The 143,561-nt window shown below is 48.4% G+C and overlaps 2 protein-coding genes across 2 annotated transcripts; both read left to right on the top strand.

Moving 5' to 3' along the window:
• Positions 1-28,244: 28,244 nt before the first annotated feature.
• ZBTB21 (zinc finger and BTB domain containing 21) lies at positions 28,245-44,609 on the top strand. The gene is made up of 2 exons (XM_068985343.1): positions 28,245-28,325; positions 41,454-44,609. Exon 2 carries the CDS (start codon positions 41,466-41,468, stop codon positions 44,607-44,609), a length of 3,144 nt encoding a protein of 1,047 aa, XP_068841444.1. The 5' UTR covers positions 28,245-28,325; positions 41,454-41,465.
• Positions 44,610-79,584: 34,975 nt separating this feature from the next.
• Positions 79,585-139,953, top strand: C2CD2 (C2 calcium dependent domain containing 2). The gene is made up of 14 exons (XM_068979773.1): positions 79,585-79,857; positions 92,504-92,602; positions 105,631-105,750; positions 108,852-108,956; positions 110,571-110,693; positions 113,500-113,620; positions 115,826-115,934; positions 119,427-119,491; positions 122,071-122,195; positions 123,948-124,122; positions 125,289-125,402; positions 128,116-128,243; positions 130,197-130,515; positions 139,177-139,953. Exons 1-14 carry the CDS (start codon positions 79,585-79,587, stop codon positions 139,395-139,397), a joined length of 2,097 nt encoding a protein of 698 aa, XP_068835874.1. The 3' UTR covers positions 139,398-139,953.
• The last annotated feature ends 3,608 nt before the right edge of the window (positions 139,954-143,561 follow it).

The following is a 143,561-nucleotide window of genomic DNA, read 5'->3' as shown; positions in this document are numbered from 1 at the left end:
ACTTTGGCCACCTAACGGGAAGAGCCAACTCATTAGAAAAGACCCTGATACTGGGATAGATTGAAGGCAAGAGGAGAAGGGGATGACAGAGGATGAGTGGTTGGATGGCATCACCAACTCAATGGACATGAGTTTGAGAAAGCTCCAGGAGATGGTGAAGGACAGGGAAGCTTTCCATGCCGCAGTCCATGGGGTCTCAAAGAATCAGACACGACTCAGCGACTGAAAAACACCAACAGCAAAATGAAGAGGGCATGAGTAACATACTTGCCCGATCACTTTCCGTAGGCGGGACTGAAGACAGGAGTGTCTGCTGATGACGCAGAGTTACAGCTGCACATCCGTCCTGCACAGATATCGCGTCCAAGATCTGAGAAACCCACGTGTCATCATCTTCAGTGATGAGCCTTCCTTATTGTCATTCTTGCATTGTTCATTTCCACTGGGAGGCTTACAAAAACTTAACTCATTTTTAAAAATAAAGCTGAATTTAAAATCTGATTAGTCATAGTGTTACATGTCAGCTTGGCTTAGGCTGTGGTATCCAGATTTTAGTCAAATATGATTTTGGATGTTTATTTGAAGGTATTTTTTACATGAGATTAACTTTTAATCAGTAGACTTTGTAAAGCAAATTGCTATCTGTACTGGGGGATGGGGGGTCTCATCTATTCAGCTTCCCAGGTGGTACTAGTGGTAAAGATCCCACCTGCCAATGCAGGAGACACAGGAGACGTGGGTTTGATCCCTGGGCTGGGAAGATCCCCTGGAGAAGGGCATGGCAACCCACACCAGTATTCTTGCCTGAAAAATCCCTTGGACAGAGGAGCCTCATGGGTTACAGTCCATGGAGTCGCAAAGAACTGGACAAGGCTGAGCGACTGAGCACACACACACAGCACACTCATCCAATCAGTGGAGGACAAAGAGAAAGGAACGCCCTCCCCCAAGGAAGAGGGAATTCTGCCAAGAGAGACTTTGGGCTCAAAATGCAACTCTTCTGAGCCACCAGTCGGTCAGCCCACCCTGAAAATTTTGGATTGGCCAGTCCCCTTAAATGTGTAAGATAACTCCTTAAATATTTATTTCTCTTCATCTAGACATAGATACACACACACACACACAAACCCTGTTACCCTGTTTGTTATCTGTTATGTTTCTCTGGAGAACCCAAATACACTGTATGTATTATTTTTCCTGTAAAATGGCACTCATTTGAGATTTTAAGTGGCCGACACCGCATTATTCATATGACATTGGCTTTTTTCTTTTTTCAGAATATTGAATATAGTTCCCCATGCTATACCGTAGGTCCTTATTTTCTATTTTATATCTAGAAGTTTGTATTTGCTAATTCCAGACTCCTAATTTATCCCTCTTTCCACCCTTCCCCTTGAAAACCTTAAGTTTGTTATCTATGTCTGTGAGTCTGTTTCTGTTTCCTAAGTTCTTTCGTATCATATTTTAGATTCTGTAAGTGATTTCTTTCTCCTTCTTACGGCACTTGGTATGCTAATCTCTAGGTCCAGCCTCATTGCTGCAAATGGCATTGTCTCATTCCTTTTCTTGCCGAGTAGTACTCCCCTGCACATATGCACCATCTCTCCTTTATCCGTTCGTCTGTCGATGACATGTAGGTTGTCTCCACGCCTTGGCCGTTGTGAATAGTGATGCTGTGAACCTAGGGGAGCGTGGATTTTTGTGGACTAGAGTTTCGTCTGGATATATGCCCAGGAGTGGGATTGCTGGATCATATGGCAACTCTATTTTTAGCTTTTTAAGAAACTGCCATACTGTTCTCCATAGTGGCTACACCAACTTACATTCTTACCAATAGAAGGGCCCCTTTTCTACACACTCTCTCCAGCATTTACTGTTGTAGACTTTTTAAATGATGGCCATTCTGGCTGTATGAGGTGATACCTCACTGTAGTTTTGATTTGCATTTTTCTAACAATTAATGATGTCTGGCACTTTTTCATGTGCCTAGTCACCATCTGTGTGTCTTCTTTGGAGAAACGCCCACTCTTTTATTGAGCCATTTGCTTTTAGTATTGAGTTGTATGTGCTATTTGTATATTTTAGAGATTAAGCCCTTGTCAGTTGCATTGTTTTTTCTCCCACTCTGTAGGTTGTCTTTTTGTTTTATTCATGGTCCCCTTCACCGTGCAAAAGTTTGTTCTTCACAGAGATTTTGAATTCCATCGATGCCTGGGTCACCATGCACATGTGTAGCTTGTGAAATCACAGTGGTGAGTAAAGTAGCTGTCCCATCCACCCGCAGCAGAGATCCTCAGGAATGAGGGTTCCACCAGATCCAGCTGCAAGCAAGACACAAACAGAAGCTTGTGTGTCTCCCACCTGCGTATGGGGAGAAGGGCATGGGAAATCAGCTTGATTCGGAACAGAAAACGAAACTCTCAAAAATTGGAAAAAGATGCTCAGGACAAGTTCAAGCCAGAAAAAGCTGGACCAGAGCTAGAGGACCAAGGCCTCATATTCCATTGTATCTTCCATGGATGCTAGAATGCAAAGGATGCGACATTCGCTGAATGAACAAAGGAACGAGTGAATCCCACAGTCAAAAGCTAGGAAGTTTCTGGGTGTGTGTGTGAGATAGCTGCTCAGTCGTGTCTGACTCTGCAGCCCCATGGACTGTAGCTGGCCAGGCTCTTCTGTTCATGGAATTCTCCGGGCAAGAAGATGGCACATGCAGATAGGTCAATTTCTGATCCTCTGGAGAAGGAAATGGCAACCACACTCCAGTATCCTTGCTTGGAGAATCCCATGGACAGAGGAGCCTGATGGGCTACAGTCCAAGGAGCCACAAAGAGTCAGACGCAACTGAGTGTCTGAGCCAACTCTTCATGAAACCTCACACAGTAGCGATCTACACTCAGCACCTGTTTCAACACACGTTCCACTGCCTGTCCAATGCTCACGCGTAAAATACACTTAAAAAAAAAATCTATTAAGTGCCTGAAGTGAAAATACCTCCCCACAATTTTTAGAAGTTTTCACAAGAAGCAGTGCTGTGGGGCAAATCGTGTCCTCCACGAGACACACTGAAGTCCTGACCACAACACCGACAACTGTGGCCGCCGTGGGAAACTGGCTCTTCGTAGATGTCATCAGGTTAACATGAGGTCACTGAGGAGCTGGTCTCTGATCTGACCACTGGGGTCACGAGGAAAGAGAGATGGAGACACCGAGGACACACAGGGAAGGTGGAGGGTGGAGTGATGTGTCTGTAAACTGAGGAAAGCCAGGCTCCCATGGAAGCTAGAAAAGGTCAGGGAGGACCTTCTAGCTCCCCTAGACGCCTTAGTGACACCACGGCCCTGCTGACTCCTTGATCCTGGACTTTTGGCCCCCAGAACTCTGAGAGCATAAAGCTCTGTTGTTTAAGCTGCCTGGTCTGTGGTGCATAGAATTAGCCCCCATACAATGGCACAGAACAAGTGTGTGTCCTGAGAGCCCATGCCAGCGCTGAAGTGAACGGGAAACTTAGATTCTGAAACGTGGAACTAGCACTCTAAGGGGCTTACATCATGCTGGGCACCTGTCCACTGTCTAACACTGGAGACTCACTAACTCAGCCCTTCCACAACTCAGGGGGAGACCAAGGCACAGAGAGGTTAAGTAACTCATTCAAGGTCACACAGCTCAACCCTGGCAAGGTGGGGTTGTGACTCAGGTTGGACTCACAGCCTCCTCCTTCAACACTAAGTGGATCAGCCTGTGTTCTTGTTGGGGCTGCCATAACAAAGGATCGCAACTTGGTGGCTTAAAACAATAAGAATATATTTTCTCTCAGTTCAAGTGCCAGAAGTGCAAGATTCAGGTGTGGTCAAGACTGCGCTTTCTCCGAAGACTCCAGGGAGGAGCCCCTCTGTGCCACTCCCAGCTTCTGGGAGCCACCAGCAGTCCTTGGCTTTCCCAGGCTTTCCTTGGCTTTCCCAGGCTTGTGGCCACCTCACTCGACTCTCCGCCTGCGTCTTTACATGGCCTGCTCCAGGTGTATCTGTGTGTCTCCAAGACACGGCTCTCTCCTCCTAAAGACATGGGTCTCTGATCTAGGGCCCTCCTCACTCCATGATGACCTCATCTCAACCAGATTACATCTGCGAAGACTCCATTTCCGAATAAGGTCACCTTCACAAGTTTGGGGCTTAGGAAGCGGACATACTTGGGGAAACATTTCCACCCACCATGTGCTAAGACCTGCCCCGGGGAATGCGGGGTCCTCAGGCATGGCAGCGAGGAGGAGGCAGAAAACAGGGCAGTGTCCCAGGGCTACCCCAGGGCTGAGCCTTGCACTCAGGGGGATGGAAAAAACCACCTGAATGCACACGCTGTGGGAAAACAGAGATCTGGGCACCCACGGGCCTCAGGAGGCAGGATACTTGCCTCTACTGCCCTGGACAGGGCTCTTCCATGCCTTCCACCAGGCCTCTGGATCAGGCCAACCCTTCTTTTCCACTCTGCCTCCTGCTCCATCCCGCCTTCCAGAGGCTCTGCCTCTCCCATCTTCAGCCCTCACCCCCTCCCCAGGCTCCTACTCCATCCCATCCCTGCTCTCCCCCTCTCAGCCACCTTGTACCTGGGACCAGACACCCCTTCTAAATCTCTGACCATGTGACCTAGTCCCACCTGGCCCCGCCCACCACCACCAGAGCTTATGGCCATCTCCCAAGTTCCATCCATGGCCCCCCAAGCCCATCCAAGCGTGTCCTCCCCACTCCCAGCCCCATGTTCCTTCCCACCCTCATCTCTGAATCCTCCTCCTTCATCTTCTTCCCCCATCTGGTCTCTAAGATCATGGAGCTCCTCCATGTGTCAGACACAACACTAAAGCCCAGGACTGTATGCAGGAAGAAAAGGTGCAGGGAGAGGTGAGACGACACCTGTGATTGCATCCAACTGACAAGCAGTGTACCTGGAATGCACCTGAATCCCAATGGGACAGCAAGGAATAACTACTTAGCTCTGTGCGGAGGTCAAGGAGGGCTCCCCAGAGGAGGCGACACCAGGTTGAGTCTGGGAGGATGAGGAGGAGCTGGCTAAGAATTAGGTGTGAGAGGGACGTTCCCGAGAGGATGAGGGTGGAGAGAGAAGCTGTGTGAGCTACCTGAATTGAAGTCACGTCTGCATGCATCTGTGCTCAGTAGCTATGTTACTTCCGACTCTTCTGTGACTCCATGGACAGTAGCCCTTCAGGCTCCTCCGTCCATGGGATTGCCCAGGCAAGAATACTGGAGTGGGTTGCCATTTCCTTCTCCAAGGGATCTTCCTGAACCAGAGATCAAACTCGTGTCTCCTGCATTGGCAGGCAGATTCTTTACCACTGAGCCACCTGGGAAGCCCTCAGTTCAGTTCAGTCGCTCAGTCGTGTCTGACTCTTTGTGACGCCATGAATTGCAGCACACCAGGCCTCCCTGTCCATCACCATCTCCTGGAGTTCACTCAAACTCAGGTCCATCGAGTTGGTGATGCCATCCAGCCATCTCATCCTCTGTCGTCCCCTTCTCCTCCTGCCCCCAATCCCTCCCAGCATTAAAGTCTTTTCCAATGAGTCAACTCTTCGCATGAGGTGGCCAAAGTATTGGAGTTTCAGCTTTAGCATCATTCCTTCCAAAGAAATCCCAGGGCTGATCTCCCTCAGAATGGACTGGTTGGATCTTCTTGCAGTCCAAGGGACTCGCAAGAGTCTTCTCCAACACCACAGTTCAAAAGCATCAGTTCTTCTGCGCTCAGCCTTCTTCACAGTTCAACTCTCACATCCATACACAACTACTGAAAAAACCATAGCCTTGACTAGATGGACCTTAGTTGGCAAAGTAATGTCTCTGCTTTTGAATATGCTGTCTAGGTTGGTCATAACTTTTCTTCCAAGGAGTAAGCGTCTTTTAATTTCATGGCTGCAGTCACCATCTGCAGTGATTTTGGAGCCCAAAAAAGCCCTAGCTGGTGGCAATTCAGCATGCCTGCGGGCTTCAGAGAGCCAGAGAAGTGGGCGTGAGCTACATCAGCTCAGCCTCACATGCCTCCCTAAGGTCTAGAGATAATAGAACTTCCCTAACCGCTACTGCTGAAATTCTACCCGCTCCCGCTTTCGGTTGTATTTGTCCATAGGCTTCTTGTTCCTCATTCTCTCTTCCCGGATAGTGTGGGCCTGCTCTGTTGGAATGAGCCTCCAAAATCCGTTTGGGGTTCAAAGCCAAGTAGCATGGAGGCCTGAGGCCCACTGTGGCAGTCCCACGCGGTGCTGGGCATGTGTCAAGGCGTGGGACCCAGCTTGGGGGCAGGGAAGGTCGGTCACAGGGACCCACGATGGAAACAATACTCTGCCCTTCCCCAGCCCAGACAGACCTGGTAGTGCCAGCTTTCCTCTGACTTCCTGCAGAACGACTGCACTTGGTTGTTATAATCTGCCCTACCAAAGATGCTGGGGTGGAGCCTTCACTCCGCTCTGTCCCTGGTCTGGCGCCATGCCCCCCAGTGGTGGAAGACCCTGGAGGACTTCTCCACCCCTGGAAGAGTCAGTTCCCAACCCCAGGGTTGCAAAATCTGACTCCTGCCTCCTTATCCCCAAGGCCTCAAGTCCCATCTACCTGATTGCCAGCCTGTTCTGTTTCACCCCTTTTGCAGGCTTTGGCTTGGTTCTCTGGTCCTCTGATTGTGTGCGTGTGTGTCCCCAGTCATGTCCGACTCTGTGCAACCCCACAGACTGTAGCCCGCCAGGCTCCTCTGTCCATGGGATTCTCCAGGCGAGGATACTGGAGTGAGTAGCCATTCCCTTCTCCAGAGGAATCCTCCCAACTCAGGGATCAAACTCACATCTCCTGTGTCTCCTGCATTGGCAGGTGGATTCTTTACCACTGTGCCACCCGAAAGCCCAAAATTTAACAGCCATTTTTAAACAGCTCCATATAATTGGCATGCTCTAAGGAGAAGGCAATGGCACCCCACTCCAGTACTCTTATCTGGAAAATACCATGGATGGAGGAGCCTGGTGGGCTGCAGTCCATGGGGTCGCTTGGAGTCGGACACGACTGAGCCACTTCACTTTCACTTTTCACTTTCATGCATTGGAAAAGGAAATGGCAACCCACTCCAGTGTTCTTGCCTGGAGGATCCCAGGGACGGGGGAGCCTGGTGGGCTGCCGTCTATGGGGTAGCACAGAGTCGGACATGACTGAAGCAACTTAGCAGCAGTAGCAGTAGCAGAAGGACCTAACATATCAAGTTCAGAAGGGAGCCTCATGAACGGGGCTGCATCGGGAGTAGGGAGATTCTAGGGTCACAATTAGGGTCTCTACCTGTTCTTCCCTATTTCCCTGTTCCCTGTGTGTGCTCAGTCATGTCTGACTCTTTTGCGACCATACGGACTGTAGCCTTCCAGGCTCCTCTGTCCATGGGATTCTCCAGGCAAGAATACTGGAGTGGGTTGCCATTTCATCCTCCAGGGGATCTTCCCCACCCAGGGACTGAACCTGCATCTCCTGTATCTCCCTGCACTGGCAGGCGAATTCTTTATCACTGAGTGACCCAGGAAGCCTCCAAATAAATCCTTACTCAAACCCAAGGCCTTCCCAGTCCTAGCTACACCCACTGACGCTGTCAGGGCATGACCCGGAACCTCAGTATACTCAGGACTTCACACGGTCACCCTCCGATTTCAGAAGTCACATTTCCCGTGAGTGGCCTTCAAAGTGCATCTTCTGGATTTCCACGGGCTCTGGGAAGCTGCCCACCCAGACCATAGCAGGGATGTATCTACAGAACAGGTTCAAACAGCACCATTAACAGCTGACTAACCACTGTTCAGTTCAGTTCAGTTCAGTCGCTCAGTCCTGTCCAACTCTTTGCAACCCCATGAATTGCAGCACGCCAGGCCTCCCTGTCCATCACCAACTCCCGGAGTTCACTCAAACTCATGTTCACTGAGTCAGTGATGCCATCCAACCATCTCATCCTCTGTTGTCCCCTTCTCCTCCTGCCTTCAAACTTTCCCAGTATCAGGGTCTTTTCCAATGAGTCAGGTATTTGCCTCAGGAGGCCAAAGTACTGGAGTTTCAACTTTAACATCAGTCCTTCCAATAAACACCCAGGACTGATCTCCTTTAGGATGGATGGATTGGATCTCCTTGCAGTCCAAGGGACTCTTAAGAATCTTCTCCAACACCACAGTTCAAAAGCATCAATTCTTCAGTGCTCAGCTTTCTTTATAGTCCAAATTTCACATCCACGCATGACTACTGGAAAAACCATAGCCTTGACTAGACGGAGCTTAGTTGGCAAAGTAATGTCTCTGCTTTTGAATATGTTATCTAGGTTGGTCATAACTTTCCTTCTAAGGAGTAAGAGACTTTTAATTTCATGGCTGCAATCAACATCTGCAGTGATTTTGGAGCCCAGAAAAATAAAGTCTGACACTGTTTCCACTGTTTCCCCATCTATTTCCCATGAAGTGATGGGACCAGATGCCATGATCTTCGTTTTCTGAATGTTGAGCTTTAAGCCAACTTTTTCACTCTCCTCTTTCACTTGCATCAAGAGGCTTTTTAGTTCCTCTTCGCATTCTGCCATAAGGGTGGTGTCATCTGCATATCTGAGGTTATTGATATTTCTCCCGACAATCTTGATTCCAGCTTGTGCTTCTTCCAGCCCAGCATTTCTCATGATGTACTCTGCATATAACTTAAATAAGCAGGGTGACAATATACAGCCTTGACGTACTCCTTTTCCTATTTGGAACCAGTCTGTTGTTCCATGTCCAGTTCTAACTGTTGCTTCTGGACCTGCATACAGATTTCTCAAGAGGCAGGTATGGTGGTCTGGTATTCCCATCTCTTTCAGAATTCTCCACAGCTTATTGTGATCCACACAGTGAAAAGCTTTGGCATAGTCAATAAAGCAGATATAGATGTTTTTCTGGAACTCTCTTGCTTTTTCGATGATCCAGCAATTTGATCTCTGGTTCCTCTGCCTTTTCTAAAACCAGCTAGAACATCTGGAAGTTCACAGTTCAATTATTGCTTAAGCCTGGCTTGGAGAATTTTGAGCATTACTCAAATGAGCCTTAGAAAGCATCACTACGAACAAAGCTAGTGGAGGTGATGGAATTCCAATTCAAATCCTAAAAGGTGAGGCTGTGAAAGTGCTGCACTCAATACGCCAGCAAATTTGGAAAACTCAACAGTGGCCACAGGACTGGAAAAGGTCAGTTTTCATTCCAATCCCAAACAAAGTCAATGCCAAAGAATGCTCAAACTACCGCACAATTGCACTCATCTCACACGCTAGTAAAGTAATGCTTAAAATTCTCCAAGCCAGGCTTAAGCAATAATTGAACTGTGAACTTCCAGATGTTCTAGCTGGTTTTAGAAAAGGCAGAGGAACCAGAGCTCAAATTGCCAACATCTGCTGGATCATCGAAAAAGCAAGAGAGTTCCAGAAAAACATCTATTTCTGCCTTATTGACTATGCCAAAGCCTTTGACTCTGTGGATCACAAGAAACTGTGGAAAATTCTTCAAGAGATGGGAATACCAGACCACCTGACCTGCCTCTTGAGAAATCTGTATGCAGGTCCAGAAGCAACAGTTAGAACTGGACATGGAACAACAGACTGGTTCCAAATAGGAAAAGGAGTACGTCAAGGCTGTATATTGTCACCCTGCTTATTTAAGTTATATGCAGAGTACATCATGAGAAATGCTGGGCTGGAAGAAGCACAAGCTGGAATCAAGATTGTGGGCAGAAACATCAATAACCTCAGATAAGAAGTTGACACCACCCTTATGGCAGAAAGTGAAGAGGAACTAAAAAGCCTCTTGATGCAAGTGAAAGAGGAGAGTGAAAAAGTTGGCTTAAAGCTTAACATTCAGAAAACGAAGATCATGGCATCTGGTTCCATCACTTCATGGGAAATAGATGGGGAAACAGTGGAAACAGTGTCAGACTTTATTATTTTGGGCTTCAAAATCACTGTGGATGGTGATTGCAGCCACGAAATTAAAAGACGCTTACTCCTTAGAAGGAAAGTTATGACCAACCTAGATAACATAGTCAAAAGCAGAGACATTACATTGCCAACAAAGGTCTGTCTAGTCAAGGCTATGGTTTTTCCAGTGGTCATGTATGGATGTGAGAGTTGGACTGTGAAGAAAACTGAGCGCCAAAGAACTGATGCTTTTGAACTGTGGTGTTGGAGAAGACTCTTGAGAGTCCCTTGAACTCCAAGGAGATCCAACCCGTCCATCCTAAAGGAGATCAGTCCTGAATGTTCATTGGCAGGACTGATGCTAAAGTACAAACTCCAGTACTTTGGCCACCTCATGTGAAGAGTTGACTCATTGGAAAAGACCCTGATGCTGGGAGGGATTGGGGGCAGGAGGAGAAGGGGACGACAGAGGATGAGATGGCTGGATGGCATCACTGACTCGATGGACATGAGTTTGGGTAAACTCCAGGAGATGGTGATGGACAGGGAGGCCTGGTGTTCTGCGATTCTGGGGTCACAAAGAGTCAGACACGATTGAGTGACTGAACTGAGCTGAACTTACTAGCTGTGTGAGATGAGTGCAATTGTGCAGTAGTTTGAGCATTCTTTGGCATTACCTTTCTTTGGGATTGGAATGAAAACTGACCTTTTCCAGTCCTGTGGCTACTGCTGAGTTTTCCAAATTTTTTGGCATATTGAGTACAGTACTTTCACAGCATCATCTTTTAGGATTTGAAATAGCTCAGTTGGAATTGCATCACCTCCACTAGCTTTGTTCATAGTGATGCTTCCCACTTGACTTCACATTCCAGGATGTCCGGCTCTAGGTCAGTGATCACACCATTGTGATTATCTGGGTCATGAAGATCTTTTTTGTACAGTTCTTCTTGTATTCTTGTCACCTCTTCTTAATATCTTCTGCTTCTGTTAGGTCCATACCATTTCTGTCCTTTATTGTGCCCATCCTTGCATGAAATGTTCCGTTGGTATCTCTAATTTTCTTGAATAGATCTCTGGCCTTTCCCATTCTATTGTTTTCCTCTATTTCTTTGCACTGGTCACTGAGGAAGGCTTTCTTATTTCTTCTTGCTATTCTTTGGAACTCTGCATTTAAATGGGTTTCTCTTTCCTGTTCTCCTTTTCTCCTTATTAGCATATGTGTAATGCAGTTGAAGTCTTTCCCATCCAAGATAAAAGCTACTTATTTTGATGAACTCTGGCATGTTTGGCAGTGTTAATTAATTAATCTGGAATTGATTAATGCAACCGCCTGCAAAGATTCAACAGGCAGGGACAGTAGGCTGGGGCAGTGTGTCCAGAGTTGACTGCATGCACAAGGGCATGAGAAGGAAAGTGAGAGGGGAAGCAGCAGTCATGGGCTAGGCCCTGGGGTACATCTCCCTCCCTCTTCAACTGGCAAACCCTTGGAGTCATAGCACCCTAGAATCTCCCTCCTGGTTGTTTGCATCAGTGTCGACGACTGCTGTCTTGTTTCAGGCCCTTTCCATTCCTCGTCGTAAACATTGCAGTTGACTCATCACTACCAGGCTCTTTGCTCTCCTCCAGTCCTCTACAGAACACCAAGGCTCACAAGTTGGATGTGTCTCTCCTGACAGGAAAACCTCACCGTGTCCTGATCACCCAAGGGAAGACCAGGCCTGGTCACGTGCTCACAGATCCTCCACCCGTCCAGGCTCAGCCCTCATCCTCATGGGTGCCAGATGGGCCCACACTTGTCCAATGTGCACTCCATGAGGGCGGGAGATTTGCTTTGCCTATTGATCCATCCTAAAGGCTGGAACCGGAGAAGGCACTGGCAACCCACTCCAGTACTCTTGCCTGGAAAATCCCATGGACAGAGGAGCCTGGTAGGTTGCAGTCCATGGGGTCACGAAGAGTCGGACATGACTGAGCAACTTCACTTTCAGTTTTCACTTTCATGCACTGGAGAAGGAAATGGCAACCCACTCCAGTGTTCTAGCCTGGAGAATTCCCGGGACAGTGGAGCCTGGTGGGCTGCCGTCTAGGGGGTCGCACAGAGTCGGACACAACTGAAGCAACCTAGCAGCAGCAGCAGCAAGGGCTGGAACAGTGCTCAGCATGTAGTAGTGGCAGAAGAATGAATGAATTAAGACAAGTGACCACTTGGTTTGGGCACAGGGAGGCTATCAGTGACCTTGGCAAGGGGTGGAGACTCAGAAAGACTGGAGTGAAGTAAGGAGAACCCGAGGGGCATGTGAACAGAAATAGGGACACAGACACTTTACACACTGATTTTATGTTGATGACTTCCTGTGCGCCACTGACTAGTTGAGCTCCTTCGGGGCAGGGTCTGAGCCTTGCACATCTCTGCACCCCACCAGCAGCGAAAGCACACTTCCTCACTGGCACTTGCTCAGTAAGTACTCATCAAACACCTTCCTAAAGCTGTAGATAACAAACATCACTTTTTCTCACAACTCACCAGCCATAACTGCTCATTGGTCCTCTCCAATAGCAGAGGGCAGGACATGTAATTACTGTGAGCACCCTAGGTTGAAGGGGAAGGACACTCAGAGAAAAGCGTTCTAGAGCCCGTGCTCTGCAACAAAAGAAGCCAGTGCAATGAGAAGCCAGCTCGCCAAAACCAGAGAAAGTCCACACACAGCAGTGGAGAGCCAGAGCAGCCAAAGAAATAAACTTTAATAAAAAATAAAAGAAAAAAAAGGGAGGAAGGAAGGGACAGGGCATCTATTTTAGGAGGAGTAATTTTACAGGTATCAAGGAACCAGACAGTGCACCAAATCAACTGGGTCACACATTGGGGTGCTCGCTAATTGGAGAAAGGCCTTCCCAGGTGGCGCCAGTGGTAAAGAACACACTTGCCAATGCAGGAGACATAAGAGACACATGTTCGAGCCCTGGGTCCAGAAGATCCCCTGGAGGAGAAAATGGCAACCCACTCCAGTATTCTTGCCTGGAAAATCCCACACACAGAGGAGCCTGATGGGCTACAGTCCATGTGATCACAAAAGGAGCACGCACGCGCTAATGGAGAAAGCAGATTAAATCATCTGGCCACGTTTTTATGAGAGTGCTTCATAAGAAAACTACAACTTTTATAATGTTTTATTGAGTCTAGGTCTATAGTTGCTACTTTAATATTAATTGGGGGGAACTATTAAAGGTGTTTAAATGTGTCAAATGGATGGCATAAGACATGCCCAATAGCAAAAGGAATCTTGGAAATGATTAAGTACAGTAAGTAGTTTTAAAATCGAAATTCAATGCATGTTCATATTCCTTGTTTCAATAGAGTGACTCACGTTCTGGACAAGGGTCAACAAGGCTGACTCTTACTAGAAGAAAAGGGATGAAGCTCTAGAGTCTCCAAGATTTTTTTAAAGGGACAAAAAGAGACAACAAAAAATAGTGACATCTCTGATCTTTTACAAGTGGCTTCAAGATCAAATCAATTTAGTCGGCAGTTTTATTTTATTTTATTTTAATTTTCTGGCTGCAGTGAATGGCATTCATGATCCTAGTTTCCTGATCAAGGATCGAACCTATACTCCCTGCAACGGAAGTGTGATTCTTAACCACTGACTGCCAGGGAAGTGCCTAGTCAGCATTTTCAGCCCTCGGTTTACTATGTACTTGGAAACACATGAAGCTTGAGCTCCAAATGGGACAAAAGTGCTCATTCATGGGCGTGTCCAGGTGAGAGACACCACCATCCCACCTGTGGATACCCATAATGCACTGCTGACTGGAAACTGCCACCTGACCAATGCCTTTCAGTGAGTTCTTTTCCCCTCTACAATTTTCTGTCTTGGTCTAAAAGTCCAGAAGGACCATCAGCTCTCGTGTCTGCCCTGGCCCCATCTTCCTTTACCAAAGACATCAGCTTTTAAAAGGATTGCATTGGTGTTGTTCAGTCGCTCAGTCCTGTCCTACTCTGTGACCTCATGGACTGCAGCACACCAGGCTTCCCTGTCCTTCACTATCTCCCGGAGTTTGCCCAAACTCATGTTCATTGAGTCGGTGATGCCATTCAACCATTTCATCCTCTGCCACCCTCTTCTCCCCCCATCTTCGATCTTTCCCAGCATCAGGGTCTTCTCTAATGAATCGACTCTTAGCATGAGGTGGCCAAAGGATTGTAGCTTCAGCTTCAGCATCAGTCCTTCCAATGAATACTCAGGGTTGATTTCCTTTAAGATCGATTGGTTTTGAAGAGCCTAAGCTATTCCATCTTGTAAAAGAACTCCATTTTGTAAAGGTTCCGGGCAAACAGACTTAGACTTTGGATATTGCCTAAACTTGCTCCACTGTGCACGAGCCAATCAGCCCTTAGGTTAAACCTCCTGACTTTAAGTTCAAGACTTTGTGATTAATGATTTACCTTTGTGATTTACCTTGGAAGTAATGAGTTACATTTGTGATTTACCTTGGAAGTAATGATTTACCGTGGAAATGGGAACCAATCAGAACCCAATACCTAGCCCTTCCACAGAAGGTGACCAATTTAGACATCTTCCAACCCGGAAACTCCTGTTTTTCGAATTTTTCACACAAGAATATCCTGTATAAGCAATGTAACCCAGAGTTCGGGGCTCCTCTCCTTAGCCACTGTGTTGGTAACGGTGGGAGCCCCAGCTCGAGCTTGGTAATAAAAACTCTCTTGCTTTTGCATCGGATATCGGCTCCCTGGTGGTCATTGGGAGATTTCGCGACTTGGACATAACAGTTTGATCTCCTTGCTATCCAAGGGACTCTCAAGAGTCTCCTCCAGGACCACAGTTCGAAAGCATCAATTCTTTGGTGCTCAGCCTTTTTTGTGGTCCAACTCTCACATCCGTACATGACTGCTGGAAAAACCACAGAGTTTTGACTATATGGACCTTTGTCGGCAGAGTGATGCCTCTGCCTTTTAATATGATGTCTAGGTTTGTTAGAGCTTTTCTTCCAAGGAGCAAGTGCCTTTTAATTTCATGGGCTATATTGCCCCCATCTTTCATGAGAGCAGCTTATAGAATGGCACACATGGCACACATATAGATGATAAATCTCATCTAAATCCATGCTTATTACATAGTTCATAATCAATACTGAGAACTACAACTGCTATTACACACACACACACACACACACACACACACACACAGGAGTCCTCTCCCAATCTTGCTGAAGACAAAAGGGCTGCTAGGAACAGCTGTTGAGGTGTTGATGTGATCTGGTTCCTCGGGAGCAACTTCGGCTGAACTGGGGGACCTTGAGGTGTCTGTGTCTTTAAGGACCAGGGTGGTGAGAAGAGGGGGCAGGAAATCAGGTCCTGCCTAGAAGGGGAAGAGCACAGAGGACTGATGCTTCTGCTGGGGGAGGTTCTTCAGTTTGGTCCCCAACCTCTTCTTACCATGATGTGTAAAGACCGGCCTTCTCAGCAGTAAGAATGTAGTGGAACTGACACTCAGCCTAAGAGAGAGAGAGAGCTGGGGCCCACCCAGTTCTGAGGCTCACTGAGCATTTGACATGACTTACACTGTGCAGGTAATTGTTCTAATGAATTCACACAGAAGCTAACATTTCACTTCTCTTTCCCTTCCTTTTTTTCTATATCATCATATGCTTTTCAAAGACCTTTCCCTACCTCTAATATGCAAACAACAACACTAGCCTCATGTGTAGTAGGTTTAATAGTAGCCTCAAGATGTGTGTGTGTGTACACATGTGTGTGTACACAGTGTGTACACTTGGTGATGTCCAACTATTTTGCGACCCTATAGACTATAGCCCACCAGGCTCCTCTGTCCATGGAATTTTCCAGGCAAGAATGTTGAAGTGTGTTGCTATTTCCTACTCCAAGAGATCTTCCTGATCCAGGGATCAAACCTGCATCTCTTGCATCTCCTACATTGGCAGGTGGACTCTTGACCACTGTCAGTTCAGTTCAGTCACTCAGTCCTGTCTGACTCTTTTCGACACCATGGACTGCAGCACTCCAGGCCTCCCTGTCCATCACAACTCCTGGAGTTTACTCAAACTCATGTCCATTGAGTCGCTGATGCCATCCAACCATCTCATCTTCTATCGTCCCCTTCTCCTGCCCTCAATCTTGTCCAGCATCAGGGTCTTTTCCATAGAGTCAGCTCTTTGCATCAGGTGGCCAAAGTATTGGAGTTTCAGCTTCAACATCAGTCCTTCCAATGAACATTCAGGACTGATCTCTTTTAGAATGGACTGGTTGGATCTCCTTGCAGTCCAAGAGACTTCTCCGACCACAGTTCAAAAGCATCAATTCTTCAGCTCTCAGCTTTCTTTATATTCCAACTCTCACAACCATACATGACTACTGGAAAAACCAAAGCCTTGATTAGACAGATCTTTGTTGGCAAAGTAATGTCTCTGCTTTTTAACATGCTGTCTAGGTTGGTCATAACTTTTGTTCCAAGGAGTAAGCTTTTTATTTCATGGCTGCAATCACGCTCTACAATGATTTTGGAGTCCCCAATCTGAATGCAGAGTTCCAAAGAATAGCAAGAAGAGATAAGAAAGCCTTCTTCAGCGATCAATGTAAAGAAATAGAGGAAAAGAACAGAATGGGAAAGACTAGAGATCTCTTCAAGAAAATTAGATACCAAGGGAACATTTCATGCAAAGATGGGCTCGATAACGGACAGAAATGGTATGAACCTAACAGAAGCAGAAGATATTAAGAAGCGGTGGCAAGAATACACGGAAGAACTGTACAAAAAAGATCTTCATGACCCAGATAATCAGGATGATGTGACCACTAATCTAGAGCCAGACATCCTGGAATGTGAAGTCAAGTGGGCCTTAGAAAGCATCACTACGAACAAAGCTATTAGAGGTGATGGAATTCCAGTTGAGCTGTTTCAAATCCTGAAAGATGATGCTGTGAAAGTGCTGCACTCAATATGCCAGCAAATTTGGAAAACTCAGCAGTAGCCACAGCACTGGGAAAGGTCAGTTTTCATTCCAATTCCAAAGAAAGGCAATGCCAAAGAATGCTCAAACTACCGCACAATTGCAGTCATCTCACATGCTACTAAAGTAATGCTCAAAATTCTCCAAGCCAGGCTTCAGTAATACGTGAACCATGAACTTCCTGATGTTCAAGCTGGTTTTAGAAAAGGCAGAGGAACCAGAGATCAAATTGCCAACATCTGCTGGATCATCGAAAAAGCAAGAGAGTTCCAGAAAAACATCTATTTCTGCTTTATTGACTATGCCAAAGCTTTTCACTGTGTGGATCACAATAAGCTGTGGAAAATTCTGAAAGAGATGAGAATACCAGACCACCATACCTGCCTCTTGAGAAATCTGCATGCAGGACCAGAAACAACAGTTGGAACTGGACATGGAACAACAGACTGGTTCCAAATAGGAAAAGGAGTACGTCAAGGCTGTATATTGTCACCCTGCTTATTTAATTTATATGCATAGTACATCATGAGAAACTTTGGACTGGAAGAAACACAAGCTGGAATCAAGATTGTCGGGAGAAATATCAATAACCTCAGATATGCAGATGATACCACCCTTATGGCAGAAAGTGAAGAGGAACTAAAAAGCCTCTTGATGAAAGTGAAAGAGGAGAGTGAAAAAGTTGTCTTAAAGCTCAACATTCAGAAAACGAAGATCATGGCATCTGGTCCCATCACTTCATGGGAAATAGATGGGGAAACAGTGGAAACAGTGTCAGACTTTATTTTTCTGGGCTCCAAAATCACTGCAGATGGTGATTGCAGCCATGAAATTAAAAGTCTCTTACTCCTTGGAAGAAAAGTTATGACCAAAACCAGAGACATTACTTTGCCAACTAAGGTCCATCTAGTCAAGGCTATGGTTTTTCCTGTGGTCATGTATGGATGTGAGAGTTGGACTGTGAAGAAGGCTGAGCACTGAAGAATTGATGCTTTTGAACTGCGGTGTCAGAGAAGACTCTTGAGAGTCCCTTAGACTGCAAGGAGATCCAACCAGTCCATTCTGAAGGAGATCAACCCTGGGATTTCTTTGGAAGGAATGATGCTAAAGCTGAAGCTCCAGTACTTTGGCCACCTCATGCGAAGAGTTGACTCATTGGAAATGACTCTGATGCTGGGAGGGATTGGGGACAGGAGGAGAAGGGGACGACTGAGGATGAGATGGCTGGATGGCATCACGGACTTGTTGGATGTGAGTCTGAGTGAACTCCGGGAGATGGTGATGGACAGGGAGGCCTGGCGTGCTGCGATTCATGGGGTGGCAAAGAGTCAGACACGACTGAGCGACTAAACTGAACTGAACTGAAAAATAAAGTCTGACACTGTTTCCACTGTTTCTCCATCTATTTGCCATGAAGTGATGGGACCAGATGCCATGATCTTCGTTTTCTGAATGTTGAGCATCAAGCCAACTTTTTCACTCTCCTCTTTCACTTTCATCAAGAGGCTCTTTTGTTCCTCTTCACTTTCTGCCATAGGGGTGGTATCATCTGCATACCTGAGGTTATTGATATTTCTCCTGGCAATTTTGATTCCAGCTTGTGCTTCATCCAGCCCAGTGTTTCTCATAATGTAGTATGCATATAAATTAAATAAGCAGGGTGACAATATACAGCCTTGACGTACTCCTTTTCCTATTTGGAACCAGTCTGTTGTTCCATGTCCAGTTCCAACTGTTGTTTCTGGTCCTGCATACAGATTTCTCAAGAGGCAGGTCTGGTGTTCCCATCTCTTCCAGAATTCTCCACAGTTTATTGTGATCCACACAGTCAAAAGCTTTGGCATAGTCAATAAAGCAGAAATAGGTGTTTTTCTGGAACTCTCTTGCTTTTTCCATGATCCAGTGGATGTTGGCAATTTAATATCTGGTTCCTCTGCCTTTTCTAAAACCAGCTTGAACGTCTGGAATTTCACAGTTCACGTATTGTTGAAGCCTGGCTTGGAGAATTTTGAGCATTACTTTACTAGCATGTGAGATGACTGCAATTGTGCAGTAGTTGGAGCATTCTTTGGCATTGCTTTTCTTTGGGATTGGAATGAAAACTGACATTTTCCAGTGCTGTGGCCACTGCTGAGTTTTCCAAATTTGCTGGCATATTGAGTGCAGCACTTTCACAGCATCATCTTTCAGGATTTGAAATAGCTCAACTGGAATTCCATCACCTCCACTAGCTTTGTTCATAGTGATGCTTCTTAAAGCCCACTTGACTTCACATTCCAGGATGTCTGACTCTAGGTCAGTGATCACACCATGGTGATTATCTGGGTCATGAACATCTTTTTTGTACAGTTCTTCTGTGTATTTTTGCCACCTCTTTTTAATATCTTCTGCTTCTGTTAGGTCCATCCCTTTTCTGTCCATTATCGAGCCCATCTTTGCATGAAATGTTCCCTTGGTATCTCTAATTTTCTTGAAGAGATCTCTAGTCTTTCCCATTCTATTGTTTTCCTCTATTTCTTTGCACTGATCACCGAGGGAGGCTTTCTTATCTCTCCATGCTATTCTTTGGAACTCTGCATTCAGATGCTTATATCTTTCCTTTTCTCCTTGGCTTCTTGCCTCTCTTCTTTTCACAGCTATTTGTAAGGCCTCCCCCAGACAGCCATTTTGCTTTTTTGCATTTCTTTTTCTTGGGGATGATCTTGTTTTCTGTCTCCTGTACAGTGTTACCAATCTCCATTCATAGTTCATGAGGCACTCTATCAGATCTAGTCCCTTTAATCTATTTCTCACTTCCACTGTATAATCATAAGGGATTTGATTTAGGTCATACCTGAATGGTCTAGTGGTTTTCCCTACTTTCTTCAATTTAAGTCTGAATTTAGCAATAAGGAGTTCATGATCTGAGCCACAGTCAGCTCCAGGTCTTGTTTTTGTTGACTGTATAGAGCTTCTCCATCTTTGCAAAGAATATAATCAATTTGATCTCAGTTTTGACCATCTGGTGATGTCCTTGTGTAGAGTCTTCTTTTGTGTTGTTGGACGAGGGTGTTTGCTATGACCAGTGCATTCTCTTGGCAGAACTCTATTAGCCTTTGCCCTGATTCATTCTGTACTCCAAGGCCAAATTTGCCTGTTACTCCAGGTGTTTCTTGACTTCTTACTTTTGCATTCCAGTCCCCTTTAATGAAAAGGACATCTTCTTTGGGTTGTAATTCTAGAAGGTCTTGTAGGTCTTCAGCATTACTGGTTTGGGCATAGACTTGGATTACCATGATATTGAATGGTTTGCCTTGGAAATGAACAGAGATCATTCTGTCATTTCTGAGACTGCATCCAAGTACTGCATTTCAGACTCTTTTGTTGGTTATGATGACTACTCCATTTCTCCTAAGGAATTCTTGCCCACAGTAGTAGATATAATGGTCATCTGAGTTAAATTCACCCATTTTAGTCCATTTTAGTTCACTGATTCCTAAACTGTCAACATTCACTCTTGCCATCTTCTGTTTGATCACTTCCAATATGCCTTGATTCATGGACCTAGCATTCCAGGTTCCTATGCAATATTGCTCTTTACAGCATCAGACCTTGCTTCCATCACCAGTCATATTCATAACTGGGTGTTGTTTTTGCTCTGGCTCCATCTCTTCATTCTTTCTGGTTTATTTCTCACTGATCTCCAGTAGCATATTGGGCACCTAGCTGGGGGTTCATCCTTCAGTGTCCTATCTTTTTGCCTTTTCATACTGTTCATGGGGTTCTCAAGGCAGGAATACTGAAGTGGTTTGCCATTCCCTTCCCCAGTGGACCACATTTTTTCAGAACTCTCCACCATGACCCACCGGTCTTGGGTGGCCCTACATAGCATGGCTCATAGTTTCATTGAGTTAGACAAGGCTGTGGTCCATGTGATTAGATTGGTTAGTTTTCTGTGAGTGTGGTTTTCACTCTGCCTGCCCTCTGATGGAGAAGGATAAGAGGCTTATGAAAGCTTCCTGATGGGATAGACTGACTAGGGGGGAAACTGGGTCTTGTTCTGATGGGCGGGGCCATGATCAGTAAATCTTTAATCCAATTTTCTGTTGATGGGTGGAGCTGTGTTCCCTCCCTGCTATTTGCTGCTAAGTCACTTCAGTCAGTGTCTGACTCTGTGCAACCCCATAGACGGCAGCCCACCAGGCTCCCCCGTCCCTGGGATTCTCCAGGCAAGAACACTGGAGTGGGTTGCCATTTCCTTCTCTAATCCATGAAAGTGAAAAGTGAAAGTGAAGTCGCTCAGTTATGTCCAACCCTCAGTGACCCCATGGACTGCAGCCTTCCAGGCTCCTCCGTTCATGGGATTTTCCAGGCAAGAGTACTGGAGTGGGGTGCCATTGCCTTCTGGGGTCAAACTATGGTGGAGTAATGAAGCAGTGGTAGGCACTGGAGTGGCTGTGAGGAGAAGCCCCAGCAAAACGGTAGGAGGGGCGAATTGACGTTTAGAATCAAACCCTGTTCCTGCCAGAGACACTCAGAGGGCTCAAACAAACCTTGTGGGCACCAGGACCTAGGGACCCCACTGAGACTGAGACAGAACTGTGTTTGAGCATCATCTCCTGTGGAGGTACAGGTTGGCAGTGGTCTGCCACAGGGACAGGGGCTCTGGGTATGGCATAAGTCCTCTTGGAGGAGGTCGCCATTAACCCCACTATAGAGCTACCAGAATTTACATAGGACTGAGAAATAGACTCTTAGAGAGCACAACAGAACCGTGTGCACCAGGACCCGGGAGAAAGAACAGCGACCCCACAGGAGACTTGCCTGTGGGTGTCCGGGAGTCTCCAGTGAAGGCATGGGTCAGTGGTGGCCTGCTGCAGGGTTGGGGGCATGGACTGTAGCAGTACATGCCTGGGATCTTTCGAGGGAGGTCACCATTATCTTCATTACCTCCACCATAGTTTTTGACCACTGCGCCACCTGGGAAATCCAATATCCGGTCCTAAATATTTATTCCACTGATATGAGGTCCCTAGAACAGTCAAGTTCATACAGTCAGAAAGTACATTGCACTAATAGATGCCAGGGGCCAGGGCTGGTTGTGGGGAAAGGGGGAAGGAGGCGGGTAGGGAGGGGGGGATGGGAGTTAGTGTTTAATGGGGACAGAGTGCAGTTTATGAAGGTGAAAAATTTGGGAGATGAATGATGGTGGGAGCTGCACAACAGTATCAGTGTACTGAGTGCTACTGAACTCTACAGTTATATGTGGTTAAAATAGTATGCTTTATATTATGTGACTTTTACCACAATAAAAAAAAAGTTTAAAAAATGATATCAGATCCTAATCTCTGGAACCTATGATGTGGCTGTATATGGAAAAGAGGTCTTTCGCATATATGATGTGATTAAGTTCAAGGTCTTGAGATGGAGAGACTGTTGCTATTGTTCAGTTGCTCAGTCATGTCTGACTCTTTGCAACCCCATTGACTGCACATGCCAGGCTTCCCTGTCCTCCACCATCTCGCAGAGCTTGCTCAAATTCATGTCCATTGAGTCCGTGATGCCATCTAACCGTCTCGTCCTCTGTCATCCCCTTCTCCTCCTGCTGAGATGATCATCCTCAATTACTCAGGTGATGTCTAAATGCCATCCCGAGGGTCCTGATAAGAGAGGCCAAAAGCCAAGGAATGCCAGCAGACAGCAGCTCATAGGCACCCCAGCATCCTCCCCACATCCTCGATGGGGAGAATGATCCTGCCAGCACCCTCATTTCAGCCCAGTGACACTCATTTCAGATTTCTGACCTCTGGAACCGTGAAAGAATACATCTCTGTTGTTTTAAGTCACTCAGACTGTGGTAATTTGTTTTTAAAAAAAAAAAAAAGCCACAGAAAATAAAACCACCACCCTCCACCCTAACGTTAGTGTTTAAAGGGACAACCCCTCAACCTACGGGTTGGGAAAATTTGCACGTTTAGATGCAAGTTCAAAATGAAATGGAAAATCACAGCGGGTTAAACCTTCCCACTTCCAGGACTTTCCTGGTGGTCCAGTGGTTAAGAGCTCATCTGCCAACGCAGCGGACGTGGGTTAACCCCTGGCCCAGGAAGATCCCGCGTGCCTCAGAGCAACTAAGCCCTTGCACCGAAACTGTTGAGTCCTCGCACCCTAGAGCTTGTGCTCCACAACAAAGGAAGCCACCCGAACGAGAAGCCCAAGCACCTGCTCACCTCAACTAGAGAAAGCCTGTGTGCAGCAACAAAGACCCAGCACAAAATAAATAAATAAAAACTAAAAAAAAAAAAACAACTTCCCATTTCAAAGTATGGAGAGGCTTATATTTTTAAACCTCAATTAATGAAAGAGGTGTTTAGTACAAGAAATGCAAACAAGTCAACTTATAAAATTACTGACTCAGACTCGGACATCACAGTGACAGTTTCTGAGGGAAAACTGGTCATCAAAGGCAGATGGCCCAGGATGCCAGCCACAGGCCGGTAGCTGGGGGCACACAGGTTAATGGGCGCAGTGTCTGCACCAAGAGCCCACAGGCTAGTGGAGTGGCTGGCCCATGAGCAGCCAGCAACGGATGGACAGGTGCCCCAGCAGAGCAAGTGCAGCACAGCAACAGGAGGCCTGAAGTGATGACTGGAGGAGAAACGGGGTCTGCCAACAGACTGAAAAAGAAAAGGGGATCTGGGAGGTGTCTGTCCCAGCTGCACATGCTGGAGGCTGCGTGCAGTAGGGACACCTCCACTCTACTTTGCAGGCCTTGTCAGCACTGAGGGTGCAGACATCAGATCTGCACTCATATTGGACTGAAAACGAACTGGACTGGGAAAGGACGGTGCAAACCCAGAGCAGGAACTTGGTTGAGTGGCTACAATGACTGGCCGGAGGCCCTGGAGGCAGGGAGCAACAGCAGGAGGGCAGCTGAGGACAGATCGGGTGTTCAGAGGTAGGCTGATAGGCCTGGGTGATGGCTGAATGCAGACACTGAGACAGGAGAGTAAAATTACCATCAGGTTTCTGGCCAGGATTACAGGGCAGCCCCACTGGGTAGGACAGGGTTAGGGGTGGAGCAACAGGTTTAAGGGAAGAGAGAAAGCACCTAGAAGCTAAACTATGAGCCGGCTGAGCGCAGAGCTGTAGGTTATCTGAATGGTGATAGCTAACAAGAAGTTGGCCAGATAAATGATGTTAACTGTGTCTAAATATTGATGCTTTTGAATTGTGTCCAAATAATTAATGCTTTTGAACTGTGGTGTTGGAGAATGAAATGGTTGGATGGCATCACCAACTCAATGGACATGAGTTTGAGCAAACTACGGGAGTTGGTGATGGATAGGAAAGCCTGGAGTGCTGCAGTCCATGTGGTCGCAAAGAGTCAGACACGACTGAGTGATTGAACTGAACTGAACTGTCTAAATAAATATATAATTATATGGAGCTAGAAATCCCACTGGGAGGCATCTGTGTATGGATAACATGCAATAAAAAGATGTTAGGGACTTTCCTGGTGGCCCAGTGCCTAAGACTGTGCTCCCAATGCAGCGGGGCTCGGTTCAATCCCAGGTCAGGGCACTAGATCTCACATGCTACAATTAAGAGTTCGAGTGCCACAGGTAAAGATTCTACATGCTGCAACTACGACCTGGTAGTTGCTGTTGTTCAGTTGATCCATTATGTCCAATTCTTCGTGACCCCATGGACTGCAGCACACCAGGCTTCCCTGTCCTTCACTATCTCCCAGAGTTTGCTCAGACTTATGTCCATTGAGTTGGTAAGGCTATCTAACCATCTCATCCTCTGCCACCCTTCTCCTTTTGCCTTCAGTCTTTCTCAGCATTATGGTCTCTTCCAATAATTCAGCTCTTCCCATCAGGTGGCCAAAGGGTGCAGCATCAGCACCCTGCTGGGCACTAGGCAGGCAGAGGGGGGACAGGAAGCCTACTTCGGGGGAGAGGTTACTGGCAGGCAAATCCAACAGCATGTGCCTGAGTGCAGAACAAGCTTCTCTAGCAACCATGGGAGCACGAGGCAAGAGCACCAAACCCAGAATGAGGCTGAGTGATGACAGGGGAGGAAGGGGGAATGTGAACCAGGAAGATAAAATTACCAAGGGGAGACTGAATGTGCACAGGGCTGGGGGAGGAACTTCTCAGGGAAAGAAACACACACACATAAGGACACTCAGAGGCAAGAGACAGAGCGTGACTTGTTCAGAGAAAGTGTGCGTCCATGTGGGTGCCAGGGACATGGGATTAATTAGAAGTGGGCTGTCACTAGGCTGGTCAGCCACACTATGAAATTTGAAAGTTATCCTTAAAGCAGTGGACAGCCATCAGTAACTTGAGCAAGGGGGCGGTGTGATACTTCTGGCTTTTAAAAAAGATCATGTGGACTGCAGAATGACTATGGGTTGAAAGAATACCTCTTGGCAGCTGGGGGACAGTTAGAAAGTTCCTGGACTGGCCGTGGTTACATTATCAGAGTAACAGTCAGGAGGTGGTTGGCGTGGACTTGGTGATGGGCCGAACACTGGCAATGAGGGAGAGCCTCTGGCTCAACCAGCTGGGCTCACGTCCCAGGGATGGACAGGACTGCATGGGGTGAATGGAACAAGAGGGCCAAGGTCAGAACATCAGGAGACCCAAAGTGTGAGCAGGGTCTGGGCAGAGGAGCTGACAGGGAAGGCCGAGGGCCAGAGGTCAGATTAACGGGTAGGAAATTCAGGGGGAGGAGGCACCACTGAAACAAGTAGGCAGAAAGTCCAGAGCAGGGGATTCCCTGGTCCTCCAGTAGTTAGGATGTCGCACTTCCACTGCTGAGGGGCCAGGTTCAATCCTTGGTTGGGGAGCTAAGATCCTGCAAGTCGTGTGGCACGGCCCAAAAAAGAAAAAGAAAATCCAGGGGAACAAGGAGGCATCGCCAAAACAAGTAGGTTTCAAGATGAAATTGGTAGAGCCACAAACCAACAGGGCCAGCTGAAGAGACTGAAAGATTCTGCTGGATTTAGCAGTCAGTGCCCCCGTTTTTATTGGGGTCTGTCTGAAAGTCACTCAGTTGTGTACGACTCTTCGCAACCCCATGGACTGCAGCCTGCCAGGCTCCTCTGTTCATGGAATTCTTCAGGCCAGAATGCTGGAGTGGGTTGCCATTTCCTCCTCCAGGAGATCTTTCCAACCCAGGGAGGGAACCCAGGTCTCCTGCATTGCAGGCAGATTCTTTATTGTCTGAGCCATCAGAGAAGCCCGATTTTTATTGGTCATTGTTATTTTCATTTATTGATGTTGTATTTTTGGCTGAGGTGGGTCTTTGTCCCTTTGCTGGGGCCTTCTCTAGCGGCAGCAAGTGGGGGGTACTCTTCATTGTGGTGCACACACTTCTCACTGCGATGGCATCTCTTGTAGCAGAGCACAAGCTTTAGGCACAGTGTTCCGTAGCTGCAGCACGCAGGCTCAGGAGTTGTGGTGCACTGGCTTAACTGCTCAGGGGCATGTGCAATCTTCCAGGACCAGGGATCAAACCCAGGTCCCCTGCACTGGCAGGCAGATTCTCACCCACAGCACCAGTCCTATCACTCAGACCCCTTTCCTTGAAATGTTCTTAAACAGGAGACACCAACATGGCTCCTGCTGAAGCAACTAGAAGGGATGCAGGCAGAGAACTGCTTCTGGCATCTGGTGTCGTACACTAAAAACCAGACAACTGAGCTTCTAGCTCTAGCTACACATGATGGTATAGGTTTTCTTACCTGTAAAGCACGCTCACCCAGCCTAACCACACAGAACCGTAAAACTCAAGGCCCTTTGAAAGACTTACAATCACTGTTCTTTTACGTTCAAAGCCATTTTTTGCTCAACCATGATTCAGCTCAAAATACAAAAAAAACTTTTATAAAGTTTTTAAATAGTTGCAGCAAAGACTTTGAGGTGCAAGATTCTTCCTTTGAGACTGAGTCTTCTTAAAACGAGAGGAATGAAAACAATTCACAATAGAGCTGTTCATGTGGGACACGTTTTTCATTTTAGCCAACCTAAGGCAAGATTATTTCTTACACATATTCTTCAAACATTTCATAAATTATTTTATCTTAGGTCATGTGCATAAATTCAACTTTAAAAAACATTTTATCTGAAAAATAAGACTTTTGAAAAGTGTTAAACAACATGGGTTTAAAATCCAGAAATTAAGACATCAGTCCTAAAAATTATCGCTTTAAAAGGCAGTCTCCTGAACTCCCTGAGGGTCCAGAGGTTAGGACTCTGACTTTCCACCACAGGGGGAATAGACTGGACCCCTGGTAGGGGAACTAAAATCCGGCATGTCCTACTCAAACAAAACGCAGTCTCCTCACCCTTCCAATCTGATCTGTTCTGGCTTTGGGGAACACATCTAGATGTATGTTTATCTTGCCCAACAGAACCTTTCTTTAGTGTTTACAGTTTGGCATTTCTGTCACACTAATTTTCCGGTTCTGAGTGAGCGAAGTGAGTTTTCTAATTGACGAGCAAGAGAGGGGGAAAAAAGTTAGCTGCCCAGTGATCTTTGAATCAATGACTATAAAAGTGAAGGCGTTTGGGAACGCGCAGCTGACAAGCGGATGCCGCGGGAGGCTGAAACACAGAGCAGCCACCCCCACCTGTTCAAGTGGAAGGAACCTGGGGGCCGGTCCACCTCAAGTCAGCCCTGAGTGGTACCCAAGACCGGACCGCCCAGGTCGGTTCTTCTCGGCAGGTCGCAGCCCGCGTGCCTCCACGGGCATCTGTGCCACCGGAGGCACCTGGACCTGGAGGTACCTGGACCTGGAGGTACCTGGGGTACCGCGCCGCCGCCGTCGGAGAAGCATCCTTCGAGGGGGCGAGCGGAGGCGCGGGCGCACCGCGCCGGGCCCGGGGCACCAGCCGGCAAGCCCACCGACGCGTGACCCCGCGGCGCCAAGCCCACAGGGGCTGCCTCTTGTGCGCCCTCGCGATGCGCGCCCCTCTAGCCTTCGCTGCCGCCTCCCCTCAGGGCCGCCCGTGGGGCACGCGCACCCCGCCTAGGGCCGGGAGAGGACGCGGGCGCGGGCGGCGCGGGCGGCGCGGGAGGAGGAAGAACCTCGAGCGGAAGGCGCGCGCGGGACGACGCGGCAGCGGCAGCAGCGGTGGCGGTGACCCGGCTGCCGTCAGGCCCGCCCTCGCCCAGCCCCCGGCGCTGCGCACCTCCCTCGCCCCACCCCACCGCGGCCCGGTGGCCAATCATAGCGCCGCGCACGTGACGAGCGCTGCCTGCGATGACCTCATCCCTGGTGTGGGATGACGTCAAATTCAAGATGGATGGAATCACAGCGGCAGCGGCGGCTGCGGCGCGCGCGAGCCGAGTGTGAGCGGAAAGGGGCCTGACGTCTGCCTCGGGGCTGAAAACCGGTGAGTAACTGTCACGCCCCTCGCCCCAGGGGAACTGCGGGGCCCGTGGGAGGCCATAGCCTCCCCGCAAAACGCGGCCTTTCCTGACGTAACTCTGAGGTGATCTCTCTCCTCCTTTTTCTCTCCGCCGGCGGGTTGCGGGTTCTGAGCGCTTCTGCGCGTGCGCCGGGCCCGGCTCTCACCGAGCATGCCCCAGGCTCCCACGTAGCCGATTGTGCCTTCACACTGCGCATGCTCTTTGCCCGCACTTGGCCTCGCCCTCGCCACTGCGCACGCTCCATCCCTCACTGGGCTTCCCCCGCCGGGCCGGGCTCCCCTCCGTCGGGCGGTTGGGGTACCTTCCGGCCGAGGGCGCGTGCTCCATGCCGGGCAGGCGTGGAAGCCGGCCTGTGTTCGCCAGGGTGCGCGAGCGTACGCGGAAGCTGGGATGCGGGAGAACCCGCACCTGCCGCGGCCCGCACCCCCGCCCCACCACCCCCTCGAGCCCCGCCTGGCGGCCAGCGGCATATTCAACCATTGACCCAAGTAGACTGCTCTCCCCGCCGCTTCCCCCGACCGACCCCTCCGGGAGGACCTGGTTCCCCGACTTTCCACCGCTGGTCGCGAGCGTCCCTGCTGGAATGTGGATCCCCCCCGCCCCCAATTGAGAAAACTCTGGTCCGCAACCTGCGGGGTTGGGGTGGGGAAGGGGGAGTTGAGTCCCGACTGTCGCGCTGGAGACCCCGCCCCAGAGACCTCCTCTGCCGGAGTCCCCGACATATTTTCTCTCATCGCCCAGACCCCTCACTTGCAGCAAGTTCACTGACCCACTACAGAAGAGCATTCCCTTGACCGCAGGAACGCTCCGCGGTCCTGGCCCTTCACCCCGGTTGGTGCGCACTCAGTCCGCAGCAGTTTTGCTGCTGGAAGAAGCCCCTCGAGCAGCACGTTAGCGGGCGGGGTGATTTTAGAGACAGGTTCCCCGGCGGGATGGCCTGGCAGTGGGAGGTGGGGGAAGCGTTAACCAGACGCTGCATGGTCTAGCAGCCTAGGGGTCTTGGTGCCGAAGGTCAGGAGCGGCTCACGACTAGCATCTGAGGGCACCAGCATGTTCAGCAGAACCCATGAGTGTTCATAACGCTGACCCTGAGTCATCCAGACGGAGCCTGCGTTGTGTACTGGTTCCTTGTTTGGAAGAAAGTGGGTTAATCCATTTTAGATTTCTCCTTGACGGTTATTTTCGAGACCTTTTACCCTCCGATGCTTGGAGTTAAATCCTTCATCTACTTTAATGAGTAATAGCCATTACATTGATAATCACTAAATAAAAGTAGAAATTTGGGGCCCTGGTTTACTTAAAAATAACTTGAGGTTTCATTCATTCTTCCTGTTAACACTATCCGGCGTTTAATGTGCTTCATTCTGTGGAAATAGAAGTTGGAAAAGCTATGACCCCCACCTTAGAGGAACTTAAGCTAGTTTACGGCAGGGCATACTAGGTGTTTAACAGAAGAGGGGCCAAGTTATTGAGAGAGTGTCTGGGTTAGCAGGAGATGACTGAGGGACCATTTCAGTTGGCCCCAATGTCAGTGGGGTTGAGGAGAGCAGACTCTAGAGCTGTTTATGAGCAGGGCTTGACAGGCTGGGTCACTGGCCTGTCAGAAAGGAAAGAGAAGAGGTTTCTAGTTTGAGAGACTTGCTGGTTGGCAGCATACCAAACTTAATGGAATATGTGAAGACCAGCAGATGTGGAGGTCAGAGTCAGGGTACTGGACAAGGGGCATATCCTGTAATGGAAGAGTCCTGAGAAGTCTAAGCAGGAGTACAGAGTTGGGAGTCATTGGCCAGTGGGATTTAAGGCCACAACCACTCATACCAAAAGCAAAGATAGCTGCCACCTGCAACTCTCCCAGCCCAGCCCAGATCTCGAGCCTTCCTGATGGTTTGGCCCTTTGTCCAGGAGGCACCTGATGGACCTGCATGAAGCATTAGGAATACACAGCTAAAAACAAGTGTTCTTCCTTTCATGGACTCTCATGAGAGGGTTAGGGTTAGATGTGGAGGCAGGTAACTTAAAATAGCTATGTTACTGAAGAAATGAGGTGCTGTGGTGGCTTAGGTGGCTGAGCTCCTCCTGGCCAGGAGCCGTCTGTGGAGCTTTGCAGAGGCAATGACATTTGGGTCTGTAGAAGTTCTACCAGTGAAGGAAAGGTAAGAAAGACGGTGGGTAGGGTAAATGCTCATCTGCATGCTGTCCAGGAGGGGTGGGGAGGTGAACTGTGATCAGAATATGAAGACTCTGGTGTGCCAGTCTGGAGAGTTTGGTTGGGTTTTATCTAGGGAGCAATAGGAAAATCGATACAGTATTCTAAAGGGCACTGATGGGACTAGCTCTGCTTTAGGAAAACAAATAAAAGGCACAGTTTCCACTCCTGCATCTAATTGGAGTGTCAGAGTCCAGAAAAATCAACAAATATTTATTGCTGTGTAAGATATCGTGTTGGGCATTGTGAAGAGTGTCAAAAGACATTAAATAGAGTCTTAGCCCTTAAATAGCTTCCAGTTCTGCTGGGGAACAGACAGCTAACAGTACGCGGCACTGAAGAAACACTGTGGGATAATAGTGGAGTTGAAAGGTGTTTGCTCAATGCAGACAGCAGTGGTCCAGGAAGGTGTGTAATAGAGTAGTGATCTAGGGTGGCCATAACAGAGCACCACAGATCAGGGGCCTTGAACCCCATTCTGGAGCCATTCAAGACGAAGGCTTTGGCAGGGTCGATTTCTCCTGAGGCCTCTCTGCTCAGCTTGTGGATGGTCGTCTTCTCTGTATTTACAAAGTCTCTGTGTCTGTGTCCTTATCCCCACCTCTTACAGAAACACCACCCCATTTGGGGGGACCTTAGGGCCCACCCTTAAGGATTTGTTGTAACTTCTGATCTCTTAAGGGACCCTGTCCCCATATCCACTTACATTCTGAGGTGCTGGGGTTAGACCTTGTGGGACAGTCCAGCCCGTGACTGAAGGCTTAATGGAAGAAATGGGCCTTGAGCTGAGCTTGGAAGAGTGAGTGAGCTTCAGCTGAGCAGTGTCAGGGGAGGGGTCAGAGGAGGGCTGGGACACTGTAAATTGGATAATAGAAGAGGTGAGACCTGCAGGTCATGTCTTAGAGACAAAGTATCTGAAGCAGGAAGTTATCACAAGGCAATAACTAAAGCAAAGAGAATTTTAAAAGTAGTTTGAAACCAGATTGATAGAATCCTGAAGTCCATGTTTTTAAAATTTTGCGTTTTAACCTATGGAGAGCCATTGTTTTCATCGTTTTACTTTTTACCGAGGTCTTAGGGGTCAGGTAAACCACAACATCAAGGCATTTACCGACCATCTTCTGCGAACCCTGGTTACTCCCCCAAGTCCTAGCACCCTGTTTATTTCCTTGTAGCTCTTAACAAAGTCAGAGTTACCTTGTTTCCTTGTTCACTGTCTGATTTACCCCACAAGAAAATGGGGGCCTTATCTGTCTTATGCACCTCTGTATTCCTAATGTCTAATTACGCCTTGCACATAATAGGAGCTGAGTAAATAAGCTGAATTAATGATAGTAATACTTAATGTGCACATCCAGAGAATGATCAGAGCTGTGTTTTAAGAAGCCAGTCTGGCAGCAGTATTAATAAAAGGTGGATTTGGAGAGCATGATGGGAAGAACCTAATACCACTTGAAAATATGTTAGGGTCCTTTTGTAGCAAGAGCAGAAACTGACAGACCAGCTTAAATAGAAAAAGAAATTGACTTTAAAAGTGGAGGGTTGCTCTTGATAGTGAAGGAAAAAACGAAGAATGGGGCCAGGAAGGATGAAACCAGGGTAACTGCAGGAGTCTGGATCGTGGGCGCCGCAGGCTGCATTTTCAGGCTGTGACTGAGATGCACCGGCTCCACTCAGTTCTGCCTTTGTTCTGAGCCCACTTTCCAAAAGAGAGTTTCCTACCAGGCTTAGCCAGCCCTGAGCAAGGCCTGACAGACCACTCAGGACGGCGTGCTCCAGTGCAAGGAGGACTGGCTGCCCAGCGGCCAGCACCAAGCAGGAGGCTGCTTTAGTCGCCAAGGTGCCTCCTCCTGGTCGTGGCCAAGCGCACACCTTTAGACCAGATCAGACCCTCTCTAGGGGGACTGAGCATGTGGGAAATGGGACCCAAGGCAGTGACATCATTGCTCTCCAAGGGTCAGATCAGCCAGGCCCGCTTTGAAATCCGAGGAGCTGTCAATGGTGTCTGGATGTCTGCGTTATCTCCAAGTGAGCCATGATTAGACCTCACCTCAGAGCCACTTCCTGTCACCATCTCACAGTGAAATCAAGGAGAGTCAAGGCTGAACCCAGAGGTAAGGCTGTGGGGTGAACAGTGTGTGTGTTTATATTCCAGAGTCAAATGTAGGTGCTTTGTTTTTCTGTTTGCTTTGTAGGACTATATAAGCAATCTCCAACATCCCGAAGCATCGTGTGCCGGAGTTCAGTTTCACAGTAATGTTTTGGATGTAAAGAGATATTTCCCTACAGAACTGGTAGCAAGGGTTTTATGGGCTAGTCTAGGAGTAAATTTGATTTGCAGTGTACCTTTAGCTCTGATGCCAGTCTGGTGTTAGTCTCCAGAACTCGGAAGCTGGTTGGTGTAAGGTTATGTGGCCCCTCCTCATCTCCCGGCCCTTATCTACTCCTAGTTTCCTTTTATCTGAGTGTTAGCTCTGCTTTGCTTTCTTTTGTTTATAGCCCCAGAATGTTCTATAGTCCAAAAGTGCCTACCCTTCCTCCATCTCCTTAAAAATCTTAGCTTCCTGCAGTTGGTATAAAGAGGGAATTATTTGCATTGAATCAACTTATATTAAGATATGGATTCTCTGTCTTAGCACACGGTCCCTGAGGACTTTGAGGTGATGGTATGAAGTAGTTTTCTGGAATCCAGTTGTGAAGGGCATTGAAGCTTTTCTAGGGAATTGGAACTTCAGCCCAGGGGCTTCTGGGGTTTTGAAGCCCTGGCACTTGTTAGATGCATGTTTCTGGAAAATGTCTACAATACAGTGAAGAGTGGAGTCTGTGGTAACATAACCATCCAGTGAGCACGGAGTCCCCATCTTTACTCACATCCCCAGCATTCACTCATGGACCCTCCCACCCCTGGGCCAAGTCGACTGCTTGCTGAAATCATTCTTCTCATAGCACTTTTTGTATCCTTATGTGTCTTTCCTACTGTGGAAACTTTCAGGAAAGGAAGAGAAGGATGAAGTCAAGTGCCAGCTTGCAAACAGGAAACACTGTATGCACCGGAAACTCGCAGACATACTGCGTTTGTTGACCTTCATAAGGATCCCATAGGGTGGGCAGCTGCTAGTCTCATTGAACAAGTTAAGGAAACTTGTACTCAGGTCAAGTGATCTTTACAAGGTTAGATACCTAATAGGTGGCAAAGCCAGGATTTGAGACAAGTAGATGACTTTGAAAGTCTTTCCCATGGAGCTGTAGTGACTGCCATGGAGTGTTAACTGTAAAGATTCCCTCATTTTGAAATACCAGGAAACAACATGAAATAGAAACAATTCAGGCAGAGTTTGGTAAGATTTCTGTTCAAGGATCCAAGTGGTAAGCAAGCCAGCCCTGCGTTAGAATCTGGTTTTCCTGGGGGATTTCCCCCCAGCTTTTTCCATAGGGGAGGGACCTTTTCTTCCCTGTTTCACCCACTTTTCTTGTAACAGTGCCAAGGTTTCCACCGTGACTGCAGCAGTGGCTGGCGCTCCTGCACTGGGGACTCCAGAGATGAGCAGTGGAGGGAGGGGCTGAGTTACAGCGCATGTCTACATCAGAGTCATCAGACCCAGGATGCCCTGTGTGTCCACAGTTAAAACATACTGAGAGATTAGGGCTTGATAAGTCAGCAGAGTTACGAAGGAGGAAGTACCTCTGGCACCAAAACTAGCCTTATCTGAGGCCAAAGAGCTGAAAAGGCAGGTGGTTTTGAGAGTTCAGCCTGCATATCCACCAGCCACCAAGGGTGTGATTGTCACCCTCATCTTGATTATCTCATGACACTCAGTGGTCATGATCCCTGTTGTTGCCTGCATTCTTAGTGTAGCATTTTATATTTTTAATAAAATTCTAGGCTCAATGAGTATACCTACCATGCCATGAAAGCACTATTCCACAATGATCACTGTTTGCCTCTAGACCAGGAAGGGGCTCCATTGTTAAGCTTTGGTGATTGAATGGAAAGGTGACAGCAAGGGCTTCTGCAAGACGGTGAGGAGTCTGTGCTGCTGTGCCTGCGTGCCCCTCTCACCCCAGCACCCAGAACCCTTGGTCTGTTGCCTGAAGAGGATGGGAGGGGTCACTGTCCTCCAGTGACCCTGGAGGGGCCTTATTGATGCGCCCAGGGCCTCATGCCTCCACCCGCTCCGCAGCCTCATCACCTGCACTCCCCTACATGTGTCTTTTGCTCCCCCAGGCACTTGGTCTTGTCTCTGTATATTGGACACACTGCTCCTGTCCTTGATATGTCCTCCACCCATTCTTCCTGCCTCCTACGTTTTCTGACGTCAGCTTCTCCAGGAAACTTCTACTGTGGAATGCCCCCCCGACCTTCCTCTCACCTGGACCCAGTGCCTCACCTCTGCTCCCATGTGTACCTCTGCACCCTGCTGCCTGCGCTTACACACTGGAGTGTGTGAGGGATCGACTTGTCCTGTTCCCACGCAAGGCTGAGAGGCAGGCAGGACTATGCTTGCCAGACTGACAGCCTCCCCGTCTGGCCAGTTCTAGCACACACTAGACAGGCACCCAGCCATGAGGAGCGTGCAGCGTGATGACTAAGTGCAGGCTCTGGGGCCAGGCTCCCAGCCCACTGTCAGCTGAGTGGGTGACCTTCGGCACACTGCCCCCGACTCTTGGTGTCTGGGTTCCCTGCTTGGTGAGACAGGGATGATGGCAGTGCCTATTTCAGATGTTTATGTGAGAACTAAGAGAGGGAACTAGAGGTAGGGTGGTATGTGGGTGGAGATCTTGCATGGCCTCTGGAGCCAGGTCATCTGGTGAGAGTTCTGCTCTGCTCCTCACTGTCTGTGCAGACTGGAGCAAGATACCTAACCTCATGTGTCTTGGTTTTCTCAGCTGTAAAATGGTGATCAAATAGTACAACCTCCTCAGGTTGGTGTAAATAATAAGTTTAATAATGTAAACACAAAAGATGTTCACAGTAGTATGTTTCAGTTCAGTTCAGTCGCTCAGTCGTGTCTGACTCTTTGCGACCACATGAATCGCAGCACGCCAGGCCTCCCTGTCCATCACCAACTCCCAGAGTTCACTCAGACTCACATCCATCGAGTCAGTGATGCCATCCAGCCATCTCATCCTCTCTTGTCCCCTTCTCCTCCTGCCCCCAATCCCTCCCAGCATCAGAGTCTCTTCCAATGAGTCAACTCTTCGCATGAGGTGGCCAAAGTACTGAAGTTTCAGCTTCAGCATCATTCCTTCCAAAGAAATCCCAGGGCTGATCTTCAGAATGGACTGGTTGGATCTCCTTGCAGTCCAAGGGACTCTCAAGAGTCTTCTCCAACACCACAGTTCAAAAGCATCAATTCTTCGGCGCTCAGCCTCACATCCATACATGACTACTGGAAAAACCATAGCCTTGACTAGACGGACCTTTGTTGGCAAAGTAATGTCTCTGCTTTTCAATATGCTGTCTAGGTTGGCCGTAACTTTTCTTCCAAGGAGTAAGCGTCTTTTAATGTCATGGCTGCAGTCACCATCTGCAGTGATACTTTTCCCTAATTCCTTATTTCATCCAAGGAGTATAGAAGCCTGTGGTTTAGGGATTAGAAGCAGTTACTTAGAACAGAAATACAGGTCATGATAATTGGAAAGGAGAAAAAGAAGGAAACTTTTCTGAACAATTAAAAGTGAGAAAATGTAGGAGTAGGGAGCAGATGGTGTGTGGGTCAGCACTGCTTCCGTCCAGGGACGCAGAACATCTCACTTGGTTTCATCTTCACATAGTCCCTTGATTTCTTCATTTGGGTTCCCCCAGAAGCAGACCCTGAGACATGGATTCAGATGTAGGTGTTTATCTGGGAAGCGATCCCGGAAAGCACAGGAAAGGTTGTAGGGAAAGTGGAGCAGGAAAGGGTGTCCCCAAAGGGTCCATTAAACGACCAGGTTCCTGTGCATGTTTAGAATATCTAAATGAATTCCAAAAAAAATTCTGCACCCATTTTTCGGTCAAACTTTCTCTCAGGTAAGGACATCCTTCCAGTTCTGGCAGAAACCTTGGAGACATCTTTACCTCCTCCCCTTCCCATCCTCTGCAGTCAGTCCTGCAGAAATTTTAATGGTTATCTTTACATCCACTCCTGCCACCCCAGTCCAGGCACCATCCGGTCTGGCATGTGTCCCTGCAGTGGACTCTCAGCTGGCTTCCCAGCTTGCAGCCTCTCCTGTGCTCCATTCTTTGCAGCATAACCAGTGGAATCTTTTTGAAACAAAATTCAGGTGGTTGTCATTCCTCTGCTCAGAATCTTCCAGCAGCTGCCCTAGTAAAGAGTGCAGTCCTCCCAGTGGTCCAGCCAGCCCTGCACGATGCCTCCCCGTACTCCTTCAGCATCCTCGTCCACAGCTCCCTCAGCTCTGCCGCAGCCCGACTGTCACCTTGTCTTCCCTCTGACTGTGTGCTCGGCCCTTGCTGATCTCATGGCCCACCTATGTGTCTTCCAGGCCTCCTCAATGCTGTTTTGTTGAGGGAGTGAATAAGTGGATGATATGTGAAGTTCCTGGTGCCATCTGTAGTGTGTTATAAGTGCTGAATAAATGGTAGCAATTATGGTTTTCTCCTTTAATTCTCACAGTAACATTATTAATACTATCGTTGTTTTAGGTGGGAAAACTGAGGCTCAGAGAGCTCTAGAGCATTAGCCTAGAGCTGTGCTGTGCTTAGTTGCTCAGTCATGACCAACTCTTTGCAACCCCATGGACTGTAGCCCACCAGGCTCTGCTGTCCCTGGGGATTCTCCAGGCAGGAACACTGGAGTAAGTTGCCATGCCCTCCTCTAGGGGATCTAGAGCACTGACATTTAAACTGTATTAACTCTGAGCCACAGGAAGGAATGTATTGTACAGTAAGTCCTCCATATTGATGGGGTTCACATCCATGGACTCAATCAACTGCAGATGGAAAATATTCAAAAAGAAAAATATCCAGGTAGTTCCAAAGTGCAAAACTTGTGTTTGCTGCTCACTAGCAACTATCTAAGTATCATTTACATCATGTTACGTATCACTGATGTAAGTATCTAGGGATGATTTAAAGTGTTATGTGCTTAGGTTATATGCAAATACTGCACCATTTTATAGGAACTTGAGCGCCTGTGGATTTTGGTGTCCATAGGGCCTGGAACCAGTCCTCTGTGGATACTGAGGGACGACTGCATCAATTTTAAATTGGTTTTAAGCAACCCTTTTGGAAAGTACTTTTCCAGACTTTTGATTTTGCATCTCCTGAGCCTCTCGGTCCCTGGGGCAACATCTGAACTAGCTGTCTCAAAAATTATTTGCACTAAAAATAGTGCTCAGAATGCAGCTGAGTTATGAGTGTGGCATTTATAAGCTTATTTTTTTTTCTCTGCTGACCTCTGTAAATGATGGTGGGTTTCTTTGCAGATAATTAGATGTGTGAGTACAGTGTAGTAGGATTAAGGAAGAAATTTAAATGGCTATCAGAAAAAAAGAAGGGAAAGTGTCTCTCTTGGGTGCTCACCATCAAGATGAAACGATGCCAGGCAAGACTGAACGGCAGCTCAGCACAGGTTGACCGAGGGAGTTATCTGTGTACAAGCTACAGGCTCCGAGCTTCGTCCCTGGAAGCAGAGCCTTGCCTCTGACAGTCAAGTTAAGTCAGCACCATAGCAGGGAGGGAGACCTGGGGCCGCCAGACACTGGTCACTCCAGGTGGCAGCCTCTGTGGCTTCTGCCGAAAACCACAGAGCCTGTCAATTTGGTCACTTAGTTGTGTCCGACTCTTTGGGACCCCCATGCACAACAGCACACCAGGCTTCCATGTCCATCACCAACTCCGGGATCTTGCTCAAACTCATGTCCATCAACTCAGTGATGCCATCCAACAGTCTCATCCTCTGTCGTCCCCTCCTCCTGCCTTCAATCTTTCCCAGCATCAGGGTCTTTTCCAATGAGTCAGTTCTTCACATCAGGTGGTCAGAGTATTGGAGCTTCAGCTTCAGTATCAGTCCTTCCAGTGAATATTCAGGACTGATTTCCTTTAGGTTTGACTGGTTTGGTTTCCTTGCAGTCCAAGGGACTCTTAAGAGTCTTCTCCAACACCACAGTTCAAAAGCATCAGTTCTGCGGCCCTCAGCTTTCTTTATATTTCAACTCTCACAACCATACATGACTACTGGAAAAACCATAGCTTTGACTAGATGAACCTTTGTGGGCAAAGTAATGTCTCTGTTTTTTAATACATTGTCTAGGTTTGTCATAGCTTTTCTTCCAAGGAGCAAGTGTCTTTTAATTTCATGGCTGCAGTTACCACCTGCAGTGATTTTGGAGCCCAAGAAAATAAAGTTTGTCACTGTTTCCATTGTTTCCCCATCTGTTTGCCATGAAGTGATGGGACCAGATGTTATGATCTTAGTTTTTTGAATGTTGAGCTTTAAACCAACTTTGTCACTCTCCTCTTTTGCTTTCATCAGGAGGCTCTTTGGTTCTTCTTTGCTTTCTGCCATAAGGGTGGTGTCATCTGCATATCTGCTGCTGCTGCTGCTAAGTCACTTCAGTCGTGTCCGACTCTGTGCAACCCCATAGATGGCAGCCCATCAGGCTCCGCTGTCCCTGGGATTCTCCAGGCAAGAACACTGGAGTGGGTGGGTTATGGATATTTCTGCCCGCAATCTTAATTCCAGCTTGTGCTTCATCCAGCCTAGCATTTCTCATGATGTACTATGCATATAAGTTAAATAAGCAGGGTGACAATATACAGCCTTGATGCACTCCTTTTCCTATTGGGAACCAGTCTGTTGTTCCATGTCCAGTTCTAACTGTTGCTTCTGGACCTGCATACAGATTTCTCAAAGGCAGGTATGGTGGTCTGGTATTCCCATCTCTTTCAGAATTTTCCACAGTTTGTTGTGATCCTCACAGTCAAAGGCTTTGGTGTAGTCAATAAAGCAGAAGTAGATTTTTTTTTGGAACTCCCTTGCTTTTTCAATGATCCAATGGATGTTGGCTATTTGATCTCTGGTTCCTCTGCCTTTTCTAAATCCAGCTTGAACATCTGGAAGTCCTCTGTTCACGTACTGTTGAAGCCTGGCTTGGAGAATTTTGAGCATTACTTTGCTAGCCGTGTGAGATGAGTGCAATTATGTGGTAGTTTGAGCATTCTTTGGCATTGCCTTTCTTTGGGATTGGAATAAAAACTAATTTTTTCCAGTCCTGTAGCCACGGCTGAGTTTTCCAAATTTACTGGCATATTGAGTGCAGCACTTTAACAGCATTATCTTTCAGATCTGAAATAGCTCAACTGGAATTCCATCACCTCCACTAGCTTTGTTCATAATGATTCTTCCTAAGGCCCACTTGACTTTGCATTCCAGGATGTCTGGCTCTAGGTGAGTGATCACACCATCGTAGTTATCTGGGTCATGAAGATCTTTTTTATGTAGTTCTTCTGTGTATTTTTGCCATCTCTTCTTAATATCTTCACCTTCTGTTAGGTCCCCACCATTTCTGTTCTTTATTGAGCCCGTCTTTGCATGAAATGTTCCCTTGGTGTCTCTAGAGGGATACCAAGAGGCTGTTGACCAACTGTTGACCAGAGGCTGGGTGGCCAGCAAAAGCTGACCCTTTGAGGCTGGAGGAGAACCTGCCGGTGTGCTGGGTGCCATGTCTGCGTATCGATAGTTTGCCCTCTAGAGAATGGTAAGACTCTCTGAACAATCTTAGTTACTCTGAATCCATTTTATATTAAAAATACATGTCTTAAGTATTTTAAAGAAGAGATGGCATTGTAAAACCAGCCCAAAGAGATGAGATGTTATAGCAGCAGCTGCCTGAGAGAAAGATTTGGAGAGTCAAGCATCGTCTCTGTGTGAAATGGCTTCATCTTCATCAGGAGTTAATCTAGACGCTTTTATTCTGAATTAAATGTCTAGTAACCCTGCAATTTGTGAAAATTAATGGTACGTTTGCAGGTTGAGGTACAGGCTCATCTAATTTTCTGAGCAGCCCTAAAGGAGGGCACGGCTGTTACCGTCCCATGTGAGGGACCTGATGATTCCAGAGACTAGTTGACCACGAGGGCAGAGCCAGCACCCAGCCACTAGGCCTTGAGATCTCACCTACAGGCTTGAAGAGTCTTGGTGAAATCTCAAGTCAGACCCCTTAGGTTTAGAATCAGTATAATTCAGTTTAGTTCCAGGCTAAAGTTTCCACTGTGTTATTGTTGAAAGTGTAATTTGGTAAGAATTAGTATTCGGATTAAATGGTGTTCAGCATAAGAAACTAAAGAAACTTTTCTGTATAATATTTCTAACTTTTTAAAAACACTTTGATGCAGTAGTAATTAGTTAAATGATTTCTGTCTTTCTAAATTCTTATCTGTTTTTTGCAATCTCTATAGCCTATTGTTAATTCACATTGTGTTTATTCATCTCGAGTAATAAAACTGTTTCCTTCAAGAATTGTGGACTTTATAGGGTTTGGTACTACATACTTACTCTCTGATCTAATAAGGAATAGAATTAAGCATCAAATGCATAAGGGCCCTAAATAATAAACCTTGTTTTCAAGTATTGCTTCTCTACATACCTGCCAAGTTCTAGGTGCCTTTTCGATGGTATGAAATGGGTTGTTACAGAGACTTAGTTCCTCAAGTTTGTCAGTTTTAATGATCGGTGACCTATTTAAGCTGTGATACTTGTTTCTTTGTATTTTCTGTGTTATTTAAATAAGATTGTTCATCCAGAAAGTTTTTGTCAGACCACAGTCTGCTAAATATTGACACCGGTGAGAAGACAGCTGCTGTTCCCTGCCCTTGAGGAGCCCTCCCCTGGGGGAGCGTCGCCCGGCCTTGTTCACAGTGACTTTATCTGTCTTTCAGATAAGGCCGAGCATGGAGGGGCTGCTGCACTACATCAACCCAGCACACGCCATCTCTCTCCTCAGCGCCCTCAATGAGGAGCGGCTCAAGGGGCAGCTGTGTGACGCACTCCTGATCGTCGGTGACCAGAAGTTCCGAGCTCATAAGAACGTCCTGGCTGCCAGCAGTGAGTACTTCCAGAGCTTGTTCACCAACAAGGAGAACGAGGCACAGACTGTATTCCAGCTGGACTTCTGTGAGCCAGATGCTTTCGACAATGTGCTCAACTACATCTATTCTTCGTCTCTGTTCGTGGAGAAGAGCAGCCTGGCTGCCGTGCAGGAGCTGGGCTACAGCCTGGGCATCTCCTTCCTGACCAACATTGCCTCCAAGACACCCCAGGCCCCCTTTCCCACGTGTCCCAACAGAAAGAAGACTATCACTGAGGACGAGGAGAACAGTTCTCAAAAGAGAAGTGTCATCGTTTGTCAGAGCAGAAACGAAGCCCCTGGGAAAGCCGGGAGTCAGAACACCTCTGAGCTGAGCCACCCTCCCCGGCCCTCCCCCAGCATCGCGGTCAAGGCAAACGCCAGTAAGCCCCCCGGCCCCAAACCCACGGAGCCCCCGCACCACGTGGCGCCAGCTGAAAAAAGCTGGCCGAAAGATGGCCCCGCGGTTCTGGCGAGGCCGCCCGAGCTCGCCGGGCCTTCGGAGGAGCCAAGCCGGAGCGGCCTGGCCAAGCGGGCCGCGGCAGCGCCTTCGAAGCCCCCGCTGGACCGGGCGGCTGTGGACGAAAGGCCAGGCGCCAGCGCCCTGCTCCCCAAAGGTGTGGCCGTGGAGCTGGCGCTGCGGAGCCCGCGGCCGCCCGTCCTGTCCCTGCGGGGCTCGCCCGAGACGCCCTTCCTGCTGAAGGAGGCGGGCCAGGGCAGTGGGCCGGGTGAGGACCGGAACCTGCTGTATTACTCTAGGCTAGGGCTGGTCATCCCAGCCGGGGCACCGGCGCCGGGGGCCCAGGGTGTGGACCGCAGCGGCCCGCTTGTCAAGAGCCTCCTGCGCCGGTCGCTGTCCATGGACAGCCAAGTCCCCGTGTACACGCCCACCGCTGAGCTGCAGCCTACCCCAGGTGCGGGCTCGGGCGATGTGGCGGGCAGCGTGCTCTGCGCCTTCTCTTCTCAGAGGCCGCCCTCCAAGGACGGGGGCGAAACGGCGGCCCCCGATGCCCGGGCCCCTGCCCCTCAGCCTCACCGCCTCAGGTCCTTCAGCGCCTCTCAGCCGGCTGAGCGGCCGGGGGCGCCCCCGGGGCCGGAGGTGCGGGTCAAGGCCGAGCCGCGCAGCCCCCCAGAGCCATGCGACATCATTCGCGTCACTGTGGGGGATGCCGCGGCCGCCACGAGAGACCTGGCCCTACAGACAGAAGATGACCGGAAAGACCCCAGCAGACTCCCGGCTAAGAGGCGGTTCCAGACCGACAGGAGGCTGCCGGCCAAGCAGCCCAAAGCTGAGAGCCCAGGCTCCCCGGGTTCGGGAGACCCCCGCGAGGAGGGCTTGAGCCCATCTGCCCTCCAGGCCGACTTCCCAGGCTCTGACTTGAACAAAGACGAATTCGGTGAGTTGGAGGGCACGAGACCAAACAAAAAGTTTAAATGCAAACATTGCCTTAAAATCTTTAGATCCACGGCGGGCCTGCACCGGCACGTGAACATGTACCACAACCCCGAGAAGCCGTACGCCTGTGACATCTGCCACAAGCGCTTTCACACCAACTTCAAAGTGTGGACGCACTGCCAGACGCAGCACGGTGTGGTGAAAAATCCGGCTCCGGCCGCCAGCTCCCACGCTGTTCTGGACGAGAAGTTCCAGAGGAAGCTCATTGATATTGTGCGAGAGCGGGAGATCAAGAAGGCGCTGATCCTGAAGCTGCGGCGCGGCCGGCCGGGCTTCCAGGGCCCTGGCGGCTCCCCAGCGCAGGTCCTCAAGCGGGGCCTGCGCTCCCGGGCCAAGGGCGCATATGTGTGCACGGCCTGCGGGAAGGCCTACCGCTTCCTCTCCCAGCTCAAGCAGCATGTGAAGATGCACCCGGGGGAGAAGGCCCTTGGGGCTGCCAGGGCCACACGGGCCAGGGAGCGCGTGGCCCCCGGGGGCGCAGCGGGCGGCCCGGAGCTCTATCTGTGCCGCCTCTGTAACGCCAAGCTCTCTTCTCTCCTAGAGCAAGGCAACCACGAGCGCCTGTGCCGCACTGCTACCGTGTGCCCCTACTGCAGCCTCAGGTTCTTCTCGCCCGAGCTCAAGCGCGAGCACGAGGGCAAGTGCGAGTTCCGCAAGCTCACGTGCCTGGAGTGCATGCGCACCTTCAAGTCGGCCTTCAGCATCTGGCGGCACCAGGTGGAAGTGCACAATCAGAACAGCATGGCCCCGGCCGCCGGCACCTCCCCACCCCGGCCTGACCTCAACGGCGAGGCCACCGGCCCTGCCCGGCCCCCTGTCCTGCCCGAGCCTGGGCGAGCCGACCCTGCGGCCACTGCCGCCAAAGATGACCCCTCGGGGGGCAGCCGCGGCCCTGAGCCTGTGAACTTTGACTCCGAAGATTCCACCTGCCTCCCCGAGGACCTCAGCCTCTCCAAGCCGCTGAAGATCCAGGTCAAAGAGGAGCCGCCGGAGGAGGCCGAGGAGGAGGCGCCCGAGGCCGGCGCGGCCCCCAAGGACCTGTGGCCCTGCGAGAAGTGCGGCAAGACCTTCCCGGCACCAAAGCAGCTGGAGCGGCACCAGGAGCTGCTGTGCTCCGTGAAGCCCTTCATCTGCCACGTCTGCAACAAGGCTTTCCGCACCAACTTCCGGCTCTGGAGCCACTTCCAGTCCCACATGGCCCAGGCCTCTGAGGACCCTGCGCACCGGGAACCCGAGGCTGGCCCGGGCCCCGCCGGCTCCCCGTCGCCGCCCCCGCTGCCCCCACCGCTGCCCAAGATCCAGCCCCTGGAGCCCGACAGCCCCACAGGCCTGCCCGAAACCCCCACTCCCACCGCCGACAAGCTGTTCGCGCCCCGAGAGTCAGACACGCTGTTCTACCACGCGCCCCCCCTCTCCGCCATCACTTTTAAAAGACAGTTCATGTGTAAGCTCTGCCACAGAACATTCAAGACGGCCTTCAGCCTCTGGAGCCACGAGCAGACGCACAACTGAAACACTTCTCAGCCCTGGAGACAAGCGCTGGTCTCCAGACTTCAGCCCGAATCGTGAACTGTGTCATAAGAAACAACTTATTTTTTAAAAAAGAATAATAAAGGTTGCAAATTATGCTTGAATATAAGTTTGAGGTAAACTGATATTAATGAGAAATGTCCTTACTCAACCTAGGAAAACTCCCCAAAGCCTGTGCTTCTGGACCTTACAGTAATGCCTTTATTACTGTGGAAGTTCGTTCTTGGTTGTTTGCATGGTTCCTCATCCCATGGTATCAGTATAATCTACTTGAGGTGGTTTGGTTTTTTCTTACTGATTTTCAGTTATTGAAACACTATGAAAGTATTTCTTCTTTAGATTCTATGAAGAAACCTAAGTTTGTACATCTTAGCCACGTTCTCAAGTCCAAACATATCAGAACAAAGTGGAGTAGTTTGCAGTATTAAGATCCTAGAGTACTTCAGCAATAAAATTAAAAAAAGATAAACCTCAACTTTTAATAAGATATCCTGACACTTGATAAAAAATAAATATTTGGTATTTTGTGGTTATTTAGAACCTTTTTTGTATGAAAAGCGTGAGAAATTTAAATCAGCAATAGTAATACTTAGGTTTATATAAAATAACAAAAAACTTGCTCTTGGGTCATTTCATATAATTAGTGATGGAAGACTCAGGAAAGGAAAGCATGGAGATTTCTGGAAGCCCTCCACCTTTGCTTCTAAAGCTTTGGTGGTGGTGGGCGTGGTGGTCAGAGCACCCACCAGGGCCCTGAATTCAGACCAGCATTGAGGGGCTGTGCAGGTTTGCTTCCCCTGGTTTGTGCCATCACAGATTGAAACTGCGTATATTGGGGCCAGAAAACAGCATACGACACAAATTTTGAATTTAATGTTAGTATAACAGGTAAGGTCAGGACATGTACTTACACAGCACCCCCCAGAGTGAGTGCAGCTGCTCTAAATCCCGAATTACTGTTCACTTTCAGAGACTTGAAGCAGAGGGAGGAGCCACACCGCAGTCTCCACACCCTTTTCAAGAACAACCTGTACAGTCATCAGTTTTCCTGCCTCTTTGTGTTGTGATTTCTGTTAAGATTTTTTGGAGTTTACAGTGGTAAAATGTCCATAGTGAAACCATCCTTCTTTAAGGCACTGCTGAATATTTCATAAATACGTATGAAAGTACTCTCAAGGGTCCACAATTAGTTATTACTTATTTTGCTACTTATTTTGGCCCATAGCACTTGGGCTTTTTTTGTTTTCCTATTTTGTGTAAGTTGTAATTTAAAGCCTTTGAGTTGGTATAGTCCAGAATTCGTTGGGATGTTTAAAAAGGAAAAGAATTTAATTTCATTGGCAGGGGTGGGGAAGTGAGATACATAAAAGTAGGAATATTGTCAAACCCCCTAAATTCTTTCAAAGTAATGATGGACCTTGATGGTAAAGCCTCCAAGTTTATTAATTTTTTTGCAAGCTCTTCTTTCAGATAAGAAAATCAACTACTGTGACTGAGAAATACTCTACCAAGTACTTAAACTGGTCCTCTGGCAGAAGTCTATTCATAGTCTCATAACCGCATTCCATACCAATAGTAGGAAAGAGATCCTTACTTTTTTATTGAAACACAAGCATTTTTATAAAGTTCTAATTGACTTTGTACATTGTAGAAACTACATGTGAAATTTTGCCTTTTATTCTTTCATTTGGAAATTATCAAAAGTCCCCTTCCTATTTTGGTTCTTAAATTTGATGGAGAAAATAAAATTAAGTTGCCATTACTGATTATTGCCATCTTTAGATTTCCTTGAACAAACCTATGCGTTTTAAAGACAAAGCAAGAGCATGTGGTTTTCTGTGAAACATTAGGATAGATATATTGTTCGTTGAATTCATTCCCTGCATAATGTGGTATTTCTTACTCTGAACACCCTGGTAGCTATCACTTCAAAAGAAGACAGTTCCGTTCAGAGTAATGCTTACTTATGGCTGCTGGAGGCTGGGTGGATAATTCCCTGATACATGGGATCTTGACATTGTAAACTCAGTATCCCAGGACTTGAACCTTTATGCTACATTTTTGAAGATTTTTTAATAACATTAATTAGTAAAAAAAAATATTTTTGATCTAAATATAGGCTCTGCATATCTGTTAGATTTTAAAAATTGCCAGTGTTTTGTCTTGTCCACATTTTTGTCTAGGCAAGGAACATAAGTTTTCAAATAAAATTTTGAACCAAAAACATTTATAATGCAGTTCTGGTTTTTCTATTACTTTTTATACTGTACCTTAAAAGCATTAGGCTTGGAAGAGTTTATTTTGGTGGTCAAAAAAATAGGCTTCCTCTCATTTGACTATTTTAAATGTTAAGATGTAAAATAATGAAAGACAGATAAATTGCTTTATGCAGTAAAATGTTTTTTTAAGAATGTTTAACTCAGCCAGTGGGCAAATACTTGGTATAAGACAAATTGGTCTTTTCATACTGAAATGCGTTAGCTAGGAAAGATATTCTTGAAAATCTTTTTTTTTTTTCTGATTGTAATTCATTTTGGGAAGTGTAGAAAGCTCCTTACTCCTTTGTATGTATTCAGGATGCCTGCCTTTTTATGCAATTGTGGAAAGAATGTCAGATGTTTTAATATATTCTTTGTTAATCTGAAAACTTGTTATCTGATCATTTTCTTCATTTGGGGGGTGGGAGGAACACCACAAAAAGGGCATTTTTATCAAAATAAGTAATGGAGGTAACAAATCTTGTACATTTTTTATAGTAAAAATATTTAAAGAGTAAGAGACTATTCACTTTTAGAACTGGTTATGGTTAATATGCGTTTATAACTTTGTCAAAATATACAACCAACAGTTTGACAGTGATGTTGTCTGCATCTGTAGTGAGATGGATGTGGTTCCTGGTTTTCTGTTTGGGAACAGATCATCCCAGCCTTCCCTTAAAAAATATAACCCCAGCACTTAATCCGTGATCATCTGGTCCACACACAGCACCCATGGGTGCTAAGAGTAGTAACTGAGACCGGAATAAAATGTGCCCTTCGGTGGAGAAAAGAGGTGTGTTCAAGCCAACTCTGTGGTCGGATGAGGGAGTGACAGGAATGGACTGGTCCAAGTCGGCCTTTGTTCCCTCAAACTGTGTGTGTGTGTGTCTGTGTCTGTGTGTGTGTCTGTGTGTGTGTGTGTATCTGTGTGTGTGTGTGTGTCTGTGTGTGTGTGTACAACCATAATCTGGAACTTCAGAAAGTAAAATTATTTTCATTTCTTACTGCAAAAATAATTACATGTCATTTGTAACAGGTTTCTTTATAAATTGCACTAATTAATATTGGAATGTTACAAGTCAGTTTATCAATTTCTGAAGTCTCTTTGATGTTTTTTGCAATAATTGTGAAAAGCATTATTGATTTCAATAATGCTAGCACATATTCTTTAATAAGTTCTTTAACACTGGCTTTTTTTTAAGTTTTACACATAGTTTTTTCTCTTGTGGCTTTAGCACTTTAAGGAGTTTGGCGTTTGCATAGTTTTTGGTGTGCTTCCCGGGTATGCGCCAGGGCGTCACGTTGCCACGTGACTGGAGAAAACTCATGGTCTGTCTTTAGATTCTAGAGGAGAAAAAATGAGTCAATGTCAGGTTTTTAAAAAATTCCATTTAGAGGCAGTCATTTGGGAACCAAAGTATTTTACTATATATCTTTAAAAGCATTGAATTCAGTGCTCTTTAGTCATTTATTCGTGCTGTCCAGATTTTCCACAAAGTTGTACTTGGTTAATTTGCAAAAGTGATAATTTCTTCTTGACATTAATCCTAGACTGTTTCAAAATTTTCATTGAATAAATGCTTATTGCTAAAAGAACAACAAATGTGGTTTTATAACTGTGTATTTTGTTTCATATGCCTCAGCAGAGAAATCATTGTTCAATTTTATTTAGGAATAAGCTTTTTTGGACTGAAAATTCATAGTAAAATAGGATTCTACCTAATGTTAAGCCATCGCTTCTTTGTATCCAGTTGTCTGTTTACTTTGCTTAAATCTCAACTAAGATTGAGTGGAGTCAATAAATTTGTACTGTATTTTGTTTTGAGTTGTGGTCTCATTGGTATGTTTTGGACTTGAAGGATACAGTAGTTTATGGAAGCTGAGATAAAGCCCTTCCTTCTGCTTGGGGAGTGTGAGTAGGCACCCACGTAAGAGCTGTGAGAGAGATTTCATCTCCCCACTGCTCCAGGTGGCTCGTAAAGCTTAAGTTATTCGGGCACCACAGATGCATAATAAAACCCCATAAGCGGAAGTCTTTGCCTGTCCACCTTTTTCTTTACGGTCCAGATGGGTAGTTTTTAATGTGATTGTGGGGATAAATGCATTAAAAAGGACGTGTTTAGCACCCTAGTTTTGTTTCACGTTTTAAGGGATTCCACATAGCGTCCTTTGTCATTCTAATCAGGCTCTTCCAGAACATCCAAGGTGTGCTCACTCTAAAATGTTAGCTTAAGTGAAGAACTGGGATGATCAAGGCTAGTTCCCCTCACCTGGGCTTGCCCTCATGTCTTCTCAAGTTTTCGTTTTCCCTGCCTGATACCCTAGACTAGCTTTTCTAGGGAACCTCTGCCTAAAAGTTATGAACATACTGCACCAGGTGTAAGTGGTTTTAATCTTTATTTTAATCCACTTTAGCCCTGCTGTTCAATTTGCCTCCGAATATTGTTTCCTAAAAAAAAAAAAAAAGCTTAGGTTTGCCCTTTGTTCTTAGTAATCACAGGCTTCCTGATGTTGGCACAGTGACACTCCCGTTGCATCCTTGGTCTTGGGCACACACTCAACAGACGCTTGTGGTGGCAAAACCATGACATTACATGTCTCCAACATGTAACATTTTCCTGGCTGGAGGCCCAAATCTTGGCTCTGTGAACCATGGAAATGGAGTGGCAGGTATACCTCCTACAAGGCAATTGTCTGGAGAAAATGATTCCCCATGTTGTCACAGAACCACTTTAAATAGAAAGCCTGCTGTAGCATGAACTTGGCTACCATCAGCCCCCAACCTTGGGGTAGAGCCCCTGGGCCCCTTTATTGACGTAATGAAAGCCACCATCAGCCCCCAAGCTTGGGGTAGAGCCCCTGGGCCCCTTTATTGACATAATGAAACAGGAGGGAGGGGGGCAGGGCACAACTTCAGGACACAACATAAACCCATTAGAATCAAATGGGCCCAAGATGGCAGACAAGTCCACTTCGACTAGACCTTGATCCTCAGCAAGCTAAATGGCACACCCAGAGGCACCGTGACAGTTCCAAGGTAAAGACCAAAAAGTGGGCAGTGGCCCAACTCTTGGAAATCTCCACCCCTTCCCCAAAATAAAGACCATAAGGAAAGCTGAGTGCCAAAGAATTGATGCTTTTGAACTGTGGTGTTGGAGAAGACTTAAGAGTCCCTTGGACTACAAGGAGATCAAACCAGTTAATCCTAAAGGAAATCAATCCTGAATAATCACTGGAAGGACTGATGCTGAAGCTGAAGCTACAACACTTTGACCACATGGTGGGAAGAACTGACTCATTGGAAAAGACCTTGATGCTGGGAAAGATTGAAGGCAGGAGGAGAAGGGGACAATCAAGGGTGAGATGGTTGGATGGCATCACCGACTTGATGGACAAGAGTTTCAGCAAGCTCTGGGAGTTGGTGATAGACAGGGAAGCCTGGCGTGCTGCAGTCCATGGAGTTGCAAAGAGTCAGACACGACTGAGCAACCGAACTCCCCAAAATACTTGGAATGATCCTATGAAGTTACCCAGGCCGTAAAAACTAACCATGCCACGTTTCAAAGCCACTGCAACTTACTGTCTGTGGTGAACCACAATCTATCTGTGGAGTGTGTTTCTCTCTGAATAAATCCACTTTTTACCTATCACTTTGTCTCCCACTGAATTCTTTCTGTGATGAGACATCAAGAACCTGAGCTTCATTAGGTCCTGAAACCAGATTTGTGATCTCAGTTGGGAGACCATGGGTTTTGGCTGAGATTGAGTCCCAGTCATGTGAGTTCAAGTCCCAAGAAGGGTTTTGGCCAGATTGGAATCCTGGCCATGTGGTTTTGAGTCCCAAACTGCGTTTTAGCTGGGTTCAAGCCCCAGCATGTGGGTTCAAGACCCAATCTGAGGTAAATGGTTTCAACAATGTAAATCTGCTTTTCACCCAGCTGAATATCTCAGATCCCACTTGTGGTTGACAACATTTCCTCCAGGAAGTACTTCCCTTCCTCTGTCTGGCTACTCCTCCCACTCCAACCCAAAGCAGCTGTCCTCCAACGTGTTCTCATAAAACTCTGACATGACCCTGCCATCCCTCTAACACCTCTGTCCCACGAGGTATGGTTCCTCAGGAAAGGCCCAAGGGTGGGGGCTGTTATTACCCATCTCTGTTTCCGGGGCCAGGCAAGGGAAGGGTTAACTATTTGATAACTACAGCAAAAATCTTGCCCAAGATGAGAGACAACCAGACCATTGGTTTTCAGCTAATATTAGAAGGAAACTTCCTGAATACCTCTGCATATATTCCCCCAATTTTGATTCAACTACTCAATAAAAGACCCAGCATGCATGCGTGTGTGCTAAGTCACTTCTGCTATGTCCAGCTCTGTGCGACCATAGGGACTGTATCCCACCAGACCCCCCGTCCATGGGATTCTCCAGGCAAGAAATCTGGAGTGGGTTGTCTTGCCCTACTCCAGGGGATCTTCCTGACCCGGGGTTGAACTCGAGTCAATGACTCGAGTCATTGGCAGGCTGGTTCTTTACCACTAGTGCCAACTGGGAAGCCCAAGAGACCCAGAATGTATTTTCATTTTCCTGTTCTCAGTTAGCCTGAGTAGGAATGGAAATGCTCAAATAAGAAGTCTTAGGAGGAGGAATGGAAATGCTCAAGTAACAAGTCTGAGGTTGATGAGTCCCTTCAACTGTACATACGTATCATCCTTGCACTGCTAACCATTCTGTATGCATCCCAGCACTCACTGCCAAAGGGCCCAGTTGGTCAACACCAGTGTGGCCAATTGCCCAGATAAACTCATCATTAAACCCAGGAGTAGCAGTAGCTAATTGATAGTGGTTCCTAGTGTTGTTACAGAAAGGGGGGCCCCTTACAGGGCCTGATAGTGGGCTCCTGTCTAACACTCAGAAAAAAATTGTCTAAGGAGACACGTGTGCTGACAAAGCAAGAGACTTTATTGGGAAAGGGAGCCTGGGTGGAGAGCAGGAGTATAAGGGAACCCTGGAGAACTGCTCTGCCACATGGCTGGCAGTCTCGGGTTTTATGGTGATGGGATTAGTTTCTAGCCAATGGGTTGTCCTTAGCCAATCATTCTGACTCAGGGTCCTTCCTGGTGGCGCATGCATTGCTCAGCCAAGAAGGATGCCAGTTCACACAAATGGTTACTATGGTGCCTGGTCAGGGTGGGCGGTTTTGGTCAGTGTGCTTCCCCTAACAATATTGTGCTCACTGTGTGTGAAGCAAGACGCATGTGTGTCTGAGAGTTTGTAAAACAGCAGCAGCAGAGCTTGTTTTCCTCACATATTACTTTTGACTTTCCCTTCCTGACCCCTGCACCCCCGCACCACCCCCTTCTCAGATAGCCCAGTGCTCTCTGTTCTCCTTCAATCTGTAACATTCCTCAGTCTGTCTTTGACTTTTATGGCCTTGATGATTATGAAGACTGTGGACCAACCATCTAGCAGATTCCCTCAAACGCTGGAGTTTGTCCAGTGTTTTCTCATGACGAAGCCATGTCATGAATTTTTTGTACCAGGATGTCACAGTCTGTGTTCATTTCAGCCAATGGGTGGCACACGATGCCTGTGTGTCCTATTACTGAGAGTATTAATTTCAATCATTTGACTGAGATCTTTTCTGCCACATTTCCTCATTAGGTTTTTCCCCCTTTGGTGTCACTAAATACTTAGCAGGGAGACATTCTGAGACTGCACAAAATTACCTTCTTCATCTCAGTTTTACTCACTAATTGTAGCAACTGTTGATATTTCTGTGTCTTGCCTGAATTATTTGTATAGTTGTTGCCAAGTGGAGATTTTCTCAAACTTTCATTCTTCCTTCGTTTATCTGTGGGCTTTCTGCTGCAAGGAAAAAATGTTCTGTTTCTCCCATTAATTTGTTCATTTACTTATTATGTGTTGCAGATTCGTGGATTCATGTTCTATTCAATAGATTACAATCAGTTGCCATCATTTTTTGTTTGTTTGTTTTCATGCTCAGATTACCCTGGATTTGGCCAGTGGGGCCATCACCCTGTCTTCTCTGACCTTTGGCATGTCCCCTTTATTCCTTGAGTATTTTCTTGCTTGCTGACACATCAAGATGTTCCAGACCCGTCTTATCTCTTCTCTGCTATAGCCCTGAAATAAGCCATTTCCCTAAAGAATCTGATTCCTTTTAGTGGAGAATGGGGAGAAGGCAATGGCACCCCACTCCAGTACTCTTGCCTGGAAAATCCCATGGATGGAGGAGCCTGGTAGGCTGCAGTCCATGGGGTCACTGAGAGTTGGACACAACTCAGTGACTTCACTTTCAGTTTTCACTTTCATGCATTGGAGAAGGAAATGGCAACCCACTCCAGTATTCTTGCCTGGAGAATCCCAGGGATGGCGGAGCCTGGTGGGCTGCCGTCTATGGGATTGCACAGAGTCGGACACGACTGAAGCGACTTAGCAGCAGCAGCAGCAGCAGCAACAGTGGAGAATGGTTTTTGGAGACCAGCATGTGGGTGTTAAGCATGCTTACTGATTGTGACCAAAGTGTAGGTGCTCCCGGGCCCTTCTGTGGACAGGCTTAAAGGGGAAGCAGACACACACACTTGAATTTATTTCTGGATCTTCTAGACTTATTGACACACTCAGAAATCTGTGAGCTCACACACACAGCTTCAGTTACAGTCCAACACCACACAATTTATTCTCTGGCTGCCCCTCTCCAGGTTTCTATCTCTCCTCTCTGATGGTAAGGAACTTAGCTCCCTGCATCTTCAGCCCCCTTGGGTCTCCCTTCCACACTCAGGCTGACTGCTGTCCACATGAGGCTCTATCTATTGGCTTTTAACAAAGGAAAGAAGGCTGGAGGAAGAGAGGAGGGAAGGAACAGAGGAAGGAAGGGAGGGAGGGAGGAGGGACAGAGGATCATAATGGTCTATTTCTTTTTCCCTTTCAGTTCTCTCAGGTTTTATATATGTAGTTTAACACTCTGATATTAGGTCCATAAATGTACAAGGTTGATTAACTGACCCCTTTTTAAGCTTCCCTGGTGACTCAGATAGTAAAGAATCCTCCTCCAATGCAGGAGACCTGGGTTGGGAAGATTCCCCTGGGGGAGGGCATGGGAACCCACTCCAGTATTCTTGCCTGGAGAATCCCATGGACAGAGGCACCTGGCAGGCTACAGTCCATGGGGTTGCGAACAGTTGGACATGACTGAAGTGACTTAGCATCAATAATATTATAGATTAAATCTTCAAATAATTAAATGTTGCATTTAAATCTACCATCTTGTTCATTTTTTACTTATTCCAACTATTCTGTGTTCCCTGTTTTCTTTCTTTTTGCAGGGGAGAGGAAGATGAATTGAGTTGTTTATGATTTCATTAATGATTTTTTAATGATTTTTTGATCTTTTTTGTTGGCTTGTTACCTATAACTTTATTGTTTTAGGGTTTACAAGATGCATCTTTACCTCATCATAATCCCCTCTTAGTAATGTCATGCCACCTTATGGATTTTATAAAAATTGACAGCATAAGCTTCTCAGTCTCTATGCTTGGTGGTCATACATTTCATGTATGCATGCCTGTGTATAGCATAAGCCCCACAATACATTGTCATTATTTTTGCTTTAAATAATTAAAATTTAAAAAGAATTTAATTAGTAAAAAATAAAGTCTTTATATTTACCCATATAGGTTTCCATTTCTGGATCTCTTCATTTCACCTGCAGATCCAGGTTTTCACATGATGTCATTATCCATCTGCCTGAAGCACATTAACGTTTCTTTCTCTTTTTTTTTTAACATTTCTTACAGAGAAAGTATACTGGTACTGAATTATTTCAGCTGTGTATGTTCAGAAAAGGTTTTTTTTCCCCCCAATTTTGTTTACTTTTTATTTAAATATATTTGGTTTACAATGTTGTGTTAGTTTCAGGTGTACAGCAAAGTGACTCTGTTATATAATTATATATATATTATATGTGTATAAGTCTATATTCTTCTGTTATTCTTTTCCATTATGAGTTTTATTTTGCCAATTTTAAATGATAGTTTTGCTGGGTATAGAATTCTAGAATGAATAGTTTTGTTTTTTTCTTTCCAGTATTTTAAAGATATTGCTTTACTGTTTCTATCTTGAATTATTTCCAGTGAGAAATCTGCTCTCATCTTTGTTACCCTATACATAATATACCAATTTTCCTTTAAATGTTTCTCTTTATCACAAATATTATGCAATCTGATTACGACATACTATGGTATACTCTTATGGGGTGTGTGTGTGTTTGTGTGTGTGTGCGTGTGTGCCCATGTACACTTGGGCTTATTTACTTTCTTAAATGTTTGAGTTTATAGTTCTTACCAGATTTGGAAGATTTGCACCCATATTTCTTCAAATATTTTTTGCTTTTCTGCCCTCTCTCCTTCAATATTCCAATTACACATTTATTAGGCCACTTGAAATTGTCCCAGAGATCACTGTTGCTTTGTTAAGATTTTCCCTTTCTTCCTTTCTGTTTCATTTTGGATGGTACTAATCTTTATTTATTTATTTATTTTTCCTGGAGTGTATAATCTGCCATTAACCATCTGGTATAGTTTTCATCTCTAGAAATTTGATTTGGATCTTATATTTATCTTGTGTGTCTCTACTTAATGTGTTTGATCTTTCCTCTAGTTTCTTGAACATATGGAATACAGTTATAATTACTTTGTAATGTCCCTGTATACTAATTCTATCATCTGTTCCATTTCTAGGTTGGTTTCAACTTGCTTCTTTCTCTTCTCATCCTGGGTAACATCTGCCTCTTGGCATATCTGGTAATTTTTTGTTGGATGGTAGACATTGTGGATTTTATGTTGTTGGATGCTGGGTATTTTTGTATTTCTATAAATATTCTAGAGCTTTTTTGGGGGGGACATAATTAACTTACTTGGAAACAGCTCTAGCCTTTTAGGTTTTGTTTTCAAGCCATGTTAAGTGAGATTCCAGCAGCATTTTATCTGGACTAATTTTGCTCCACTGCTGAGGCAAATACACTCCTGTCCAATGTCCCATGAGTTATTTAAAGCAGTGTGAGTTCCAGGGTTTTCCTTCTGATTCACTCTGGTGGTTCTTTTCTTGGCCTCAGAGGTTTCCTCACTTGCACGTGTTGATTAGGATGGGCCTGAAGAGTCAAGTCCTTGCTGTGCAGGATTCTCCTCTCTGGTCCCCTCAGAATCCCAGCCACCATGTCTTCCCTGGACTCCCAGCTCCAGTCCTCCATCATGGAGATGCTGCTCTCCTTCATTTCTTTCTCACCCCTCAGTGGCTACTGTTCCTCATTGCCTGGGTGTTCGTTGTTTTAAACCTCATCCTTGCATATGTGTTGTCTGGAATTCAGTTGTCTCAAGAAGGATGGAGAATGTAGTCCCTACTACTGCATGTTGGTCAAAAGGGAAACTGAGACTAGTTATTTTATTATCAGTAGGTCAGCAAACATGTCCTAACACTGTGCATCTGTAGACGCTACACCAAAAACCTGCCTATGGAGGAGTCCTGCAAGTTCCAAGCAACTCATAAGTGAAAGAATTCAGTAAGGATTTTCCCTGACTTGAGCAGAAAATCACGTCTCACTAAACCCAAACTAAACTTGTCCCCTCCCCAGCTTATCCATAAGCAGACCTCATGAAGCCTATGTTCACCTCCACACCAACCATCGAGAAGGAAATGATGGCAGGGGGGAGGCAGTATGGGAACAGACAGACCTCTCTCTCATGTTCAGTGTGTGCCTGGTCACTCTGTGATACAAGTTGCCACAGTTGGATAATTTAGGAAGTGGCCTGCACAGGTGAGGGGTCCTGGAGCCTAGCTTCATTAGCTGCAAGGTAGATCGGCCTTTGTTTTATTCATTCACTATTAAACAAACAATACCTCAATCATAACCCATTACATGAATTTCCTGATCTGGTAATGGGTCACAGCCCACAGTCAGACAGTTTATCCTGCCCAGGTATGTGGATAACTGGGTGGCAAGGGTGTCCTCCAGAAGGTAGCTAGGGGCCCTGTGACTTGCTACTGCGTGAAGAGCTGTCACCTTTGATACTCGGTGTTTTGATGGCAGAGATGAGAAGTAGTTACAATGGCAGGCTCGCCAAACCTATTTTTCTCCCTCATGTGATAAGCACATCAGGTTGTTCTTGTTTCTTGTTGTTTAGTCACTAAGCCACGTCTGACATTTTGAGATCCCATGGACCGTAGTCCACCAGCCTCCTCTGTCCGTGGGATTCTCCAGGCAAGAATACTGGAGTGCACTGCCATTTCCTCCTCCAGGGGATCTTCCTGACCCAGGGGTGGACTGCATCTCCTGTGTCTCCCACACTGGCAGGTAGATTCTTTACCACTGCACCACCAAGGAAGCACAAACACATTAGGATGGAACCTTAACTTGTTCCTTTCAAAATGGAAATCTGGTAGAAGCAGGGATTTAGTTCTAATGATCTCAGTGAAGAAAAGTAGGTGCTCATAGGCATTAAACTTGGGTCTCCAAGTTGAACTCAAAGAGCTTATTAAGAACCCCTTTCTGTTCACAAAAGCAAAGACAACAGATGGGTTACTGAATAGTTTGTAACATCTGAGGTTATTTTTTTGAGTTTCTAACACCTAATACCCAACTTGTTCAGTTGCTAAGTCAAGTCTAACTCTGTGACCCCATGGACTACAGCACACCAGGCCTCCCTGTCCTTCACTATTTCACAGAGTTTGCACAAACTCATGTCCATTGTGTCAATGGTACCTTCCAACCATCTCATCTTCTGTTGCCCCATTCTCCTCCAGCCCTTAATCTTTCCCAGCATCAGGGTCTTTTCCAGAGAGTTAACTCTTCACATCGGGTGGCCAAAGTATTGGAGCTTCAGCTTCAGCATCATTCCTTCCAATCAATATTCAGGGTTGATTTCATTTAGGATTGTCTGGTTTGATCTTCTAGCTTCCAAGGGAATCTCAAGTGTCATTTCCAGCACCACAGTTCAAAAGCATCAATTCTTCGGTGCTCAGCCTTCTTTATGGTCCAGCTTTCACATCTGTACATGACTAATGGAAAAACCATAGCTTTGGCTATACAGACCTTCATCAGCAAAGTGATGTCTCTGCTTTTTAACTCACTGTCTAGGTTTGCCATAGCTTTCCTTCCAGGGAGCAAGTCTCTGGTTTCATGGCTGCAGTCAATGTCTACAGTGATTTTGGAGCCTATGAAAATAAACTCTGTCACTGTTTCCATTGTTTCCCCATCTATTTGCCATGAAGTAATGGGACCAGATGCCATGATCTTTGTTTTTTGAATGTCGAGTTTTAAAGCAGCTTTTTCACTCTTCTCTTTCACTTGCATCAAGAGACTCTTTAGTTCTTCTTTGCTTTGTGCCATAAGGGTGGTGTTATCTGCATATCTGAGGTTATTGATATTTCTCCCAGCAATCTTGATTCCAGCGTGTGCTTTATCCAGTCCAGCATTTCGTATGATGTACTCTGCATAGAAATTAAATAAGTAGGATGACAATATACAGCCTTGACGTACTGCTTTCCCAATTTGGAACCAGTCCTTTGTTCCATGTCCAGTTCTAACTGTTGCTTCTTGACCTGCATACAGATTTGTCAGGAGGCAGGTAAGATGGTCTGGTATCCCCATCTCTTTCAGAATTTTCCACAATTTGTTATGAGCCACACAGTCAAAGGCTTTGGCATAATCAATAAAGCAGACGTAGATGTTTTTCTGGAATTCCTTTGGTTTTTCTATGATCCAACGAATGTTGGCAATTTGACCTCTGGCTCCTCTGCCTTTTCTAAATCCAGAGAAGGGAATGACAAACCACTTCAGTATTCCTGCCTTGAGAACCCCGTGAACAGTATGAAAAGGGCCATGCTCAGTAAACCCAGTTTTCTGTTGATGGGTGGGGCTATGTTCTCTCCCTGTAGTTTGACCTGAGGCCAAACTATGGTAGGGGTAATGGCGGTAATGGAGACCTCCTTCTAAAGGACTTATGCCAAGACTGTTGTATTCAGTGCCCCTGACCCCACAGCAGGCCACTGTCGACCCATGCCTCTGCCAGAGGCTCCTGGACACTCACAGGCAAATCTGGCTCAGGCTCTTGTGGGGTCACTGCTCCTTTCTCCTGGGTCCTATGTACAAGCTTTTGTTTGTGCCCTGCAAGAGTCTGTTTCCCTAGTCCTGTGGAAGTTCTGTAATCAAATCCCACTGGCCTTCACAGTCAAATTCCATGGGGGTTCTCAGTCCCTTGCCAGATCCCCAGCTTGGGAAATCTCTTGTGGGCCCTAGAGCTTTCGCAACAATGCAAGAACTTCTTTGGTATAATTGTTCTCCATTCTGTGGGTTGTCTGCTGGGTGGCTCTGTGGTGGGGCTCACATGCCTTGGCTCCCAGGTCTGCTGCAGCCAGAGCCCCTGTCCCCGCGGCAGGCCACTGCTGCCCTGGGCCTCCGCAGGAGACACCCAAACACTTAAAGGCAGGTCTGGCTCAGTCTCCTGTGGGATCCCTAGGTCCTGGTGCACACAAGGTTTTATTTGTACCCTCCGAGTGTCTCTGGTGGGCATGGTGTTTGATTTAAATGCGATTTTGCCGTCCACCCCCACACACCCTCAAGCCACTGTCTTGTTTGCACTTCTCCTTTGCCCTTGGGCATAGGGTATCTCTTTTTGGTGGGATCCAACACTCTCCTGTCGATGGTTAGTTGCAGTTTTGGCATTCTCACAGAAGATGAGCACACGTCCTTCTCCAGGTCCCACAGACCCAACCAGGCTGGAGATATAATGGTTATCTGAATTAAACTGGCCAATTCCAGTCCATTTTGGTTCATGGATTCCTAAGATGTCAATATTCACTCTTGCCATCTCTTGCTTGACCACTCCAATTTACCTTGATTCATAGACCCGACACTCCAGATCCCTATGCAATATTGTCCTTTTGTAAATCACTGTACTTTAACCATCAGAAATAGCCACAACTGAGGGTTGTTTCTGCTTTGGCCCAGCTGCTTCATTCTTTCTGGAGCTGTTAGTAATTGCTCTCTACTCTTCCCCAGTAGCATATTTCACCTTCTGACCTGGGTGTCATATTTTTTTGCTTTTTCATACTGTTCATGGGGTTTTCATAGCAAGAATACTGGAGTGGGTTGCCATTCCTTTCTCCAGTGGACCACACATTTCGTCAGAACTCTTTACTATGACCCATCCATCTTGAATGAGCCTGCACAGCATGGCCCATAGCTTCATTGAGTTACACAAGCCCCTTCACCATGAAAAGGCTGTGATCCATGAAGGGGAAGACTGTGTATGTAGGGTGCACATTGTTTTGCTGGTGATCCAGTATGGCTCAGCTCAACACTGGCCTTTGTTTAAAATGTTGGTAATTTGTTCATCATGGATTTTATGCATTCATCTTGATTTTTTTTAAATATTGCATAAAAATGGTGATTATCTTGATTTCTGAGGTGTTGAGTCTCCTTAAACTTTGCACCCAGACAAGTGCCTTCCTCACCTTACACTCACCCTGGCACTGGGCCCCCTTGCCCCCCACCTTGAGCCATCTACCCACCAGGAGCAGGGAGAGCGGGCAGAAATGGAGCTTCCGCCTTCTCCCTGGCTGGACACTGGAAGACTCGTGGATGTGGGTATAGGTCACATTCTTGCTCATCAGAGCTCCTGACTCGAAGAAAGTAAGGTTGGACTTGAAAATTTATCACAGCTGCCGCTGTCCTGGAGGAACACAGAGGCTCCTGGAAATGGCCATTTGTTATCCTAGGGCAGCTGGACAAAAGATAGAGAGGGCCTCTGCCAGTGCCATTCAGTGGGCGCTGAAGATGGAGGGGCTGGGGCATGGGTGGGCCTTGTCCTGGCAGAGGTCCCAGAGGGATTGAAGCATTGCGTGGGCCCGTGGCTCTGCCCTGGTTCTGCGCTGAAGTCAGCACGGTAACCATGAAGAGAAACGGGCGCCTCATCCACAGCAGTCCAAACGGGAGGTGACCGGTGCCCCCCACATCGAGGGTAGCATGGATGGAGCATTGAGTCTTCATGATGGGCTTGTGCGCAGGCTAACAACGAAGCAGCTAAGCTTCCCATGGCAGCTTCTGGGAGAACCACAGCCGTGACCCTGGGCTGGCAGCACCATCACCAGGTTATCTCTGGAGGTGGTAAGGGGGCGTGACCGGGAGGGAGTCCGTCTGTCTGTCCGCAGGGCCCCAGGCGCTGGTCCCATTTAGATTCCTCACCTGGGTTATGTGGGGACGGCCCATTAGTGACAACTCACAGAGCTAAACACAGGTGCGTGCACTTTTTGAGATACGATACATTGCAGTAAATGCTCACAAAGTAGCTGGAAGGTGCACAGTGCCGGGCCCACTGCAGGCCGACCAGAGGGCCGGGGAGGCAGGGGAGCCCCAGGCCTGAGGCAGGCATACTCACCCTCCAAGAGCCCCCGGTAGACTGTAGTGTAGGCACCGAGTGCAGGGCCTCTCAGGCGTCAATGGGCCTGGCACCTCACTAACTGCAGTTCCTGCTCACCCAGGCCCAGGCAGCCCAGGACTCTGCATTCATACTTGTGTTAGAACAAACCCAGTGGGGGCAAGGCTGCCCGACCCAGCACCATCCAGGAGCGCAAGTGCACTGTCTGTCCGGGCCTGGGGAGCCTGAGGACCTGCATTTTAAACAAGCACCGTGGTTCTTAGGCAGGTTTGGGAAACACCCATCAAGTTCCCAATTGCTTCACTGGATGGTGAGAATTTCCTTAGAATTATCTGTTTCCCTGCAAATAAGAAAGTTGGCTTAAGAGATTTCAGAAGCTACTTTCAACAATGATTTTAACCGGCCAAAGGCAGGAGGCACATTCCAGGCTGGGAAGAGGCTCAGGGAGGGCACTGCACAGGTGGGGAAGGAAAACGGGCCCCAGAGACGCCCCTTCATCTCGAGGGAGGCTTCACAGAGTGCCCACGATGACCGCGCCCTGGCCGCCAGCTGGAGGCTAAAGTTGAGTCCTCCTGGGTGACCCTGAGCGAGGCGAGGCTGGCAGCTCGGGACCCCGCACCCCTCCACCACAGGGGCCCTCAGTCTGTTCTGACTTCCTGTGATCCCTCACCCACCACAGCTGTCCGCAGTCTGAACATCATCAGCGGGACTGGGCGGGTGTTGCAGCCGGAGAAGGAGACAGTTCGGGTCAGGTCCGCAGGCCCAGGTAGGTCAACACAAGGACGCCCAGCTGCAGGTGTGGCCGTAGGATCCCTGTCCTTGGAACTGGGTGAGCAGACAGGTGTGCTGGGGGAGCATCCCAACCTCCCAGGGACCCCCTTCATGTGACCCCCCCTGCAGTCCTTGGACATGCTATCCAAGCTGCCTGCAGGGCACAGGTGTGCCCAGCCCTCCCAGTGCCCGGGCACCTGCACCTAGCTGATATGGGGGCTCAGCTAAGACACCCAGCCAAGTGTCCACTGGGCTCACCAGCACCAGTGATGCCAGTCTCCCTCCTTGTTAACTGGTCACTTCACTACCAGCTTATTTAGAACCTCAGTGAGGAAGCAAGGTGTAACTTTGGAGGGACCCCATTCAGAGATTCTACTATGAGGTGCAATGAAGGGGAATGGAAACATCCCGGTTTTTTCAAGGCGGCTCCCATAAATTTCAGTCTGTCCGTGTTGGCAGTGATCCCTGACAGCGTGTCAGATGGATCATCGAGCATACAGTCTGCAAAGATTTAGAAAACAGGAGACTCAAAACCAGCCAGGTTGCTACCACCGCTCCCCGTGCATGTCTCTGGTTTCTAAATTCTGGACCCGCAGCCACAGACGCCTAACAGGTAACATCCCCTACACGGAGCCCACCAGCCACCTCCCTCTTCTCTCAACCCGCTCTCAGCCCCGCAGCTCCATGAAGGATTTCAGCCCACCCATGAACGAGAGTCGCTGCCTCGGCCCTACCCTCCAGGTTCTTCTGTAGGTGCCCCTGACCACCCACCCCTCAACCTCGCCACAGGACGCGGTGCCCACCCTACCCACCCCACCAAGAGCCTCCTGGGACGGGACTTCTCAAATTTTAAAGTGAAACGCCTGGGCTCTTCTTAAAGGGTCAGGGCCTGAGAGTCTGGTTGCCTACAGGCTCCCAGGTGACACTGCTGCAGCGGGGCCCAGGCCACGCTCCACACGGTGAGGTTCTGGGGGCCTCCTGCACAAGGTCTTCGCTGCTCAGGCCTTGGCTGGTCCCGCATCCCTCTAGGGCCACGGCCCGACTCTCCGCACGGCCACGTGTGGCTAGGCCCTGCCTTCACCCCCAGCCTCACCGCAGCACTACTCTCACTTCCTGGCCTTTGAACCTGCTCTGCCTCTCCTCTCTGTGCCTGGCCCTCCCACCCCCACTTCCTCCCCCGGCTTGTTGATTTCTGCTGGCATTCAAAACCCAGTTCAGACTTTCTCACATCCACGGCTGCCCCTGGCAGCCTGGTATGCTTATCCTGTGTCCCCCAGGCCCACTGTTCTGTAACTAATGGTTTCAGGGGTGCTTTCTCCATCTCTGTGGACCCGGAGCCCCTTGTGCAGGCCATCACCAGGCTTCCCCAGGGGTAAGAGCCTGCCCCCTGGTGGTTTACTTTTGGAAGTGATTCTTGGGGGCTGGGGAGAAGGGGCCTGCCAGAAGATACAGAATCAAGCTATTTATGCTGTGGGCATGGGGGCGCCAAATTCCTTAACCTGCTGTGTCTGGGTTTCTTTAATTAACAGTTAATGTTTTAACTACCTGGTCTTTGTTGCAAAAACTCCTGTATATCCTGGCTCCCCGCTGACCTCAGAGATGCTGTGTCCCAGGCTCATGTCCTCAGTTTTGTCTGCCAGATAAAACAACTCTCAGCTTTCAGGCTGCGCATTTTCTTTCAGTCGACACAGTCAGAATGCAACCATCAGCAACCACCTGTCGAGTCTATGCCCTCTGACCTGTCTGCTATTCCGTGTGGGGATACAGCTTACAGCACAGCAGAGAACAGGAATTCCTGGTCTTGTGAGGGAAAGAGACACAGAAAATGGGATTGCCACATCTGCACATCACCAGAGAGGAGCTAAGAGGGCCTGGGAGCTGGGCCGCTGCCAGCACTGTGCTGTTACACGTATGCGTTAGCATGTCCAGTCCTCTTGGCGATGAGAAAAATAACCTCATTTTACAGAGGAGGAAACTGAGGCATGGAGCAATGAGACGACTTGCCTTAAATCACAGGGACCCAGATTTGAACCCAGGGGATCTGACCTGGAGCCTGAGGTCATAACTCCCGTGTGACAGTTCCTGTTAGGGGGTGACTTTGACCTGATCTTGGAGGTAGGAGAGATGTTTGCAGCTGGAGGAGGAGGGAGGGGAAGGAGAGGAAAAGGGAGGAAAGTGGAAGGAGAGGGAGGGGGAGGGAAGGGAGGAAGTGGAGGGGGAGGCCCAGAGGGATGCTGAGAAAGGGACAGTTTGGCATTGATTGCTTCCAGGCTGAGGGGAAGCAGCTCCGCCCTCCTGTCTGCATCACCGAAAGACACCCCTGGCCACAATGGGAAGGACCAAGCCTGAGGTGGACGCAGGGCCTCTGGTCGCCCAGAGCAGACCCAGCCCAGCCCCGGAGGGCACTGCTGGAGCAGCGCCTGTGCGCACCTGGGCTGAGGTGCAGACTGCAGCCCTACACCAGACTGGCCTCTGGGACTCAAGCTACAAACCTCTACGCCAGACCAACAGACAGTTCCTGAAAACCTGCAAATTCTTGCAGAGAATCCAAAGGACTGCAGTCTCAGTCCTGAAGGAACCCAGAGTCTAGTGAGGTCACAGGCATGTGCACGCGCGCGCGCACACACACAGAAATGTGAAGATCCCTCTGACGTCCACACAGTGGAGGAGATATGACAGCGGAGGGCGTGCAGGCTCAGGTTGGGGTTGGGGGGGAGAGGCCATGGCAGGGGGCACAGGCCCAGTGCTGTAACCTGGGGGAGCATCGGTCTGGGGAATGGGCAGTGGAGGGTGGCTGAGGCTGGGGGAGCCTCAGTGCCAGGAAGTAATCCTGGGAGCACTGGGGAGCCATGGGTGACACCAGACCCTCTCAACTTGCACCTGGCACTGGGCAAGAGCTCAACAGCTGCTGGGGTCGCTAGGCCGCCCAGTGGCCAGGTGAGCTCAGCATTCTTGTGCCCGTTTTGCGAGAGGAGGTGAGCTTGAGGAAAGTCAGGTGAATATGAAGGTCACTCAGCCTGAAAGGTACAGGACTGAGCGGGAGTAGCCACCCACCCCAGGTGGTGGGAAGTTGGGAGCAGGTGGCGTGGAGGAGAAAGTGACCCAGTCACGGGAGGATTGACGGGAGAGCCCTGCAGACAGGACCTGGGAGGAAGGAAGCAAGAAACTGCATTTAGACTGAGAAGGACAGGCTTGGGGTTCCGACCTATCAGAGGGGATGGGACCAGAGTTGGAGACACGAGGCAGGTAAAATGATTTGGGTGTGTTTGTGAGAGAAAATGATGCCACTGGGGCACAGAGAGAGAAGTAGAGAGGCAGGAATATTTCTGTGGTTGCGAAAACATTTCAAACTGTTTTGTCTGTTGCCGCTCCAGCGAAGCACTGAATGAATGAATGAATGAATGAGAGGCTCTTCGCTTTGTGCTTTCTTTGATTGTGTTTAAGGGAGAGAAGCATCACTGCCTTGGGTGAGGTACTGTGTCCTCTTTTAATAAAGTAAAAAATAAATAAAGTAAATCTTACTTTAATAAAGGTAACATTACATGACCCCAAAGTCACCATTTTACAATGAACAATTTGGTGGCATTTGGCATTATTTACAATGTTGGGGAGCCTGGTGGGCTGCCGTCTATGGGGTCATACAGAGTCAGACACGACTGAAGCGACTTAGCAGCAGCAGCAGCACAATTTTGTGCAACCATCACCCTAACTAATCAGGATGTCTTGATGGTTGCAAAAGGAAACCCGTAACCATTGAGAGCCAGTTTCCATCCCTCCCCACCCCCAGCCCCTGGCATGCATGGAAATCCACTTTCTCTCTGCATCCATTCACCCGTCTGGACAGTTCATATAAATTCGGTCACACTCTACATGGCCTTTCATTTCTGGCTTCTTTCGCTTGGCATCATGGGTCGAGTTCCATCCACTCTGTAGCCTGCATCACTACTTTGTTCCTTTTCATGGCTGAACTGTTCCACAGTATGGAATCAAAAGAAACAGGAAAAGAGGAGAAGGCAGATGTGGTCCACCTGAAGCTCTGCCGCTGCCAGAGGTGTGTTTAGTGTGGAACCGTGCCCCCCTGAGCGACAGACTGGTGCGAAGTGGTGACATTGGGAACATCCTTTTTTGTTGAGGACAGCTGGCCTGCCCATGAGTGAATGCGGTTAGTGAGAGCCCTGGACCAGGGGGACATCCAAGAAGGCCATTAGAGGAATTGTCCTTGTGAAGGAGGCCAAGTGGTGCGCTCGGCTGACCACTCATCTGTCGATGGACGTCTGAGTCTCCATGCTCGTTTCTGCTGACTCGAGCCCTGGCTTCCCTGAGGCTGATCCCAGAGCCACAGAATGGAGGATAGGCTGCCTCCGGGCTCATCTGGCACCATCTCTCCCCGCTGGCTCCCTCTTCCCTTGGTCTTCTCAGGACAGAGCTCACTCAATACGATGGATGGACCAGCTCTGCCCCTTGGCCTCGTGCGTGAGGACAATTCCTCTAGTGGCCTTCTTGAACATCCCTCTGGTCCAGGACTCTCACTAACCACATCCACCCATGGCCAGAGCGGCTCTCCCCAACAGAAAGTTTCCAGCTCACGCCAGAATCGTTAAATCCTACACAACCACCATCAGGAAGCAGTTTCCATCATCTATTCCCTGCCTCTTCCTGGGAGGGAGGTGAAACTTTGGTCGGCATGCCTACTGACACGTATCTGGGTGGCTCTCGCCCGTCATTTCTGGACCACAGAGCCTGATAGCCCCCCACAGTCTGCCCCTCAGAGGGGCACAGTTCCACACTAAACACACCTCTGGCAGTGACAGAACTCGACATAGACCACAATTTTTTTTCTGTTCTTTCAATTTTGCATAACCTCTCAGACAAACTTAAAAAGACAATCCCCCAGTCAAGGTGCATTTGAACAGCGATGCACAACTCCATCATCGGCAGCCTGCCCACTGATGCCTGTGCACTTTCTCACGTGAGGGCAGCTCTGATGATATTTCCTTAAAGGATATTCAGGGCCTTATTACTGGAGCAAATAATGCCAACCAGCCCTTTGTAATGGCTCGAGCTAAAGACCAAGAGGTCCCAAGGGCTCATCCAGGGTGGAGGGCGAGTAAGGTTCACGGCCCCTGGTCCCTTCTCTTCCCCAAGGCTGTTCTCAGTGACCAGGGGGAGCGCATGGGAGCAGCAGTGCCCTGGACACATGCATGACCCCTCAGGTGTGTTGGTAGTAAATGCAGACTCTCTGGACTGCAGGCTCCTGCCACAAAACAGGGATGTCCTCATCAGAGCACTGTGATAAAATCAAACCATGTCTCATTCCTCGTTCATGTTTTCAACTCCCTTTAAAGAATCTCTGATCATTTTTACTCTGGGTTAGTCTATGCTCAATCATATTGGCTAAGATTCTGGGTGGTTTCAGCTGCCAACTTTCCCCAAAGATTTTGTAACTTGGCATCTATGTTACATGAAGCAGTTTAGCCAAGGGTCTTCAGAGTCACGATGAAAGATATCACTCTCCAGAGGGACTTCTGCAGGTGCCCTGGGCGTTCCCTTTTGTATAAATATTTGCATGGATTTCTCAGATGGCTCAATTAATGTAAATGTAAACTATCTTCCTTGACATCATTCTTTTCTCCCAGAAAATTGTTTTTCCTTCCAAGGGGTGTGTTCAACTTGAGAGAGGGGGGTCTCACTTCCACCTGCTCTTATTCATCTGCTTCCTAGTGTTCTTAAACCCCCAGCTCCTTGATGACAAAGACCACCGAGCCTTCCCTGCCTGCCCTGTCCTGTTGCATGGGAAGCCACCCTAGCTTCTTTCTGTTCCTTTGGGGAGGCCTTGAAGTCCAGGCTGTTTTCCAGTCAAACTCAACAATGCATGTGAAAGGCTGCTGGTGTCACTCCCCAAAGGATTCCTGCTTGTGTGGGGACAGGGTGATTCTCAGGGTATTTTTGCACCCCCTCATCTTGCTGGACACAGAGCATGGAGCTAAAACCCATGTTATGTATGAAGATGGCCAACAGATACATCAAAAGATGCTCAATATTGCTAATTATTAGAGAAATGCAAATCAAGAGCACAATGAAGTGTCACTTCACACCAGTCAGAATGGCCATCATTAAAAAGTCTACAAACAGTAAACACTGGAGAGGGTGTGTAGAAAAGGGAACCCTCCTACACTGTTGATGGGAACACAAACTGGTACAACCACTGTGGAGAACAGTGTGGAGATTCCTTAAAAAACTAGAAATAGAGCAAGCTTATGATCCAACAATCCCTCTCTTGGGCATATATATGGAAAAGTTCAAAACTCTAATTTAAAAAAAACGTGCACGCCTATAGTCACAGCAGCACTATTTACAGTAGCCGAAACATGGAAGCAACCCAAGTGTCCATCGATGGATGAAAGGGTAAAGATGTGATGCATAATATGTATATTATGCATCACATCAACATATCGATATTATATATATGTTATATATAATATTATATATCACATCCTCTTTATATATATGTACATCCCTGGAGGAGAAATGGCAACCCACTCCAGTATTCTTGCCCGAAAATCCCATGTACAGAGGAGCCTGACGGGCTACAGTTCAGTGGGGTCACAAAGAGTCGGACATGACTGAGCACCTGCTACATACATACATATATATATATGACATATTTATATGACAGAATATTACTCAGCCATAAAAAGAATGAAATAGCGCCATTTGCAGCAACATGGTTGGACACAGAGATTATCATACCAAGCAAAGTTAAGGCAGAGAAAGATAAGTATCATATGATATCACTTATATGTGGAATCTAAGAAAAAAAGATACAAATGAACTTATTTATAGATATAGACTCACAAACATAGAAAACAAACTTACGATTACCAAAGGGGAAAGGGGGGCTGGAGGGAAAACTTAGAGGGGTTTGAGATGAACAGATGCACACCACTATATATAAAATAGATGCACAACAAGGAAGGACCTACTATGCAGCGCAGGGAACTATATTCAATATCTTGTAATAACCTATAATAGAAAAGAATCTGAAAGAGAATTATACATACATATATATATATATATATATATAACTGAATCACTTGTTGTATACCTGAAACATTATAAATCAACAATACTTCAGTAAAAAAAAGAAATATTTATAGGCTCAAAATGGGTTAAAGACCTAAATGTAAGACCAGACACTATAAAACTCCTAGAGAAAAATATTGGCAGAACACTTTCTGACATGAACTGTGGCAGTATCTTTTCTGAACCGTCTACCAGAATAATGGAAATAGAAACAAAGATAAACAAATGGGACCTACTTAAACTCTAAAGCTTTTGCACAGCAAAGGAAACAATAAACAAAACAGAAAGACAATCCACAGGTTGGGAAAAAAATATTTGCAAATAATGTGACCTGCAAGGGATTAGTCTTCAAAATTTACAAACAGTCCATGAAGCTTAATAGCATCCAAACAAACAACCCAATCCAAAATGAGCAAAAGACCTAAACAGATGTTCTCCAGAGAAGATATACAGATGGCCAAGAGGCACGTGAAAAGATGTTCAACATCACTTATTATTAAAGAAACGCAAGTCAAAACCACAGTGATATATTACCTCACACCAGTCAAAAAAGTCCAGAAACAGTAAATGCTGGAGAGGGTTTGGAGAAAAGGGAACCTTTCTCCACTGTTGGTGGGAGTGCAAACTGTACAGCCACTATGGAGAACAGCTTGGAGGCTCCTTGAAAACTAAAAATAGAGCTACCATATGACCCTACAATCGCACTCCTGGTCACATACCCAGAGGAAAGCGTGGTCTGAAAGAGTACATCACCCTAATGTCCATTGCAGTGCTGCTTACAATAGCCAAAACATGGCAGCAACCTAAATGCCCATCAGCAGAGGGATGGATAAAGAAAATGTGGTATATATACACAATGGAGTACTACTCAGCCGAAAAAGAATGAAATAATATCATTTCCAGCAAACGGATGGACCTAGAGATTGTCATACTGAGTGAAGTAAGTCAGACAGAGGAAGAGAGATGTCATATGACATCCCATATATGTGGAATCTAAAAAGAAATGATGCAAATGAACTTACTTACAAAACAGAAAAAGACTCACAGGCTTAGGAAATGAACTTACGGTTGCCAGGGGGAAGGGATAGTCAGGGACTTTGCAAAGGTCATGTACACACTGCTGTATTTAAAACGGATAACCAGCAAAGACCTACTGTACAGCACATGGAACTCTGCTCAATGTTGTGTGGCAGCCTGGATGGGAGGGGGGTTGGGGGGAGAATGGATGCATGTATATGTATGCCTGAGTCTCTTCGTTATTCACCTGAAACTACCACAACATTGTTAACAGGCTATACCCCAATACAGAATAAAAACTTCAAAGTTAAAACCAACAACAATAACAAAATGAACTTATTTACAAAACAGACTCACAGAGAATGAAATTATGGTTACCAGCGGGTAAAGACAGGGGAAAGGATAGTTAAGGAGTTTGGATGGACATGTGCTCACTGTTATATTTTAAATGGATGACTTTTTAGCATGGTTTTAATTTTTAGATTTTTAAACATTTTACTGAAGATAGTTGATTTATAGTGTTAATTTCCGCTGTACAGCAGTGATTCAGTTATGTGTGTGTATATATATATATATACATATTCTTTGCCATATTCTTTTCCATAATGGAATATGGACATTGAATACAGTTCCTTGTACTAAACAGTAGGACCTTGTTGTTTATCCATCCTATACATATACTTGTTTGCATCTGCTAATCCCAAATTTCCGATACATTCCTCGCCATCCTCCTCTCCTCCATAGCAACGGCAAGCCTGTCCTCTATGTCTGTGAGTCTGTTTCTGTTTTGTAGATAGGTTCATTTGTGTTCTATTTTAGATTCCACGTATAAACGATGTCATGTTATATTTGTCTTTCTCTTTCTGGCTTACTTCACTTAGTATGGTAATCCCTAGATCTATCCACATTGCTCCAAATGGCACTATTTCATTCTTTTCATGGCTGAGTAACATTCAAAAAAATAAAGTGGATGACAAACAAGGTCCTACTGTACAGCACAGGGGACTCTGCTCAGTGTTATGTGGCAGACTGGATGGGAGGGGTGTTTGCGGGAGAATGGATACATGTATATGTGTGGCTGAGTCCCTTTGCTGTCCACCTGAAACTAGCACAACATTGTTTATTAGCTCCGGGTGGTGGCACTGTTTTGTCCAACTCTTTTCAACCCCATGGACTGTAGCCCACCAAGCTCCTCTGTCCATGGAATTTTCCAGGCAAGAATACTGGAGCTGGCTGCCATCTCTTCCTGACCCAGGGATCATACCTGCATCTCCGGCATTGGCAGATGGATTCTTTACCACTATACCACCTGGGGAAGCCCCTATACTCCAATATAAAATTTTTAAAAATTTAAAGACATATTAAAAAAAAAACAGAATATGTATTGAATAATAGTTTATTGAATAATCAGGAATTGCAGTACTGCTAACAGACTCCAGGCAGGATTATTATGTTTGCACAAACTGAAAGGGTGAGGCCAAGGCGGGACCTTTTTCTCCCACTGGGATCATCAGCTGCCGTCTTCCTGTCGCCTGGGGAAGAGCCTGGAGAGTGAGGGCTCAGTTGCTCCCCTTGCTGGAGTTTCTGCTTCGTCTTTGTACCCCCACTTAACTCAAGGAGAGCCAGACCTGTTTGGGCAGAGAGGGAAGCTGGAGGCACAGGGGTGTCCCTCTCCCATGGTCTGCTGGCTGCCTGGTCCCTGGGCTCAGTGGGGGCCCTGAGAGGGAGCTGGCAGACTTTCTAGAAGGTGATTCTGCCAGAAATGATGCACCAGAAGATGCACGTGACGACCTCGGATGTTCACAGGTACAGTCGAACCTCCCACTTGAGTGTCGTGGGGAGATGACAACTGCATCACAGTCAGTGAAAAATGAGACTCTGTGATAAGTCGTTGTGAAGAATCTCTCATCAGTTGCAAAAGGATGGTCCGCAGGTGCAGCAGGAAGGGTCCCACAGAGAGCACCCGGATTCTGGGTCTAGGTCCACTCAAGCCACGTGGTCCCTGCTGAGCTACCTGTTGTGGGAATCACTGCAGTGTGCCAGGCAAACAGCAGGCATTTGTGTTTCCCTCTTTTAAGCACTAGATCAGTCGTTTCCAGACTCCAGACTTTTCCAGACCAGCAAAATTGTTCACTTTGTCTTACTGGACTGCTCCGCTTGCCACTGCAATAGATAATTGTGTCCAGTCCCTCAGTTGTGTCTAACTCTTGGCAACCTCATGGCCTGTAGACCACCAGGCTCCTCTGTCCATGGAATCTTCTAAGCAAGAATACCGGGAGTGGGTTGCCCTTTCCTCCTCCAGGGGATCTTCCCAACCCAGGAATCAAACCCGAGTCTCCTGCCTCTCCTGCATTTGCAGGCATGTTCTTTACCACTGAGCCACCAGGGAAGCAACAGATAATAACCATATGTAATTACTACATTCATTCTCTGTAGGTAAACAAGTGTCTTTGGTTTTTTTTTTTTTTTTTAAGGTGTCTTTGAGTTGTTTTTAAAACCCTTTAATAGTACTTTAACTCTCAAAGAGACTAAATATTCCTCCAGATAATCAGTTGATCCTAACCTTGTGCCCAGCAAGGCTTTTTCAGAAAATCACATTGCACAAAGGAAAATTTGGGGCTAGAATAAAAGCAAAATAGTAATTATATGGCCTGTACCTCGATGGGGGATGGGAGAAGCTTTCCGAGGCTGCAGGTGGGCTAAGTGTGGCCCTCCCTCCAGTTTGCACCTTGTGCAGCTGCCCCATCCCATGCATCAAATCCATGTTATTCTGAAGTCCGCCTTGGGAATGGTCAGGTCAGGGGGAGGCCAGAGGCAGATCCCAAGGGTTCTGAGAAAGAAGGGGCCGTGCCCCTCCGTGCCCAGGAGTCTGTATCCAGCAAGAAGGCCCCAAGGTGGCCACACAGCTGTCCCCCTTGGAGCCTCTGATGTAGCCAAGCAAAGTTCCAACAAGGTGAGGGAGGGGCGACATCTGTCTTCAGCACCTTCATCTCTCTCTTCCTTGGTGTGCACTTCCGCCAGGCTGCCACGGCCACCCTGCCAATGTGACCTCTACCCAGGAGACACATCTGATTCTCTGACAGCGTGACTTCAGACTCCAGTGGACAGGTGAGGGGCCACATTCTTCTGAGAGCATAGGGTGTAGGCAACTGGCTCCTCAGGACAGTTTCACAGTATGAAAACCAACGAGCTCAAATATTTATTCCTATGGTAGATCCTAGTCTTGGGTGCCAGCGAGCTTGCCCAGCCCCCTTGCTCTTGGGCAGTCACACATGGGAAGCTGAACCGAGCCACCTGGATGGGCTGGATTCCATTCCTCTGCCCCACCTCTGTCCCCCGCCACCCACTGTGGGTGCTGTGCACAGGAACTGTGTCATCGGGGTGGCCCAGGCAGGCTCTAGGCTGGCTGGCCGGCCTGCAGCAGGCTGCCAGGCCCTGCCTCTGGCCCTGAAACACCAGTGACTCAGGCTCCTCAGCAGCCATTGCCAGGGAATGAGGGCACATCCTGGTGGCTGCTGGCTCTGGGTGAGAGGTGGACGGCCTGGGCACTCTGCAGGGGTGCAGGGGGTGGGGCTTGGTGCTTCTCGCTGTGCGCCTGCACGAGAGCTGTCTGACTGCCCTGCAGTCTTCCCAGGAACGGGCTTGGATCCCAGGAGAAGCACCACACAAGCCCCTCTTGTATGAATGACCCCTGAATGAACTTCCTTCCCCTCTGGGTCTGAAGGAATCTGCCTCTCCTGGACTTCAGAACACAAAAGGCAATTCATCTTCTTTCGACAGACCTTCAAGGGAGCACAGGAGAAACGGGACCCCTTCATTTCCAGCTTTGAACAGGTTTCTAATTTTAGCAGAATGTGTTTACTTTATGATACTTGACGGAAAGAACAGGGGCTTGGGGGTCGACAACACCTGGGGGCCGACTCCGGCTCAGTCATTTTCTCACTGTGTGGCCTTGAGCCAGTGACCCAGCCTCTCTGAACTCTGATTCCACACCTTTAACACTGGATGGTGACATCTGACACAGTGCCATGAAAATTAAGTGAGTCCCTTAAGGGCAGGGGCTCCTCAGTGTTGCCAGCACCCAGCTGTGCCTGCTGTGAGCACCTGCAGTCACCCACCCACACCGGGTGCCTCTGTGGGGGCCCACCCCCAGGTGCAGTGGTGGCCTCCGGGACGGGGCATGCAGAACAGATGGGATCTCCATCTCACGCAGCCAGGGACAACCTGTGTGTGGTATGATCTTCAGCCTCAGACATTTTCTCACGGCCCTCCTGACACCGGTACTTGGGATTTAGGCAGTTATGCAGAGATGCAGCCTTTCTCCCAGGGATGGCATCACAAAACCACAAACATCACCAGCAGGAGGATCTGAGGCCTCTAATGCCACCGGGCTGCAGGCTCCCTGCATCCCTGCCCACCCCCACCTCCTGCCATAGGCACAACAGGAAACGGCCCCCAGCCCCCAGCCTCCGACTGTGGAAATGACTAAGTCCTGCCAACGGAGCCTAGGAGATGGGGTCAAATGTCCCCGCGGACCCCCACAGCTGAGGGCACAGAGCCAAGTCTTAAAAGCATTTCGCTAAGAAGGAATTCTCGGAATGTCTTCTGTCAAACACAGAGGAAGAAGCTGCACGTTTGCATTTCCAAGTGGCCCATCACAGCCCTACTGGGGCCCAGGGTGCCCATGCGTCAGTAGTCTGTCCATCGGGGAGTGCGAGCACAAGTTGATACTTTAAGCCATTGTCATTGTCACCCTCAAGCAAACTGCTACAGGGTGAAGGAGAAGCGTCCCCACCAAGTCAGAGACAAACTAGAAGCTTACTAAATTTGTCCCTTTCCTCTTCTGGAAACTTAAGATAATTAGGCGGAAATTTAGTGACATTTTTAGTAAGTACTTAATCCCACTTTTTTCTTAAGTGTTTTTAAAAGACCGTAAGAATATCTGGTTCAATGGTAATGAGTACTTTCCAGTGCTAATAACTTTGTGTGTAGTTATGAAACATATATGACACTAGACATACTATTTTAAAAAGTAACATCATCCTCACAAAGCCTCCTGGGCTTGGTAGAGGGAGACATTAGAACAGCAGCATGGAAACACAGATGAGCCGCCAAAGGGGACAACGAAGCCTCTCCTCCGCTTCTTGTGCGCAAGCTCACAGCCAGTGGCTGCAGAGCATTGTCTGAGGAGGCCTTCGAAACACAGTGTCTGCTGTTTCCTCTCTGCTGCTCTGGGACCCACATGGTCCAAGGCTCAGAGTCAGGCCTTTCTGGAGAATTCCAGGCAGGTGGCTGCCTCTGGCGGCCCAGTAGGTTGAGGTGTAGATGGTTTTCCTTGGGCCTACTGGGTTGGGGACAATGGCCAGCAAGCACCCATGAGCCCCTCCCCTGCACCCAGACCCCTAGACCCCCCACCCCACCTGCTCACAGAAACTCAGTTCTGGGGCTCGGAGGATTCAAAGCACAGTGGTTTCCTTTGAGGTGGGGTTAACAGCAGCAAGCCACTGCTGCAGAGTGTTATGGTCCCTGACCCATCGGGAGGTTTGAGGGGGTGACAGCAAAGTTCCTTCCTGGGTAGAGCTATGGCCTGGTCCCTTGGGTTGAAGGGCTACAGGATTAAGGACTGTCATCACACGTCAGGGGAATGCTGCTCTCCCTAGAGACTGAGCCTCCGGTGTCCTCCACACACTGGATGGACGGGACCAGGTGACAGAGCAGAAGTGAAGGGAGTCTGCTCTCTTTCCTCGGTTTACAAGAAGAGTTTAGTTCCTATTACACATTTTGGCCAGCTGTGGGTTCCTGTGAGCCCATGATATCCCTTCTTTGCTTCACTTTGCTTCTACACAGAAGCAATTCAATATTTATATGTTTATCTTCCCTTTGAAAAAACTTAGAGCATGTGATGAATTCCACACCGGGGTGGTTGTTAGTTTACAGTGTGTGACAAGCCTCTAAATGAGCCAGTAGGGGTAGCGTGCCCCAGAGATATGGCAGCAGAGGAATGAGACTGGTTCCACCAGTCACACGGGGTGGGGACGGCTGTCTCCTACCTGCCACCCAGCCAGTGCACAAGTGCACACCTGTACTCTTCATGGAACAGGGAGACGGAGAGCCCGGGGTACCCAGTTGTCCCAGTTATTCTGGTAAGGGGGCCAGCCTGACTTGGATTATTGAACTGCATAGGTCTGGCTACAGATCAGAAAGTAATTAGACATTTCTGCCAAATAAGAAGAGATTTCTGAGAAAAGAAAAGCAATTCTCAACCCTTTCCTATGTGGGGGTGAGGGGTGAGCTACGGTTTAAGGGATTGATAACTTGCTGGAAACTGATAGGATCACGGCATTTCCGCTTTTAGAAGGTCAGACCTGATATCAGACCAACTGAGGAAGGGCTGGTTCTCCTTGGCTCCTGCTCACCTGGGCCATTTGATGAATTCCCTTACCTGCCAGCTTCCAGTCCTGTCTCCCACTAGGGCTCAGCCCACCTACCTCCCAATTCCTACCTCCTTCTCAAAGAAAGGGGCTTCCCTGATGGCTCAGACGGTAAAGAGTTTGCCTGCAGTGTGGGAGACTTGGGTTCGATCCCTGGGTGGGGAAGATCTGGAGAAGGAAATGGCAACCCCACTCCAGTATTCTTGCCTGGAAAACCCCAGGGATGGAGGAGTCTGGCAGGCGCAGTCCATGGGGTCACAAAGAGTTGGACACGACTGAGTGACTTTACACTCAAAGAAAATCAGGCCCTTGAGTGTAAACTCCTTGGCTGCTCTCACCACATCAAACTTACTCTATAAACAACGAGGTTCTACTCTATAGCACAGGGATCTATATTCATGATCCTGAAATACTGCAATGGAAAAGGATATGAAAAAGAATGTATATATAGATGAGTCACTTTGCTGTACAGCAGACATTAACACAACCTTGTAGATCAACTGTACTTCAATTTTGTTGTTGTTGTTGAGTCGCTAAGTCATGTCAGACTCTTTGCAATCCCATGGACTGTAGCCCACCAGGCTCCTCTGACTACGGGATTCTCCAGGCACGAATACTGGAGTGGGTTGCCATTTCTTCCTCCAGGGGATCTTCCCTACCCAAGGATTAAACTCAGGTCTCCTGTGTCTCCTGCATTGGCAGGTGGGTTCTTTACCACTGAGCCACCTGGGAAGCCCGTACTTCAGTAAAATTAAAACAAAAAAAACAAAGAAACCTCATCCACCCTCATCTCTTTGCCTCCAGTCTCTAAGCCAGAAATGTCCTCTTCTGTGGCGGCCCATTCTCCCCCATGCCATGCCCCAGGCCTGTGTTAAACCCTTCTTGTAGACCCTTGGGATCCTCTTCTAGTTGGTCTCTCTGCCTTCTCCCACTTTCTTTCAGTCTAGTCCCACGTGTTGCTAGGCGTGATCTTTGTAAAATTCAGTTTTTCCACTCTGCTTAAGACAGGTTGTTGCTTCTCCTTTTCTGTGGCACAATCTATTATCCATAACTCAGGTGCTCCAGGTGCAGCCTCTGCCCCACCTCCTACCCCCCTGCAACCCTCACACCATCCCACTCACATTCTATGCCTTGGGGTACTGAGCCACATGCGGGCCTCAGGGCCTTTGCACATGCACACTTCTTCAACTACCATTACACCAAGTTCGCCCTTTCCAGCCGGCACCTCGGCCTTGTCTCTAATATTTGGCGTCCAGGGCAGATCTGTCATAGCACCTGTCTGTGGTTCTCTTTGCTCTACTGTTTCCAGGATTTGTGCATAATAGTTGTCAATAAATGCCACCAACCTCCCAGCCGGATCTAGATCCTTATGTCCTTTGGCCAGACACTAGTCTGTCTTAGCAATCTCTCCCTGAGCCAGGTTGGAAAGGAGGGGTTGGGGGGGGAATCAGTGAGGAACCTCTGCTGCAGTGGTGGGGCCAGGACCCATACTGATGGTATCAGACAGGCAGACCCAGCCAGAGAGACTGCCCAGGTTCAGTCAACCCAATTCAAGGTCAAATCCCCTTCATACAGCTGCAGAAAGTGAAAGTGAAAGTGAAGTCACTCAGTCGTGTCCGACTCTTTGCGACCCAGTGGACTGTAGCCCACCAGGCTCCTGTGTCCATGGGATTCTCCAGGCAAGAATACTGGAGTGGGTTGCCATTTCCTTCTCCAGGGGATCTTCCCAACCCAGGGATCAAACCCAGGTCTCCTGCATTGCAGGCAGACGCTTTAACCTCTGAGCCACTACGGAAGGACAAGCAAATCACTATCTTACGGGTTCAGGTTTGTCTTTAGGACTTTGAGAGTCTCAGGCTACTGCCTTGAGACATTCCCTAATGAGGGGGGCTGACTCTGCCAGGTGAAGGGCGCCAGGAGGTGTCACACGCTTCCATGCGCACGAGCTTCTTAGTGAGCCTTCTTTCTGACGCTCCTGGGAGATATCACGGCAGCTCTGCAAGGGAGGGTCCAGACTTCAGGGTGCGAATGGTGGGTTTCCAGGGACTTTCCAAGGATGTGAAAACCAGATTCAGTATTCTGCTGGCGGGCAGACCGCAACCCTAGAAATCACCCTTCCACACGCACGCACACACATATGCACACACACACACACGTGCACACACGTGTGCACAGACGCTTATGGAAGTCCAGCCAGACCGCCCCACTGTAGCCTCGGCGTCGGGCTAATTGGAAAGTCCCGCGCTTTCGCGTCGCCACGCTGTGGACAGGTCAGGTCCGGAAGACGCCGCGCCGCCGCCGCCCTGGGGAGGCCCCGAAGCGGGCGGGCGGCGCGCGCACGTGGCGGGCCAGGCCGGAGGCCGCGGGGGAGGCGGGGCCGACAGCGGAGCCGGACGCCGGGCCTTTAAGAGGGCGGCGGGCGGGTGGCGTGGGCGGGGACGGACGCGACAACCCAGGCACAAGGGAGGCACAGGCCCCGCCCCGACCCCGGCCCGGCCCCGCCCCGCAGGCCGCGCCCCCTCCCCCGCCCCGCGGCCCAAACCTTCTCCGGCCGCCACTGGGCCGCGGGCGGGACGCCTGGGGCGGCGCGCGCAGGAGGAAGCGCGGCCGGCCGCGGCCCGGGAACAGCCCAGACGCCCGAGTCGGGAACGCGGGCCGCGTCTCTATCTGCCAGGTGCGCGGGGTTGGAGGCGCAGTCCTGGGCCGTGGCCGTGGCGCGCCGGCCGGCTTTTCCTCCCGCTCACGCCGTCCGCCCGGCCTCTCGGCGCCCGGGGCCCGCACCGCCAGCTGCCCTGATCGGCCCGCCGCGCCCCCGTCCCGCCCCCCGCGAGTCCCGGCCGGCGGCGAGCTGATGTCCTGAGCTTGCCGCCCGCGGGCTGTGCGCCCGGCCGGGGGCTGCCTGGGAAGTTGGGGCGAGGCGTGCCGGGTATGCGCCATCACCATGTCCCGCCTGGGCTCGTGGCTCGATGAGGTCCAGTGGCTGGTCTTGGTGGCTCTCTTCGTCGTGGCCCTGGGCACGGTGGGCCTGTACCTGGCTCAGTGGGCGCTGGCCAGGGCGCTACCCCGCTCCCGGAGGCGGGCGGCGGAGCCTGGCGACTGCCAGCGCCCAGAGTCGGATGCGCTGCTCGCCTGGATCCTCACTCTGAGCAGCTGGAGGAGCCAGTGGCAGGCCGCCTGGGTGACCGCCCTGAACGATGAGGCCAAACGGAAGGGGGTGAGTTTCTGTGAGGGCGGCCGTGCTGCGGGGTCGGGCGCGGCGATCGCGGGGTGTCTTCAGGCTCTTATTCCCTGGAGCCTCGCCACAGCCCTTGACTGCTTCAAGGGGCAGAGCATCCTTGAAAGTTAGAAAGACCGTGGAGCCGGAGGACCCTCGGTGGGGAATGAAGGCGGAGTGATTAGGTCTCATTAGCCTGACCTGAAGTGTGCCAGGGGGACAGCTTGGCTGCTGGAGGGACTTGTTCAGGGGCCACTTCCCCGCTGGCTCTTACCTGTCCTTCCTGGCCGGCGTCCCAGGTGGCTTCCCGTATTCGCCTGGACACTGGACCGCTTTTGCACCTGATTTATGAATCACTCTGAACCAAACATGCTTCCATCTATGGAGCTGAATTTTACCCAGAATGTATAACCTAAAGGTTTGCACTTAAAATTAGTGACCATTGAGGGCCAGCTACTGGCCAGACGTGTGTTGGGGGCTTTAGGTACATGTGATCGTCTCTGAATCCTCACAGTTCCTGGAGCAAAGGCATCCTCAGCATTTTAGAGGTGGGGGAAACTGAGGCCTGGAGAGGTTAAGTAGCCTGCCTAAGGTTACACAGCCCATGGGTGGCAGAGCTGGGATTTGAACCCAGCTACCTGCCTGTTGGGATAGTCCTTCTTAAACCATTCTGCCTGGCTCCCTGACATTTCCTGATTGGCTCAGAACCTGTGTTCTGAATGAGAACTTCCTGAAAACTCTTAGGGGCTTAGTCTGAACTCTGTTGCCTTGGGCACCTGTGGTTGTGTTCCTGGTCTAGTTAATGGCTGGGTGGCTTATTGGTACTTTTAAGGCATCTTGGTTTAATGATGCACTCCTCTTGTCTGCTGTTTCTAAATATTCCATAGAAGGAATGAAGGCCTGGTGAGTCTGGGGCACTAAGTCTTCGCCAGTCCTCCTTGCTCCTTGCTCCCAGGTGTACACACTCCTCCACCTGCTTGGGAACTTAGTGGAGAAGCCCATGGCCTTTTGCTTTGGAAACAGCAAATGCTGCGTGCCTAAACTATACGCCTTCCGAATGCTGCATGGCGAGCCCTCTGTCTGGCTCTTGTGCCGTGGCCTTGGCTCATGTAGCCATGGGCCTGAAAAACAGAAAAGCTTTGAGCGAATGAGCATAAATCCAACAAAAGACTATGTTCTGAACTCTGGGGAAAAATAACCATGCCTTTTCGATGCAAAAAGCCTTCAAGGTCATTTGACTTCCGACTGCCCGGGTGCCTGGAGTCTGTGACCTCGCTGCGAGAACTGGACAGCTCTTCAGAGGAACCACCCCACTTCTTGTGGGAACCCTGAAGCCCCGTGACCTCACCTGGACAAGCAAACACAAATTTGTTTCCCCACGAAGCTGCTGTCATTGACCCCTGGTTGACCGGGTGTCCTGGGCCTGGGTTCCGGGGCTGAGTACACTGCAGGCTGGAGTTGTGAGCGGGTGAAAGTCTTGTCTCAGCTGGAAGAGACGGGGGCATGATGTGGGCCACTGATTCTGCCTCTCAGCCTTTTCTGAGCTGATCTGTAGGGTCCTGTTGTCACCCTGGGGCCCTTGAGAGAGTAAGGCAGAGGCACAAGCCTCCCTTCTGTAAGTCTGGGACAGTCCTGCTTAAACCATTCTGCCTGGCTCCCTGACATTTCCTGATTGGCTCAGAACCTGCAATTGCCTTGATTGGAAGCTTCCAGATTATCTGTGTGCCTGGAGGGCTGAGAAAGGAGGAAATCTCTGCCCTGGAATTTGTGGGCAGCCTTTTGAGTAACTGGAGAAAATACCTGAAGGTTTCGGATGAAGACCTTTCTTCCTGCTCGATCGCATCTGTGTGGGTGGAGGCCTCGGCTGAGGGATTGAGTTGGAGGAGGTTTGGCTTATTTGCCTGTCCTCTGCTATTCACCATGCACTGCAGAATCTTAGACACTAGTTTTTCCAGAACTCCTGCCTGGAAGGGGCAATGATGTACTGAGTATAAGCTCAAGGCAGCTCTAAGTCTTCTCTGACAGCAGTTGGGTCTGAGTGTGGTATCCGGTGGCTTAGTGTGTGTGTGTGTGTGTGTGTGTGTGTGTGACTTTGCTCTCCCTGGTACCTGGATGTGTTGCTTGATTTGAATTCAGATGGAAGGTTCTGCAGGCTGATAGGATCTGGGTAACTGCTGCTATGGCCTTGGCACACCCCCTCCCCTGTCCTGGGCCATCCGATTGCAGCACTAATGACAGAGTGGGTGAGCAGGCCCTGGTGTCTTCCTAGCGGGTGTCCTGACCTGGCAGCCAGCCCTGCGGGACTCTCCCTCTGTCCTCCCTTCAGCTCGATTCCCACTAATCCCCGATTAGGGTTGACAAGTCCAAGTCCGCATTCGGCGCAGCGAGCCAGCTTAGCGGCCCCCTCCTGCCCCCACCCTGTGCTGTTGTCTGTTTGCCCTGGCCCAAGAGGAGAGCACTCCTGTCCCTGGGGGATTGGCAGTAACTGTCATCTCCAGCATCTTCTGTGCAAGGTGGAGTTCTCTCCTGAGTGGAGCAACTCCTCTCATCCTGTTTTACCCCAGTTCCTATCTTAGGACTGCAAGGAACCCTAAACCCTTCCAGCAGCACCTCTTCCTTCTCCAAAAGGGGAGACAGAGGAGTATGAACTGGAGAGACTTGCCAGTGTTGAGCTAGACCCAGGGCCAGGGGTCTTCATGGTTCATCTACATCTGCAAGGGTCCATGGTCCCCCATGGGCAGCAAATTTGACTTTGAGACTCAAATATTTCCTTCAGTTGAGGTCCAGCAAGAAAGGATCAAAGGGTACGATTGTTTAACACGTCATCCCCAACAATGGGGCTCCTGTCTCCAGGGAGTTAAAGATGCTTACTAACTTGTGGAGCCTCCTTTGACCCTGGATGACCAGTGACTGAGGCAGGGCAGGCTCCTTGTATCAGGGGGTCCTGCAGGGTTTTGACCCTTACTCCTTATGATTAGACAGGATGCTGAGTTGGAGAGACAGATGAGGGCATGGCTGCTCTGGCAGCACATACCTGGTATTTGGGGAACGCTGGCAAATTGCCTAGAGACCTCTGAAAGAATATACATGTCTGCCACCTCCCCTACTTCAGACTCAGGGAGTCACCGGGGGTACAGGGAGCCTACTGTATGTTTCACAAGTTCCCAAAGCTAGCTCTTCACTAGAGAGAAGCTGCTGGACACACACAGTGTCCATAAGCCAGCCAGCATTCTGTCAGTCAAAGTCCCCCCATCCAACAACACCTCTCCACGCTGGCATTGCAAACACCTGATATCAGCTGCTCTGATCGCAGCTCGGTCCATGAGAACAGGAAGATCCCAGGATTGGTTCAGTCACCAACCTGAGAACTAATGCCCTGTTATCTGAGGGCAACAGTGGAGGTTTTCCCTTTGCATTTATGAGAATATTTACAAAGTTGTTTGGGGTGACATCACCTCAGCAGCAGTCCACACCCTTGACACCCACCGCTGACTCTGGGGCTGCTCTTTCCACAGCAGGTCACCAGCTCTGAAAGCCAGAGCCCATGGTCCTGAGACCCCTACCCACAGGCTGGATAGAGCCCCCTCCCAAGGCTGATGCTGTCGGGACTACGTGCGGGGAGCAGCGGTCTGAGAGCAAGCACCATGTTCTGGACTTGTCTGGGAATGGGTTGCTTGAGTAGGCCCAGGCCCTGGTGGAGAGGGTCATGAAGCTGTTTGTTTCTTTAGTCCTTTGCCCCAGGATTCTTTTCAGAGGAATGTTCTAAATGTAGATGACCAAGACTGTAGGACAATTTGTGGTCTTCATAAAAAAAAAAAGAAAAGAAGATGCCGTGTGAACTTAAAACATGGTATTAATAGCTCTGACTTGTATATGAGCTGCAGCAATTTTAGGAGTAAACAAAGTGACAAGACTTGGAGGTTTCTTGTTCTGTAATGAGCTTCCTTCAAGTGCTCCTCACAAAAATTCAAGGTCCTTGAGCACCGATGGTGCCCACAGTGTAAGAGGTCAGCTGGTAAGAATGGGAAGGTGACCTTGAGTCAGTCACCCTTTACCTGACCGTCAAATTAACTCTCCTTGCTGTTGCTCAAACATTCAGGGTTCTTTCCTGTGTGGGGTCTTCCCACAGGGCATTCCTTCTGTCCCCAGCACTTATTCAGGCTTTGTCCTGACGCTTTCGAACTGTGGTGCTGGAGAAGATTCTTGAGAGTCCCTGGGACAACAAGGAGATCAGACCAGTCAATCCTAAAAGAAATCAACCCTGAATATTCATTGAAAGTACTGATGCTGAAGCTGAAGCTCCAATACTTTGGCCAACTGATGGCGAAGAACCGACTTACTAGAAAAGACCCTGATGCTGGGAAAGACTGAAAACAACAGGAGGAGGGGGTGGCAGAGGATGAGATGGTTCGATAGCATTGCTGACTCCGTGGACTTGGATTTGAGCAGACTCTGGGAGATGTTGAAGGACAGGGGAGCCTGGTGTGCTGCAGTTCATGGGGTTGCAAAGAGTCAGATGTGAATGAGCGACTGAAAAACAACAGCAGTATTTCAGGTCTCAGAACAAAAATCCCTCCTCCCCACTTTTTGGCAACAGCTGGCCCACTCCCACCCCAGCAGCACTGTGTGGTCACCGGTGCCCTCATCAGCTCCCAGGATCATGAGGGAGGCCAGAGCTCTGTCCATCCAGGTGCAGCCCACCCGGCGCCGAGTGCTCAGCTGTCTCAGGGCATGAATAACAGCCCCTGTTAGAAACTTGTCACTGAAGGGGAGAAACGGTGGTGATGTACCTCGGCCTGTCTGGACTCAGGCCTCCCCTGCTTGGGAGCTGGCCAAGCCTGGGCTAAGCAAACTGTTTAATGTGCTTTGTTTTTCACTTCTAAAGCATCAACCTAAAGGAGGCTCACTGATGACTCTGCAGATTGTCAGGAGAAACGAGGAAGAGATGCCAGTTCAGGTTGTTCCTTGTGTTCACCCATTCTCTCAGCAACATGGGAATTCAGGGGAAGGAAGAGTGGGTGTAGTGTTAATGTCAACTAAAATGCAGCCAAAGCTAACTTCCACTCCCGCCAGCCCCCCTGGGTTGTTGAGGGAGGGGACCTCTTGAGCTACTTGGAAGAGCTGTGTGTTCTCTGCTTAGGTTGGGAGGCAGCTCTGGGGCTGGGTGACCTTGGGCAAGCCCTGACCTCTCTGTACTTCATCCCTGGAAGACGATAGCTTGGGGTTCAGCCTGGGAAACAGCATCTAGTCCAGATGAGATGAGATCTGTGTGAAGCCTTTAGCCAATAGGGTCAAGATGGGCTGCTTTCTTGTAACATCCCCTTAAAAAAAAACTTTAAAAATGTTTACTGCTTTTAGATTTAGAGAAAAGTTGTAAAAACAATTGAGTTTCTATCCTTTCCTTATCCAGCCTACATAACCATCAGTCAGTTCAGTTCAGTTCAGTCACTCAGTCGTGTCCAACTCGTTGCGACCCCATGAATTGCAGCACGCCAGGCCTCCCTGTCCATCACCAACTCCCGGAGTTCACTCAGACTCACGTCCATCAAGTCAGTGATGCCATCTAGCCATCTCATCCTCTGCCGTCCCTTTCTCCTCCTGCCCCCAATCCCTCCCAGCATCAGAGTCTTTTCCAATGAGTCAGCTCTTCTCATGAGGTGGCCAAAGTACTGGAGTTTCAGCTTTAGCATCATTCCTTCCAAAGAACACCCAGGACTGATCTTCAGAATGGACTGGTTGGATCTCCTTGCAGTCCAAGGGACTCTCAAGAGTCTTCTCCAACACCACACAGGGCTGCAATAATCAGAAACAAGAAATTACATTGGTACAATGTTACTATAATTCATAGTACAATGATATTAACATTGTAACAGTATAAAAAATTAACATTGGTACAGTGTTACTATAGTTCATAGTACAACATTAAAATTGTAACAGTATAAGAAATTAACATTGGTACAATATTAGTATAATTCATAGTATAATGATATTCACATTGTAACAGTATAAAAAATTAACATTGGTACAATGTTACTATGATTAAAATTTTTTAATTTATTTTTGGCTGCGCTGGGCTGGGGCTACCCTCTAGTTGCAGCACATGGGCTCTAGAGAGCGTGGGCTTCAGGAGCTGCAGTACAGAGGCTCAGTAGTTGAGGGTTCCGGGCTCTGGAGAACAGGCTCAATAGTTGTGGCCCACGGGCTTAGTTACTTTGAAGCACGTGGAATCTTCCCAGATTAGGGATGAAACCTGTGTCTGCTGCATTGGTAGGTGGATTCTTCACCACAGTGCCAATTCATAGTACAATGATATTCAGTTCAGTCGCTCAGTCGTGTCTGACTCTGCAACCCCATGAATCACAGCACTCCAGGCCTCCCTGTCCATCACCAACTCCTGGAGTTCACTCAAACTCATGTCCATCGAGTTGGTGATGCCATCCAGCCATCTCATCCTCTGTTGTCCCCTTCTCCTCCTGCTCCCAAATCCCTTCCACCATCAGAGTCTTTTCCAATGAGTCAACTCTTCACATGAGATGGCCAAAGTATTGGAGTTTCAGCTTTAGCATCATTCCTTCCAAAGAACACCCAGGACTGATCTCCTTTAGAAAGGACTGGTTGGATCTCCTTGCAGTCCAAGAGACTCTCAAGAGTCTTCTCCAACACCACATTTCAGAAGCATCAATTCTTTGGTGCTCAGCTTTCTTTACAGTCCAACTCTCACAACCATACATGACCACAGGAAAAACCATAGCCTTGACTAGACGGACCTTTGTTTGCAAGGTAATGTCTCTGCTTTTGAATATGCTATCTAGGTTGGTCATAACTTTCCTTCCAAGGAGTAAGCATCTTTTCATTTCATGGCTGCAATCACCATCTGCAGTGATTTTTGGAGCCCCCCAAAATAAAGTCTGACACTGTTTCCACGGTTTCCCCATATATTTCTCATGAAGTGATGGAACCAGATGCCATGATCTCAGTTTTCTGAATGTTGAGCTTTAAGCCAACTTTTTCATTCTCCTCTTTCACTTTCAACAAGAGGCTTTTTAGTTCCTCTTCACTTTCTGCCATAAGGGTGGTGTTATCTGCATATCTGAGGTTATTGATATTTCTCCCGGCAATCTTGATTCCAGCTTGTGCTTCTTCCAGCCCAGAGTTTCTCATGATGTACTCTGCATGTAAATTAAATAAGCAGGGTGACAATATACAGCCTTGACTTACTCCTTTTCCTATTTGGAACCAGTCTGTTGTTCCATGTCCAGTTCTAACTGTTGCTTCCTGACCTGCACAATGATATTAATGATATTCTAATATAAGAAATTAATGTTGGCAGAATGTTACCGTATTTCATGGTACAATGATATTAGCATTGTAACAATATAAGAAATTAACAAAACATTTTAACTAAACTGAAGACCCTGCTTGGTTTCCCTTGTCTTCCACCAGTGTCCTTTTCTTGTTCCAGGGTCTCATTCAGGTCCTGCCTTTGTTGAGTTGTTGCTTTGTGCTTGTCTCCAGCAGTCTGTGAGTTTCCCAGTCTTCCCTTGTTTTGATCATGACCTTGACAACTCTGAAGAGTATTGATTGCTGTTTTGCCAGCTATCCCTCAGTTCAGTGTTTTGCACAATTGGGCTGCAGTTCCACAAACCGCAGAAGGGATGTGCCCCTTTGAGTGTACTATTTCATGGGTTTATGATGTCAGCATGGCTTACCAATGGGGACTGTGGCCTTGATCCCTGTGTTAAGGTGATTTCCACCCATTTCTCCTCTTACATCTTATGTCTCCCTTATCGTTTCTCCCTATAGTTAGCAGATAGCTCGGGGAGGTACTTTGAGACTGCACAAATCCTGTTACTCTTCACACTTCTGCACGCTGATTTTGGCATCCACGTATCTAGTCTGCGACACTTCTGTGGAGTTTGCCTAATGTTGACTTTCTCTTTTTCTCTCTTTCCTTCTGCATTTATTCCTTGGAATTCTGTTGCAAGAGAGAGCTGACACTTCTCTTCCATCTATACATTTTATTGAGTATTTACATAAGTGTGTATTCATGGATATTTGCTTTATTCCATGGGTTACAACCCAGCATGATGTGCTCAGTCATGTCCAACTCTTTGCAGCGCCAGTGACTATAGCCTGCCAGGCTCCTAGTCCATAGAATTTTCCAGGCAAGAATACTGGTGTGGAATGCCGATTCCTACTCCAGGGAATCTTCCCAACCCAGGGATCAAAACTTCGTCTCTTGAGTCTGTTGCCTCTCCTGCATTGGCAGGCGGGTTCTTACCACTGTGCCACTTGGGAAGCCTCTATAATCCAGCACCATCACTATTTGTTTTGTTGTTTAAACTGTTCTTGTTTGGGCCATTAGAAGCTCTTTTGTGTTCTTACACACACACACACACACACACACACACACACATATATTAGCATTTCCTTGATGGTTCTGCAAGATCTTGTATTTTCTTCTTCTCTGGCCCTGGATTTGACCACTTCTCCAAGCAGCTGTGATTCCTTTTACTGAAGAATTATTTAGAATACAAGATTTGGGCATCAGGGGTGTTCATTACTGCTGGGGCTCATTGCTTCTAGACCCTCTTAGTGAACAGACCTAGGAAAAGATATGTGTGAATGGCACATATTCATCTAACACATCTCTCTGCCTCTATCTTCAAAATCATGACTATGTTGACACTCCTTTTCATACTGTTGGAGAAAGGAATGGCAAACCATTCCAAGTATCCTGGCTTAAAGCTCAACATTCAAAAAACTAAGATCGTGGCATCTTGTCCCATCACTTCATGGCAAATAGATGAGGGAAAAATGGAAACAGTGACAGATTTTATTTTTCTTGGGCTACAAAATCACTGCAGATGATGACTGCAGCCATGAAATTAAAAGACACTTGCTCCTTGGAAGGAAAGCTATGACAGATCTAGACAGTGTGTTAAAAAGCAGAGACATCACCTTGCTGACAAAGGTCCATCTAGTCAAAGCTATGGATTTTCCAGTAGTCATGTACGTATATGAGAGTTGGACCATAAAGAAGGCTAAGCACCAAAGAATTGATGCTTTCAAATTGTGTTGCTGGAAGAGACCCTTGAAAGTCCCTTGGATGACAAGGGGATCAAACCAGTCAATCCTGAAGGAAATCAACCCTGAATATTCATTGGAAGAACTGATGCTGAAGCTCCAATACTTTGGCCACCTGGTGCCAAGAGCCAGCTCATTGGAAAAGACCTTGATCCTGGGAAGGACTGAAGGCAGGAGGAGAAAGGGGCAACAGAAGATGAGATGGTTGGATGGCATCACCGACTTAATGGACACGAGTGTGAGCAAACTCTGGGAAATGATGAAGGACAGGGAAGCCGGGTGTGCTGCAGTCCATGGGGTCACAAGAAGTCGGACATGACTGAGCCACTGAACAACAAATGCTGATAACCCAGATTCCAGGCCAGTGGCACAGAGTTCATTTTCATCTTCCCCTTTCCTTATCTCTAACTTCCTCCTCCAAGAGCGAGACATCTGGGACTCTCTGTCTGTGACATACTTATGTGGTCAACTCCAGCGTACACATAACGTGCTTTCTGCATTGCTGACCTGTGCCCCCATGAGAATCACATTTCCTGGCTAGATTCTCGCATTTATGTGCAGCCAGGATCCTGTTTGCCACAGTTTCTCCGGTTCAATCTGTTTCCTGCCCCTTGTGGCGGTTGTGTTCTTTGGTTGCGCAGTTACGTTTGTGTTCTATCTGGGGCTCCTCCCACATCCAGATTTTTCACAACTCCATCTTTAGCTGGTGATTTGGGATGCCGCTCTCGTCACTGACTCTTTCCATACATGCTGGGGTCTATTCTGGTTGCCCGGTGTTAGCCCCACTGGTCGTCTGTGTGTTTGTGTGCTGGTACCACACGCTCGGAATCATTGAGGTTCTGTACGTGCGTGCATGCTGTCACTTCAGCGGTTTCTGACTCTTTGTGACCCTATGGACTGTAACCCACCAGGCTCCTCTGTCCATGGGATTATCCAGGCAAGAATACTGGAGTGGGTTTCCATTTCCTACTGCAGGGGATCATCCCGACCCGGGGATCAAACCCACATCTCTTCCATCTCCCGCATTGCAGGCAGATTCTTTATCACTGTGCCACCTGCGAAGCCCACAGAGGTTCTGTAGTGTGTCTTAATGTCTGGGAGAGCCAGTGGCTTGTGTTTCTTTCTCAGTTGTTCTCCTGGCAGTTGCTGCTGGTTGCTTTTCCTTGTAGATGTAAAGTCTTTCTTTGGTCTGAGTGGGGTTGAGTCTAGAACGATGCTACCTGCCCATGGACAGAGTGCAGAGATGCAGGGATTTTGCTGCACACAGGCTGGGCTCTCTGAAACTCCAGGATCAATCAGAAAGGGAAGGGGAACTTTGGGGTCCTCCTTTTAACTGAATCACATATTTTCTTTGTGAGCCTGCCTCTTGACATTAACTTTCCTAGCAGACTGTCTACACGGTTTTCATTCAGAAGGTGCCATGGGTAAGAGGGTGTAGATGGCACCACCTGATGGGCACGGGCAGGAGGTGACATCCAGGCTGCTTAAGTCTACGTGGTCTCTTCAGGCTGGTGTAGAAGGTACATTGTTTCACACGCAGTCCCAGCAGCTGTGGGGCTTCCCAAGTGGTGCAGTGATAAAGAATCTGCCTGCGATGCAGGAGACACAAGAGGCATGGGTTCTAGCCCTGGGTGGGGAAGATCCCCTGGAGGAGGAAATGCAACCCACTCCAGTGTTCTTGCCTGGAGAATCCCATGGACAGAGGAGGCTGGTGGGCTCTAGTCCATGGGGTCACAAAGAGCTGGTGGTGGTCTAGCAGCTGCAAGGGGTCAGTCTCCTGCCGAGTACTGCACTCTGTGCTGGGGCTGCTCTTTCAGTAGGAGGCCTGGCACACAGGGCGATGTCATCCCCAAGCCACTGGCCAGCAGGTCGCACCAAAACAAGCTCTAGCCATGGAGAACATCCGTAGAGCAGCCCCGAGTCATGACTTCATCGCTCTTGAGAAGTAGATTTAACTCTCCCCTGATGGTTTGTAGAGGTGAGATTGATGTCGCTAAGACAAGATGAGGTTAGAGAAACATCAGTGACAATGTTCTGTGCCTGTAGGTGTGCGCTGCATCACTGGGGATTCTTAAGAAACAGCCCTGGGCTGACTTCATTCTTGCTCATCCGCCCTGCACTTGCCAGGAGAGCTTTGCTGCCATTTGTACCATTTCTATCCCCCACCCTTAATCTTGCCTTGCAGTTGGAACCAGCTCATCACAGCCGGGAGTCTCAGAAATAGATGAGATGTGGTGGGGAGCTGCCGGGCTGAGTCTGGTTTTAAATCCATGATCAGAACTCATTTGATAATGATGGGCTTTCTGGAGCATGTCAGGAAGAGAGTTGAAGGAGAGTTTGTTCTAGGGTCGTATTGTTGGCGTACGTGTCCAGCAGCACAAGAGAACTTTTTAAAAAATATACATAAATTTATTTAAATTGGAGGTTAATTACTTTACAATATTAAATTGGTTTTCCATACATCAACATGAATCCGCCACAGGTATACACGTGTTCCCCATCCTGAACCCCACTCCCTCCTCCCTCCCCGTACCATCCCTCTGGGTCGTCCCAGTGCACCAGCCCCGAGCATCCAGTATCATGCATCGAACCTGGACTGGCAATTCATTTCATATATGATATTATACATGTTTCAGTGCCATTCTCCCAAAACATCCCACGCTCTCCCTCTCCCACAGAGTCCAAAAAACCGAGACCTGGTTGGTAATCCAAGTCCTGATGTATTCTTTCATAAAGCATTAGTCTTATTGCCTTGTGTTTATAATAATTGATTTGCATGTCTTGCATTGAAGATTTTAATTGCAAAAAAACAAAATTTAATGCAGAATTTTCATGAAAGATTTTAATTGCAAGAACTTGTCACCTGCCAGAGTGACAAGCCGTGGAGGACATTTCTGGGAGGGTATGAGAGGATGTGGAGAGCTGAAGGTGGAGTTAAACCAGGAGACCACGGAGGGCAGGAGCCTGGCAGCTCTGGGCGTCCTCAAAGCAGGGATTCAGGGACCTGATCCTTGAGCAGTACTGCCGGCTGCCTCATTTCCAGGCAAAGAATCCTAAATTCCATGGAGAAGCACCTGTCTGCTCCCCACGGGTTCCTGCCCACCTGCCACTTGGGCAGTGGGAGACAAGAAGAGGGTAACCTAAGGAGAGTGCCCGCACCCCCGTGGGGCAGGGAGAGGTGATTCTCTGAAACTAGGGAGAGAGCTTTCCTAGAGAAAGGGGAGAACACAGCCCATGTACCTGCTGTGCCCCACCTGCAGGCCAGCCGCGCACCCACCCTCCTGGGAGCCTGGGCTTCTCCGCTCTCACTGTGAACCTGAGCTCTCAAAACCCCCTCTGCCGTCTTCATTGCCACATTTTTTATTTTGTCCCGGAGTTTCTTACTGATATTTGTCCCGGGCTGCTCTTCAGAAGCACCTATTGAACTAAATGAAGTCATATCACATCTTCTTAGAAATGCAGAGCTTTGTAGCAAGTACATCATCTCCTTTAGAAAGTAGCTCCCCCCGGCCCCCACCCTCCCAGGGCACCGTCTCCTCACTCTGCTCTTCTGTTCCAGGGCCCGCTGCTCCTCTGCTTCCAGGAGGACCTGCTGCAGCCACCCCTGGAGCTGACCGTGCAGCAAGTCTCCAGCGTGGCCCGGTCGGCCCAGGAGAAGGTGAGCCAGGTGCTGTCACCTGCTGGAGGCCTTTCCTCACCCAGGAAGCCAATTTTAAACTGGGATGTATAACTGGGTCACTTGGCTATGCACCAGAGATTGACACAACATTATAATCAACTATACTTCAATTTTTTTTTTTTAACTGGGGTGGGGGAATTTATTCTTCGAATTATTGAAAATGCCAGACATCTTACACCAAAAAAATAAATAAAATATGGCCCATCATTGATGAATGGATGAATAAAATATGGCATTCCCACATGATGGAGTATTATTTGGCCTCATGAAGGAATGTGATTCTGACACGTGCTCCCACGTGGATGAGCCTTGAAGACATTCCACTAAGCGAAAGAAGCCAGACATGACACATATTACGAGATTCCAGTCACATGAAATATTCAGAATAGATAAATCAGTGGAGACAGAAAGTAGACAAGTGGTGTCCAGGGCGTGGGAGTGGGCTGTGAACAGTCACTGCTGATGGGGCTGGGATTTTAGGGGGTGACGAAACGTTCTAAACGTGGTGCTGGGGATGCTCATACAACAATGTGAACTATATCTAACATATATTTAATATATTTAAAAGCCATTTGATTGTATAGTTTAAATGATCAGATTATTTGTATATTTATATATATATCAGTTCAGTTCAGTTGCTCAGTCGTGTCCGACTCTTTGCAGCCCCATGTACTGCTGCAGCACACCAGGCCTCCCTGTTCATCACCAACTCCCAGAGTCCACCCAACCCCATGTCCATTGAGTCAGTGATGCCATCCAGCCATCTCATCCTCTGTCGTCCCCTTCTCCTCCTGCCCTCAATCTTTCCCAGCATCAAGGTCTTTTCAAATGAGTCAGCTCTTTGCATCAGGTGGCCAAAGTATTGGAGTTTCAGCTTCAACATCAATCCTTTCAATGAACACCCAGGACTGACCTATAAATTTTATTAAATTATAACCATACATTTTATAATTTATAAAATGTTGTTTAGTTGCTAAGTCATTTCCGACTCTTTGTGACCCCAAGGACTGGAACCCGCCAGGCTCCCCTGTCCAGCGGATTTCCCAGGCAAGAATACTGGAGTGGGTTGCCATTTCCTTCTCCAGCGGATCTTCCTGACCCGGGGATGGAACTCATGTTTCCTGTATTGGCAGGCGGGTTCCTTACCACTGGGCCACCAGGGAAGCTCTAGATTTATACGAGTACAGTTATAAATAATATGTGAATAATTCTGTGGCATAATATATAGATTTTAGCCATTTAGCTATTACACAGAGTTTATTTTATAGTTGCTAACAGTTTACAGGCTGAAATTACTTGTTACACTGGTCAACTATCATAAAAAAATGGGAAAAATTTTTTGTAATAAAAAGTCTCTGCGAAGTGCTGAGAGACTCTTAAGTATAAGCCCCCCCTTGTTCTTGATTTTTTATTGTCAAGTTAAATGCATACCATTTAGCAGACTGTGAGGAGGAGATACCCGGGTGGCGCCTGGGCCCAGAAGGAGCTCCCACCCAGCCGCTGGAACCCCGTCCTTGTGTATCCTCGCCCACCCCCACCCTGGGTCAGCTAGAACATCATTTGTGCATTTCAAATGTTTATTGTTTTATGTGTACATTTTCACAACAAGCTTTCTCTTTACAAGAGCATGGCAGTTTGGATGTTCACCCAGGTTGGTTTTGGGGGCTGTAGTTCATTAGCTGGAACTGCAGTTCACGACTCTGGGTGGACACAGGAAGCTTTGTCCACCTTCTGCAGATGGACAATGAGACAGTTTTCTCTTTTTCACAAGTGCAGCAAGGCTGCCCTGAACTGTCTCCTGAGTCCTCAGACTCAAGCCTGGGAGTATCTCTGGGGCAGGTGTGAGGTTCCTGGGTTGTAGGTTCACACAATCAGCTCCAGAATTGGTCACCCAGGCACTGACCCAGCGTCCCTTGCCCTGGCAATGCAGAAGGGCTGTCTCTCCCCGTGCCCTGGTGGATCCTGGAGCCTCAGAGCTCCATAACCCCTGCAGCAAGCATGGGAAATCCCTGGGAGATGCTGGGAGGAAACCGGTGGCAACAAGGCAGGATGGCACCAGCATAGCCCTGAGAGCCGGAAGGGGCCCTGTGAGCAGGTGGTGCGGTGCCCAGGTTTCAGAAGCCAGGGGTCTGAGGGCAGCTTGCTGTAGGCCTGACCTACCCGAGTTCCCTGCTTGGAATGTGCCCCTGTGCATTGATTGAGTGCTCTATTATTGACAAATAAGCCTCAAGCCCCTTTGTGGTGGACAGTTTCTGTTTTCCTGTTTTCTGACACTGTCAGTATTAAAAGAACAGAGCTCAGAGACTGGCCTGGAGGTGCTGGGGAGGGAGCAGGGATTAGAAATGGCCATAGACCATTTTTAAAGGTCTTGATATATAGAGAGTACCAGAAACGCAGCGTTTGGAAAGTGGATGGTTAAACTGTGTTTGTTTTAAGACCATGGCAGAAATATTGCACACCCATCAAAAAGTTGAGAACAATGTATAGAAGTGCACAGGCTTTTTTTTTTTTTTTTTAAAGCCTGTCATTAACGCTTTTTTAAACATTCCGTTAATTAATTTTTTATCTTGGTTGTGTTGGGTCTCTGTTGCTGCCTCCGGGCTTTCTCTAGCTGGGGCAAGTGGGAGGCTGCTCTTGGTTGCGGTGTGTGGGCTTCTCACTGTGGTGGCTTCTGCTGTTGCAGTTCACGGGCTCTCGGTGCCCAGGCTTCAGTAGTTGCAGCCCCTGGGCTCAGTAGTTGTGGTACTTGGGCTTAGTTGCTCCCCAGCATGTGGGATCTTCTCAAACCAGGGATCAAACAGGTGTCCCTTGTGTCGCAAGGTGGATTCTTAACCATGGGACCGCCAGGGAAGCCCTGCATCAAGTTTTTTAAGTCTGCCCTCTTCCTCCTTGCTCTCAGCCCTCCTTCCTTTGCTCCCTGCAGATGGGACCATGGGCAGAGCTGTCCGCACTCTGTGCTAGGAAGCTTTTCACCCAGTAAACTACTAGAAAGTGCACACGATTTTGTTTTCTTTTACAAGTTTCTTCATAGTTCTTGTCTCCAATGTTTTCTTGGCCAGAGAGGACCTGAGCGCCTGCCAGTGCCTTTGTGCGGGCATCAGGGCCCTCCCCTTGGGCAGGAGCCCAGCCCCCTGAGCAATGCAGGAAAGTGGGTTGAGTGTCGTGGTCCCAGGGAACCAGCTCAGGCGCCCTGTGGGGATCCACCTGGCCCGTGGGAGGTGGGGAGCAGGATACCCCCAGGTGCTTGGATCCTGTACACAACCTCTTCCTCTCTTGGACATGCGTCTTGACTGATCACAGCCCATTTCAGGGTACCCACTTGCAAAGCAATCGAGGCTGACTAGTCAATTTCTCTTGTAACGTGTCCCCATGGGAGGTTCCCAAATATCCACAGGTTAAATGAAGGACAGACATCGTCCCAGGAGCTGATGACAGTGCCTTCCTTTTTTCAGGGTCTGGGCCACCCGCAGGGTCTCCAAACGTAGATCAAATCCTGTACCAGCATTGTCACATGCTCCCTCTGCGCAGTGTAATTCCTGAGAAGAGGAATCCACAGCAGAACCTCAGGATACAAACAGATCGTGTCCAGGGAATACAGACCGGAGATTCTAGGATATCCACCACCCCCTCCCCCACCCCGCCCTTTCTCTGCTCCCCTCAGAGCGTCAGGGCCCATGTTTCTCATCCTCCTGTCTCAGCCCTGACAAGGGACGTGTGGATGGCATTTGAGGTAACGAAGAGGAGGAATCTGCCTGGACAAGGGGGCTGGTACATAGTCCCGTCTTGGATCAAGACTTGAACGGGGCTTGGGTCAGATGAGAATGGGGCTCTAGTCTCCCTTTGTGGGTATCTTCCCGACTTGGGTTTGAACTTGAGTCTCCCTGCAGGACCCCCCCAGAACAGAACTGGGCCTCCCCGCGCCCTCCAAGTGCTCTGTGCTCCAACTTTCTCCTGCAGCCCCTGAAGACCCCTGTGTGCCAAAGTAACCACCGTTGCAAAAATCTGTTCATCAGCAAGCCCCCTGCCCTGGGCCTGCACAGAGAGTGGGGTCTTGCATAGATCAGAGCGTCAGAGTCGTCTTGCAGGACCCGTGGGAGCTACGCTTTCCGCACCCTGCAGCCAGGGCTGAAAGGGGGCCTCTCAGCGGTTTGCTTATGACTCTTGACACCAAATGTGTGCACTTGTTCTCTCACCCAGCAAGCAGTCCTCCAGTCCTCCGAACACCAGCTGGGTGTCCTACAGTTCAGTTCAATTCTGGCACTAAGTGCAGTGCAGACCCCTCAGATCAAGGGCTCCGTCCCACAAGACTGCTCCCTATTTCAGATGCCAACCATAGGTCTGGGCTTCCTGTACCCACCATCTGGCTATAAAGTTGAAGGTTCCCACAACCCCTCCTCATGCTAGAACAGCTCACAGAACTTGGGAAAGCAGTTTCCTTACTATTGTTGTTGTTTACTTGCGCAGTCATGTCTGACTTGTGACCTCATGGTAGCTCTCAGGCTCCCCTGTCCATGGGATTTCCCAGGCAAGAATACTGGAGTGTGTAACCATCCAAGGGATCTTCCCCACACAAGGATTAAACCTGGGTCTCCTGGACTGCAGGAGGATTCTTTACCACAGAGCCACCTGGAAAGCCCTTCCTTACTATTGAAAGTGAAATTGAAGTCGTGTCTGACTCTTTGTGACCCCGTGGACTATAGCCTACAAGGCTTCTCAGTCCGTGGGATTTTCCAGGCAAGAGTACTGGAGTGGGTTGCCATTTCCTTCTCCAGGGGATCTTCCCAACCCAGGGATCGAACCCGGGTCTCCCGCGTTGTAGGCAAACGCTTTACCCTCTGAGCCATTACCAGTGTCTTATAAAGAACACAGCTCAGGGACCGCCAAATGGCAGAGGTGTCTGGAGCAGGGAAGGGAGATGGGATGGGAACTTCCGTGGCCTCTAATGTGCCACCCTTCCAGGACCAGATGCTCTCTGAACCCCACTGTTAAAGGGTTTTGTGGAGGTTCCACTACAGAGGACGTCTGATTAAACCACAGGCCATGGGTCTGTGGTCCCATCTCTAGTCCCTGTCCATTCCCCTGGGCTCCAGGTGGCAAAGCTTCTCCCCTCTCATGACGCCTTGATTGTGCGGACCTCCTGCCTACCTCCTGTTGTTAACTAGGTCCCCAGCCACCAGTCATCTCCTTAGCATCTAAAAGACATTCTAATCACTCCGGAGATTCCAAGGGTTTTAGAAGCTGTGTGCCATGAGCTGAGGACACCACCAAATATTTATCCCAAGAGACAAGCCTACCAGGGGCTGGGGCATTTCTTTAAGGGAGTGCTCATGGGACAGGGCATCTGCGTTCCTTTGGAAGGGCATCTTTTTGGGTGGCGACTGGAAGCACCCCTGTCTGCAGCACTCGTGGAGCAAGGCATCACCCTTTAACTTCTCTGCAGGGCTCTCTGTGTCCTCCCTTCCAGTCCCAACACGCCCCCAGCACATTTCTCTCTCCCCGAGTGTAATTACACTCTTACACAAGAGCAACAAGTTTCAGCTGCATTCTCTTTGCTCATGTCCTGGAAGAGCTTTGCTCCAGAATATTTGACCCAGAAGATGGAGACTTAATTTCCGTCTTGCAAGTAGCCTGAGAGCAGCTCCTCGTCCTCAGGTGGCAGCAGCGGCCCCTCCTGGTGCACCTGTGGAGGCATGAGGTCTACACGGGCAGCATTTGAGCTCCCTGAACATGATCCGGGGTTAGGCAGATTGTGCGGGACAGGCACTTGCTGCAAAGGCCACATAGTTCCTTAGCAAGTGTGGTGAGTGTCCCTGTAAACGGGATTCGTATGTTGAAGGCTCGCCAGGGAAAGCAACAAACATTGGTCCTGAGGGACTGCAGTGCTGTTTACCTTGGTAGGTGGCCCTACCCTGTAAAAAAATATGAATTAGCTTTGTTGTCTGTGTCATTTGTAAATAAATAGAGGCTTCTAATGGTGCATCGATCAGCTGCAGGTTAAAGTTTTAAATAAACAATCCACCCAGACTGGAGTAAGATCTAGAAGTCAGAGAGATCCAGGCTGGCTGCGAGCTTGTCTTGGGTATTTCCTTCTCCCTCTGAGCCATGGGCTGTGTCTGTAAAGGTGAACCCCTGCCTGGCCCTGGCCTGTGCATTACCTGCAGGGACCTGCTCCTGATGTCGTTGGGCTATACAGATTCTGTCTGTTCTCCTTAGCACCCGCAGCTCTCCTCCACCCAAGGAAGCATCGTGACCTTTGTATAGAGGAGGAAGCCAGGCAGAGAGAGGCTGGTAAGGGAACTAAGAATCACTGAATAAGCAGAGACTATAATTGAACCCCAGTCAGCCTCCAGAAACAGGCTTTGACTGTGATACACCATAAATGGAGCTGTTAATGATTATTCTTTCCTTTCTATTATTATCATTTTATGTTTATCATTTCACTTAAGCTCCCACCCTCCCCAGGAAAGAGGGAAGATGGAAAAAGGGGAACTGAAAGGCACTAACCAACCTTTGCTTCCATGAAACCATAGCAACAAACAGATTGAGGCATTTGCTTGGAATTTCCCCCAGAATCTTATTCCACGTGATATGTCGGGGAACCCTGCAACCCTCCCTGGATATGAATTGTGTATTCTAAGCACATGGACTTTTTCGATCTAAAGGCTGTCTGTTATACATTTATACACTAAAATACACTCTGAAAGATTCCGGGGTCTCCTCTGCTCTCTCCAAACCTTGGTGAACCCCGTGCTTTGCAAGTGTATTCTTCAGTCACTAAGTCACGTCCGACTTTGCAACCCCATGGACTGCAGCACGCCAGTCCTCCCTGTCCCTCACCATCTCCCAGAGTTTGCCCAAGTTCATGTCCATCCAACCATCTTATCCTCTGTCACCCCCTTCTCCTTTGCCAGGGTAATGGAACACAAAGTTGTAGTTGCAAATAGGAAATTTGGTTGACTTTTCTTTTTTTTCTGGATGAGTGAATATTTATTTACTTTTGATTGTGCTGGGTCTTCATTGCCGTGCAGGGACTTTTATCTAGTTGTAGCGAGCGGGGACTACTCTCTAGTCATGATGCAACAGCTGCTTGTCACAGCGGCTTCTCTTGTTGTAGAGCAGAGGCTATAGGCACACGGGCTTCCGTAGTTGCAGCCCCTGGGCTCTAAAGCACAGGCTCAGTAGTTCCGCACAGGCTTAATTGCCCCGCAGCGTGTAGGATCTTCTCCACCCAGGAATGGAACTGGTGTCTCCTGCATTGACAGGCAGATTCTTTACCACTGAGCCAGCATGAACTGGTTGACTTTTTTTTTTTTTTGGTTTTGTGTGACTTGAAATTCCAGGTACCCTATTAGCCTGGTATTTATGCTAAAGTTCTAGCAACTTGTGAAACTGTTTTGAAGCAGGGTCTTTTCAAAGGCAGGTGAGAGATTCCTCCCTGGGGGCCCCACCCTTTGAGGCCGGAATGGGAGCAGAGCCTCTGGGAGAGTCACCTGTTTATTTGAAAGGAGGCAGATGGAATCTGGGCTGAGTCAGCCCTCAGGTACTTTGCCTGGTGTAGACTGCTGAAAGGACCCTCGGGCAAGCTGGGGGTTCGTTAGCTGGAACACGAGGCAGTGGCTAATGATGAAGATATGACTGAGCAGAACTCTAGAACACTAACAGCCAGCCTGGAAAAGACCCAGCTCTCTCCTGCCCTCATTTGAAAGGCAGTGTCTTATATGTGTCTTTTAATGCATAGAGACCGTGGAGGAGAACGCATTCTCAGGTTTTTAAGCCAAGGAAAGCCCACATTAAGCTGCATTATGTAGTAACAATACCTCCTGGTAGTGTTCTTGTTCAGTCACTCAGTCGTATTTGACTCTTTGCGACCCCATGGACTGCAAACTCATGTCCATTGAGTCGATGATGCCATCCAACCATCTCATCCTCTGTCACCCTCTTCTCTTCTTGCCTTCAATCTTTCCCAGCATCGGGGTCTTTCCCAGTGAGTCGACTCTTTGCATCAGGTGGCCAAAGTATTGGAGCTTCAGCATCAGTCCTTCCAATGAATATTCAGTGTTGACTTCCTTTAGGATTGACTGGTTTGATCTCCTTGCCATCCAAGGGACTCCCAAGAGTCTTCTCCAGCACCACAGTCTCAAAGCCTTATTGTTCATTTTAAAGAATCCAAACAAGAGAAGGGATGGTGAGTATGGGTGGGGGTGGGGTGTCGGAGCCCGTGTGGCCCAAGGCACACCCCTCGAGGGGATGAAATAGAGCATCCACCCAGCATTCTTTGGGGCTGGCTGCCATCTTGTTTCCAGTGTTTTCCACCTCAGTCCACTGGGAAGTGAAGTGAAGTGAAATTCTCTTAGTTGTGTCCGACTCTTTTCGACCTCATGGACAATACAGTCCTGGACATTGTCCAGGCCAGAATACTGGAGTGGGTAGCCGTTCCCTTCTCCAAGCAGATCTTCTCAACCCAGGGATTGAACCTGAGTCTCCTGCATTGCAGGCGGATTCTTTACCAGCTGAGCCACAAGGGAAGCCCCTAGCCCACTGGGAGACAGCGTATAAAAATATATCTTCAACCATGTGTTGTGAACAAGCAGCCAATAGGGTTAGCTTTATAGATGTTTTGAGAATTTTCAGCCAATGACACTTTACTTTTTAAAATGAGTTTCTGTTCCAGAGTAGAAGTAATATTTTATATCAGACTCATGCCATCTCAGTGGCTCAGTGGTAAAGAATCTGCTTGCGATGCCGGAGACAAAGGAGACGATCGTTCGACCCTGGGGTTGGGAAGAGCCCTTGGAGGAGGGCATGGCAACCCACTCCAGTATTCTTGCCTGAAGAATTGCATCCTACAGTCCATAGGATCACAAGGGAGTCGGACACAGCTTATTGACTGAGCATACACACACGCATGCCATCTTACAGAATAATTATCTGACCAAGGCTGGATGCAGAGCTGGGGCAGAGACCTGGCTGGGAATTCTGAATGATTAGTGAAAGGTCATTTCTTCCATCTTATTTTGAAGTTCTTTCTTCATGATGTCATGTAGTGTGATTAAAGCAAAAACTATTCAGTGACATGAACCTTTTAGGTCCTTTTTATCAGCTGTGTTTCTAGTTCTTTTGAAGACAAAAGTAATGAAATTACTTCCAGTTCTCTGGAGTGTTCTCAGAGAAGGAGGAGCTGGAGCACTTGTTGTTGTTCAGTCCCTCAGTCGTGTCTGACTCTCTGAGACCCCATGGACTGCAGCAGGTCAGGCTTCCCTGTCCTTCACCATCTCCTGAACTTTGCTGGGAGACTCATATCCATTGAGTCGATGATGCTATCTAACCATCTCATCCTCTACTGCCCTCTTCTCCTTTTGCCTTCAATATTTCCCAGCATCAAGGTCTTTTCCAATGAGTTGGCTCTTCACATCAGGCCAAATTATTGGAGCTTCAGCTTTAGCATCATCATTCCTTCCAATGAATATTCAGGCTTGATTTCCTTTCAGATTGACTGGTTTGATCTCCTTGCAGTCCAAGGGACTTTCAAGAGTCTTCTCCAGCACCATAGTTTGAAAGCATCAGTTCTTCATCCTTCACCCTTCTTCATGGTCCTGCAGATCAAACCCATGTTTCCTGCATCTCCTGCATTGGTAGGCAGATTCTTTATCACTGATTCAATCCCTGGGTCGGGAAGATCCCCTGTAGGAGGGCATGGCAACCCACTCCAGTATCCTTGCCTGGAGAATCCCATGGACAGAGGAGCCTGGCAGGCTACAGTCCCCAGGGTCGCAAAAGAGTTGGACATGACTGAGCGACTAAACAACAACAGAGAATCGGACGTGAGTAAAGTAACTTAGCACACGTGCACCTGGGAAGCCCAAGTCATATCAAACGGCTCAGTGTGATTGGGATGCTCTGAGGACCTAATGTATAAACTCCAGAAGGGAGCCTCATGAACAGGTCTGTGTTTGCGGCAGGGAGACTCTAGGGTCAAGATCGGGGTCTCTACCTGTTTGTCCGTATTTGATAGACATCAACCTTGATCACTCTGGCCCTGGGTGGAAGGGTCTGTTTGACCTAGCATCGGGTGATCCTGCTTTCTGCCATTACAAGAGGGGACCCCGTGGTTACAGGGACAGCCTGGCCACTATTTGCCTGGGTTGAGATCATTTAATCTCCATTGTGTATAAAACACCATAATGCCCTGAAAGAAGATTACTTATATTTAAAATCTCTTTTCCATTTTGTTCTGGTCCATTTGACAAATGGGACTTTTACTCTCAGGGTGGAGGAGCAGAGGCTGGCCCTGGTCATTATCCCTCCCCACTGGACCTGTAGGAACGGTGGGGGCATTTTGTTTGCCCGTCTGGAAACTGATCAGATAGTTGTTTTAATTAGGTTTCTCAGGCGAACACTGAAGAGAGGCCGAGAAACGGTCGGTCCATATGACAGGTGTTACTGAGAGCATTGGCATAGGGCTGGGAAGACCTTCCAGGGATCTCTGCAAAAGGTGTCCCAGTTTTAATGATTGCACCTAGTTTCCAGATGTGACGTGAATGGTAATTGTGACCTTTGAGGCTTGCATTCTAGAAGTTTTAAAGTCTTAAAATCTATGCTGGATTATTGGTTTAATTGCTTTTAACTGGGCGCTTCAGCTGTCCATGTATCAGAAACGAAGCAGTGGGGTAGCTTTTTAAAAAAAAATTTCATTCTTTTTTATTTTTTTATTTTTTATTTTTTTTTATTTTTTTTTTAAATTTTAAAATCTTTAATTCTTACATGTGTTCCCAAACATGAACCCCCCTCCAATTAATGGATTTATTTTTGACTGCACTGCAGCACGCAGGCTTTCTCTGGTTGTGGTTTGCAGCTTCTCATAACAGTGGCTCCTCTTGTTGCAGAGCGTGAGCTCAGAAGCTGTGGTGCACGAGCTTAGTTGCCCTGAGCCATCTGGAATCTTCCCTGAGCCATCTGGAATCTTCCCTGACCAGGGGTGGAACCCATGTCCCCTGCATTGACAGGCAGATTCTTTTCTTTTCTTATAGTTACTTTTAACTTTGTATCGGTGTATAGTCAATTAACAAACAATATTGTGATAGTCTCAGGTAAACAGCGAAGGGACTCAGCCATATATATATATATATATATTCTCCATTTTCCCCCAAATTCACCCCCATCTAGGCTGCCCCCTCGGATTCTTAACCACTGGATCAGCAGAGGAGTCCAGCTTTTTGTAGAACTGAATACAAACAGAAACCAAACTCTTCCTTGAGTTAGGGTGCTAATGAATCTGTCAGGGTTCTCAGTGACGTTCTAATTAGCTTCGTATAGAAAGTTCCATAGAAATAACAGAAGTCAACCAATCACTGACTGTTTGTTTTTTTTTTTTTTTTTTTTTTTTTTTACTTTAAGGAGTAAAACGACCTCAGCTCTTGAGACAAAGGACAGAATTTTCTATCATGTCACTTGTGTGTGTGTAACTCATCCGGCATCAAAATACATTCCTCCTACAAGGAATGTTTACAGAGCATTTATTTTTAAAGTGAATAGGCGACATTTCTTATACAAACATTTTTTTGTTCCAACCTTTGATGAACTCTGGAGATACAATAACATGATGAAGATGTAACTAATCCACATAAGTCAGTCCTCAGAGAGGGCCTTTACAGCAACGGATGAAAATAAGGGTTGTGCAATTTTCTGCCAGTATTTAGAAAAGGCAGGGTTTTCTCTTTCTACCCTGTGCTGCCAAAAGCTTTTATAGTGGACCCTGGAAATGGACCCCTTGCTGGGGGGTCCCTGTGTAGTACAGATCATGTCATTTTTGGAGGGGCAGGTGGGCTCTGAATGGAGCTACGCCTGTGAGGGGGCCAGTGAGCCAGGGATCAGGACGGGGGGAGGGAGACAGGTTTTCAGCCTGAACTTTGTGAAATAGCAGTTGCCCCGGCAAAGTAATTATTTTGTTAATCTTTCTACTTGGTATTTTAGGTTCTAAATCCACCAGAGAATTAAAGAATTTTTCCTTCCTTCCCAAGTGACACCATCCAATGTGGGGGTCAGCTTGTTCCCTTGGGAGTGTGGGGGTCCGTCTGGTCTTCCTCTCAGACTCTGAGGCCTTGGCTTTGCCCAGACATGCTGGCCCCCTGCCAGACACCCCTCATCCTCCCCAGCACCCCTCTACCAGGCACAGCTGGTACCTGGCCTCATAGTCAGCCTGCTCTGGGCTCGCTTGGCATGCTGCCAGGAGTGTGGCCAGTCCCTCCTTCTGGAAGGTCTGCTCCTGTAGGGGATTTGCTGGAAGGGACTGAGTGCTTCCCTTTGCAGTAACAGCATTCACAGTCCTCTCTCAAAATGCTTTGTGATTTATGTCAGGAATATGGTCTGGTTTGTTCCTGATGTAATTGCTTTGTCTCATAGGTTTTAAAATGAGCTCATTTTAACAACTCTATTTTTGTTAAGACTGTATCATTTTATAACCGTTCAATATTTCACAGTTCTTTGAATTATCCCCCACATCTTTTTAAACCACAATAGGTTACAATATATTTAAATAGAAACAATTTCTTATGTTCTGGGTACTTAAAATTTTTTTTTTACCTGTAAACATCCATAACTAATTTTCTTTTTAAGGCTCATTTTTTTTTTTTTACTGAGAGATGGTGGCTAATGGCTTTCACACCGTATGAATCAATTGCCCAGGAAATTTAAAAATCAGCTGCATGAAGAAATAGAAAAAAGAAATATTTAAAGGACAAAAAAAGTTGTGTGGAAAGATTCTAACTAGATTTGGGCGAGTCCTGAGAATACATCAGGAAGAAAAGATTGGAAATATTGTTTCCAGTCTTTAAGCTCTGGTGTAATAGAAAAGATAGGCATCTAGAGAGTGACCCACATTTGAAGCTGAGTTCTCGTTCTTGCTGACCTGCAGAGTCCAGGTTGTTTTGTTCGGTGAACTGAAGATGGGTAAGGTGGACACTCTCCTCTCTCGGGTGTAAAGTTTGCGTGCTTTCTGGCCCCTCCTCCAGGTGGTATTTTGTCACGTGGTGGGCGAGACCATCCAGTTCCTGGTCAGCGCGGGGCCACCCTCGTCTGAGGACACGGGGCGCTCGCTGTATGGCGTGCGGCTCTCTCCGCTCCATCTACAGGTAAAACTGGGAGACTTGAGTGTGTCCTAGGAAAACAGTGTCCGTAAATCTGTCGGGTGAGTGGGGGTGCTGTCACAGACGTGAATGCTCCTATTTTCATTAATTACTGCTCATTTGTTTCAGACTGTTACCTTCATATTATATTGTCTTTGTGGGACATACAAAAGTGTGCATGTAATACGTTTATGTACAAATACACACAGGCTTCCCTGATAGCTCAGTTGGTAAAGAATCTGCCTGCAGTGCAGGAGACCCTCGTTCGATTCCTGGGTCGGGAAGATCCACTGGAGAAGGGATAGGTACCCACTCCAGTATTCTTGGGCTTCCCTGGTTGCTCAACTGGTAAAGAATCCACCTGCAATGCAGGAGACCTGGGTTTGATCCCTGGGTGCGGAAGTTCCCCTGGAGAACGGAAAGGCTACCCACTCCAAATAAATAAATAAATACACACATGTGTATACATGCATCGGTATATATACACATGGATACACACACAGGTATTTGCACACACATACATATACACACCTGGAGAAGGAAATGGCAATCCACTTCAGTATTTTCTCCTGGAGAATCGCCATGGACAGAGGAGCCTGGCGGGCTACAGTCCATGGGGTTGCCAGAGTCAGACACAACTTAGTGACTAAATCACCAAAACCACCATATGTACACACATATGTATACATATATATAATGAATTCAGAGTTTCCATCTATCAAATATGGGAGATATGGTATTTTTCAAGGCACATGTCCAAGATGTTGTTGACTGTTGGATTGAGGATGATGGCATCTGAGATGAGGAAGGTGGTTCTGTTAATAATTTAGAATCAGGTGCTGGCCCTCAAAAGTCCCCTGCAGCTTGGAAAAACAGCTCAAGGTCTGGACTTAGCATTCTTCCTTTTAGTGTTTGAAAAAATCAACTTTAAAAGGCTCATTATTTTTATGTTAGCAAATGAATATCACCATTATTTTTGGATAGTCAACATTATTATAATAATTGTAATAGACACATAATATGTAACTTTTATAACTGATATATTTTTATACATTGAACAATGATAAATAGAGATAATAATTATAATAGACTTAGTGACTAACCCACCAGATAACTGTGTATGTCACGCATGGAGCAGAAGTTCACTGATGCTCTTTGTTTAGAGCAATGTAGAAATTGTTAATTTCTGGGTCTATTTTAGGGGTCACTGCCAATTCAACTTGTGCTTGGCTGCTAATTTGGGGGTGATCCCAAATCTTTCAAGATTCTCAACCACAAGAAGAGATTGTATTCCATTTGGTTTCCTTAAAAGACATGGTTTTAAACAACCAGGACAAACAATTTCCGGCTACCTAAATGGCTTTTTTTTCTGAAACCCATCCCCCACCCCCATCCATTTTCAAGAGTCAGGGAAGTTAAGTCGACCTCATGGACTTGTCCGATGATAAAGCCCTTCTGCTTCCCCTAGTTTTTTGGACAGTGTGGTTAGAAGATAATTGTAAAGTCTGGGATGTGTTCAGGATGGGGTGAGTTCAGCAAGGACCACAGACATTCACCAAGGAAACACGTTTGCTGAGATGCTGTTGCTATGCCACTGTACACAGCTCAGACACAGGTAATTCAATTGTGTCTTTGATCTCTTAACACAGTTTAAAGGCAGCCTGTCGGTTACATCTCAAAGCAGAAGCAGCTGCTAGAGGTTGGTGAATTATTAATGCTCATGGCAGGAGACATTCCCTCCTCTGTTCTTCAGATAAAAACTGCATAGAGACCAGCAGCTACACCCTCTCCCCCACCTGGTGGAACAACTCAGGGACTGTGGCAATGAAATTAAAGCACGATCTTGCTAGAGTCGCCCAGAATTACAGGGCAACAGGAGCATCCTTTGTCTTACCTGGCTGCTAGCATGAGTGGGAGTACCCAGTATTGAGAAAACAATTCTACAGCCATCCTTTCCTTCCCTTTTCCTGGGTGGTGGGAGGAAGCATGGAGATGGGAAGGGTCTAAACTTTGGCTTTAGAGGGAGTCTCCTGCTGAAGAAGGAGGGATGGCAGCTTAGCTTGCTGTGGCTGCTGAAGCAAATCACCACATCTTAGCTGAAAATGGCACACATTTATCAATCACCATTCTGGAGGTGTGATGTCCAACATGGGCTAAAATCCTGGTGCTGGTGGGCTGTCTTCTTTTCTGGGAGCTCTGGAGGGAATCTGTTTCCTTGCTTACCCGTTGTTGGCAGAATTCAGCTCCTTATGGTTGTTGGACTGAGGGTCCAATTTCTGGCTGGCTGTCAGCTGAGGGCAGGTCCCAGCTTCTAGAGGCAACCTTACTCTTGGGCTTCTGACATCCTCCTTTGTCTTCAAGTCACCTCTCTCTGCATGCTCTTCTGTCTCCCTCTTCCATCTTTCAGGGCTCCTATGCCTCTGTGGGCTCACTGGAATCATGTAGGATTGTTTCCGCACCTCAGTGTCCTTACCCTGATCACACGTGCAGAGTCCCTTTTGCCATGTGAGGAAATCTATTCACAAGTTCCAAGGAGCATGCTTGTCTTTGCGGGGAGTACGGGGGGTGCATGGTTCTGCCATGACTTACAGGCAGGGCTGGATGGGGCCCTGGGAGAGATTGGAGTCCGTGTGGAGGTTGTGCAGTGGCCCAGGCAAGAGAGGCTAAGAGTGCTGATGCGCCCCTGCATACCATCAGGGCGGGGTGAGGGAGGGGCACGTGTGAGTGTGTGGGAGCGGACAAGGCATCCCGGCTCCCTTCTCTGTGCCTCCGGCTCCAGTATGTCTTGGTGATGCTCTCAGAAGAGCGCTGCACAGCAGAGGTTGCAGGGTTTTCATGACATCTGGTGTTCAGCCCCAACCCTGATGTTCCTCTCTGAGTGGTTGGTTGAGGTAGAGGAAGGTGCTTGTGGGGATGGGATAGGCTACATGACAGGGGAGGGGCAGTCAGGAACTGGGGACTCTCCTTGCAATTTTGAAAGCACACAGAATGCCAAGGCAGGGGATAAACCACTGTCTAAGAAAAGAACACACAGACATACATCGAGGCTCCGGTGGAGAAAGCAGCCCTCCAATAATCTTTTTTTTTTTCTTTTTTTTTTTGAACAGCTGGAGCTCCACATGAAGGAGAAGAGGGAAGACATTCAGATCAAGTGGTCCTTCATCAGCGCCCCAGAGATGGCCATCACAGTCCAGCCCAAAGTCCTAGGGGAGGTCAGTTTGTGAGGTTTGGTGATTCCCCCATCATGAATATGCGAACATGGGCGTGTTGTGACTACCAGCTCTGGGAGACGGAGCCTCTGATCAGTGGGGTCTCAGGTGTGTGATCCTGGGGGATGGCAGGCAGGGCAGAGGCAGGGCAGCATGGTGGGTGGGGGGTAGCTTCCCTGCATTTAATGCCAGGCTCTCACCTGGGCTGCACCTGTAATCACCTAGCAGTTTTTAAAAATTCCCAAAGACTGCCCCGCCTCCCCAGGCAGGTTTGATTGGCCCGGAAAGCTTTTAAAGCCCGCTTGTGCGGTGGCGGCTGAGAGCCTCTGTGGTGGTAGCATCTAGGTTTTCCTCGCCCTTCTGTGACACTGCCCCTCCGTTGCCCTCCTTCCCTGTAAGGGCACGTCACTCACCTCCGTCTCGGGCTGGGTCCAAGACCTGGCTCCCAAGGCCACCACCTCCCTTCTCTCCCAGCTCTTTCCAAGCTGCATCTCCAATCTGAAGGGCACCCCCCTGCTCCCACAGCCTTGGGTGTGTGAGGAAGTGACTTGGGAAGTGGGGCTGGGGGTGTAGGGCAGGCTGCTAAGTCACGTAGGGGCTGTTACTTTTAGTTACTGGAAAGATCATTCAAAATCATGTACACTGAAGGCTGAGGTCGTGACGTTATTCCTTTGCGGTGGCTTTTATGATATTTTCTTGAAATTTCACTCTATTTCAGACTCTTATTCTGTTACAAAACTATCACCACAGCTGAAATATGTGTATTTAAAAATTCTTCCAGGGGCTTCCCCAGCGGTCCAGTGGTTAAGACTCTGAACATCCGATGCAGGGGGCACGGGTTTGCTCTCTGGTAATTCTGTTTTTAGTTTGTGTGAACATTCTAGAACATAGATACATTTCTTTTGAGTATTAATTATTATAATCTAATAGAGCTTGCCATCTGGTGGTGCATGTCATCCTGCTTTGTTCTTCTACAAACTTCTTTTCATTCTTGGGCTTTTCAAACTTTTTGGATTAAAAATTTTTTTTTTAATACCAAAGTTTATTTCTCAGAAGCAGGGAGATCAGGGCTTATGCAGTGGTTCCTCTGTATCATCTGGGATCCAGGACCCTAACCTTTTTTATTCCACTATTGTGAGCACGTGATTTCTATCCTTTTTTTTTTTTTTGGCCACGTACAGCGTGTGGGATCCTAGTTCCCCAACCAGGGATTGAACCTGTATCCTCTATAGTGGAAGCACAGAGTCCTAACTGCTGGACCGCCAGGGAAGCCCCTTGAATACTTTTTAACTTAAAAAAATAAAATCAGATGTCAGTGAAGAAAGAAAAAACACACGTCTATATGTTTGGGGAAAGAGACTGAAAGAATATACACAGAAATGTTGACATATTTCTATGTTGTATGTGTCTTATTTTTAACCACTTTAAAGAGTAAGGAGCATGAGTGACTTCTGAGGTCAGTAAAGATGAGAACGAGTGAGTCTTTCCTAGCCTGAACCTTGCAGAGCCCCAGCAACAGGGAGTTTGTTTCATGTTGAGGGCATCAGGAAAGCCATGTGTTGGCCTGCCCTCTGCCCGGTTTGGAGATGATCTGGTGACAACCTCCTCTTTCGACAGGACCTGGTAGCTGGGACAGAGGCAGTCTCTGAGAGCCTCAAGGACATTCTGAAGCACCTGGTTAGCTCTGCCTCCCCATCAGTGGTTCTGAGCACCACGCCTGCGGACCTGAAAGAAGTTCAGGTAAACCGGCTCTCGGTTTGTGGTGCTTCACAACCCCACGACGGACCATGGTCATCCTCTCTTGGGGGATCAGTGGCACCTCCCATCCCTCTGCCCCGCCCCAGGGCAGAGCAAGATTGCACGGCTGCTGGTGGGTGACGACTGCAGTCTGGGGCGAAGCTTTGTGTTCAGGGCACAGGGTTCCAAGGCCCCGTGGGAGGGAAGGAGGAGGTGTCTGGACCACTCAGCATAGTCCACGTCTAAGTAGCCCAGAAACTGTCATTTTCAGGGACCAGTACGTGACTTTTCACTGTCCATCCAGAGCCTATTGTTGGAGACCTTATCCTTCCAGGATCAAAGTACCTGGGAACTTGCCCTGAGACAGACAGAGCCAGCGCACTGTAGCCACAGACTTTGAGCCCAGGCCCGGGACAGCCTGGTGACCAGGCCCTGCCTCCAACAGCACCACCTCTTGGAGGTCTGCCTCTCTTGGGCAGTGCAGACACACGAGGCTGTCTCCTCTCTGTGGGTCCCTGCCCATGCTGCCTGCCCTCCCTCCCCATTCTGGGATCCTCACCACTGCCTGATTAGGTGCTAATAACTCTTTGGCTAAATTTACATTCATGAAATTTACCCAGGCCAGCCCCTGGGCTTGGCCTCTCACATCTTTACTGGCAGCGCATCTGAAAACCTTTGCTTGTGATGAATTAATTCTCCCAATTATGAGCAGATCTTCTTATGCTGGTTACGCAAAACAGGCATGTACAGTCCCTAAAGTGGTTTTTCATTCGCGTTTCCAGTATTTTTATGTGGCATGGTAGAATAGCCACCATTATTATATGATGTGAAAAAGATGTTCGGTCCCAGTCACGTCCGACTCTTCTCGACCTCATGGACTGCAGCACGCCAGGCCTCCCTATCCCTCACCATCTAATGGAGTTTGCCCAAGTTCATCTCCATTAAATCAGTGATCCAAACATTCTCTGTCACCCCCTTCTCCTCCTGCCTTCAATCTTTCCCAGCATCAGGGTCTTTTCCACTGAGTCAGTTCTTCAATCAGGTGGCCAAAGTATTGGAGTTTCAGCTTCAGCATCGGAGGGAATGCTGAAGGAGGAGGGAATGGCAAGCCATTGCAGTATTCTTGCTGAGGACCCCATGAACTGTATTTTAAAAAAAGGCAGTATGATAGTATAACCTTAATTTGACTTTGATGCAGGCTCTTGGGCTCTGGTTCCTCTTAGGGCATCAGCAGCCGTGAGTGTGTAGAGTCTGGAGACAAAATCTCTCTGATTCCCTGGACACATACCAATGGATCACACTGTTCTGTCACTCCCTCTGGGCACTGAGGGTTATCAGAATATAAGAAGTAGGCTTCACCCTCCTGACGAAGCAGAAGGAGCCGCTGAGTAAGCAGACAGGCAGAGTGAGGGTTTTGTGGGTGTTTGTGCAGGGTTCCCAGTTCATCAAAGCTGCCTGTTTGGAATATGACTATACATGCTTCCCTGGTGGCTCAGAAGGTAAAGAATCAGCAATGCAGGAGACCCGGGTTTGCTCCCTGGATCAGGAAGATCCTCTGGAGAAGGGAAAGGCAGCCCACTCCAGTATTCTTGCCTGCTTCTGTAATGCATTCTATAATGCTTTTAAATACATTTGCAGAGTTTATGTATCAAAATAGCATGCATACTATATTAGGGTTCTGTAGAGAAGCAGAACCAAGGGATGTGTGTGTGCATATATTTATGTACACGAGCATCTCTGTAACTGTGTGAGCCAGCTATATACATATAATTGCATAATGTGTATGCGTGCTTATCTGCTTAGTCAAGAGCTGCATGCCCGGGCACCCCACGGTCCAGTCAGGTTGACACAGAAAATTAGCCATCACACACACAGAACTGAGAAAACATTGCATCTCCACCCCAGACATGTGGGTTACTCTGTCCCCAGAGCTCAGGGACCTGGATCTTAAGGATTCTATGACGACTTCTTGGCCACCCCGCCCCTTCAGCTCACAGTCGGCAATAGTGTTTTCTAGGTAGTGACCTAAAGGAGACTGCGGTCCTTGAGATGTTGGTAAGTGTTCCCCCCGGAAAGCGCTGTGAGGTCAAGTCAGCTTTAAGGATCGATCCTTCCTGGAAGACCTCACTGTGCAGAGGCCCGTGATGTCTCTGAGAAGCCTCTCAGGACTCCCAAACATTTGTGTCTAAAGAGCTCCTCTTAAAAAATACTCAGAGCCGTGAGTGGGAGGCGGAAGTTAGCTTGGAAAGGTTGGTCTGAAGGTGGGGTCCCCCAGGCTCTGGGAGGCTCTCCATTGGAGATACCTCGATGCTGATTTGAGGATGAGGTGACTAAGCTGCTCCAGGGCCACCTGCCTCTGCTGTGTCCCCAGCGTGACACCTGGAGGACGCTTAGCTCCTCCCCATGTGGATGGCGGGTGCGCCCCGAGGTGCGAAGCAGCCTTTCGTGTCCTGGTTGGTGTCCCGCTCGCTGCTGGTGGGCAGTGCGTGCCTGCAGCCCATGGGGCATGTCCCATTCTGTTGTTAGCTCCTGGACTGGCTTGGGCTTGACCCCATCTCCAACCGCAGTGGGCCTCTGGGGCGCCCCCTCTGGGCGAACACTTTGCTCCTCCACTTGCTTTCTGTGGGAAGCGGCTGTGAGTGAGTGACTGGTACCCTCCACCCTCCTGAGAAGGGAGCATTGTTCCAGAGCTGGCGTGAGGGCCAGGCTCCCTCTACAGGTCTCCTTGAAGATCCCTTCCCTGGAACAGGTGCCCGGTGGCCACTGCCTCTTCCCCAGGAGTCACTGCTCTCTGTTTTCCTTTCTGTAGCATCTGCAGCGCACTTCAGCCACTCAGGAATCCTGCCCTCCCAAACCTCCAAGGGCTCATGACCTCAAACTGTTGGTGAAGAACATCCGAGTCTCGCTCCTGAGCCATCCTGGTGCTTCAGGTGGGTGATGGGGCTGCAGAAAGCACCCTGGTGAGGGCATGGTGCCGGCTGGCTGTGGATGGGACTGTCTGCAGTATGAGCAGAGGGACCAGGTAGCCTCATGAGTTGTTTGTGCTGTTTGCTTCCTTCTGTGGCTCCCTGCAATCTGGTATGCAGTGTGATCTCTGCCTTTCAGCAGAGAGCACCTCCTGAACACTGTAGTCATGATGCAAGACGGTGAAAACACAGTCCTGATTTTGCACACATGAGGCTGAAGGAAGAAGGAAGGAAGGAAGGAAGATACTTTTTTTGTTTTGTCCTTTTCTCTAGCCTGGAAGCCATCTTTCTATTTTTATCTTTTCCTAGTGACGCTGTAAATACATGTTAAGCATCCCTGACCAGCGCACTCCTTGCTTCCTGGGAGAGGAGGTGCCGCATGGAATTATGGGTGTCACGACATGTTAAGCATCCCTGACCAGTGCACTCCTTGCTTCCTGGGAGAAGAGGTGCCACATGGGATTATGGGTGTCACGCAGGTGTCGGGCCCCTGGGGGCCCCTGTGTTGCCAGGAGAGGCCGCTATGGAGGAGGACAGAAACACTGCAGAACGGGTGACTCTGAATCACTGCCGAGACTCCAGGTGCCGAGGAGCCCGGGAGTGGACACGTCTTTCCACTGCGATGTGGGTTTTGCCCAGAATAGCAATGAGTTCTTTTTTATTGTCTGAGAACGTCAGGGGTTACTTGTGTTTATTTGTGAGGCGATTCATCCAGTTCCAGAAGTGCAGGCAGAGCACATTTGACAGCCACCGCTCTGTGAAGCTGGGCATAGGTGGCTGTTTTGTTGATTCAGAGGTCGCCTCTGGAGGCCACACCGCTTAGCAGGTGGGAGGGGCCGTCCGGGACGCATTTCTCACCTCTGCCAGGAGGTCCCCATCTGGGTTTGAGTCTCTTCTTGAAGGTGATTGTGGTGATTAGTAAGGTGATGTGCTGGTGCTGCTGCTGCTAAGTCGCCTCAGTCGTGTCCGACTCTGTGCGACCCCATGGACTGCAGCCCACCAGGCTCCTCCGTCCATGGGATTTTCCAGGCAAGAACACTGGAGTGGGTTACCATTGCCTTTTCCAATGCATGGAAGTTAAAAATGAAAGTGAAGTTGCTCAGTCATGTCCGACTCTATGCGACCTCATAGACGGCAGCCCACCAGGCTCCTCCATCCATGGGATTTTCCAGGCAAGAGTACTAGAGTGGGGTGCCATCGCCTTCTCCAAAGTGATGTGCATGGAACACTGAATACCACCTGTTAAAGGGTCAACACAATCCGGTCCTTCACCATTGACTTTTTATATACACAGATGACTTCATTTATTTATTTGATTTTGGCTGTGCTGGGCTGTTGCTGTGCAGGCTTTCCTCTGGTTGCGGGGAGCGGGGGCTGCCCTCCAGCTGTGCTGTGCAGTGGCTTCTCTTGTTGTGGAGCACGGGCTCTAGGGTGTCCAGGCTCAGCAGCTACAGCTTCCAGGCTCTAGAGCAGGAGCTCACTAGTTGTTGGCACATGGGCTTTGTTGCTCTGCAGCATGTGGAATCTTCCCAGACCAGGGATCAAACCTGCATCCCCTACATTGACAAGTAGATTCTTTACCAGTGAGCCACCAAGGAAGCTCTACCATTGATCACTGATTACACGATATAGTCACAGCTTTATGTCATATGGCAAGCATAGCCTTGAAGCAGACACAAATCTTCACTAGTGAAATGTCCTGTTACCTGGATCAAACACCTCAAAAATTTTTGGCTGAGCTGAGTCAACTGTAAAAACATACATCTTTGTAAGAGGGAAGCAGGTTCTATGTGAGGTACCCCCAAATTTAGCTGTTAACCCCAGATGCCCTGACTTTTCCAAGCAGTTAGTTTTATCCAAAGTGGGGCCCACATCTCTGCTGTAATGTCACCCCAGGGAGGGCACCCCCCCCCCGGGGGGCAGTGCCTACAGTCAGAGCTGAGCGGGGAGGAGTGTGACTTGGAGGCAGTCTAGAGCTGTGGACATCCAGCGAGTATAGAATCTGCCACCCCAGAGTATGTGCTTTGAGAGGTTGTAAATGGACACTCAGAAGTAGGAAAGCCAAGACCACAGACATCGAATTCAGCCTTTCTCTTATATGCAAAATGTCTTGATCCAACTAGAAGAGAGAAATAAAGGCTAATACAGTGGCCTTCTGTCTGATTACAGGCAATGCTAACCCAGTGTGTATAGTTCGGCTGAATGATCCTGTGCAGAAGTTCTCCAGCACCCTCGCAAGAAACACTACTGCCCTCACTTGGGAAGAAGAATTCACCTTGTGAGTACGGCTGGCTGTCATGGACTTGGGTTTCCATGGCCTCGCCCACTCGATACTGCCAATTCTGAAACCATCCCGTAGCACAAAAGGAGGGAAGAAAGGAAAGGAAGAGAGAAAGCGTGGCTTTAAGTCAGACATGGATTTCTTTTCGAAGGCAGCTCTTAAGTATCGGTTCACGCCTCACCTACTCCCATGCCCCGCTGTGACGAGAGATGTGTTGTTGGGCCTCCCACTTGCTTTAGAAACACACGCCATCCAGAGCAGAATGGAAGGAAACTTCTGATTGATAGTGATAGCTTACCGTGAACAATGCTGGATTCGTGATCTCTGAAGAAGATTTAGCTTCAGGACCAGAGACCAGGCTTGATCACTCAAGAGCTTTTGTGCAGCAGAGTTTTATTAAAGTAAGAAAAGGGACAAGAGAAAGCTTCTGACATAGACATCAGAAGAGGGAAAAAGAATACCACACTTGCTAGTCTTATCAAGGCCTCATATACTTTTACCCACTCCTACAACATAAATCTTAAATTAACAAGATTAGAACTAACAATTGAGAGGTCTTACCAGACCCACTCTTACAACATACATCTTACGATAACAAGATTAGTCAGAATGTTCTTGTTAAGAAGAAACATGTCCTCGAGCAAGATACATTGTTGATATATAATCATTAGTACAGAACTTAAGGAAAAACATATCCTTGAGCAAGATGAGTTTGTGTCATCATTGGCTCTGGGCTTGAAGAAAATAACCTCTTAAGTGACTAAGACAAAGCAATGTAGAAAAAAGTTTGTCCTTTTCTCCTCCTTGAGGGCTCCAGACTCCTTTTCAACCCACCAAAGAATTAATTCTTTCAATACCAAAATCTGACAAAGAGAATGGGAAAGGGGAAAAGTGTAGACCACTTATAAGTTATGATGTAGGAATTACATCATAATTATGATGTAAGAACTAATATATTATCAAATAGAATCCAGTCGCACATTAAGAATAATATACCAAGGACTTTCCTGGTGGTGCAGAGGGTAGGAGTCTTCCTGCAAATACAGGGACATGGGTTCATCCCTGGTCTGGGAAGATTCCATATGCCATGGAGCAGCTAAGCCTGTGAGCCACAACTACTGAGCCTCGCACTGTAACTACTGAATTAAAAAAAAAGAGAGAGAGAGAATAATCCACTGAGGCTGAGTTCATACCAAAAGCGCAAGTATGGTTTAATGTGAGATCTATTAATGAAATCCATTATGTCACTAGGTCAAAGGAGAACACAAAGTAATTATCTCTATATAGGCCCCAAAGATAGTCAGTGACATTTAATACCCATTTCTAAGTTTTAACACTTAATTAGAATAAGATTTATGTTCCCTTTTTTTCAAAAGATTTAAAAAAAATTACATTAGTGATAAGTATTGGAAGCAGTCCCACTGAAGTCAAGAGAAGGAGCCCCATTGTTTTGTTCTAGAAGTACTGATTAATGCGATTAGATAAGAAAAAGAAACAGTATCCAAGTAGTAGAGAGGGAGAGGCAGAACCAGTCATTACTTGGAGGTGATATGATTGCATATTTCGTCTACTCAGGGTTTCCCGGGTGGCTCAGGCGGTAAAGAATCTGCCCGCCAATGCAGGAGGCCAGGGTTTGATCCCGGGGTAGGGTCGGGAAGATCCCCCTGGAGAAGGAAATGGCAACCCACTTCAGTATTCTTGCCTGGGAAATCCCATGGACAGAGGAACCTGGCAGGCTACAGTCCATGGGGTCACAAAGAATTGGACATAACTGAGCAACTAACACGCACAGACTGCTCAAGAAAATCATTTGAAACTATTAGAACTAATGGATGTAGGATAGAAACAATAATACAAAAATTAATATAAATTATATTTTGGTAAAGTAGCTGACTATAAAAATATAGAAATCACTTTCTGGTGTTAAATAGTAAATAATTAGAAAAGTAATGGAAGAAGGTGTCCCAAGTATAACATAAAGGGGTTTTTATAAATTATTAATACAAATATGAGATTCTCATAGAAAATTGGGCAAAATATCTCAACTAGAAATAAAAAAGTAAGAATTATAGATAGCTAGAAACATCTGAAGACATATTCAATCTCAGAAATAGCTAAAGTAATGCAAACTTAAGCAAAATTATTTTTCCCCTTACAAGTGGGTAGAGAAAAACTAAAAGTGGCCAGTGGATACAGATATTGGAATAATTATTCTGAAAGTCATCAATATATATAAAAAAACAAAATCTTTTATATGCATATACCTTTTGATTGGCAATTGCTCTTTTTCTAAGGAAGTAATCACACATGTGTGCCAAGATATACATATGAGGATGTTGATCTCAGCTTGTTTATAATTATGAAATATTGGAGGCAAACCATTATTAAGGCTTGGTTATTAAGGAGTTGGCTGAATAAAATCTCATAGGGCCAGATACTGGAGTACTAGATGCCTATGAAAAAGGATGTTGCTCTATAGCTATTGACATGGGAAGATGTCCATGAAATCTTCAGTGAAAACACTATATTATAAAGGAGTGGGGAGGTATATTATGTCCTGAATAGTTACACAGCTCTACCTTTTAATACAGGAACTACTAACTACGTGTAGCTCTTTAAATTTCAATGAATTAAAATTAACAAAATGAAACCCAGTTCCTCAGTTTACGCTGGCCACATTTAAAGTTCTCAATAGCTGGGATTCCCTGGTGGTCCAGTGGTTAAGAATTTGCCTCGCAGTGCAAGGGAACACAGGTTCGATCCCTGGTCCAGGAAAATTCCACCTCCCATAGAGCTGCTTAGGCATGAGCCACAACTACTGAGCCTGTGTGCCTGAGCCCATGTGCCTAGAACCCATGCTCTGCAACAAGAGAGGCCACTGCAATGAGAAGCCTGCTCACCACAACAAAGAGTAGCCTCCACTGTTTGCAACTAGAGAAAGTCCATGCGCAACAATGAAGACCCAGTGCAGCCAAAAATAAAATAAATGTCTCAATAGCCAAATGTAGCTGGTGGCCACCAAATTTGATGGCAGTTTTACAGAACCTTTCCATCATCATTCATTAAGTTCCATTGGCTAATCCTAGGAATGTCCATGTGGGCTCAGTCGCTAAGTCATGTCTTATTCTGCAGCCCCATCGACTGTAGCCCACCAGGCTCTGTGCATGGGATTTTCCAGGCAAGAATACTGGAGTGGGTTGCCATTTCCTACTCCAGGGAATATGCCCTGCCCAGGGACTGAACCTGCATCTCCTGCATTGGCAAGCGAATTCTTTACCACTGAGTCACCTGGGAATCCTAACACCAAATATTAACTATTTCTGGATAGTGAAGTTGCTGATAATCTTTGTATTTATTTGGCTTATATGTCTCTGTAGTGTCTTGAATATTGATGGCAACTTGCATTCCTTTCTGTAAAATCAGAAAAAAAATACTGTTTCAAGAAAATAGTAAAGCATTTTTAAGGACTCACAGACCTTCTTTCCACAGTGAGTTGAATGCCAAGTCGAGGGAGTTGCACCTGCAGATTTCAGATGACGGGCAGTCCTCAGAAGGTGGGTGTTCAGCAGACAGAAGGAGGCTTGCTCTCTGGGAGGGTCATACAGCAGCCCTGACCAGGGCCTTGGGGCAGGGAGGGTGGGAGATTCGGCAGAAGGACTGGCCGTGCCCACTCAGCCACTCCAGGTCTTCCCAAGGGAATGTTTAGTCAAAAGTCCATTCCGATTATTGTTGCTGTTGCTAAGTCACCAAGTCCTGTCCCACTCTTTGTGACCCCATGGACCGCAGCACACCAGGCTCCTCTGTCCTCCACTATCCCCTGGAGTTTGCTCAAACTCATGTCCCTCAAGTCAATGATGACCTCCCACCATCTCATCCTCTGTCGCCCCTTTATCCTCCTGCTCTCAATCTTTCCCAACATCAGGGTCTTTTCCAGTGAGTCAGCTCTTTCCATCAGGTGGCCTGATGGAAATCCTAAAGAGTTCCTTTAGGGTTGATTGGCTTGATCTCCTTGCAGTCCAAGGGACTCTCAAGAGTCTTCTCCAGCACCACAGTTCGAAAGCACGAATTTTTCGGTGCTCAGCCTTCCTTATGGTCTGACTCTCGTATCCATACATGACTACTGGAAAAACCATAGCTTTGACTATATGGACCTTTGTCAGCAGTTACTCTAGTTATTAGCAAGGTCAACCATTCTGAGAAACATTATATTCAACTGGTTCTTTTCATTTTTTAAAACAAATGTCCAAAATCTTTTATTCAACAATTTTTGGCTTGAGAAGCAGTTCTCAGCCTTCTTGGGCTTAGTAAACCTTCTTTCTTAACATTTTATCTCAGTTTTTAATTGTGGTAAAACATATATAAACGTTACCATCTTAACCATCTTTGAGTGTGAAGTTCAGTAGCATCAAGTGCATTCACATGGTTGCACAGCCATCACCACCATCCAACTCCAAAATTCATCTTTGTGGCGGTTCATTCACTCAGTCTTGTCCAACTGTTTGCGACCCCATGGACTGCAGCACACCAGGCTTCCCTGTCCTTCAGCATCTCCCAGAGTTTGCTCAAACTCATGTCCATTGAGTCAGTGATACCATCCAATCATCTCATCCTCCGTCGCCCCCTTCTCCTGTGCTCAGTCTTTCCCAGCATCAGGGTCTCTTCCAGTGAGTCCACTCTTTGCATCAGGTGGCCAAAGTATTGGAGCCTCAGCTTCAATATCAGTCCTTCGTCTTACAAAACTTACACTCACTCCCCATGCCTCTCCCATAGTCTCTGGCACACACCCTTCTGCTTTCTGTCTCCACGAATTACAACTGGCTTTTCCTTGTAAAAGAAGCCCCAGCAGCTTCAGCTGAGCACATGCTTTGAAGTAAACTGTTAGCTGGCTCAGTGGTGTCCGAGTCTTTGTGACCCCCTGGACGGTAGCCCTCCAGACTCCTCTGTCCATTGAATTCTCCAGGCAAGAATATTGGAGTGGGTTGCCATTTCCTTCTGCAAAATTGGGCACATGCTTTAGATACAAGAAAACAATAATCAGAAGTAAAACTCCCTAGACTGAGCGTGGACCTGTGTATGCATGTGTGTAAATCCATAGTTTCAGTATTTATTAGGTTTCTTAAAATCTTTGTGAACAAAATGGAGAGGTGACCCTTGCCTGGCTAATTAAGCTGTGAAACTAAGCCATCTGTTTATCTCCTAAAGTTACCAAGACATAGGAAAAAGCAATTCAAGCTCCCTAGTTAATTAGCCATAATTTTGAGGCAGTTTCCTCAGCTCTGTAGTCTGGAGATAACTGGGATGCTCCTGAGATAAGAACTAACATTCCAAGAGAGGGTGTGTGGTCTGAACGCAGGGTGGAACTGCTGTTTGCTAATCCATGCCCAGGGCACCGCCCCTGCTGGCCATGTGGGAATTCCATTCCAGTCCAGCCTGATGGGATTTGTGAAATTTCTAACTTAAGTAAAAACAAAAAGCAGAACAAAGAGCAACCATATAACCTTTACTCGAACTCAGATATTTTTAACATTTTGCCCGTTTCCTTCATTGTTTGTGCTCATACATGGTGGTTGCTGTCAGTTGGTCTTTCTCTCTCGCCACACACACACACACACACACTCATACACACACACACTCACACACTCAGGGTAAACCATGTGCATTTAAGTATGGAACATCCTGGCCCTTGGCTCCTAAATTCTTTAGTATGTGCTTCCTAAGAATAGGGGCATTCTCTTATTTGTCCACAGTGTAGTTATCAGCTTCCTGAGTCACACTGATTCACTTTGTTAATCTACCGACCAGATTTTTCTGTTCCCATCAGCCGATCCCCTAAGGTCCTTCCTAGCAGTATTTCCCAGTCCAGGATAGGATCACATACCGCCTCTGATCTCCATAACTCTGTAGCCCCCTTGGTTTGTGGCTTTTCCACAGCCCGCTTGTACCTTTTACAACACTAACTTTTCTAAAATGTTCTGAAATGGGAGCGTTTCCCAGTGAGCAAGGCAGGAGGGTGGGGAGGGGGGAGGGGTGGGGGGGGCACGTCCAGGGTTGCTTCGGGGTGCAGCTGCTCTGGGGCCATCCTGCTCCCGTGCAGACACTCATGGTTCTCCCCATTCATCCCCTATCTCTTTAGCTCTGTTGGCGATGACGACTGTCCCCTTGGATTTGTTCAAGAAGCAGCCTTCCGGGCCTCAGAGCTTTACGCTAACCAGCGGGGCCTCCTCGGGCAGCTCGGCGTTGGGTTCAGTTACTGCAGAGGTATGACGTCCTCTATGAGGCCAACGTCCTGCTCCAGCCACTTGAGCAAAGGGACATCTTTGTTGATGTCATGGTCTGAGCACAAGTTGAAAAAGAATTTCCAGACATGAGGCAGAATGAGAGAAGAGAATTTATTAGAGTGGGAGACACTGTTAGAACAGCGGACAGGCTCAAGGAAGAGCCAACCCCTTTCGAGGACTATTGGCCAATTTTTACAGCCTTGAGATAGAGGAAATTCATGCTAGAATGGTGGTATTAAGTGATTGGTTAGGATGCTGTAGAGTGGGTAAAAGGGTGGGTATTTTACCTAATATGTCAGGGAACTGGCAGGTTTAGATCCAGAGATTCATGGTAAACAGTTGCTGTGGGGCTTGGTTAATTCTGGAAATTTTTGTCCTGTGACCTCGGTGTAGGATGCCACAACTGTGACCACAATGTAGGACTCCACACCTGTGACCTCGGTACAGGGCACACACCTGTGACCTCGGTGTAGGGCTCCACGCCTGTGACCTCGGTGTAGGGTACATGCCTGTGACCTCGGTGTAGGGCTCCACGCCTGTGACCTCGGTGTATGGCACACGCCTGTGACCTCGGTGCAGGGCACACGCCTGTGACCTGGGTATAGGGCTCCACACCTGTGACTTGGTGTAGGACTGCACACCTGTGACCAAGGTGTAGGGTGCACACCTGTGACCAAGGTGTAGGACTCCATGCCAGTAACCTCAGTGTAGGGCTCCACACCTGTATCTCAGTGTAGGGCTCCACGCCTGTGACCTGGGTGTAGAACTCCACACCTGTGACCTTGGTGTAGGATTCCACACCTGTGACCTTGGTGTAGGACTCCACGCCTGTGACCTTGGTGTAGGACTCCACGCCTGTGACCTTGGTGTAGGATTCCACACCTGTGACCTTGGTGTAGGACTCCACGCCTGTGACCTTGGTGTAGGGCTCCACACCTGTGACCAAGGTGTAGGACTCCACACCTGTGACCTTGGTGTAGGACTCCACGCCTGTGACCTGGGTGTGGGGCTCCACACCTGTGACCTTGGTGTAGGACTCCACACCTGTAATGTTGTAGGGCTCCACACCTGTGAACTCGGTGCAGGGCACACACCTGTGACCTCGGTGTAGGGCTCCACGCCTGTGACCTCGGTGTAGGGCTCCACGCCTGTGACCTCGGTGTAGGGCTCCACGCCTGTGACCTTGGTATAGGACTCCATGCCTGTGACCTTGGTGTAGGACTGCGCACCTGTGACCTTGGTGTAGGACTCCACACCTGTGACCTTGGTGTAGGACTCCACACCTGTGACCTCGGTGTAGGCGCCACAATTTATGTCTGTCAGACTCCTGCTCTCATTCACCTTGAAACAAGAAGCTCGTCCAGGAAGAGCTGATGTTTCCTCCCACACATTTCTAGACATGAGTGGGATGCTTCCTGCCCAGGGTTACATTGCGTCGTCTGCCTGACATAACTGCCCGTGATATCCTTTCACTCAGGCCTGACTCAGAAAGGGCCATCTTATTTTGTTTGGTTCTCCATCCTGTGTTCCCGTCTTTACAAGCTGAGTGGCTGGGTCTGAGCCTGGGTCTCATCCTCCCATGTCACTTCTGGGAAAATCAGAATTCTTACCCATTAATTATGGTACTAAGTGACAGGTAAAGATATCAGAGGTTATTGCAAAGGCAGGCAGTATGCCATGGCGAAGTGTCCATCGGCACGGACTACAAGCAGGTAACCAGCCTTCTCTGCAGTTTTCTTACATAGAACCCGGTGAGGGAAAACCCTGGCAAATGCCTGCACCTGCTCCTGCTGCAAAGATAGAGAAAGACCGCACTGTGATGCCATGCGGGACCGTGGTTACTACTGTCACTGCCGTGAAGACCAAGCCTCGCTTCGACGCAGGGAGGGCGTCCCCGCTGGGCTCTGGTGAGGCTCCTCCCCACAGAAAGTCTGCAGTCGTGCTCCCCGGTAAATGTCTTGCACCTATAAACTGCAGAGCACCGCAGACCGCAGGATCATTCGTGAGAAAAATCTCCTGGCACAGGAAGAAGGGTGACTGGCAAGCCTTCTGCATAGCTTTTTTTCTTTTAAGACAATTATCTTTCTATCTTTTCAGACGCAGGACAAGACAAAGCAAGGTTCAACCCTGCAGTGTATTCTGATACCAAAGTCAAGATATTAGATGAAATATCTCATTAAATTAAGTACGCCATGACATTTACATGGGGCAGCACTTTATCTTTAAACTTTAGATGTGAGTGGCCAGTGGGTAGTCTCATGTTAAAAATCGTTCATTCGGAGGCTTGACGCATAGTGGTTTCGGATCTAGCCAAATTCTGTACCTGTCCCCACATCCACCACCTTGGAGACAACTTCTGTAGAAGTGTATGATTTATTATTACTTTTTAATTTGTACTGTGTTCCTGCCTATACAGAAGTATTATCATGCCAGAATAAATCACTTGGCTCAGTTCTTGAATGAAAATCAGAACGTGAAATTCTGGCTTAATTCAAAGGTTTCTGAAATTTAAACCTAGGTTTCCAATGCCCCTTTGGGGGCATTCCTCCCCTCCCCCACAAAAAGAATAAGAGTGTGTTAAAAATATTTTAAGGTTTTCCTCTTACCTTTTCCAGCTGCATGAATATTTGGTTAGTAATAGATTTTTTAAGTTTATTTATTTTTTAATTGAAGGGTAATTGCTTTACAGAATTGTGTTGGTTTCTGCCAAACATCAACATGAATCAGCCATAGATATACACATGTCCCCTTGCTCTTGAACCTCCCTCCCACCTCCCTCCCCATCCCACCCCTCTAGGTTGTTACTGTTAGTTATATTTACGTATTTGGCTGTGCTGGGTCCTAGTTGTGGTATGGGGAATCTTTTGTTGCGGCATGTGGCATCTAGTTCCCTAACCAAGGCTCGATCCAGGGCCTCCTGCTTTGGGAGTGTAGAGCCTTAGCTGCTGGACCACCAGGGAAGCCCCCCAGGCTGCTTGAAGTAGAGCTGAAATGAGACATGATTTCACTTTCTGGTGACTGCAGAGTCAGACAGCTTTTGAAGGGCCGCTATAACCAGGATTTCTCCCGGCAGAGTCTCCCCTGAGGACACCTGTCAAGGTGAAGGTCATCGAGAAGGACATCTCGGTCCAGGCCATCTCCTGCCACGGTGCCCCCGTCAGCAAAACATTCTCTTCCTCAGACACAGGTAACGTGAGACCACTCGAGATGGTCCCCAGTCGGCTCCTTCAGGCTCTGCTTGCGAGCTCTCATCTGGTGAGAAGACGCATTTCCTTGTTAGAGTTTGGGGAAGAGTTGTTTTTTTTCAAGGATAAGTGAGGAGCCAGAAGAGCACGAGGGAAGTGGAAGTCAGTGGAAGACTGAGAGTGCCATTGGCATCCCTGCCCTAAGTTTTAGGGAGCTTGGACAGAAAAAGCAGAAAACCCAGCTCATGCCTCACTACGAAAAATGTATGACTGTTATTTTTCCTCTTGTTCAATGTGCCAGTTACCTGGATACCACAAAACAAGCAGGATTCAGGGATGTAACTGTAAAGACTTCTTTATTTTTTGTCTCTGGAAACCTCTGTAATAAGGTGGCATAAGTCACTCAGTCATGTCCAACTCTTTGCAACCCCTTGGACTGTAGCCCACCATGCTCCTCTGTCCATGGGGATTCTCCAGACAAGAATACTGGAGTGGGTTGCCATGCCCTCCTCCAGGGGATCTCCCCGACCAGGGATGGAACGTGGGTCTCTTACATCGCCTGCACTGGCAGGTGGGTTCTTTATCACTAACACCACCTGGGAAGCCCCTGTAACTGGGTTAGTGTCCCCAGAACTCGGGATGCAGGTTCTCACTTCCTGGTCGCTTGTGTCACTGCCATTGGGGTTAAATTTCCTCCCTTTGATCATCACACGTGACCAGCACTTTGAGAGGGAGCAGGCAGCTTCTCTCCAGCTCGCCCACAAGCCCCCGTGCACCGAGTCCTGTTTTTCTTTCCTTGTTAAGGTCGAGGATGGGATGGGAGGGGTGGGCAGGGGTCAGGCAGTGCTCCTTTGGTGGCTGCTATCTTGGGATGGCTGTGTGTTCTCAGAGCCTAGCAGGAGTGGAAAACTGCCTCTTCCCCGTGGGAGTTTCCCTGGCTCTATGGGAGCTGCAGGGTTCCCCCCGCAACAACAACTGCAGAATCCTCGGCAGAAGCAATACCCCTCCTTTGGCTGCTCCCGAGAGTCCTTGCTCAGCTCTGCCTTGTAGCATGGGGGCACCTTCACCCTGAGCGGGGTGCCTCTGCTATGGTTCCCCCGCTGGCCTAAGGGTGGTATCCCCAGCCCGCTCTGTGCAGCCAGGGACCCTGGAAGCTTTCTCAAGCATAGCTGACACCCAGATGGGCTCTCTGAGGATGGACGGAAGCTCTGGGCTTGGTACCACCACCCCCGTCCTGAGACTTGGGACTGACAGCGCAGCCATCTCCCGGGAGCCCTCGCCATGTTCCACTCTTCCCCTGGGGTGGGGGGTGGGGGGGCCGTCAGTGGCCACATAGGTCTCCACTGCTTGGTCCTTCACGACTGCATGGAAGTGGAGCATCTGTGGTCCACAGACTAAGGCCAAACTGAGAAAAAGCTCCTGCTGACATCCTGCCCCTTCACCCCATGTCCTTTTAATTGCCCCACAGCAGCGATTACCTGTGAGGTCCAGCAGCATCTCTGAGTGAGAGAGACCTGGCCGGGGGCTGCCTCCTGTCTTCCCCATTCCTCAAATGGAGACTGAAAAAGCAGCCCCCAGCTGAGACCTTGGGGGTATTTACCTGAAATAACACACACTGAGCTCTTTGCAGGGCTTGGGTCCGAGTTAAGCATTCCCTGGATGTTGGCCGGGGTGCAGGTAATTCTGGGGAGGAGCAGCCTCCGTGAACGGTCCCTCGACACCCTGAACAATAGCTTGTGTGTCCAAACCTCTTGGGAGGGCCAGGGAGTAGCTGCACTGCCCTTCAGAGTTCACATCTCCCCAGAGCTCCGAGGTTTCTGTTATCACCTCCACTGAGGCATCACTTCCATGCATTAAAATGCATGATGTGAGGGCCTCCTTGGTGGCTCAGTGGTAAAGAATCCCCCTGCCAATCAGGAGATGCTGGTTTGATCCCTGATCTGGAAAGATCCCACATGCTCCAGAGCCTGTGCGCTGCAGCTACAGAGCCTGTGCTGGAGACTAGCCCCCACTTGCCGCACCTGGAGAAAAGCCCAAGCAGCAGCAAAGCCAAAAATAAATAAACAAAATTATCGTTATTTTTTAGGTGCATGATGTGAAGCGTACACCTTGGTGAGTGTGTGTAAGCGCAGAGCCTCAGCTATAGACCAGAAACATTGCCTGTCCTGCGCATGAAGTTTCCCCAGAACCTGCCATGCCCATTGTAAAAAAAATTATTTATAAATTTTTAAATTATTATTTATTTTATTGACACACTGGGTCTTCGTTGCTACCCACGGGCTTTCTGTAGTTGCATTGCACAGGCTTCTTACTGCCGTGGCTTCTCTTGGTGCAGAGCACGGGCTCTAGAATCTGGGCTCAATAGTTGTGGCACACAAGCTCAGTTGGCCCGAGGCATGTGGAATCTTCCCAGACCAAGGATCAAACTGATGTCCCCTGCCTTGACAGGCAGCTTCTTATCCACTGGACCACATTCAGGGGTGAAGTCCCCTGTGCGCACTCTTACCTCCAGCCTTGCTTACCCACTTCTGAGACAGTGTGGAGTACTTGTGACAGGCCAGCTGCCCACAAAGCCCAAGCTAGTCACTCTCTGGCCCTTTACAGAAAACGTCTGCCAACCCCTCCTTAACGACCAGATCTGTTGCCCAGTCTTTGAAGTTCCTGTCGAAGTTCCAGGTTTTGCTAATGTGCCCGACCCTGCTCTTCCCCCGGCAGAGCTGCTGGTGCTGAACGGGGCTGACCCGGTGGCCGAAGTCGCCATCCGACAGCTCAGCGAGTCCTCGAAGCTGAAGCTCAAGTCCCCGAGGAAGAAGAGCACGATCATCATATCCGGGGTCTCCAAGGTGAGCCTCTCCTCCTCCCACGCCCGCCCCGCCCCGCCCCGCCCTCCACTTAACTCCAGAAAGTTCCACCCCCGGGAATGTCAGGTTGCCTGTGGGCTTGCTAGGTGGCTTCAGTCGTGTCCAACTCCTTGCACCCCCATGAACTGTAGCCCGCCAGGCTCCTCTCTCCTTGGGATTCTCCAGGGAAGAATACTGGAGTGGGTTGCATGTCCTCCCCCAAGCCATCTTCCTGATCCAGGGATCAAACCTGCATCTCTCAGGTCTCCTGCGTTGCAGGCAGGTTCTTTACCACTGAGCCACCCGGGAAATGTCAGATTGTGTTCCCCCAACAAGGGATTACTTGCGGTATTTTTGTTTACGCAGCTTATCCTGTTGAGGAAGGAACTTGACGGTTTCTGACCTGGGATGCTTTGGGTGTTGAGAGGTTGGTGAATCATTTGAAGAAAAATTACTGAAAGAGAAAGACCGAGATGAGGTCAGCTCCCCTTCGGGACAGGACCTCCACCCCCATCACCAAGCCGTCTTGGGGAACTTTCACTTTACACATGACTCATTTCCAAACGCTTCCTTTTGCAATGAATGTTTATGCCTCCTGCAGTCAGAGAAATGAAGCTTGTTTTAAAACACACCCCCGCCCCATGCCTTCCTTGTGCTGCTCTGTGACCTTAGTCCAGAGTGGATGGCAGGCTCGAGGCATCCCATGTGGACATCCCCTGGCAGGCCAGGCTACGGGAGAGGCCAGCCCCTCTGGGCAAGGGCCAGGTGACAGTCCCTTACTCTTTTTAACCTTTCAGAATGAGCAAAGAAAATGTGAGTGATGGAGGGGCAGGTGGGGAATTTAGTAGTTGGAAGGGGACAAGGAGGAAGATGAATTTTTGGACACGGCAGGTGGCTTGATTTCATGAGGGCATAAGAGGGTGGCCAAGAGGGCATGCTGAGAACTGAGCCCCTGGCTCTTGGGAAAGGGGCCATAACAGGTCCTGGGAGGTGCTAGGGGCGAGTCACCAATGTGGCAATTACACCCAGGGTGTGGGTGGCCTTGGAAACCGTCTTCCAAGAGCCCGGTGATGCCTCTGGGTTTCCTGCACGCACTTCCAGAAGCAGCCAGGAGGGGGCGATAGCATCTCTGGAAGCACCTGGCTCAGTTCAGTAGTTGGGTTTTCTTTAGGATTAATAAATGAGTGAACGTACTTCCCTGGTGGCCCAGTGGTTAGGACTCCGAGTTTCCACTGCAGGGGGGAGGGGTTCCATCCCCGGGGCAGGGGTTCCATCCCTGGGGCAGAGGTTCCATCCCTGGGGCAGGGAACTGAGATCCCACATGCCAAGCGGTGTGACCAAAAGCAAAACTATACCAGCCTAAAAACCAAAAAATAAGAATGAGGGTGGAAGTGTTAGTCACTCAGTCATGTCTGACCCTCTGTGACCCCATGGACTATAGCCTGCCAGGGTCCTCTGTCCATGGGATTCTCCAGGCAAGAATACTGGAGTGGGTTGCCATTTCTTCCTCTAGAGGATGTTTGCAACCCAGGGATTGAACTCACATCTCCATCACCGGCAGGCGGATTCTTTACTGCTGAGCCGCCAAGAAAGCCCCATTTTTTACTGAAGGTCAAATTGTCCCAGATTAAATCAGTGGGCATTTCTGACTTGGGTCAGAAAAGGCAGTTGTCAGCGGTCACTAAACAGACTGTGTGCCACCTCTGCACCCACACAGGGTGCTTTTTCCCAGATTCCCCCAGCCTGGCACTTCAGGCTGACCCTCTGCCTTGGGAGACCTGTGTCCACTGATTCTCAGCTTCCTTAGCTGTTTCCTTGGAGGGCCGGGCACCTTCGGACGCTGAAACTACCCCCACGGCTGTGTGTGTGGGGCTGCCAAGGCTCCTCCAGCTCACTGCTCCTCTCGAGTATCCTGGCATCTTCCTCACCCTGACTTTGTCTCTTATCCCCGGACAGACCTCACTATCTCAGGACAGTGACGCAGCCCTGATGCTGGACTACGCAGCCTCCATGGATGGTGCCCACCAAGAGGATGCCCCCCAGGACCAGCCGAAGGGGCCTGTGACCTCTGCCCCACCCGAGGAGGAGGCCCCAGTGGGGACCCTACCGGTTCTGGAGCCCCAGGAGATAGAGCTAGACTCCTGGGACTTGGAGAAGGAGCCACCGGCTGGGGCGTGGGGTGGCCAGGCCCTGCAGGACCCCGAAGGGGACGAGTTGTCTGAGAGCTCCCTGAGTGTGTCGGAGTTGGAGCCAGCCGCTGCCAAGAAGCATAAAGGTACCCGCCCCTCCCCACCCCTCCCTGCCCACCTCGGCCCTGCTCCCTGCCACTCCCCTCCGCCAGTCCGTGGCTTTGGTCTCCTGCTGGTTTCCAGACTGAAATTCGGTTCTCAGCCTCTGCTCTCTTTCCCTTCTCCTCTACAAGGGCACCCTACCCCTGCACCCCCACGCCTACAAAAACACCTGCACTCAATGTTTGAGCCCCTTTCGAGCCCATGGGCAGGGCTGGGGGCACGTTCAGGACCCTTCTGAGTGTGAGCGGCCAGGTCATCTCTCTGTGTTCTTGGGGCCACTTGGTGTTCATGGCTAGAGGCACCCTGTTCTCTGTCTGTGCACCCTCCTCCTGGGGGTAGAACCATCCAGAGCATGGAGAGGGGCCTCCAGGAGCCACACACCACGATGGAGCCAAGGAGACCAGCCGGGTCAAGACTGGGGTCCCCTCAGCTGCACAGAAGGGCTCCTCTGCACTTGCATGCCTCTCAGACGCTTCCCTCCAACTGAAACCAAACCAGACCTCCCCACTCAGCCCTGGCAGGACCCACGGGGAGAGAGCTCTCTAGAAAATTAGCCAATTCGCTTAACACATGTGTGGAGGTGAGGTAATCACTGTATGAGAATAAGCGACTGTTTCGCATTAGCACTAAAAGAGGGCTTTAAATCTGTACATTTCTTCAGTGTGCAGTTTAACCCAGACAGCGCTTTGGCACGATGGTGACCTGAAGATACTTGGCAAGAGAATTTAGCCCAGAGGTTCGGCCAGCTCTAGATGTGAGGCTTCAAGACTCGCTGAGTCTCAGCTCCCTCCTGTATGCACAGGGATGTACCTACTGCAGGTGGCCGCCTCCCGAGAACCCCACCGGCCGGGCGGTTATAGGAGGTCCCGGTGCGGAGCATGGGACAGGAGAGCCGAGGCAGGGGCTGGGGCCAATCCGGGAGTCCTGGGTGCAGCTCGGTCCCGGCTCCTCGGTGAGGGTAGATATTAGGGATCTCACGGGTTGAGAACCGTGGTCAGGGGCTCTGCCTTCTGCTCCTTTGTTCTTGGTGCCATGGACCAGTGCAGTGATCCCTGCTTGGGGCAATCGTGTCCCCTCCCCAGGGGATGCCGGATGTAGCTGGAGAATTTCAATTGTCATAGCTGGGAGTTGGGGGCGCTGCTGGCTTCAGCCAGGTCGAGGCCAGGGGTGCCGCTCATCACACCTTGGGGCACAGGACAGCCCCGGTATCCTTGGGATGGAGCTGGAGAGCCCTCCCCATTCGATTCCTGTCTCTCCCCCTTGACCCACTGCCGCAGATCAGATCGGGATAGATGGGGGAGGAGGCAGAAGTGAGAAGAGGAGGGGAGAGAAAGGAGAGGATTCCTGGGTGTGGTTCCAGACCCTGAGATGAAGATCAGACTCCATCTGCCCCCTGCCCAGTGTTGAGACCTTATCCCCAGGGCCCTGTCGGGTGACCAGGAGTGGCATGGGGAGCGGTGACCTGAGCACTGGCTCTGTGGTGGCTTCCTGGCTTCTGTTGTGGAAAAGGTGGCCTGGTTGTTGGTCCACAGCCCGGCATGCACCAGCCCCCGCCCCCCGTCCCCGGCGTCTTGGGGCCAGAGCCGCCCAAGGGGGCTCACCTGGACCTAAGGCAGGCAGGTGGGCGCTGGGCAGTGGACACACGGGGAACAGGTGGGTGCCCAACAGACCAGCAGCCGTCCGTCTGCTCTTCTCACAGAAGCTGACCCTGCCTCCTGCCCTCAGTCCATTCTGAAAGGCTGAGCCTCGCCAACCCAGGTGCATTAGGAGACCGCTGTTCCCTCCTCCCTCCCTCCCTCTGCCGGTCCTCCCAGGGAGCGCTCTCCCTACAGTGTGTGTGTCCTTGCTGTGTCCTGGCTCCCTGCTTCTCTCCCGTGACTGGCGGGATGGGTGACACCCTCATCCCTGGGGACCTGGAGCCCACAGATGTGCTGGCCCTGCACTCTGAGCCCTGGCGGGTGGCGCTGGGCTCACAGGACGCACCTCACTCCTAGGGCTTCACAGACCCAGGATGTTTTAAAGGGACCCATTTGGTAGCACTTAAGGAAAGTACTTTATATTCCAGTGTTATCTGAGAGATCTGTTGTCAGAACCTTAGATGATTCTGCGTTGTGCAGATAGTTGCTGTCTTCCACCAAAACTGGTGACAAGGAGGCAGCTCTCCTTTTTAAACTAAAAACCAGTTTTCAGATTAAGAACCGCCTATGTCTCCTGGCATGGGAGGAAGTTAGCTTTCCGAGACCTGCCTGCCTGTTAGAATTCCCCTGGAATTCTGCTGATTGGAAATCTGCTTACTGTGATGATGCAGCCAAGACAGGAAGTGCATTCCTCAAACTAGTTTTATTTTTAGCGTAACAAAGCCCTGGTGTGCTTATACCACACTGCGAACACGCTTAAGACAAACCAGACTTAGAAGTGGCTAAGATGGTACATTTTATGTCTGTTTTACCACAAGTCAGAACAAAAGCATTGGTGGAGACTTTGAAAAATATTCGAAAGTAAGACAAACCAACCAACGTCCTGCTCAGTAACGTCCTATGTTGTGTGATGTAAATGCTTCAAACTCTTACCGTCTCGCATTCTGATTTTGCTGTTGCAAACTTTTCTTTTCACTTCTTCCTTTTCTCCATCTCCTGCTCATCCCCTTTAACTTAAGAGGATCGCTATGCCAACCAGAGTTAATTGCCTACACAGTAAGTTATTTTTGTTTTATATATATTTTTTAAATTAAGAATAGTCTTGCTATGAGGAAAGCAGATAATCCTAACTGAGCTGGAAGTTAAATAACCTCCCCACTTCCTTATTCCTCCCATCCCTTCCCAGTTTGACCTTCCCAGGATGCTAGTTTCCCCCCCTTCCTCCTTCAAAGTGCCCTGGTCAGGTGGTAGAAGACCAGCATCTCAGGGAAAGACAGAACTGTGTTAGCTGATGTGACGACACCACCTCGCCGAGAAATACAGACAGACCAGCTTCCATAACTGTCCTTGGTTCTAAAAGGTAGTCATTCCTATGAATGGGCTGTCTATGGTTCCCCTCAAAATCTAGAGCTGTCCTTTGGGTAGCAAACTGCAACTTACAAGTTTACTTTTGGTCACTGTTCCCCTGTCTGTAAGATGTTGGGACACATTTTTCCGTGAATGATTTATGTCAGTTAAACTGTGGAAACAACCAGGAATAAAGTGGGGAGTATCTGCAACATTAAATAGAATAATTATTTTTAATTCCTTCATATATGAGTTTATGGGGTTTCTCGGGAGGGGGTGCCAGTGGTAAAGAATACACCTGTCAATACACCTGCCAATGTAGGAGACACAGGTTCAATCCCTGGGAGAAGGGAATGGCAACCCATTCCAGTATTCTTGCATGGGAAATCCCATGAACAGAGGAGCCTGGCAGGCTACAGTCCATAGGGTCGCAAAAGAGTTGGACACAACTGAGCAACTGAACAGCGTGTTTATACTTGAGCCTTATGTGTATATATATATATATTTTTTTTTTTTTTTTATTAACCTTGCTGGTGGAGAAGGCAATGGCATCCCACTCCAGTACTCTTGTCTGGAAGATCCCATAGACGGAGGAGCCTGGTAGGCTGCAGTCCATGGGGTCCTGAAGAATCGGACACGACTGAGCGATTTCACTTTCACTTTTCACTTTCATGCATTGGAGAAGGAAATGGCAACCCACTCCAGTGTTCTTGCCTGGAGAATCCCAGGGACGGGAGCCTGGTGGGCTGTCATTTATGCGGTCTCACAGAGGCAGACATGACTGAAGCAACTTAGCAGCAGCAACCTTGCTGGAACCAGGGAAAGATTTTTTTTTTCTCTTCTTGGTGCCATCTAAGATTTTGGTTATTTGCCTTAAATTTCTTGTAACCCATTTTCACATTTGACCTTCAGGCATCTTTAAGATCAGGAGTGAGGTCTGAGCCGTGCTTCCTGCCCGTCAGGTGAATGAGGTGGGCTTGTTAAATCCGAACAGCCCCACTCCATTGCCCCATGGTTGTGAGTTCCCCCATCAGCAAAGAGTGACAGATTCTGGGGCCCGGGGAAAGTGTGACCTTCCAAACTAGAGTTCTTGTGTCATCGGGGTTCTCCAGGGAAACAGAATCTATTGGTTCTAGGTTTCAAGGATCTAGTTTGTGTGGGTGAGTCTGGAACCTGCAGGGCAGACAGGAGCTGATGCCGCAGTCTTGAGGCAGAATCTCTGCCCAGGGATCCCTCCTCTTTGTTCTCAGTTGATTGGATGAAGGCCATGCACGTCACCTGGGGTATCTCCTAGGGCTCAGGCACAGATGGGAGACTTGGACCACACGGACAGGGGCTTCCCAGCAACACTCAGCTCAGTGCCGGATGGAGTCGCTGGGCACGCTGGGCAAACTGACACAGAACACTGGGTGCCAGTGTGCTGATCATGGTGGCTCTGAATGGTCCTGCCTCCCTGCAAAGAAGAGTCACTTGCCCGCCCGAGCTACGACCTACCGTGCTGCGGCCGCATCAGCATCCACCAAGCGCACCCGTGGCTGTGTCCATCCCCAGTTATTTTCCCCGCAGGTCACTGTGCTTGAGTGACCAAGTTTCGACAGACAATCACATGGAATAACCTCGGCTTGTACTGGTCCTTCTTCACATGTGATGAGTTAAACTGCGGAGCCTGGAGAAGGGCTCACAGTGCTGGAATATTCTGTGCTCCTCAGGCCACCGGCATGCCTTTCATCACGCCCGGAAGCCTATCCAAGTCCCTGCCAAAGAACTGCTCAATTCCACCCTCCAGAGGACTCCCCGGTGGCAGTGTGGGAGACCAGCCCTCCAGATGCCCGCCGGCCACCTCCAGTTCAGATGCATCCTCAGCAGCACAGAGGAGCCAAGCTTTGCAGGACAGAGCATGTCCCTCTCTGAGTCTTTACTTCCTTATTTGTAAGCAAGAGATGAGAGCGCCCTCAGAGGTGGCTGGGAAACGTAACCTGGGCTGCAGCTTGTAGAGGTGCAAACCTCAGTCTCGCCCCTCATGAGACCATCCTCTGTCCAAAAAGCTGATGTCCCCAGAGAAGCCATGACAAGTCATGTCAAGTTAGGGGTTGATCTGCACCAGAGCATATGTGGCAGCATCCGGTTCTGCACTGACGCCGAGCAGGCAAAGTTAACAACAGAGCCCACCTGCTCCAGAGGGTGGAGGATGAGGACCAGAAACCGCGCGTGTGCCTGGCAGGGAGAGCAGTGTGATCTTCCACCCGGTGTCCAGGGTTCAAGGATACAGGAGGACGCGGCTGCCGTTTCAGGATCCTCCTCCTAAGTCAGATCTTCCGCTTTCCCGTCTCGTCTGTGTTAGATCCTGGGGGTGGCTGAAACAGAGCTCCAGAGGTGAGGTACTTTAAACAACAGAGACTGCTTCTCTGAGTTCCAGAGGCTGGAAGTCCAAGATCAAGGTGTGGGCAGGGCTGGTTGCTCCTGTGGCTGGGAAGGAGGGTCTGTCCCAGCCACTCCCCCAGCTTTGGGGTGGGGGGGATTGCTGACAACATAGCATATTGCCTCTTGGCTCGTAGATTGCACCTTGAGCTCTGCCTTCACCTTCACGTGGCGTTTCCCAGGGTGCCTCTGTTCAAACTTCTGCTTCTTATAAGGAGCCCAGTCATACTTGATTAGCACCTGTCCTAATGACCTTGCTATAACTGAATCACCAATGTCATGACCATCTCTCTAAATAAGGTCACATTCTGAGGACCTGGGTTTAGGACCGCAGCATAAGAATTCTGGATGGACAAGAAGCAAACCGTGACACCGCCCCCACTCACACCTCAGACCCTGGCTCCAAACCCCGGATGGGATTTCAGCACAGGGACACGTGTGAAATGGGCTTTGTGGATGGAGTGTTCGAGGGGAGGTTCTCTTACTGCTGGCTTCCACATCGCTAGGTCTGCAGCTGGCCTGGGGGACAGACCAGTCTGCTCCCCTCCCCACACCTCCATTCCCTGTCCACCACCCCAGGGAGATGGGAATGGGAAGTGGGATTAGAGTCTAGATTAACCAGATGGGTCCCTCGGACCTCCCTCCCTCTCCTCTGTTCTGATGTGACAGCCCCACATTTACATGCTATTTGAGGAGCTGAAGCCTGTGTGCTGCGGTCCATGGGGTCGCAAAAAGTCGGACATGACTGAGTGACTGTAAGCTTAACCCAGAGCAGCTACCTGTAGACCGGAAACACCTCCTAAGTGCCTCCCACCCCAACCCAAGGGAACCTGGCCAGGCTGGGAGCCTCCGGGACATTTCAATCCCTAGGTCATTAGCCATCAGGCGTCACTGTATCCACCCCACTGGCCACACTCCAGAGTCAGGCCCCAGGGCTGGTGGTGACTCCTGCCATCACGCACCCTGCCTGGTGGCTTCTTTGAGATACGCTGCATCTTCCAGGGATTAGAATGGATCCGGGAATGGACCGCTGAGGTCCAGGGAGCAGCCAGTCAGGCCCGTTGACTTGGAGTAAAGCCACTGAGACTTACATTCACCTTTCTGCTTTGTCCCCCTTCCAGCCTTCCTCAAGCCCCCACACACCACCTCCCAACTTTGGTGGTGGTGGTGGTTTAGTCACTAAGTCATGTCTGACTCTTGCGACCCATGGACTGTAGCCCGCCAGGCTCCTCTGTCCGTGGGATTTTCCAGGCAAGAATACTGGAGTGGATTGCCATTTCTCAAACTCATGTCCATTGAGTCGGTGATGCCATCCAACCTTCTCATCCTCTGTGTATATATATATTTACAAGTATATAGATATTTTTATATATTTGCAATTATATATACTTGTAATAATTGTAAATATATACATATAATACATATAATTATGAATATATATAACTATAAATATATATATATATATATACACACACACACAGAGGATGAAATGGTTGGATGGCATCACCAACTCAATGGACATGAGTTTGAGGAAACTCTGGGAGTTGGTGATAGACAGGGAGGCCTGGCGTGCTACAATCCATGGCGTCTCAAAGAGTCAGATACGACTGAGGGACTGAACTGAACTGACTGATGTATATATGTATATCCTATTCAGCCTTCTTGGAAGGTGATTGTATCCAAAGAGAAAATCAAAACAAGTCTTTGGGGGCAGCTTTGACCGAATGAAATACAGCCCATTTCTCTTGAGCTTCCGCACAGAAGCTCCTAAGTTTTCAAGTTATATGGCTAATATCAAAATCAAATGTCTTCCTACATTTATCATAGTGTTTCAGTTCCCGTGGTGGTTTCTCTGTCTCTCTGTCCCACCTCTCAGTCCGCAGGAATGGCTGCACTTTTTATTTGGAGCAGCCAGTCAGGAGAGGAGACCCATCCATTCTGGGCAGAGCAAGTAGGACAGGCATCCTTAAGTTCAGGTCCAGGGTGTGGCCTCTGAAATTCACGGGATTGCTGCCTTCCCCACAGTCAGTGCTGATCCTGCAAAGGTCTGCGGACAAGACTGGGTCAGATTTCACAACTGGCTGAACGTTTCAGCGAGAAGAGCAAAGTGTTGCTCTCGGGCCTCCCGTTTGGATAAAGCCAGATGGTTTCTGCATATGTTACAGCTTTTGAAGTACTCGCTGGATCTGTCATGAAAAGAATGAATTGCCAGATTAGCTATAAAGCTCCTCACTGGGAACGTCAAGCCATTCCTCTTTCAAAGTCCTTAACTCCTACATGCAAATGGTCATGGGTTTCACAGCCTGACTGGAAAGGACCCTGTTGGGCCTTGTTCACAGGGTGTTAAACTAGTTTGTGGAAGTGAAAGCAGGTTAGTGGGCTCTGTCCCGTTGCTGTGGTAGCTGGCCTTTGACCTTTAAGGAACCATCGCCGTTGAAATCATTGCTGCTGCTATCTTTTTTCTATTTCACGTTCCATCATTTTACGTCGAATACGCATAGGTTGGAACAGGCAAAATTGAGGTTCTGTAGATCAAAAGTGATCAAGTAACAGACATTTCATGTGACTTAGCTTGATAGACGCATACTGGATCTGGAATTATAAAAGCTCTTCCTCCCCCAAAGAATAAGTGTTATTTAACTTTCCTAAGGGGCTTCCCAGCTGGCTCAGCAGTAAAGAATCCACCTGCCCCAGTGCAGGAGATGCAGGTTTGATCCCTGGGTCGGGAAGATCCCCTGGAGAAGGAAATGGCAACCCACTGCAGTATTCTTGCCTGGGAAATCCCATGGACAGAGGAGCCTGTCGGGCTACAGTCGACAGGGTCGCAAAGAGTCGGACACGACTCGGGGACTAAACAACTTTCCTAAGAAGGTGAAAATCATTTCTGTCAGAGTCCTTAATTTGGTTTTAATATCGGAGCACCCTTCCCTGCTCTGCTACTTATACTGTTCCTCATGACAAGGAGTGGGTAGGGCTGGGGGACCCCTTAAAGTCAGAGATCTGAGTGCCTTCCCTGGGAATGGATTCCAAGGGACAGTCCAGCCCGCTGCCCCTACTCTCATGTTTTAAGCTGCTCTGCTCACTACGGCTTGGGAGCTCTTGTGTGGCCTGACCCAGCTACCTTTCTGCGCTTGCAGTCACAGGCTGCCTGTGTTAGTCACTGGAGCTGCCTTCTCTCCTTCCCTCCCGGGCACGTCCCAGCCTCTCGCCACAGCCCTCTGACCCTGTGCCTTGCTCTTTCAGGAGGAATTTTAAGGAAGGGTGCCAAGCTCTTCTTCCGCCGGCGGCACCAGCAGAAAGACCCCGGCCTGAGCCAGTCGCACAACGACCTTGTGTTCCTGCAGCAGCCTGATGGGGCGCGGAGGAAGGGGGTGACGCTCTCCCGGATCCTGAACAAGAAGCTGCTCTCCAGGCACCGGGGCCAGAGCACCCTGAATGGCGCCCCCTCGGACCCCTGCCCGTAGGCCGGTGCCCCCTCTCTGGGTAAGCTGCAGGTGTGGATCCACCATCACCACCTGCCGGGATACGGCCACAGGGCCAGCGAGCTGCTGGACGGCCGCCCTGTCCACCATCTAGCTGGGGTTTTCCCAACCATTTTGTCTTTTAAAGGGGAAAAAAAAAAAAAAAAACAGTCTCTATCCAGGAGGTTTCCCTGAAGAGAACCTGCAAAGCCCAGTTTGCCACCAGAAGCCAGGGGACCCGAAGACTCCACCGTTTGTGCTCACAGCTGAGAACTGAAGTTAAATGGGACGATACTTCCTGTGCGAGCTGTGGAACTCACTGTAAGGGGCTGTGGATGGGCAGCTGGGGAAACGAGCTCGGTCCTCCGCGCTCTAACCTTGGTTGGTGCCTGGACCACGTAGCAAAGGGGGCGGTCCCTCCATGCTGTCACTGTGAATGGAATGGATGGGTCACCTCTCCTGATTGGCTACTCAGAGTAAAAAGTGCGGGTGCCCCTGAGGACTGATAGGAGGGACACGGGCAAACAGAGAAATCACCGCAGTAACGGAAACACTGACAAATGTAGGAAGACACTTGCCTTTGGTATTAGCCATATAACTTGAAAAATTATGCAAATACTAAATATATCCTATGCATATTATGCTGAACACTTTTCTAAGTTTACTTTGAGCCTATTTGCAAGTAGGAGATATGTAAATCCTTACATGGTTTTACATTTTCCTGAATAGCGTCGGAAGCTATAATAATACCAACAGAGCAGTCAACACACGGAATGTTTTCCCTGCCGTCTGCTGTCCGGGCTCACAGGAGAGCAGCCAGCCCGTCAGATGAAGTCAGGAGCAATAAGCCACAGACACAAGGTTGTGTTCACCATACATACGTGGTTTTTCTTTAGTTCAAGGTTTTGCCAAATATTGCCAACAGCTGAAACAAAGTACTATCAGGGCAAAGGAGGAAATCATTTTATGTCTCAGGTGTGAGTCTTAGGGATGGAAGTTTAATAACAAATGAGCCAAACATACGTCAGATTTCTTTTATGAGCTTTTCAGAATGCTACTGTGAACGGTGCTCAGCTGCTCTTGGGAGGCCCTTGTTTTAATTTCCAGTGGAAAAAAAGAGTGAGCTTGGCACGCGATGTTAGTACCCTATGGATCTTCCAAACTACCTTCCTCATCAATTCGCCTTTCCCCTGGGGGGAACCACGTTCCTCATCCGTGAGCCCATCCCCTGGGGTCCAGTCACAGGTTTTCACTCCTTCTGGATGAGGCACTTTTAGGAGAAAAGGAGCACCTGTCATCCTGATGACAGGTTTTGCATAAGATCCATTTTTGTTCGTAAGACTCGAAGGCGATTATGAACACCTGGCTTCTGTCACAGATAGGAAATTGGGTGAGTCCCTATCCAGAGGTGCTTTTGTGACTCCTTCAACATATGCGTCACGGGTAAGGGAGCCAGGGATGAGCAGAAACCTTTATAAAGATCATGTTTATAGAATTCTTTCCTACTTTTTTTCTTTTTGAGGATGAAATTAGAAAATAACATTAAGAATTTTATTATAGGGACTTCCCTGATGGTCCAGTGGTTAAGGCTTTACCTGCTAGTGTAGGGGGTATGGGTTCAATCCCTGGCCAGAGAGCTAAGATCCCACATGCCTCGTGGCCAAAATCTAGAATATAAACATCAGAACCAATACTGAAACAGGTTCAATAAAGACTTTAAAAATGGCCCACATCAAAAAACGTAAAAACTAAGAATTTTGTTTTAAAACGCACTATTCAAAATCCTTAGGTGTCCCAAGAGTTATCAACTGCCTGTAAAATGACTTTTTTTTTTTTTTTAGCATACATTGCTTTTAAAGATTATACTCCAATTGTTATCACTGTAAATTAGCACCTGGCATTCCAAAATCTTGTATGTTCATACCAAGTTAGTCCCCACAGACTAGAAATCACTACTAGTCTTTTGGAACCAACGGTCTCATTAATGTTCTGTTTCACTTGAGGGTTTCTTGTCCTTTCTCATGTGATCGGCAGAACCTGTGACATTTCACAATTAATTCTAAGAGGGTATTGTGTATGTAAGAATGTCAGGCACTGATCAGAAGTTGTCAGTGCAATTTTTTATTTGATTCGAACTCAACTTTTTAGTTTCAGCTTTCTCGCCCTAAAAGAAGTCATAGCCATTCCCATACCTGAACAACCCCATGAGCGTCCTGCTCACTGCTCCATACCTTCCTCCAGGGCTCTGCTTCTCAACTTTCTCAAGACCTGACACCTCTTCAGGGTCCTGGGGAAGTGTCAGGGGCTCTCCTTCCAACCTTTGAGGGAGGGAGAAGCACATGGGCTGGGGCGAGAGGGAGTGTGTACTGACGACATGTGTGTCTGCTGGTGTCTGTATTAGATGCACATCAAGAACCTGTACATTTAAGTCACTCCAGGAGCCCACCTTCCAGACGCACATACATTAGTCTCCGGCAAATGGGTTTTTCAGAAGTGACAGAGGACACTGACATAGGAATAAGACAAGAAAAACGAGAGGTAGGGTCAGGGTAGTGCCGTGAGAACACGGGCTGTATTGATACTGTGAATGTTTCATTTCCAAGTTGTTTATCCAGGTGTATTAATAGTGTAGGGTATTTATGTTAAATGTCATTGACACCAAACATCAATTAAGATTATACACCAAATGCAAAACCTACTTATTGTAAATCACTTCATTCCCTTTACCTTTTCCACACGTGAGAGTGGTTTGGGGGCTTTTAATATTGTTTTGATGAAATTTCTTGCAGAGTGGTGCTTTGAAAGCAATTTCTCATGAACACTAATATTAATGTGTATCTGTATGTCTGGAACCAGCTGCTCATGTCTGTTTTAGTAAGTTGTCGATACTTCTATTGGATTTGTTTAAGGATGAGCTTGTGTTATTTCCTGAGGAATGAAATGGACCTTTAGGTGTGTGTCTGATTTCACGTAGCATCGACAGAAGTACCCATCTCATCATTCTGGCTGAACACCTGCTGTGAGGAAGAAGGTTTAGACCAAGCACTTTATTTCCATCAGGTCTCAAGTTTAAGTCCACAAGCATCCTGGGATTTCTAGAGATAACTACCCGGCCTGCCGCTGCCAGCCAGTCACAAGCTGGGTGCCTGTCCAGACGTTTGATTGGTCTTACTGGCCACATCTATAGAAGAATGCTGTACGTTTTCTTCTTGAACAGAAAGGGAAAGGTTAATTTACACTGCTGCCACTCAGTTCAAATGTTTTCTGAGTAATGTTCTCATGGCCCTCAGTCTTGAAACTTGAAATATAAATTGGTGGCTGTTGGAAGCCAGAACATTTAACTCCATCAGATGAAAAACAGGTCTCAGCACCAGCCTAGACCCTGTTGCCAGGTCCTGCCACCACCATCCCAAACCTGTGAAGGCGTGATGACCAAAGCAAGCAGCCCGGGGACATCAGCACTGCTAGTCCTACGAAGCAAACTCAGGTTACACCTCTCTGCTTCCTCCTTCTTCTATTTTTTTTTTTTTTGGCATTCCTTCCTTCCAGATGAGGAAGCAGTCAAAATGCAACAAACTGCCCCATTCACCCTGGAGGAGGAAATGGCAACCCACTCCAGTGTTCTTGCCTGGGAAATCCCATGGACAGAGGAGCCTGGCAGGCTACAGTCCATGGGGTTGCAAAGGGTTGGACATGCCTGGGCACAGCACAGCCCCATTCCCCCAGCTTCCAAATGACCAGTAATGTGCCATTTATAATTTAGGCTTATAGGTCCCCCCTCCCCAGTGTTGTATCAAAGCTACAATTTTTTTTTTTTTTAAGGAAGAAAACAGAAGGGTTTCCAGGTATGCGGAGAGGTTTGGCTTGATGACCAAGCGTGGTGATGAATTTACCCGACCGTGATTGTATTCCTGGGTAGCACTTTAAAAACAGACTGCGGTCTCGTACTGACCTTGTGTGGTTGGGTTCATTCCGGGAAGATGTGGCTGGAATGCAAATGGTCTTGGAAGGAAATAAATGGCCCACAGAGCACTAAACACTGAGTTGCCTTTGCTGAGTCCTGTGTTGCCCCCGTGTCCCTCAGCTTCTCCGAGGGTCTGGGAATCTTGGTCTTTCTCTCATCAGGTGTGACCCTGGTCAGGTGGTTGGAGGAGGAGCTGTCCTAAC

Source organism: Capricornis sumatraensis, chromosome 1, assembly GCF_032405125.1.
Source record: "Capricornis sumatraensis isolate serow.1 chromosome 1, serow.2, whole genome shotgun sequence".
NCBI classification, from domain to species: Eukaryota; Metazoa; Chordata; class Mammalia; order Artiodactyla; family Bovidae; genus Capricornis; species Capricornis sumatraensis.
The sequence above is the reverse complement of the archived record's forward strand: the minus strand, read 5'-3'. Positions and strand labels throughout refer to the sequence as shown.

What these genes read in the sequence shown, in the direction of transcription:
- ZBTB21 (XM_068985343.1), top strand. Translation starts at nt 41,466, where the DNA reads ATGGAGGGGCTGCTGCACTACATCAACCCAGCACACGCCATCTCTCTC.
- C2CD2 (XM_068979773.1), top strand. Translation starts at nt 79,585, where the DNA reads ATGTCCCGCCTGGGCTCGTGGCTCGATGAGGTCCAGTGGCTGGTCTTG. An exon ending in CGGACCTGAAAGAAGTTCAG is followed by an intron (nt 110,694 to 113,499) that starts GTAAACCGGCTC and finishes TCCTTTCTGTAG; the next exon opens with CATCTGCAGCGCACTTCAGC. An exon ending in TGACGGGCAGTCCTCAGAAG is followed by an intron (nt 119,492 to 122,070) that starts GTGGGTGTTCAG and finishes CTATCTCTTTAG; the next exon opens with CTCTGTTGGCGATGACGACT.